The sequence below is a fragment of the Notolepis coatsorum genome, assembly GCF_963971535.1.
Source record: "Notolepis coatsorum genome assembly, chromosome: 1".
NCBI classification, from domain to species: Eukaryota; Metazoa; Chordata; class Actinopteri; order Aulopiformes; family Paralepididae; genus Notolepis; species Notolepis coatsorum.
In genome coordinates this window covers 310,456,112-310,598,851 of record NC_140165.1, presented here as the reverse complement: position 1 = coordinate 310,598,851, position 142,740 = coordinate 310,456,112, and the positions used below count along the sequence as shown (strand labels likewise).

Below are 142,740 nucleotides of genomic sequence, written 5' to 3'. Positions count from 1 at the left end.
CGAGTCCAAGTACAGGTGTCCATCGTGTCGCCAACATAATCAACCACAACGGATGCATCGGAGGCATTCTCAATGGGATCAGGATACCCGCCCGACAAAGAAAAGTGGGACCGGAGACATTTGATCGACGCACATGCCAAGATATAATGTTACAAAGGGTGCTCGATACTGCCACCTGGGTGGATGCGGCCGGTATTGCACTTTGGCATTCTCAGGATGATTCCCCATGTTAACCCCGAGTCCATGTGCCTGTAATGAATGGAAATATCGAATAAAATAAATAACGATGAAAACCCGACTATACTCGGGTCTGGCGCTGAACGGTCTGCGAGATAACCCGACTATCATCAGGTCTGGCGTCCAAAGAGGTAAACTATAAGAAACGCATCATGTCACCTCAGCATGTTTTTATACTTGAATAAAATGTATTTGTACACAAAATTTCACCCATAAATGTCAGGCCCTGTCACAGAAATGTTTTAATATGTTTGAATGGTTTCCTAATAAATGTATTTGATACAAATAGCATGTTCTTATTCATCACATGTCCCTGATTGTATCTAACATGGTTTTGTAATTCATATAAGAAATGTAAGCTACTTTTCGGTCATCTGTAGTGGATGGTAAGCACAGAATAACTGCCAGGCACTCGTATAGTTTAAAAAAGAAAAAACTACCTTTACATAGATTTGTACAAAAAGCGCAACAGTGGATATAACGGCATCTTCATTTACACAGTTAAAAGACATTATTTCATCAATATTTTCTTAAATAGTCCATTTTTATGTCCTGTGTGACGACTGACCGTGGCATGACAGGACTGACTGTTGTGACGGGACTGACTTTATGGATTTAGTTGATGCAGGAAAGGTTATGTTTTGTGTTCTTTAATTAAATTCCTATTTAAAATTATTATGATTTTAATGTTAACACATTAACATTGTGGCATTGGGCACTGTGCCCATCTTATACCACTCTCTGCCAGCACTGTAAGCCTATGGAGATGTTTACCTTCTTTGCAGGGCTATAACTTTTTAAATTGTATTGCTATATTGACATTACTATGGCCCATTCAACATCGATTATCTATCGTTCCCGATGTGGGAACGTTATATTTTTTCATTCATACATTGTTGTGTTAATACCATCTTGAATATAAGTATGTTTATAAGCTTTTCTGCTGTAATTCCAAGAACGCTAGTTATAGGCCCAAACGCATATGATAGATTATCGATTGCCGTTTCTTTCCTATACACGCTATATTAAAAAATTCAAATGTATATGATCGGTATACATTATTAGACAAACGATACAGTAACCGTAATAATCAATGATAAATCACAGGACAATGACAGAAATAATAATAACAATAATGACAGTCCAGTAATTAAGTCAAAATGAATGTAGATTAAAAGACATACAAATAATAAATATGATACATGTGCTCTTGCTCGCTCTTCTTCGCTCTTTCCTTCCCCTTCCCCCCCCCCCCCCCCACCCCCTCAGGACCCCCACTTGGACTATACATCCACTATTTCATTTAACATCAGAAAATTACAAGTTTATATGCTTCCCTTTATCTTCTCCACCACAGCTACCCAGACTGCTATGCTGGCTTCATTAACACCTAAAATTCGTGCAGTGGATATCTCTAGATCAGGGGTGGCCAACCCGCGGCTCGCGAGCCGCATGCGGCTCTTTGCCCGTCAATGTGCGGCTCTTCCATCCATAAAAAAAAAACATTTTTTTTATTTATTTTTTTACTTTTATTTTTTTTTTACTTTATTTTTTTTATTTATGTCACTCATTCCATAAGGACGTAGAATAAACATTTACAATTTTTTTTAAATGGTTCATTTGCATGTTCTTGGTATCTGAATCTAGGGACATATATGGATCAGTGTCAGAAATAGTGTGTCTGTTACTAGGCTTGAGTAAATTGTAATGAACCAAAGGAGAATATCAATTCTATTTAAAAAAAAATATCTTTGACTGTAAATAACACCATGCTAAAATTGACCAGACCTGAAAAATCTAAGCAAATGAATAAAGGGAAGATGATTAAACAGAAGGTTTTGTAGATACAGTACTGAATTCTGCCATCTTTTTTATAATGTAAATTTCTCCACCATTTTTCATCATATTGCAACACCGTTTTTTGCAAGACGTTCACAGAAAGGTAGAGAAACTAACTGCGTTCTGTTTTATGGCAATAACGTTCAGGTTTGTGGGAGATAATCCCAAAAAATAAGAGAAATTAAAAAGTAAATCCAGAAGTCAGATGATTGACAGGGGCTGGTGTGAGCTGGGTAGGGTAGTTTTTCGAAATTTGAAAGCCCTGAGTCTCTTCCTTCAAAAGACTACACTCACTTTTGGCTGTGCCACTTCCTCCTGTCAATATGCGCCGGTTTCCGACTCAATGCCCTGAGATTTCTATAATCTTATATTTCACTAATAACAGTTAAAATAATTGGTAAGCAAACATAATGCTGAAAATATACACTTTTACTGTATATCTCGGGCTTAAGAGGTTAACCCTGTGAGGCCCAAATTAAAAAGAAATTAGCAACTTCAGAGGCCAGAGGGTGGGACATATAAACACATTTACTATCAAATAGCATTGTGAGGCTGAACAACAGGACCAATTGACTATACATGTGCTTAAAGGGGAACTATCTTATAAATGGCTTTTTTCAGTGTTTACCATTGTTTCTTAGCTATGTGGACTTATATTAATAGGATATATGTCTCTAATTCTCATATTGGCGAATTCTTCCAATTCTCCTCTCACAATATTCACCCTCACTGAACTGAGTCATCTGAAAATGTGCATATCTGTGATGTCAGAGATTTCTCGGCTGCATAATAATGTGGCAGTTGATGTGGCAGTTGGCACCAGGCCACACAGTGGTTGGAGCCCAGCCTCAAAACGGCTTAAGATCTTGAGGTAGAAAAATGCGGTTTTTAGTACTTGATTAGAAATACAAAACAATGAATTTTTTTTGAAAAAAACCTAGGTGTTCCATAGACTCACAGGAATTGTGTAAAAGTGCCCAAATAGTGAAAGAAATAGTAAAATAGTTCCCCTTTAACATTTTTTAAATAAACATTATTTTTTTAAAATGGCTAAAAGTGATTTAGTAAATCAGGGTACTTTTAACCCTGTGAGGCCCAAATAAAAAAGACATTAGCAACTTCAGAGGCCAGAGGGTGAGACCTATAAACACATGAAGGGTGCCGTGACTGAAAAAAAAGGTTGAGAAACGCTGGTATATGGTGTGGCTCTTTGTGGTACCACAGTCATTTTTGTGGCTCTTAGTCTCTGACTGGTTGGCCACCCCTGCTCTAGATAAATCACATCGAGATAGGTAAGAACCCATACCTTCCGGCACATTTTATCCGGTTGAATCCAGCGTGACGCTATAAACTTTTTGGCAGCCGTAAGACCGGCCAAAATTTGTCTCTTTACATGTACAGAGGTCGATAACTGAGAAACATCATTCAATAACAATACAGAAGGCAGTGTAGGTATGGTCAGAGATAAAAATTCTGATAATTGAGTGGTTACTTTTTCCCAGAAAATCTATGCATATATGTACCAATAGCACCGTTTGAACACAAGGAGCATCGAGAGTCTTGTCTGAGACCCATTAGGTGCAAACGTTTTGGAGTCAGGTAAGTCCTATGAACAAAATTGAAATTAATCTGTTGGTGATCTGGGTTGCGTGATGATAGCCGAACATTTGCCCAGACTGCATCCCAATCAAAATCTACTTCCAAGTTTGGGATATCCTTCCTCCAAACCGAGTCTAGGGGAAGGACCTCATGAGGACGTAAGTAAGTGGCGATAAAAGTCAGACGAAGCCTCTCGATGCCTCCTTGTCATAAAAGAATTTGTGAAATCTGTGGTGCTCAAGTGGAATATTTAATGGGACTCCGTGAGCCCTCAAAGATGCTCTTATTTGTAGATGGAAAAAATGTGTGGAACTGGTAAGGTTAAATTTGTTAAATATATCTTGATAACTGCGGAAACCATGGTCATCGAAGATATCCCCCAATGTGTGTATGCCTTTCTTTTCCCATCTAGGAAATCTGATAGGTTGTTGTGCAATAAGGAGTAAATTGTTATTAAATAGGCGAGAATGCCTGTGCCATTTATGGAGGTTAGTACACTTTTTCTGTGTGTCACGCCATATCCGGATCACATGTGTAATAAGAGGGCCAAATCTCAAGTTGCATTGCTTAATTGATAAGTTGGTGTACACTATATCCTGCAGTCTATGTGGTGCCACTATGTTCTCCTCTAATGGTCTCCAGGATACCGATGCTTGAGAATCAAACCAGGTGATCAGTGGTCTTAAAGAGAACGCTTTAAAGTAATAGTTGAAGTCTGGAAAGGCTAAACCCCCGTTGGCTTTATTTCTCTGTGCAGTGGATCTTTTTATTCGTGGACGTTTGTTGTTCCAAATAAATGTATATGCAGCGGAGTGTAACCAACGGGGGGGGGGGGGGGGGGGTAACGGCAACATCGAGCTGAAGAAGTTAATTCTGGGTAAAACATTCATCTTAACTATTGACGATCGGGCCTGTAATGAGTTTTTTTATTTTGACCACCTGCCGAAGTCATTTGTGATCCTATCTAGCAATCCGGAATAATTATACTTCACCGTTTGGCTTATAGTGGGGAATATTTCAACTCCAAGACATCTAAAGTGTTCTACCATGGGTATATTTGCTGGGAGGGTGGTAGCCTTCGCAGTCACATTAAGTGGAAGGAAGGCCGATTTTGGCCCGTTTATCTTAAATCCCGATAGATTGCCAAAATCTAGAGCCATATGAAATCTGTTTTATTTTTTGCCAAATTCCATTTTATTTTTTTCCAAATTCAGTTTTTTCCGTTTTAATATTTCAGAATTCTGTATTTTGCTTTGTACGCTCATTTTACCATCAGAAATAGTGTCTAATAAGTGGGAATGAATAAATGTCCACAATTTAATAAGATATAACAGTCCATTTAACACTTTGATCGCCATGGGTTAAATTCATAATTTACCATCCCTCGCCAGCTCTATTTGTCTATGGAGAAGTTCCCCTTCTTTGCAGGGCTATACCTTTTTAAATTCTATTGCTACATTGCCATTATTATGGCCCATTCAATGTCCTATATGTATTGTTCAGGGTGTAGCAACGTTACACTTTTTCATTCACATATTCATACTAAAATATGGTCTAAAGTATAAGTATGTTTTTATCGTTTTCTGCAGCTTTCTTCAGAACGTGATTTATAGCCCTAAATGCATTATATTGATGATGAAATACAGTTCAAGTTCAAGTTCTTTAGTTCAAGTTCTTTAATAGTTGTCATACAGAAGTACAGAATACTTTCATACAAAATGCTTCTTACTGTTACGCTCCAGAGACTGTGCTAGACAAGATAGTATCAAATAACATAATAACATAATATAGCATGAATTTAGAAGAAGAAAATGAGGTCACAGTTGTTCAGTATAGACATATGTACAATGTTCTGAGTTACCATATAATATACAATACACAACTATGCAGTGTACTAATGTACAGTACTATCTAGTGCAAAGCAGAAATGGGATGAGGTACAATTTTAGGTACAATTTACAGTAAGGTGTACGAGTTGTAGTGCAATCCTTCATCCATAAATATAAAGTGTGGGGAGTGGGTGCTACGGTGTGTTTGTTTAAAGTGGGTGTGTGCTATAAAGTGTGTGTAGTGGGTGCTACAGTGTGTTTGTTTAAAGTGAGTGTGTGCGTGTGGATGTGTGTGCTATGTGTGTTTGGTGGTTGTTGTTGTGTAGTGTTCATTCATTGTTCGTTTAGCAGCCTGATGGCCTGGGGATAGAAGCTACTTCTGAGTCTTTCTGTGCTCGCCTTGAGACTCCTGTATCGCTTGCCTGACGGCAGCAGTTCAAAGAGGCAGTTGTTCGGGTGGCTCGAGTCCTTAATAATTCTCTTAGCCTTCCCCTTGCAACGCTTGTAGTAAATGTTCTGGAGGGTGGGGAGCCCCCCTCCGATTGTGCGTTCGGCTGAACGTGTCACTCTTTGTAGTCTGCTTTGGTCTTTTGCAGTGCTATTCCCAAACCAGGAGGTGATGTTGCCGGTCAAGATGCTCTCTATTGTACATGAGTAGAAGTTCTTAAGGATCTTCTGGCTGACTTGGAACTTCCTTAGGCGCCTGAGGAAGTAGAGGCGTTGTCGTGCCTTCTTCACCACACTGTTAATGTGTATGGTCCATTTCAAGTCCTCGGATATGTGGGCTCCGAGGTACTTGAAGCTGTTGACTCTCTCAACCGGTGCCCCGTCGATGCTGAGGGGGCTGTAGTCCTTGACCCCCGACCTCCTGAAGTCCACAATCATCTCCTTTGTTTTGCTGACGTTCAGGGAGAGGCTGTTTTCCTGGCACCATCCCGCCAGGACCTTGACCTCTTCCAGGTAGGCCCTCTCGTCGTTGGCAGAGATCAGGCCCACCACCACTGTGTCGTCAGCAAATTTGACGATTGTATTGCTACTCCGCTGAGCCACACAGTCGTGTGTGTACAGGGAGTAGAGGAGGGGACTCAGAACACAGCCCTGGGGGGCCCCTATGTTGAGGGTGATGGATGAGGAGGTGCAGTTGCCTGCTCTCACCACCTGGGGTCTGCCAGTCAGGAAGTCCAAGACCCACTGGCAGAGGTCATAGCCCAAGCCCAGGTCCCTGAGCTTGGCTATGAGTATGGAGGGGACTATGGTATTGAATGCCGAGCTGTAGTCGATGAATAGCATTCTCACATAGTTCCCCTGCCTCTTGTCCAGGTGTGATGCTGCTGTGTGCAGCACATGGGATATGGCGTCCTCCGTGGACCTGTTGGGGCGATATGCAAATTGCAGGGGGTCCATGTTGATGGGGAGGGAGGAGCAGATGTAGCCCTTTACTAGCTTCTCAAAGCACTTCATGGCTATGGAGGTGAGAGCTACAGGGCGGTAGTCGTTGAGGCAAGCAGGCTTGGATTTTTTGGGTACAGGGATAATAGTGGACTTCTTCAGGCAGGTGGGGATGACAGCCTGTTCTAAGGACAGGTTAAATATGTCAGTGAATACTGGGGCCAGTTGGTCGGCACAGACTTTTAGGACGCGGCCGGGGATGCCGTCCGGACCTGCTGCCTTCCTGATATTCACTTTTTTAAAGGTCCGCCTCACCTCATGCTCTGTTACCCTGAACACTGCGCCTCCATCAGCAGCCGACCCCCCCCCCCCCATTGCCGAGGCTTGTGAGCTGGTGTTGTTATTACCAGCATCAAACCTCGCATAGAAGGTGTTGAGGTCGTTTGCTAAGGAGATGTCACTGTTCAGTTTGAGGGAGGCGCCTTTGTAGTCTGTCATCGTTTTGAGCCCCTGCCACATAGCTCTAGAGTCAGCTTGTTCAAACTGGAGTTCAATTTTATCCCTGTAGCGTCGTTTGGCCTCTGTCACTGTCCTCCTTACGTTGTGTTGCGCCACCTTGTGGTCGTTCATGTTGCCTGCCACTAGGCCGTCATTGTATGCTTTGGTGCGCTCTCTCAGAGCTTCACGGACGGATTTGTCTACCCAGGGTTTTTGATTTGGGTAAACTTTCATTTTGGTAGTGGGGATTGTTTCTTTCACCCTAGTACAGACATAGTCCAGCACTGTCTCCGTGTAGGCATTAATGTTATCTGTGTCGCGGAATACAATCCAGTCTGTGTTGTGAAACACTGACACTAGTGTATCCTCTGACGTCACATCCCATTTCTGCACCTCTCGCGAGACTACGGGAGTACTTTTAATTCTTTGTCTGTACTTTGGTGTAAGGAAAATGGATGCGTGATCTGACTTGCCAAAGCCACTATCAGAATGAGCCTTGTAGCCACCTTTAAATTGCGTGTAACAGTGATCTAGGATGTTACCGCCTCTGGTGTTGCAAGTCACATGCTGGTAGAAATCAGGCAATACCTTTCTCAGATTGGCGCTATTGAAATCTCCCAGTACTAAAATGGCGGCGTTAACGTTCGTCGCTTGTATATTGTTTACCTCGTCGTGGAGTCTGGAGAGCGCGGCGTTGTTGTTGGCTTGCGGTGGAATATACACTCCGACCAGGATGATCGCCGTTAACTCCCTCGGGAGGAAGAAAGGACGACACTTGATGGTTATATATTCCAGTTCTGGGGAGCAGTGATTGGATAATTCCTTCACATTCGTTGGATCACTCCAATTTTTGTTAAACATGAAGGCAATACCTCCACCACGTTGTTTACCGGACTCTGATTGTGTCCGATCCTTCCTATGGATAAAGAAATGATCCGCTGGTTGAATCGCGTGATCTGGAACCTCCGGCGTGAGCCACGTTTCGGTGAAGCAGAGAACGTTGCAGTCCCTAACGTCTCTTTGGTATTGAATCCTTGCTCGGATATCATCCAGTTTATTGTCAATTGATTGTACATTGGCTAGCAATATACTGGGCAATGGCGTTCGGTGGCGTCTGTATCTCAGCCTGTTACGGATCCCAGCTCTCTTCCCACGCCGTCTGGTTCGTTTGTTCCTGGGATCAAGGAACAAAGGCTCTGGTCCCATTCTCCGGAGAATCTCAACAGGCCATTGTTGCGGTTCGGAAAGCTGGTCCAGTGAGTAATCCAATCGGTAAGTTTCCCGTAATCCGATGTCTATAAGTGACTGACGGTCATACACATTAAATGCACCTACTGTTGGTACAGACAAAACTCTTAAAACTATAAATATTAACAAAAGTAAGCACAGTCTCGACGGAGCGAACAGAAAGGCAGCCGGACGTAGCAGCGCCATCGCAGTTCGCATCGCATCGCCGATCGCAGTTTGGTAGCGATCGGCGCAAGATGATGATGTTCATCATAGCAGTTTATATTGAACACGTTAGAATATAACGCTGAATCTTACCGTATGTTCCTCGCGCCGTTGGACGATCAGCGTGGAGTAGACCGTTTTCGATTATGGGATGTAGAAATGCCCGATCCATTTCCAGGTTGTATAATAGTATATACGTCCAAATAACGTTGTTTATTGAGTTAGGGCGAGCGATCTATTATCCAGTGTTTCAAGATGGAGTCGCGGGAGCTATAGAGAGTGGCCGGACCACATTTGCATGAGTACTACTGGTTCAAAGGTTAATATCCGGTTGGCGATCTGCCGATCGGCCACCTGATGGCGCTCTTGAACCGCTAGAGAGTTGAGAGGAGATCAGCACTGTGTCTCAGAGCTCCGGAAAGGAAATATGATTTCGATGACAGATTTTTGAAATATTGACATCAAAGACAAGTTAAGGCGTCCTCGGCGGAATGAGCATGGCGGGGAATGACGAGTTCCAGCGTTTTCGGCGGTTAAAGTGTTAATAGGGCTGTCTTAAATACTTCGAAGCTTCGTTCGATGGGCATGTGATTCGAATATGAAAATAAAATTTGATTATTAAAAAATATAAATGATATATATATTTTTTTGCTAAATCAACTCTGCCTCTCTTTGTTAATTACAACAAGCAATGCTGTTTGTTATTTAAGATGAGGTCGGACTCGGCACTGACAGATTTGTGTTCATTGTGCTGCTTTTATAAAGCCTCAAATGACGGCTTACAATATTTCATGAAAGCAAAGTGTTTTGTTTGTCTAAGATTTAAAAAGGTTTAAACTTTACAGCACTGACAAAGTTGAACAAAGTGCTGTACAAGTCCCACAACATTAAAAAAAAATATATATAATTTTTTTTTTTTTTTTTTTTACAGTCGATTCCATTTTTATTGCTCAATTCCGCGATTCCGTCCGCGATTCCGTGATCGCGGATTTCATATGGCTCTACCAAAATCATCTATTACTTTGAGAAGATGAGGTAGGGAGGTGGTAGGGTTTTGCATGAACAATATTACATTGTCTGCATATAAGCTAATATGATGCTGTGTGCCCTTAATTGAGATCGGCGCTATGGACTGGGATTGTCTTATGTACTGTGCTAAATGTTCTAGGGATAGAGCAAAGAGTCCGGGACTAAGAGGACAACCCTGTCTGGACGAGCGCGACACAGGGAAGTGTGGGGAACAGAATTGACCTGTTAAAATCATGGCCGATGGATCTGTATATAGTACTTTGATCATATGAATGAACCCATCTCCTAACCCCATCCTTCTAAGTACTCACCATAAATAAGACCATTCCAACCTGTCAAAGGCCTTCATCGCATCTAAGGACAATACAGCTGTAGGAGGCGCGGCATCCTTGCTGGAATCTATCACATGCAGTAACCGTCTAATATTATCCGTGATCAGACGGCCTCTTATGAAGCCTGTCTGATCAGGGTGAACTAAAGATGTCATATGCTTTTGAAGTCGGATGGCTAGTACCTTAGCGTACAGCTTGAGATCGGTTCAGAGGAGGCTTAAGGGTCTATAACTAACGCATTCGGTGGGGTCTTTATCTTTCTTAAGTAGGACAGATATGAGTGCCATATTGATATCCCTGGAGAAGTTCCCCTTTTTGACTGAGTATAGAATCATATCAAGTAATAGGGGTCCAATTACATCCCAACATGAGAGGTACAGTTCGGGTGGAATGCCATCCCAGCCAGGGGCCTTACCACTTTGCAAGTCAGATATAGCCTCCCTAAGTTCCTCTAGTGTAATAGGTGCATCTAACCGTTTAGCGTCTTCCTTTGAAAGTTGAGGTAAGTTCATTTGATCAAGGAATTTATCCAGTTTATTATGATCGAAGATCACTTCTGACTTGTACAGGTTTGAGTAAAACGTACGAAAAGTCTCGTTGATTTTTTTGGGGTCTGTAATAACAATTCCCTGTTGGTCCTTAACACTTTCGCGACCACTGGGCTGAGTCTAATTAATGGCAAGAGGACCGGGGAATGTAAACAAACGTGTGGCTTTTTGTAGAGCTAAATCTATACTTTATAGTATTGCTATCTGTCCATTCTCATTGTCAATTGAGTTCATAAACCGTCCCTTCAAAATGGACTTGAACTCCTTCCAGCTAATTTTTCTCTCCATCCCCTGTGCCTGGTACAGTGAAAGCACCTTGCTAGGACAGTAAACATATTTCCCTGTCACCCCAGGGAAGCCAGTGTGGAGGTGGGGGCTGTTGGGTCCTGGTTCAGGGGGTTGCGGCAGAACTTGCGGCCATCCCTGAGGTACCGGGACTTGGCTGACCACAGGCGAGGCAGTTGCGTGTTCTCTTGGGGAGCTGCTGCTGTTGTTGCTGCTGCTGCATGGCTCCCTGCTGCTTCTCCAGCATCTCCCTCACTATCTTCTCCACTGCAGCCTGGGACACAGGGGGCTCCTGGAGGCAGCCCTCAGCCAATGGTGTGGCTGGAGCTGGTGGATTCACGATGGCTGGCGGCAAAGTGGTGACAGGGACACTGACCGTTTGACTGCCTGCACAAACATAAACAAATTAAATAAAAAGATTTTAAAAATCAATTGTTATTGAGAGAAAGTAAACTGGTGAAAAATAGACAACAAGTGATGTCAAGAGTCAAGAGTCACTTTATTGTCCCATCAGCTGGGAAATTTGTCTTGGGCTTACACCCACTACAGCCACAGACACATACATACAGACATGACACAACACAAACTGACTCCAAACAATACACAATATAAAAGATACAGTAAAGTACCTGCACAGCAGGATGTCTGGCAACACCACATTAGAATAGTATACACAAATAATATAATATTAATATTATAATATTATAGTATACACGATAATATAACAACCAAACATCCGTTATTCGATAGTTGCCCTTTATCTGGCACTATTTAAAAGTTTAACTAAGATCGGAATAAAGGAGTTTTTAAACCTATTTAGTCTAGAGCGTGGAACTCTAAACCTCCTCCCAGAGGACAGTAGCTCATACTCGGCATGTAAGACATGGGAGGGGTCCGAGACTATTCTATTGGCTTGCCTTAGAGTAGCCTGTTCAAACATAGACTGCAGGGATGGGTGACCTTTCACCCCTATGATCTTCCATGCAGTCTGCATCAGACGGACCAGTTTGGACTTTAATTGTACAGACAGGTTATCAAACCAAGCTGTAATACCGTATCTGATGAGACTCTCTAATACAGATTGGTAGAAAAGTAACATACATTTTTTGATCTACACCATGCACTCTAAGGCGACGTAGAAAGTGGTGCAGTCGTTGTTGTAGTCTGCTACACAGGCTATCTACATGGGTGTTCCAGGTTAGTGTGTTATCGACAAAAATCCCAAGATATTTATATGAAGAGACCTGTGAGATGGACTGTGTGTGGATGACCACAGGCCTGTGGTCCCCAACACCTCTGGGGTCAAACACCATCTCCTCAGTCTTCTTAACATTTAAAACCAGACAGTTATTGTCGCACCAGTTTACAAACCTCTGGATTTCCAAATAATAGTCAGCTAGGTCACTGTCATTCTTAATTAGAGCTAAAATGGCAGTGTCATCAGAAAATGTTATGAAGCGGTTGTTAGGATAGATGCTTCTGCACTCGTTTGTATATAAGGTAAAAAGCACAGGTGAACTTACTATACCCTGGGGAGCTCCAGTGCTCAGGGTTCTAGATTCTGAAAGAGTGCCGTTAACACTGACCCGCTGTGTACGGTTAGTTAAAAAGGAATGATACCATTGTATAATGAGAGGGTGGACATTAAGCCCATTCAGCTTCTCAATTAAAAGGTGCGGCTGTATCGTATTAAAAGCTGAACTAAAATCTACAAATAAAACTCGGACATAATAGGTAGGATCCTCTAAGAGCTTAGATATAAAATGAACCAAGGCTGAGGCCGCATCATCAAAGCAAATTGAAAAGGATCCAAAGAACAGCTGACATCAGTTTTCACTAGATTGATAATTATTTTCTCTAAACACTTCATGACCACTGAGGTCAAAGCAACTGGTCGAAAGTCATTATTTTCCTTGCAGCTATAGCTTTCTTAGGAACAGGAATAATAATCGAGTCTTTCCAGGTGGACGGAAACAGTGTGAGAGTCCAGAGACTTCTGGTAGATTGGGCACCAGGCCTCTGCCAGCTCCTCACTGCATGACTTCAGCATGCGGCCAGAGATGCCATCCGGTCCAGAGGCCTTCCCGGGGCAGATGTTGGCGAACAGTCTCTGAACCACACGTGGATCAATTATAATTGGTTCTTCTAATGCAGGTAGTGCCTGGAGAGCCGTTGCTTGCTCCTGTGAGAAGTCGGCAGTCTCAAACCTGGCATAAAAGTTATTAAGTTCGTTGGCCTTCTCACCCTCATTTAGAACACTAAGAGACCTTTTAGCTGGGGCCATATTTAGTCATAAACTTCATAGAGTCCCGGGTTCGACTCCCGGACCCGGCGACCTTTGCCGAATGTCTTCCCCCATCTATCTCCCATACTTCCTCTCTCTCTCGCTACCGGACTGCCCAGTAACAAAAACCAATAAAACATTACCAAAAACATAATATTTTTTTTTTATAATAATACAGAGATAGACACACACTACAAATGGCCTATAAATAATACAGTAACAGTAATACAGTAAAGATTCAGAAATCCTCTTTGGAACAGAGGGGATCTTTATACGGTCTGAGCAGGGAGATGTCAGACGTATGTGTTTTATCCCTGTATAGATCAGGGACAGCACGACCAGCACGTTATACATCTGCTCTTTCTCTCTCGTTTCCCTCTTTCCTCATTCAAGAGCTCAGAGGATGTGTTGAGAAAAAGAAGAGTTCATTTATTGTCAACTCACACAAGGCAAGTGAAGTATCCTTTCCCAGTTCCACATACTCCACACACATCCACACACATGACATGAAGTGTTTCTACGGGGAGGCCAGGAACTTAGGAACACCTGGAGTGCAACTCCCCCGGAGCAGGTTTTAATGCCTTGCTCAAAGGTACTACCGCAGACATGGTGTGCACCATATTATGCAATACCAGCCACCCTCCAGTTGTGAGCTCGCAACCCGAACACACCCTCTTGTCGATCAGACCAGCCAACCCCTATAGGCCATTTTGCAAACAACAAGACAGTTTATTAGCTGCACAGAATGGTCGGTTAGCTCGTTTGTTATTTCAGTGATTTGTTTGTGCATGCCTAGAACAACTTCCAGATTCTTTTAATAAAATTGTATTTTATTTATTTATTTATCTAATATACATAGATATACATATTTCATGTTCATGTAAATATACCAGATTATAGCCAGATCTGTGGGCTGTGGCCCCTTTGCAGGTTGATGTTAACAGAGCAGACAAATTACAAATGTACACAAACAGGGGCGACAGCGGTTCAGGAAGTAGAGTGGTCGTCTGGTAATCGGAAGGTTCCTGGTTCGATTCCAATGTCCTTGAGCAAGACACTTAACCCTTAACTGCTCCTGATGATAAGGCTGGCACCTTGCATGGTTGCCTGTGTCTGTGTGAGTGAATGTGAGGCATAAATTGTGAAGTGCTTTGGATAAAAGAGCTATATACATGCAGTCAATTTACACACTTCATAACCATAAGAAAAGAAAACAGTATATGTACTAAATTACTAAACTACACAAACTTCACAACCTTAAAAAACAGACAATAGATGAAACAGACAATGACAACACAATATGTGTGATGTGGCGAGACAAACCGGGAAATAGGAAGACTATACGTTTAAAATAGGCAAAGTATTCCGATTGGAATAGAGCAATATGTCAGTCATGAACATTCATAAATGTTAATGTAATGTAAGATGTTATGTTATCTTCATGACAGTTTTTGTCAGCCTTACGACTGTAGTATCTTAATAGAAGAGGCCGTGGTAGTGCTCAGTTGTGTTTTATTCACAGTTGGTATTCATACAGGTAAACAGTGAAACCGTAGCCAGTCCCTGGCTGCTACCTTATTCTGACGCAGAGCGCTCCGAGGCGCCTCTGGTTCACGTAACAGTAACCAATCATAAGCAAGACATGTGACACATTAACATTGGGAGTTGTAGTCCTACACTACACTACACTGTCGACGTCGTCCTTGCCCTTTAGTGTTGTACTGTCTAAGTAAGTGTATATTAGTGTTCCGTTTTGTTGCCTGTTTGTTTTCGAGTTCTCAGTTCGATCCTTTTATGTTCTTTTGTAACGTGCCTTCGCCCGTCTTTATGTTTGTTTATTTATCTGCTTCGTTACTTGTGTTTTTGGTCTTGTGACCTAGTATCGCTCTCACGGTTCTTATAATAAAAGGAACACAGTGTTTGAGAAGAGCAAACTGTCGTCTCCGTTTCCTCCTTCCACTCCTTTCCGCATATTGGGTTCTCCTCTCCTTCCCTCGCCACCCCATCGTAACAGTCTCTGGTAAACAAGAATACCCTGAAGACTCTGGCAGGAGCACTCATTCAAGGGTACTACGACTATGCGTGCACCTCATGGTACCAAAGCACCTCAAAGGCGCTTAAAACAAAATTACAAACATCACAAAACAAACTGGTCAGACTACTACTTGACCTTACCCCGAGAACCCACCTCACCCCTGCCCACTTTGACAACCTAGGATGGCTTAGAGTAGACGACAGAGTACAGCAACTTGCAATGGGCCTGGTCTACAAGATACACTATACGACTAAGGTACCCATGTACATGTCAAAATACTTCCCAAAGGTCAGTGAATACCACAACCACTACACCAGAGGAAGCTCAACAAATCATGTTAAACCCAGATTCGGCTCAAACAAGGGACTAAACACGTTTCGCAATTATGCCACATCAATGTGGAACGCCCTACCCAAAGCTGTAAAGGAATGTGAATCCCTACCCACATTCAAAACTGCTCTTAAAGAGCACCTACGGGAGGCTGCCATTCGAAACTGGCCACCGTAAATGCCCAAAACCCCCACCACCTCCTAATAGACAGTCTCCTCCCCTCCTAATGTACAGTCCCCTCCCCATCATATGTATATACGCTGTCAGGATCTAGGGGTAACAGTACTTGTTGTGAAGGGCCAGATTAAACAGAATATATATATTTATTTATATATATATATTTAATTGTATTTGTATATTCTCTAATATTCCCTGATATCCCTTGTATATTCCTTGTACAATATGCATTGAATATCCATTCTAGCCTACTGAACATCCCATAATAGTCTCCATTCTACTATTGGTCGAGACCTTGGTGCCAGGCTGCCATACCCCCCAGACCCAGTTCAAACGTACCGCTCAACATGTACGAACAAGTCCTAGTTCCGCGTAGGAATCTGGCTACCGCACCACTAATGGTACTATTTGTTCATAGTGCGTATATATACTGCGCTACTAAAGTAGGACTTCCTTTTTAGTCCAGTTTCTTACCCTCCCATAGAGTGACAGACGTAAAGCCTCCCCGCAACGCCACGTGTGGGAGTAAGGCCAAGTTCGGCCTACCATCGGTATTGAGACATCGTGTATATTAATATTTGAATAGTCATATTTGGCACTATATCGTCGAGTTGGACGTAGTCTATTAAGCTAATAATAGTCTATTCATATGTAGTGCTTCGTGCGGTGAGAATACTATCGTAGTCAGTACCCCCATCGTTTCGGGTAGAACTGGCTGCTTATCCAGGGTGGCCGACCCCATGTGAGGCTGCACCCGAGGAGCCCCAGAGCCGACGAGCGAGTGGACCTGCATACCGGATTATTCTACCGACGACAGCCCGCCTTCCCAGGCACGGATTATGCTTTGTATACAGTGATTATTCTATGGATAAAGACCAACACTGCCGTGTGTTGGAAAACCCCCCCCCGGAGAGGATGACAGGTGAGGAGACGCTCTACACGACGAGGTCGCTTCACGTCTCTCCATCGTGGACCGGAGGAAGCCGGCCCACAGAGAGTCCAACTGCTTTCATCTGTGGATCGAGGATCGCTGAGGCACCGAGCCGCACTACCGTGGGTTCTCCCAGGATACCCTCGGCCAGACGGATACAGCCAGACTCTACCCCCCCCCCCCTTCTCCAGTTGTCTTACAAGCGACCGGAATTCCCCCCTAGTGTATCCAGTTCTATAATCATTAAAGTATCATTGCTATTATTCCTTAAATATTCCAGGTTGTATATTTACCGCCTGCGCCACCAGAGATTGGACGTTCTCTATTGATATACCAACGAATACTCATTTGCCATAAAAGTGCATCCTATTTCAAATCATAAATGTAATTAAGTGATTGCTCTACATACCTTTTGCTATGTATTAATTATTATTAAACGCAGACTTTCGACTTGGTACATTTGTGTTGGATCGTTTCATCTACGTGGGAGTGTTTACCATAATTATTTATGCCTAGTACTGGGTGGCCAGAGTCTAAAGTACAAGAAGTAGTGGTAGTAAGTATCATATCTAACAATACAGTCAGGGAATTGTACCCCTCAGTTACAATTGGTCCTTCGAGCCGGAGGGTAATTAGTGTAATATTAATATAGTGTTATTAATATTGAAATGGCCTATGATGAACACTCCACGAAACGATCCTCCTAACCAACACCCGCAGCGCGAACGACGGCTCCCTCAGTACTTAGAGGCTTACGCTGTCAGTCAACAACCTAGTCTTCTACTAACAGTAAACGCGGTAAAACTAGAAAGTAAAAGTATGTCTAACCCCAACGCCCAGACTACCCCGACCATAGAGGCCCCTACGGGTTCTAATGTAACTGACCAAGCTCACGGTGGGGACCAGTGGGAACCAGACATGACTTCACACCCCGCCAGTACTGAAGAAGTAGTCCCCGATGAGTCCCGGGAGGAATACAACGCTACCGAGAGAGAACTCGGCACGGAAGAAGACGGGGAGAGCACCGTGGAGATAGAGCTCCAAGGCTCCGCAAGGAGTACCCCGAGGGAAGGCTCCCCTATACAACCGCCTTCTCCCAGCGAGGCAGAGAGGACCCTACAGCAGGCCTTCCTCATCAGCCTGAACGCCGCTGCTGAACGCGACCGACTGCAGATCCAGCAGCGGAGCGAAGAAGAGCATATACGTCTAGAAATAAGACGCATTCAGATGGAAGAGAATGTGGCCCGAGACCGAGCAGACAGCCAGCGAGCAGCTGCTGGTGCTCTACGGGACGCAGAGCGCGACAGACAGCAAGCGCAACTAATAGAACAGCTGATCAGACGGACAACACCCTCTCCCTCCGCCAGAGGCTCCAGGAACTCGTCTAGACACACCTCCAGGGCGGCATCCCCTAGCCGAGTAAACAACCCTGAACTTGACCAACAGACGAGGTCTATACCCCCCACAGACCACCTCCCCCCACCGGTCCAAGCGAGACCTAGCAACCGGGAAGGAGCAGCATATCCTGTGGAGAGGCTAAACCAGAGACTACAAGCACTGGATGACCTAACTGAAGACGAAGAGGAAGAGGAGGAGAACCGCGCCCGACGACAGCACAGTACTCTACCGGACCAGGAGGTCCGGTACAGCCCAGGCTATACTCCCGCGGAGCTGCGCTACAGACCCCCGACTCTATACACGGGTGAGCACGACGCACGACCCGCACCGAGGAACAGCACCTGGACAAGCGGGCCATGGTACACTGCCGGTACCAGCCCATACCAAGGAGCGGGAGGAGACTCGCCTAGGAGGCCTCTCCCCCAACGCTCGCCGATGTATCCACAGTCAGCGTCATACATTGGCACGCCTATGGTACCCGACTTCACCCAAGAGAACCGGGCCCAGTATACAGAACTCTGCATGTGTCTGGAGACCATGTTGGTGGATGTATTGGATGAACGCCATAAATACGCCATCCTACTGAAGCACTTAAAGGTACCCCGCGCACATAATATAGCGCTCGCCTACGCGACTTCCACCACCCCATACACAGCAGCGCTGGTAGCATTGGACCAGAGGTATGGGCGCATATGGGATTACGTGATCCAGGAGATCCGACACATCGACCGCTTACCCCCAGCAATAGACAATCGAGCACTGGACGACCTGTCCATCAGAGTGCAGTCCCTGGTAGGGATGTTGGGAGCGCAGAGAGAGAAGGGGAGGCATGAACTTTACGCCAACTCAAATGTGGAAAGGATCTTGGAGAAGCTGCCGCCCGCTCGACAGGAGCGTTTTAGGCGGCAGAGAGACCACCGAGACCCGAATGGCCCCGAACCGAACCTCCTCGATCTAGCAGACTTCCTGGCGAGAGAAGTCAGCAGCCTACGGCTAGATACATTCGGACGGAGCACCCCTGGCTCCAGAGAAGGAACCAGACGACTAAATGATGGAAGAAGATCGGTGACTGTGATGCACCCATCGGAGTCAGTACCGAGCAGCAGGAGCCACAGTACCCCCTCCAGAACGGAGAAGTGGAAGATAGTGTGCCCCTACTGTGAGAAAGAACACTGGCTAGCGCAATGTGACTCCTTCCCCAAGCTGAACGCGGAGGAAGCAAGTCAATGGATAAAGTCCAACAAGCGCTGTTTTCGCTGTGCGCGCTCACACATGGCAGCCGAATGCCGCTTAAAGAAAAGGTGCACCAAGTGCGATGGAGCCCATCTGGACATACTTCACGACAGTAACAGACGGCGCCCTTCACCCGCACCATCCAGCAGCAAAGCGAGCGTCATGTACATCGATCTCGCCAGCAGCAGTGGAGCCCGAGTACTCCTAAAAGTAGTGCGTGTGACACTAAGCTACCAGAATAAAGTCCTGGACACTTACGCCGTCCTCGATGACGGGTCAGAGAAGACCCTTCTGCTCGCCTCCGCTGCGGCCCAGCTAGGGCTGCGGGGAAGCGAAACCCGGAACGACGTGCAGCCCCTGCTGTGCTACATTTGCACTACAGAAACATGTAGCAGAGGACCCAGCAGCGGACGAAGAGGTCCGACACAGCGTAAAGAACAGCTTCTACGTAGACAACTGTCTACAAAGCCTTTCAACCCAGGAAGAAGCCGAGGCTCTCCTGATTAAACTCCGCGCCTCATTGATCAAAGGCGGCTTTGATCTCAGGCAGTGGGCCAGCAGCGATCCGCAAGTACTGCGCAGCCTCTCCTCCGAGGACAAGGCAGCCAGCAGCGAGACCTGGATGGCTACAATCCCGGGAGAAGCCCAGGAGATGACCCTGGGATTGGTGTGGCGATTCAAAACAGATTCGCTTCACTACAGACACAAGCCCCTGACTACGGAGCAGGGAAGGCCGGCGGCGGCGCCGACCACCAGACGGAGTGTGTACACAACACTCGCCCGACAATATGACCCGCTAGGATGTATTCTACCGTACACCACCAGGGCAAAAATGATTGTACGAGCATTGTGGGACAAGGACCAGGGCTGGGACGACCCCATTCCCGCACACCTTGCATCCACCTGGAGAGAGTGGGAGATGGAGCTCCACTCACTCCCAGGCGTTAATATGCGCCGAAGCTACTTCCCACCCACGGTGAGGCCAGAGACATGTAAAATGGACTTACACGTCTTCAGTGACGCCTCAGAGGTCGCATACGGATCAGTAGCCTACTTGCGGGCCCAAGAAGAGGGGGGAGAGATCTACACAGCATTTGTCCTCGCCCGCTCGAGAATAGCCCCACGCAAGCAACAATCTATCCCACGTCTAGAGCTCTGCGCAGCCCTAGCCGGAGCGCACCTAGCCACGCTCATCCAACGTGAGCTCACCATACCGGTGTCTAGAACAATCCTGTGGTCAGATTCCACGACAGTACTCGCCTGGATCAAATCGGACTCATGCAAGTACAAAGTCTTCGTGGGAGTCAGAGTCACCGAGATTCAAGACTTAACCGAAGAGTTAACCGGAGAAACAGAGTGGCGCTACGTTGATACAAAACAGAACCCAGCTGACGTCATCACCCGGGGAATGCCCCTAGATGACCTCACCCGTCGCAATGTCTACAGTGACGGCCCAGCATTCCTAAAGCTCCCGGAAGGAGAGTGGCCCACGCCTACCCCGAGGGAAGCAAGTCAAGAGGAGGCTGAGAATAAGAAACCTATGTTCTGTGGATTGAGCACTGTTATCTCCGCAGACCCCAACATAGATGATTGCACTACCATAGAGAGTGCACAACAAAGGACATTCCTACTGCACTACCTACCTGTAGTATCCGAAACTTGTTGATGCCGTAAGCTTCAGACGCTCTCAGTCTTTGAATCCTCCCGTTCCATATCCACGCACAAGAAAAGCACCGACCACGAAGTAGTATCAACTATTTAATGTCCAACTCGGGTTTACACGTTCTTGTTTCCTAATTATATATAGAGCAGCGAGATTAACAAAGTTTATCCAGAGAGAGAGGTCTAAAAACTGTCTGGCTCCACTCTCTCATCACTTGGCCTGAACACCGGTAAAATCTGTGTTGTTTTCTTTCTAAACCAAAAGCTGTCACCTTGCCGCAGCTGACAGTAATCAATGACATCACCGTTATCCTGTCAAACTAAAAGTCCCTCGGCCTATCAGCCAAATATCCTGTAAGAAACAAACTAACAACAAAGAAAACATTTTAACTTCTATAATAATAATATCCATCTATTTATCCTATGAAATACAAGGCAAAAATGCTTTTCTATTAACTGCTATTAACTGAAATTACTCTTAATTACCAGACTAGGCATTTAGGCACCTACATTACCGGCCCCTAATTGTTATCAACGGCCTTGAAACAATTACCCAAAAATATAAACTTAAGGCGTCTAAATGTCATTTAACTTAAACATCACAATCTAAAGTCTCAAAATTAAACTAGACTGAAGAAGTGAAGCTCTTGATCTTCGCTCTGCCCATGACGGAGACTTGACTTCGGTTCATCATCTTTTTCTCCCCACCCGAGGTGAGGCTTTGCCTTCGGAATAAAGTTCATCAAAAGTCCTCAGACTCGTGAAGAAGGACGAGCTTGGTTATTGGGCGACGAAGCTCGTTGGTTTTGGTCTTGACTGTCACTTGGCGAACAAAACCTCTCTTGTCAGGAAAGGTCTCCACGATCCTCCCAAGTGGCCATGAATTTCTGGGCGAAGTATCATCCACGATCAGCACCACGTCACCTTTACTGAAGTTTCTTCTAGGTGTGGACCACCTTTGTCGTTCTTGGAGCTGGGTGAGGTACTCCTTGCACCAGCGTTTCCAAAAAACGTCTGTGATGTACTGAACTTGTCGCCATCTGCGTCTAGCGTACTGATCGTCTTTATTGAATACTCCGGGTGGTAGTTGGGGCTTGACCTTGAGTAGCAACAAGTGGTTGGGCGTTAAAGCTTCCAGGTCGTTGAGATCCGTCGATGCCTTTGTGATGGGTCTGCCGTTTATGATGGCTTCGGCTTCACACAACAGAGTGTGAAGCCCCTCCTCATCCAAGGTTTGTTCCTTCACTGTTGTATTTAGAACTTTCCGCACGGAACGGATCATCCTTTCCCAGCTCCCTCCGTGATGAGAGCCTGCTGGCGGGTTGAAGTGCCATTGGATACCTTTCTGCTGCAAGGTTTTCTCTATCTCGTTGGTATTCCACGTCTTCAACGCTTTCTTTAACTCAGTGTCAGCTGACCTGAGGTTGGTTCCATTATCCGAGTACATCTCTCTTACTTGTCCTCTTCTCGCAAGGAATCTCCTGATTGCGTTCAGGCATGCATCTGTGTCGAGTGAAGATGCTAGCTCTAGATGCACGGCTCGTATAGCGAGACATGTAAAGATGACTCCGTATCTTTTTGCCTCCCCTCTTCCTCTTTTCACTAGGAATGGGCCGAAGTAATCAACGCCGACTCTTGTAAAGGGGGGGTCGTCTGGCAGGACCCTGCAGGTAGGTAGGTCTGCCATGAGTTGCTGTCCAGTTGTTCCATGTAGCCTTTTGCAGGTGACGCACTTATGCAAAAAACGTCTGATGGCTCCATTTGCTCCAGGTATCCAGAACCTTTGACGCAGCTGAGCCAACATGTGATTTCTTCCTGCGTGAGCTGTGTTGTCGTGAATATGTCTCAGCACAAGCCTTGTGATGTGCGAGTCTTTGGGCAAGATTACTTGCTGCTTGGCTTCGTCAGGCATTGCCGCTCGGCTCAGCCTTCCTCCTACTTTCATGATTCCATCCTCCAGTATTGGATTCAACTTGAAGAGTGAGCTACTTTTCTTCACCCTTCCTTGTTCCACTAGCATTGTCAAATCTTCTTTGAAGGTTCGTTTCTGGGTGTGCTTGACAATTTCTTTTTCTGCCACGACTAGATCTTTGCAGGTGAGGCCTGTTCCTTGGAAAGCCTTTTTGAACCGGCTCACTTTGCTTTTTCCATCTGGTGCCTTTCTCTCTTCTTTCAGCTCTTTAAGCAGGACCTTCAGCTTCAGAAACCAGGCAACAGCGCGTTTAAGCCTTGTCCAGGATGAGAAATGGTTCATCAACTGTCCTGTTGCGTCTTTCGGCTCTTCCGCCTGAATGACATGCACTTGAGCTACTCCTTTGATCTCCAGATCATCGACGTCCAGCATTCCAGGATCTGGGTTCTTGGGCCACTGGTCTTGTGAACAGTGCAGGAAACTTGGTCCCGACAGCCAGCTTTGTTCCTTCAGGAATGCGTCGACAGTCTGTCCTCTTGAGACGAGATCTGCGGGGTTCACAGTGGTATTGACATACCTCCACTGTGAGGTCTGAGAATGCTCCAGGATAGCTATGACTCTATTAGTCACAAATGTCTTGAATCTTGTGCTTTCGCTGTTCAAGTACTTCAGCACAGCTGTGCTGTCGGTCCAAAAGATAGAATCTTGCAGCTCGAGTTCGAGCTCTTTCTTGAGAAACTTGTCCATCTTGACAGCAGCTACGGCCGCGGTCAACTCCATCCTTGGTATGGTTGGAGACTTTAAGGGTGCGACCCTCGCCTTTGCCATCATCAGGGCAGTTTGAACTATGCCAGTCGCGTTGCGCAGTAGCAGGTAGCTTGTTGTTCCATAAGCCTCTAGACTTGCGTCGGCGAAGTGGTGGAGCTGTGCGGAGACTGGAGCTCCAAACTGCTTCGTCTTGATGCATCTGTCCACTCCGAAGTTCTCAAGCCTTTGCAGTCCTGAGATCCATTTTTCCCATGTCTGGATGACGTTATCTGGTAGCTCCTCGTCCCAGCCATACTTCTGCCTGCAGATATCCTGTAGGAGTATCTTGGCGGGCAGCACCACTGGAGCGAGAAACCCCAAAGGGTCGAAGATAGAGCTGACGAGGGAAAGCAGGCCTCTCCTAGTGTGCGGGCGATCTTTGAGGTTGATCTTGAACCTGAACTGGTCTGATTCGGCGCACCACTGGATCCCCAATGCTCTCTCCACCGGCAGGTTGTCTTCGTCTAAGTCCAGGTCTTGAAACCCTTGGGCTCTTTCTTCTTCGGGGATCGAGTTGAGCAACATTCGGCTATTGCTCGACCATTTCGTCAAGCGAAATCCACCTTTTGCCAACATCTTTCGTAAGCCAGCACAAAGAGTGATGGCTGTCTCTTCGTCGGCGGTCGACTTAAGACAGTCGTCGACGTAAAAGTTCTTCTTGACTGTTTTGGCTGCTTCAGGGCCAAACTCTTCCTCGTGATCCGTTGCACATTTCTGCAGTGCAAACGTTGCAACACTTGGCGATGATGTTGCACCAAAGATGTGGACTAACATCTTGTGTTCGACGAGTTTCTTTTCGTAGTTCCCTTCAGGCCACCAGAGGAATCTGAAGAGGTCGGTGTCTTCATCGCTGACTCTGACCTGGTGGAACATAGCCTCCACGTCGGCCATGACCGCCACGGTCTCTTGTCTGAACCTTGTCAGGACCCCTATTAGGGAGCTTGTCAGGTCCGGTCCCTGCAGAAGCTGCTGGTTCAGTGATGTTCCTTGAAAGCTTGCTCCGCAGTCGAAGACGACACGTAGATTATTTTTAACTGGATGTCTGACTCCGTGGTGAGGCAGATACCACTTTCTTCCTTTTGCTGACTCCTGATCAGCGTTGTCGAGTCTCACAGCGTAGCCCTTCTTGAGGATATTATCCATGTACGCCACGTACTCTGTGCAAAATTTGTCGTCTTTCGAGAATCTTTTTCGTAGGTTCAGTGCACGTTGTTCGGCAACTGATCTGCTGTTGGGCAAGCACAGTGTTTTGTTCTTGACTGGCAGGCAAACACTGTAATGTCCATCCACAAGTTTTGAGGATCGTGACACCATATTCATGAACTGGTGATCGTCCTTTGACATCTCGATGTCTTCATCTTGTCCGGCGTCCGGAAAGTCTACTTTGAACTGCTGCTGCCAAAGCTCGTCTAGCCTGGCGACTGAGATCCGATTTGCGGTCACTGCTGTCCGCTTGCTCTTCTGGCTTGCGTCACTTCCGCCTTTGAGCGGTCCATTAACTGTCCAGCCTAGGATCGTTCTGACGGCATATGGTCCTTTGTGCACGCTGCTCACCACTTGGAGCGGCTCCATTGCCTTCGGGACGTTTGCTCCTATGAGCAATCCAACCTGAGCTTGGATAGTGGGAAGCTTCACCTCCTTTAGGTGAGGCCATCGGCTGACATCCTCTTGCCGGGGAATGTTCTCCTTGGAGACGGGAATGGTTTTCCGAGAAAACACCTCTGGAAGCTCGATGAATTGTTTTCCATCCAGGCTGCTTATTTCCAGTCCATTCACAATATTTGTGTCCACAACAGATTCTGATCCCATTGTTCGCAGCAAGATGCTTGCTTTGCGTCCATCCATGTTCAGTTGTGAGATCAGCGACTCTGAGGCAAAAGTAGCTGAGCTACCCGGGTCCAGAAACGCGTACGTCGTTACTTCCTTGGTTCCCTTCTGTGCCTTGACGCGCACTGGAATAATCGAGAGAGCGCAATCTTCCTTTCCGGCCCCAGTGACACCGAAGGCCTCCATCATTTGTACAAGAGCACTTGTCACTTCTTGTTCCGTTGACTTCGCTTCCTCTTGAGAGTCTTTAGAGCGATCTTTAAAGTTGTAGTGAAGCAGTGTGGGGTGTTGTCGAGAGCATTCTTGACACTGCACTTTGTCTGTGCAGCTGTTACTCATGTGACCATGTTTCAAACACGCAAAACATAGACCTTTGCCTTTTAGAAAGTCGATCTTCTCTTTGTGTGGTTTGCTCTTGAGTTTTCTACAAACTGTAAGGGTATGCTGCTCTCCGTTGCAATAGCCACAGGGCTTGCTGTTTGCGTCCACTGCAGCGGTTGGAGTCTTTGATGTTGCACGTTCGTCGCTCTCCATCATGCCTCTAGTCATTTCAGCCTTGGGGGAGTCAACTGCTGTAGCGTACACCTTTTGTGACTTGTGTGTCCTTGTCTTGTATTCTTTTGTTCTCTGTTGACTTGGTTCTTTTGTGGCTGTAGTGTTGTCCTTTATGTTTCCGTAGAGCGGGTGTAGAGCGTATCTAACTTGCTTGTTGACGAAGTCTACGAAATCCTTGAACCTTGCCCTTTTGTTGGTTCTTTCTTGTAAGTCGCAGGCGTGTCTTCTCCAAGATTCTCTGAGTCTGTACGGTAGCTTATTAGCCAGCGCTCTTATGTTGGATGCGTTTTCCAAGTCCTCCATGTAGCTTATATCCGTCATTGTGTTGGAGCAGCCTGTGAGGTACAATGCAAATGACTGCAATGCTGCACCGTCTTCAGGCTTGATTGTCTGCCACTCCAGAGCCTCTTTGATGTAGGCTTCCGCTATCTTGAAGTCATCGCCGAAGAACTGTTTCAGCATTTGTTTAGCTTTGGTATAGCCTGCAGTAGGCTCCATGTGAATGCAGCTTTTGACCAGCTCATGTGGTTGTCCACTTGTGTACTGCAACAGAAACTGTAGACGGTCACGATTGTCACTGGTGCGGTCTTCAACTCCATGTTCCATAGATCTGATGAATGTCTTGTATTCTAGAGGGTCACCAGTGAATGTTGGAATGGTGAGCTCAGGAAGTAATGAAGCTTTGTGATTCTTCACGAGGTATTCTGTGACATTCGCCTGTTGGGAGATAGCCTTGCTTAGGCTATGAAGCTCCCATCCTTCATTGAATTCCCTTTTTGTTGCTTTTAATATGCTGGTCGTTAGTGGTGCTGCTGGAAGCTGCACGTCCTCTGGTGTACTGGGGGGAGGTGGTGAGGCACGCTGATATAGCGGTTGGAAGTTCCTATCTTCTCTTTCATCTGTCTTTTCAATATTTAAGACAGTCCTGTCATTTGATGTAGTACATTCATAATTTTCCAGAACTCCCATTTTTGCATCCGACTCAGCGAGAGCGGTCTTCATTGCATGTATTTCTAGCTTTCTTTTTTGTTCTGCTTCAAACCTCACTTCCTCAGCTTGTAGTTGAGCCTCCTTGCATCGTTTTTGTGCTAACCAGTCTGCTTCTTCCTGCTCAAGAGCTAACCTTTCATTTAAAGCGGTGGCCTTTACTTGTAGAGCCGCTCGCTCCATCTGTGCAGTCAGTCTGATTGTATTTGTTGAGCGAGAGCCTGATGAGCATCTACTTGTTACTGTTCCAGACTTAGATTTGGTATCCATAGGTTTTTCCTGATTGTTACCATCTTCAGCCGGTTCAGAACGTTTTGTGACCTCTTTCATCCATTCCTCACATTTCCAGAAGAATAAATTCAGTGATTCAATTTTAGGCTCAAAATTCTTCTGATCAGCTTCATATTCTTCCTCTGACACAAAACGACCCAGTTCAGTGTTGACTTGTATTAGCTCTTGTTGCAAATTACTGAAATCAACACGCATTTTATTATTGACAATGCTGACGTTTGCATCATCTTCCTTTAATGTCAATATTTCTTTCATCATGTTATTTAGCGTTGATAATTTGTGTTTGCGTGCCTTTTCACGTTTAGCAGCTTGCTCCTGCATGGCTTTCTCCGTCAATTTGACTATCCTTTTGCCACCGACTTCAATTCCTTCCATATTGATACAGTTATTGAATCACCGGTCGGCAGTCGCTTTCCACACTCTCTCATCACTTGGCCTGAACACCGGTAAAATCTGTGTTGTTTTCTTTCTAAACCAAAAGCTGTCACCTTGCCGCAGTGGGTAAAGGAGAGAGACAATTTGACAGAAGGAACAGTCGTCATGATTATTGATCAATCACTGCCCAGAGCTATGTGGCCGGCCGGCCGCGTAAGCAAAGTGATCACCGGTGCCGACGGCAAGGTCCGAGCAGCTGAAGTGCTTGTCCAGGGGCGCACTTACACCCGTCCCGTGGCGAGGCTCATAGAACTGCCCCGACTCCCAGACACAATCGATGATGACCATGACCCTATAACCCTATGACTTTGTGAAGTTGACTGACCCCTACAGCAAACCCTTATGTGTAAATAGACAACGCGATTAATCTGTCTCTGCTTAACTGATTAGGTCTGGGACCAATCAGGGGGTGGCTGTTGTGAAGGGCCAGATTAAACCGAATATATATATTTATTTATATATATATATTTAATTGTATTTGTATATTCTCTAATATTCCCTGATATCCCTTGTATATTCCTTGTACAATATGCATTGAATATCCATTCTAGCCTACTGAACATCCCATAATAGTCTCCATTCTACTATTGGTCGAGACCTTGGTGCCAGGCTGCCATACCCCCCAGACCCAGTTCAAACGTACCGCTCAACATGTACGAACAAGTCCTAGTTCCGCGTAGGAATCTGGCTACCGCACCACTAATGGTACTATTTGTTCATAGTGCGTATATATACTGCGCTACTAAAGTAGGACTTCCTTTTTAGTCCAGTTTCTTACCCTCCCATAGAGTGACAGACGTAAAGCCTCCCCGCAACGCCACGTGTGGGAGTAAGGCCAAGTTCGGCCTACCATCGGTATTGAGACATCGTGTATATTAATATTTGAATAGTCATATTTGGCACTATATCGTCGAGTTGGACGTAGTCTATTAAGCTAATAATAGTCTATTCATATGTAGTGCTTCGTGCGGTGAGAATACTATCGTAGTCAGTACCCCCATCGTTTCGGGTAGAACTGGCTGCTTATCCAGGGTGGCCGACCCCATGTGAGGCTGCACCCGAGGAGCCCCAGAGCCGACGAGCGAGTGGACCTGCATACCGGATTATTCTACCGACGACAGCCCGCCTTCCCAGGCACGGATTATGCTTTGTATACAGTGATTATTCTATGGATAAAGACCAACACTGCCGTGTGTTGGAAAACCCCCCCCCGGAGAGGATGACAGGTGAGGAGACGCTCTACACGACGAGGTCGCTTCACGTCTCTCCATCGTGGACCGGAGGAAGCCGGCCCACAGAGAGTCCAACTGCTTTCATCTGTGGATCGAGGATCGCTGAGGCACCGAGCCGCACTACCGTGGGTTCTCCCAGGATACCCTCGGCCAGACGGATACAGCCAGACTCTACCCCCCCCCCCCTTCTCCAGTTGTCTTACAAGCGACCGGAATTCCCCCCTAGTGTATCCAGTTCTATAATCATTAAAGTATCATTGCTATTATTCCTTAAATATTCCAGGTTGTATATTTACCGCCTGCGCCACCAGAGATTGGACGTTCTCTATTGATATACCAACGAATACTCATTTGCCATAAAAGTGCATCCTATTTCAAATCATAAATGTAATTAAGTGATTGCTCTACATACCTTTTGCTATGTATTAATTATTATTAAACGCAGACTTTCGACTTGGTACATTTGTGTTGGATCGTTTCATCTACGTGGGAGTGTTTACCATAATTATTTATGCCTAGTACTGGGTGGCCAGAGTCTAAAGTACAAGAGGTAGTGGTAGTAAGTATCATATCTAACAATACAGTCAGGGAATTGTACCCCTCAGTTACAATTGGTCCTTCGAGCCGGAGGGTAATTAGTGTAATATTAATATAGTGTTATTAATATTGAAATGGCCTATGATGAACACTCCACGAAACGATCCTCCTAACCAACACCCGCAGCGCGAACGACGGCTCCCTCAGTACTTAGAGGCTTACGCTGTCAGTCAACAACCTAGTCTTCTACTAACAGTAAACGCGGTAAAACTAGAAAGTAAAAGTATGTCTAACCCCAACGCCCAGACTACCCCGACCATAGAGGCCCCTACGGGTTCTAATGTAACTGACCAAGCTCACGGTGGGGACCAGTGGGAACCAGACATGACTTCACACCCCGCCAGTACTGAAGAAGTAGTCCCCGATGAGTCCCGGGAGGAATACAACGCTACCGAGAGAGAACTCGGCACGGAAGAAGACGGGGAGAGCACCGTGGAGATAGAGCTCCAAGGCTCCGCAAGGAGTACCCCGAGGGAAGGCTCCCCTATACAACCGCCTTCTCCCAGCGAGGCAGAGAGGACCCTACAGCAGGCCTTCCTCATCAGCCTGAACGCCGCTGCTGAACGCGACCGACTGCAGATCCAGCAGCGGAGCGAAGAAGAGCATATACGTCTAGAAATAAGACGCATTCAGATGGAAGAGAATGTGGCCCGAGACCGAGCAGACAGCCAGCGAGCAGCTGCTGGTGCTCTACGGGACGCAGAGCGCGACAGACAGCAAGCGCAACTAATAGAACAGCTGATCAGACGGACAACACCCTCTCCCTCCGCCAGAGGCTCCAGGAACTCGTCTAGACACACCTCCAGGGCGGCATCCCCTAGCCGAGTAAACAACCCTGAACTTGACCAACAGACGAGGTCTATACCCCCCACAGACCACCTCCCCCCACCGGTCCAAGCGAGACCTAGCAACCGGGAAGGAGCAGCATATCCTGTGGAGAGGCTAAACCAGAGACTACAAGCACTGGATGACCTAACTGAAGACGAAGAGGAAGAGGAGGAGAACCGCGCCCGACGACAGCACAGTACTCTACCGGACCAGGAGGTCCGGTACAGCCCAGGCTATACTCCCGCGGAGCTGCGCTACAGACCCCCGACTCTATACACGGGTGAGCACGACGCACGACCCGCACCGAGGAACAGCACCTGGACAAGCGGGCCATGGTACACTGCCGGTACCAGCCCATACCAAGGAGCGGGAGGAGACTCGCCTAGGAGGCCTCTCCCCCAACGCTCGCCGATGTATCCACAGTCAGCGTCATACATTGGCACGCCTATGGTACCCGACTTCACCCAAGAGAACCGGGCCCAGTATACAGAACTCTGCATGTGTCTGGAGACCATGTTGGTGGATGTATTGGATGAACGCCATAAATACGCCATCCTACTGAAGCACTTAAAGGTACCCCGCGCACATAATATAGCGCTCGCCTACGCGACTTCCACCACCCCATACACAGCAGCGCTGGTAGCATTGGACCAGAGGTATGGGCGCATATGGGATTACGTGATCCAGGAGATCCGACACATCGACCGCTTACCCCCAGCAATAGACAATCGAGCACTGGACGACCTGTCCATCAGAGTGCAGTCCCTGGTAGGGATGTTGGGAGCGCAGAGAGAGAAGGGGAGGCATGAACTTTACGCCAACTCAAATGTGGAAAGGATCTTGGAGAAGCTGCCGCCCGCTCGACAGGAGCGTTTTAGGCGGCAGAGAGACCACCGAGACCCGAATGGCCCCGAACCGAACCTCCTCGATCTAGCAGACTTCCTGGCGAGAGAAGTCAGCAGCCTACGGCTAGATACATTCGGACGGAGCACCCCTGGCTCCAGAGAAGGAACCAGACGACTAAATGATGGAAGAAGATCGGTGACTGTGATGCACCCATCGGAGTCAGTACCGAGCAGCAGGAGCCACAGTACCCCCTCCAGAACGGAGAAGTGGAAGATAGTGTGCCCCTACTGTGAGAAAGAACACTGGCTAGCGCAATGTGACTCCTTCCCCAAGCTGAACGCGGAGGAAGCAAGTCAATGGATAAAGTCCAACAAGCGCTGTTTTCGCTGTGCGCGCTCACACATGGCAGCCGAATGCCGCTTAAAGAAAAGGTGCACCAAGTGCGATGGAGCCCATCTGGACATACTTCACGACAGTAACAGACGGCGCCCTTCACCCGCACCATCCAGCAGCAAAGCGAGCGTCATGTACATCGATCTCGCCAGCAGCAGTGGAGCCCGAGTACTCCTAAAAGTAGTGCGTGTGACACTAAGCTACCAGAATAAAGTCCTGGACACTTACGCCGTCCTCGATGACGGGTCAGAGAAGACCCTTCTGCTCGCCTCCGCTGCGGCCCAGCTAGGGCTGCGGGGAAGCGAAACCCGGAACGACGTGCAGCCCCTGCTGTGCTACATTTGCACTACAGAAACATGTAGCAGAGGACCCAGCAGCGGACGAAGAGGTCCGACACAGCGTAAAGAACAGCTTCTACGTAGACAACTGTCTACAAAGCCTTTCAACCCAGGAAGAAGCCGAGGCTCTCCTGATTAAACTCCGCGCCTCATTGATCAAAGGCGGCTTTGATCTCAGGCAGTGGGCCAGCAGCGATCCGCAAGTACTGCGCAGCCTCTCCTCCGAGGACAAGGCAGCCAGCAGCGAGACCTGGATGGCTACAATCCCGGGAGAAGCCCAGGAGATGACCCTGGGATTGGTGTGGCGATTCAAAACAGATTCGCTTCACTACAGACACAAGCCCCTGACTACGGAGCAGGGAAGGCCGGCGGCGGCGCCGACCACCAGACGGAGTGTGTACACAACACTCGCCCGACAATATGACCCGCTAGGATGTATTCTACCGTACACCACCAGGGCAAAAATGATTGTACGAGCATTGTGGGACAAGGACCAGGGCTGGGACGACCCCATTCCCGCACACCTTGCATCCACCTGGAGAGAGTGGGAGATGGAGCTCCACTCACTCCCAGGCGTTAATATGCGCCGAAGCTACTTCCCACCCACGGTGAGGCCAGAGACATGTAAAATGGACTTACACGTCTTCAGTGACGCCTCAGAGGTCGCATACGGATCAGTAGCCTACTTGCGGGCCCAAGAAGAGGGGGGAGAGATCTACACAGCATTTGTCCTCGCCCGCTCGAGAATAGCCCCACGCAAGCAACAATCTATCCCACGTCTAGAGCTCTGCGCAGCCCTAGCCGGAGCGCACCTAGCCACGCTCATCCAATGTGAGCTCACCATACCGGTGTCTAGAACAATCCTGTGGTCAGATTCCACGACAGTACTCGCCTGGATCAAATCGGACTCATGCAAGTACAAAGTCTTCGTGGGAGTCAGAGTCACCGAGATTCAAGACTTAACCGAAGAGTTAACCGGAGAAACAGAGTGGCGCTACGTTGATACAAAACAGAACCCAGCTGACGTCATCACCCGGGGAATGCCCCTAGATGACCTCACCCGTCGCAATGTCTACAGTGACGGCCCAGCATTCCTAAAGCTCCCGGAAGGAGAGTGGCCCACGCCTACCCCGAGGGAAGCAAGTCAAGAGGAGGCTGAGAATAAGAAACCTATGTTCTGTGGATTGAGCACTGTTATCTCCGCAGACCCCAACATAGATGATTGCACTACCATAGAGAGTGCACAACAAAGGACATTCCTACTGCACTACCTACCGTCTCTACAGACCCGCCAGAAGTGGGTAAAGGAGAGAGACAATTTGACAGAAGGAACAGTCGTCATGATTATTGATCAATCACTGCCCAGAGCTATGTGGCCGGCCGGCCGCGTAAGCAAAGTGATCACCGGTGCCGACGGCAAGGTCCGAGCAGCTGAAGTGCTTGTCCAGGGGCGCACTTACACCCGTCCCGTGGCGAGGCTCATAGAACTGCCCCGACTCCCAGACACAATCGATGATGACCATGACCCTATAACCCTATGACTTTGTGAAGTTGACTGACCCCTACAGCAAACCCTTATGTGTAAATAGACAACGCGATTAATCTGTCTCTGCTTAACTGATTAGGTCTGGGACCAATCAGGGGGTGGCTGTTGTGAAGGGCCAGATTAAACCGAATATATATATTTATTTATATATATATATTTAATTGTATTTGTATATTCTCTAATATTCCCTGATATCCCTTGTATATTCCTTGTACAATATGCATTGAATATCCATTCTAGCCTACTGAACATCCCATAATAGTCTCCATTCTACTATTGGTCGAGACCTTGGTGCCAGGCTGCCATACCCCCCAGACCCAGTTCAAACGTACCGCTCAACATGTACGAACAAGTCCTAGTTCCGCGTAGGAATCTGGCTACCGCACCACTAATGGTACTATTTGTTCATAGTGCGTATATATACTGCGCTACTAAAGTAGGACTTCCTTTTTAGTCCAGTTTCTTACCCTCCCATAGAGTGACAGACGTAAAGCCGCCCGCGACGCCACGTGTGGGAGTAAGGCCAAGTTCGGCCTACCATCGGTATTGAGACATCGTGTATATTAATATTTGAATAGTCATATTTGGCACTATATCGTCGAGTTGGACGTAGTCTATTAAGCTAATAATAGTCTATTCATATGTAGTGCTTCGTGCGGTGAGAATACTATCGTAGTCAGTACCCCCATCGTTTCGGGTAGAACTGGCTGCTTATCCAGGGTGGCCGACCCCATGTGAGGCTGCACCCGAGGAGCCCCAGAGCCGACGAGCGAGTGGACCTGCATACCGGATTATTCTACCGACGACAGCCCGCCTTCCCAGGCACGGATTATGCTTTGTATACAGTGATTATTCTATGGATAAAGACCAACACTGCCGTGTGTTGGAAACCCCCCCCCCCGGAGAGGACGACAGGTGAGGAGACGCTCTACACGACGAGGTCGCTTCACGTCTCTCCATCGTGGACCGGAGGAAGCCGGCCCACAGAGAGTCCAACTGCTTTCATCTGTGGATCGAGGAGCGCTGAGGCACCGAGCCGCACTACCGTGGGTTCTCCCAGGATACCCTCGGCCAGACGGATACAGCCAGACTCTACCCCCCCCCCCCTTCTCCAGTTGTCTTACAAGCGACCGGAATTCCCCCCTAGTGTATCCAGTTCTATAATCATTAAAGTATCATTGCTATTATTCCTTAAATATTCCAGGTTGTATATTTACCGCCTGCGCCACCAGAGATTGGACGTTCTCTATTGATATACCAACGAATACTCATTTGCCATAAAAGTGCATCCTATTTCAAATCATAAATGTAATTAAGTGATTGCTCTACATACCTTTTGCTATGTATTAATTATTATTAAACGCAGACTTTCGACTTGGTACATTTGTGTTGGATCGTTTCATCTACGTGGGAGTGTTTACCATAATTATTTATGCCTAGTACTGGGTGGCCAGAGTCTAAAGTACAAGAGGTAGTGGTAGTAAGTATCATATCTAACAATACAGTCAGGGAATTGTACCCCTCAGTTACAGTACTGTATATTTGAATACCGTTTATGTCACAAATGTATCAGTACTAAATACCTATATATGTCCCTATGCCATAAATGTCATATGTTGTGTATGTCATAAATGTCTTTATGAATTGAAAATGGGGGACCCTAATGGAAACAAGACAAACGTCTTTTTCAGGTCTGCATCCCCTTAACAATTGTATGTATTGAGCCGTACTGTATTGTACCCATTCTGCAATCTGTTAAATAAAGTTTTCATTCATTCATTCATTCATTCATACTTCCGCGTTACATGGAGCTCGTCGATCATTCATGAGCTCAAAATACGGAAGTGTTTCGGTGGTCTATTTTTCATGAACCAGCCATCCACATCCCGGAGGTTAGAGGCTTCTCCACTGTTCGTATAAATGTGAGTAATGGTATTTAACATGCTATTAATACAGCATACCTAACGTTACATTATTTTATGGCCCTTTGCATAGCAAACGGAACTGTTAACTTGAGTGAAAGTCGTGTAAGCAGCGTAGCTACCGTTATAGTCGGGAGAGCTTCTCTCGATGTATCTAACGTTAGGAGGGGGTGGGTGGGTGGGAGAGAAATATACATACGGTCACGGTGGCGAGAGAATATATACATACAGTGGGGAGGAGACTGTACATTTGGAGGGGGTGGGTGGGAGAGAATAACCCAACCTGGTTACAATAATAATGGGCAAAACAGAGTCCATTCTCTTCGGTTCAAATAACAAACTCAGCAAGACCGACGGCTTCTCGGTTACAGTGGGGGACAATATTGTCACAAGGAAAGATGAAATTACCTACCTGGGTTCCATCCTAGAGGCTAATATTTCCTATGACAAAATGGCATCCAATGTAATAAAAAAAGTCAACCAACGAACTCGATTCTTGTACCGGATCTCCTCTCTGGTAAACAAGAATACCCTGAAGACTCTGAGGAGCACTCATTCAAGGGTACTACGACTATGCTTGCACCTCATGGTACCAAAGGCGCTAAAAATAAGATTACAAACATCACAAAACAAACTGGTCAGACTTCTACTTGACCTGTCCTGACTCCTAGAACCCACCTCACCCCTGCCCACTTTGACAACCTAGGATGGCTTAGAGTAGACGACAGAGTACAGCAACTTGCAATGGGCCTGGTCTACAAGATACACTACGCGATCAAGGTACCCATGTACATGTCAAAATACTTCCCAAAGGTCAGTGAATACCACGATCACAACACCAGAGGGAGCTCCACAAATCATATTAAACCCAGATTCGGCTCAAACAAGGGACTAAACACGTTTTGCAATTATGCCACATCAATGTGGAACGCCCTACCCAAAGCTGTAAAGGAATGTGAATCACTACCCACTTTCAAAAACACTCTCAAAGAACACCTACGGGAGACTGCAATTCGAAACTGGCCCCTACAAATGTCCTAACCCAGTTGTACAGTAAATGACCAAGTATGGCTTTGTCAGTATTTCAATGTACAGTGTGTGTGTCCCCCCCCCCCCCTCACCTCCAATGTACAGCCCCCACCCACCCAACCTCCCCCAATGTACAGTTTCTACGTCAAATGTATATACACTCTTTTTCTGGACACTTTTTGTATCACAAACAGTACTGTATTTGCAAATCTGGTATGTCATAAATGTATAGATGTAGCCGTACTGTCTATCTGTATGTCATGTATGTCATATATGTTATGATGAATTGAAAATGGGGGACCCTGATGTAAACAAGACGAAAGTCTTTCTCTGGTCTGCATCCCCTTAACAATTGTATGTATTAGGGATGCCCCGATCACGTTTTTTGCCACTGATACCGATCACCGATCGTCTTGAGCCATATCGGCCGATACCGATATCAATATCGATCGTTTTGGTATAAAAAAAAATGTATATTTTTTTTAATAAAAAATATATATTATATAATCATACTTGTAGTTGTATTATCTGCGAGACATCGCCACCACGCAACAAGTCAAAATGCTCGCTATCTGCAAACAGCTCCACTGTCTGTGTGTACTCGAGTAGCCTCCAGCTACGGCCAGGATTCTCCGGCGCTGCAGCTGGACCCTATTGATCACATTCAGCATGCCCTCAACTCGAATATGCATCGAATCAATGTTATAAGACATTGATATCAGGAGCTATCTGTAGCTACTGCTAGTCGGCTAGATAACGTTAAGACAACGCCTCAGTGAACTATGTAGTTTAATGGGACATTTCGTTTTGAACAGTGAGCTAACGTGAGCTATCATGCAATACTAGACTATTGCTGGAGCATTTGTTGATATCAGGAGCTATCAGTAGCTAGCCGGCTAGATACCGTTAACAATGCCTCATGTATTAAACTAAAAGTGAATAGTTGACTGGGTAATTTTGTTTAAACAGTAACGGTAGCTAACGTTAGCTCACAGAGGTTGTATGCACTAGAGCAGACTATTGCTGGAGCTTGTTTACACGGGGAAGGGAGGGGCAGGAGGAGGAGCAGGTGGAGAGGCAGTTTGCAGCTCTGTGTGTCTGAGACAGAACTCAGCGAGTGAGATCTCCGCTAAGAATTGGATCATGTTTTTCGATCGGTTTTCACGATCTGCGAAAATAAAGCATTATCAGAATTCACCGATCTCATATTTATACTGAATATCGGCCGATACCGATCGCTGGCCGATCGATCTGGGCATCCCTAGTATGTATTGAGCTGTACTGTACTGTACCCATTCTGCAATCTGTTAATAAACTTTTCAATCAATCAATCAATCAAATGTTAAAATCATCACATTATTTAATCTTGGTGGGTAGCTAGCTAACGTACTGCATTTACTGAAAATGTTAATTGATGCAGAACGGACCTGCCTTGTGTAAGTGCTAAATCTGGCTGCTGTATACACCTGATCTTGAGTCTGGCTTGATTTATTGACATTATTATTAACGGAAGACTCAGTATACCAACAAGAACAGCACGAGAACAAGAATGTCCAGATATCAAAATAAAAACACGTGACTTGTTGCTATTGTTCTTGCAGGCAGACGAGAATAACATGTCTGTAGCCTTTAGAGACTGTAGATTGTACAGTTGTACCAATGTACAACTGCTCTCTTTTTTTAGACTATTTTTTTGTATCACAAACGGTACTGTGTTTGTAGATCTGGTATGTCATAAATGTCTAGATGTAACACTACTGTCTATCTGTATGTCATACACTGACCTGCTGCAACTTTTCAGAGACTGTAAGTTCATTTAACTTATTCTCATCTAAATAAACCTATGTGCGCGCTTGATAAAACAAAGCATCTACTGTATTACTGCGTGTTTCTATTGTGAGCAAGTCAAGCAAGTGTAATTGAACACAATACATGCTGCCATGACGTGCATCTCGCTGTTTGTCATTACATTTTGTCACCCTTGACTGTTTTCTGAATCTTAGTCTAATGTCCATGTATACCTGCTTTAGATGGATCCTACGCTTAGAAAAACACCAAAAGGGGGGCTCATTATGAATGCATCCCATGTGGCCCAGCGCCATGTCCGCGCCCCGGCCGCGATGGCCAAAGAGCCAGAGGAGGTGGAGGCGGAAGCCCGTGCCCGCGTCGTCTCCGAGGGGGGTGACCCTGGTAACACGGCCTTGGTACTGAGTCGTACTGCGATTCAGTTCGGCCAGTACCAGGGTCAGACCTTCCTCTGGCTCCTGGAGAATGACGTGGGCTACACGGTGAAGCTGGTGGCAGCTCACGAGAAGGAGCGCGAGCAGCACACAGGGTCTCAGTGTCCGCTGATGGCCAACAAGGTACTGTAAGATAAGATATTCCTTTATTGATCCCCTTGGGGAAATTCCAGTGACACACACATACAGCTCATCGTCTCATTAACAACAACATATCACAATCATTACAATTTTACAGTAACAACGGCACAACATAAATTCAAACAGACATTTACATTTGTTGACACATGTCGACTACAAAATGCCTGAGACACCATATGCGATAGTCGCCTGTGACAACACCGGGGTGTCGTTGCGCCATGTGGCGGGAGGGAGGGTGGAAAGATTGTCCAGCGGGAGGGGGCAGGGACGGGGGGGGATCGGGCTTTGGTGATGAGACAGTCTTTTTTTTTTTAAACTTTATTTTTTAGCGTTTATCGCTTTTCTGGTCAAGCATGACCGACAGAAACAGGTTGAAACAGGATATAGAGCAGGGGAAGACATTCTGATAAATGACGGCGGGTCCGGGAATCGAACTCGTGTCCACCAGATCCGTGACGCAGCACGGTTTTCCCCGACGCAGAAATAGCACCGAGATATGCGGTGAGCTACTGGAGCTCCCCATGAGACAGTCTTAGGCTCCCCCCCTCCAGCGCGCGTACTAGTCGGCTGCCGTCACCATCACGTGGGAGTGGCGCCGGGCGTACACGCGGGAGGGGGGATTGGGTAGGGATTGGGGGTGGGGGAAGCCGCTTGCCACTCTTATCTCCCAGAGGGCCTTCGACTCCAGCAGCTCCCTGGTTCTACCTTGGTCCAGGAATTTGTTTTGGCTGACTGGCACATTTATCCCAGCCACGTCACTTTAAATTTGATTTGAATAGAGTGAAATATAACTATTGATTTGAGTGGAGTGAGTTTTAACAACTCTGTCCAAATGACTGAATGCATTATTAGTCCAAGTGTCCAAGTGTCTTAATCAGTTCATTTTGGTAGGTCCTGTGCGCGGTAAACAGATCCAAAATCTTCTTATTGCAGTCCAAAAGCTTCGATAATCCAAAAATGACCACGTCTTCAAGTTGGTAGCCCGATTATGATGTCCCAATAGGCAGAGAGGGTTAGCCTTATTCTGCTTCTTGAAGAAAATATACAATCCACTGATTAGATCCATTTAGAGTTGATTTGAGTATAGTCCGGCAACCGGCACGAAGCAGAGCATAGCAGTCGGGCTCCATGGAGCAGTAGAGGCGGCGGTAGGAACGGCCTTGAGGAGCCTGGGGAGAGGAGAGAAATGCGACTGTCTCTAGGAAGGGCTGGGAAGGAAGGCTACAGTCTGCTAGGGGTAGGTACAAATAGAAAACTTATTTTTTTTATCCACTTTTTCTCCCATTTTCTATTTTTCTCCCATCCCAATTTTTCATATCGTCCAATTCAACCCTCCCCTGTCTTTGAACGCTGTTTCATGCCTCCCACAAGCCGGCTGCAATGTGGACTAAGTCATACATAGCACGAGTCCCCTCCGATACTCGAGGTAACAGCCGTCGCATCTTTTCACCTGCGCGGCTCGATCTTTCAGCGTCGGGGGTCCGGGCTTTGGAGGGGCCCCGCCCCCGTCGCTTCCTGATTCTACTGCGCAGGCGCACCAACCGACCTGTAGGAGTCGCTGTCCACAACGCCCGATCCCCACCCTTCAGTTTCCCTCCCCGTAATACGGCCAATGTGTATTACTGTGGACGACCAGCTAAACTGAAAGCAATGTGGAGAGCGGGGCTCGAACAGGAGGCATCCTGTTCGAGCCTAGTCTCCAGCATTCGTGGTGAGCGCCTTGCCCACTACGCCACGTAGCCGCCCCTACAAATAGAAAACTTCTATAACTGAACTGTCTAACAACTGAACTGTCTCATTGTATCTGTCTTCAGGACGCCTTAACTCGCTACTCGAGTGCCTATGTGGACTTTATGGAGCCGGTCCGCCTCATTTGGGCATACGAGTCGGCCAAAGAGAGGTCTCTCCTGCCCGGGCAGGAGGGCGTGGCCCTTGTTGGCTTCGGCCAGTACAAGAGTGTGACCCTGCAGGACCTGTACCAGTCAAAGGACCCCAAGACTGTCTGGTATGTTTGAACGTATATATACAAATAAAATTCAATCAGGGGCGGTTAGGTGGTCGAGCGGAGATTGCGTTCGTCACCAGCCCCGGAGCTGTGAGCTTGGTTCGCCTGTTCGAATCCAGCTCACAGCTCCGGGGTTGTCACCAGCTTGGCTGGCCGTCTGCACTGATACAATTGGCTGTATCAGAGGGTGGGAGAAGCTGGCGGGGTGGGTCCGGGTCGTTGTAAACAGCGACTCCTACAGTTCGGTCGGGGCGCCTGCTAAGCGCGGATTGGACGTGAGGGGGATAGTGTGGTCCTCCCACACGCTACGCCCTCTCAATGAGAATCCGCGCTGCCAGGTGAAAAGAAGCGGTGATTGGCTGGACGTGTGTCGGAGGAAGCACGTGGTAGCCTCCACTCTCCCAAATGATCTGACTGTGGGGGGTAAAGCGCAGCGACCAGGAAGGGACTGGGAATTGGCATACGACTAACATTGGGATGGGAGAAAATCGGAGGAAAATGGAGGGGGAAAAAGACAAAAAAAAAACAAAAAAAAAAAAAATTCAATCGATTAATATAATGTTGTGTGGTTAGTTGTGTGTTATTGGAACGCCAACCACTCAAAAAGCAAGCATCTTCCCATTTGCTTAGGTATGTCGCCAACATACGGAAGATGCCGGCGAGGACAAAAATGGGGGAGGACGTCGAACGCTACGTTCGTCTCCGTGACGGCGAGGAGGCAGCAGCGGGGCGGCGTTCTCCATCTGACGCAGAGCTGGTCCAAGTGTCAGTCGACACGGAACAGTGTAAGTAGTCATAATTACACGGATATATACTTTATTGATCCATCCCCTAAGAGAAATGTCTTCGGTCTGAATCTTACCTTCTTTTTTTCATACAATATGAAAATATATTTTAACTCGACGTGACCTTTTTTCATTCCGACATGAATAGACTGTCATGGAATGGGTAAGTCTGGACATGGAAGAAAGTTAGGGAGACTTAATGGTATGTATTGAGCTGTACTGTACTGTACCCATTCTGCAATCTGTTAATAAACTTTTCAATCAATCAACCAATCAATCAATCTTCCAACATGGTGGGAAAATGGGTTTCTAAAAATGTACACTCCAGTCCAGTAGGTGGCGGTAATGCACCTAAAATATATTTGCAAAACCCCGCCTTAAAGAAGACCACCAGTACTTCCGCGTTACATGGAGCTCGTCGTTCATTCATGAGCTCAAAATACGGAAGTGTTTCGGTGGTCTATTTTTCATGAATGAATGAATGAATGAAAACTTTATTTAACAGATTGCAGAATGGGTACAATACAGTACGGCTCAATACATACAATTGTTAAGGGGATGCAGACCTGAGAAAGACGTTTGTCTTGTTTCCATCAGGGTCCCCCATTTTCAATTCATATAGACATTTATGACATACACAACATACATGACATTTATGGCATAGGGACCGGCCATCCACATCCCAGAGGTTAGAGGCTTCTCCACTGTTCGTATAAATGTGAGTAATGGTATTTAACAGGCTATTAATACAGCATACCTAACGTTACATTATTTGATGGCCCTTTGCATAGCAAACTGAACTGTTAACTTGAGTGAAAGTCGTGTAAGCGTAGCTACCGTTATAGTCGGGAGAGCTTCTCTCGATGTATCTAACGTTAGGAGGGGGTGGGTGGGTGGGAGAGAAATATACATACGGTGGGGAGAGAATATAATACATACAGTGGGGAGGAGACTGTACATTTGGAGGGGGTGGGTGGGAGAGAATAACCCAACCTGGTTACAATAATATTGTAGTACGTTAAAATCATCGCGTGTTATTTAATCTTGGTGGGTAGCTAGCTAACGTACTGCATTTACTGAAAATGTTCATTGATGCAGAACGGACCTGCCTTGTGAAAGTGCTAAATCTGGCTGCTGTATACACCTGATCTTGAGTCTGGCTTGATTTATTGACATTATTATTAACGGAAGACTCAGTATACCAACAACCGCACGAGAACAAGAATGTCCAGATATCAAAATAAAAACATGTGACTTGTTGCTATTGTTCTTGCAGGCAGACGAGAATAACATGGCTTAACCGTAGCCTTTAGAGACTGTAGATTGTACAGTTGTACGGTGTACCAATGTACAACTGCTCTCTTTTTTAGACTCTTTTGTATCACAAACAGTACTGTGTTTGTAGATCTGGTATGTCATAAATGTCTAGATGTAACACTACTGTCTATCTGTGTGTCATATATGTTACCATGAATTGAAAATGGGGGACCCTGTAAACAAGACTAAAGACTTTCTCTGGTCTGCATCCCCTTAACTATTGTGTGTATTGAGCTGTACTGTATTGTACCCGTATTGTACCCATTCTGCAATCTGTTAATAACATTTTCAATCAATTAATCAATACAGTTTCTTCCCCTTCGGATGTATATCTTTTTTATGATCTCTTTTTACTACACAGTTCTGTATATCCGTTTGTTGTGTATGTCATGAATTGAAAATGGGGGACCCCGATGTAAACAAGACAAAAGTATTTTTCTCTGTTATGTGTCTATACTGGCTACGCGTCCTGCTTTGCCTTCTGGACCGCTCATTCATACATGACAGCGGGGGCCACCCAAGGGAAGAGGAAGAGGAAGAAGAAGAAGAAGACTATCAGCAACCCAGGAGGAGAACCCAACGGCGTACCTCCGCCTGGTACCTCCTGCCCTGCGCCCGAGGGGAAAGGTAGGGACCTGCGAGTGCATGCTGCACCCCCTTGCTGAAGTAGTCTTGAACTACTAACACATAGCGATTATGACGATCAGTCTCGTTGAGGGGGCCCATTATATCCAGAGCCACTCTCTCCATAGGTGCTCCAATGCGGACAGTGCCCATGGCAGGGCTGTACACTGCGACGAGATTATCGCAAATTGCCCCTTAATTTGGCCCGTGCGAGTGGACAATAATATTTGGGGGCAACCTTGCGAGTAGTGATTTCAACCCTTCATTCGCATTTCACTCCTAAATTAATCCATACAAATTGGATAAAAAAAAATAGTAAAACATTAGCCTACAACCAGGGCTGTACAGTGCGACATAATGTCGCGGTGCTATGAAAAAATCTGTCGGCAATGAATGAATTTACTGCGATAGCCTGTGTGAAAAAAGATTTGCGTGTGAAGTAAATCTGGGCCACGCTATATACTTGGTAGTTGTAACTGAGGGGTACAATTCCCTGACTGTATTGTTAGATATGATATTTAATACCACTACCTCATGTACTTTAACTTCTGGCCACCCAGTACAAGATATAAGTATGATGAACACTTTCCCACCTGATGAAACGAATCCACACAAATGTACCAAATCGAGGGTTTAATACAGCAAAAGGTGTATACAACGATCACTTAATTACATTTATGATTTGAAATATGAAATATGCACTTTTATGGCAAATGAGTATTCGTAGGTAAATCAACATTGAATGTCCAATCTCTGGTTACGCAGGGAGTAAGTATACAACCTGGAATATTTAGGAAAACGATAGCGATGGTACTTAAATGATTATAGCTGGATACACTAAGGGGGGGGGGGGGGTCCCGCTGGTTGTAAGACAGTAGGAGGGGGGGGTTAGAGAAGCCGCTGGCGGTATCCCATCTGGCCGACGGTGTCTTGGGAGAATCCAAAGTCTTGGACACGGTGCCCACAGAACCTCGGACCGCAGACGAATACAGCTGGACCCTCTGTGGACGGTATCTGCCGGTCCACAACGGAGAGACGTGAGGCGACCTCACGTGTAGAGCGCCGTCTCACCTGGAGTCCTCTCCGGGGGGTAATTCCAACACTCCGCAGTGTTGGCCTTTATCCATGGAATAATCAAAGCACACAAAGCATAATCCAAGCCGTGGAAGGCTCGCCGTCGTCCGGGTAGAGTAATCCAATATACAGGTCCAGTCGCTCTTGGCCCGGAGCTCCTCGGATGCAATCACCACTAGGGGTCTGACCAGCCTGGTTAAGCGTCCAGATAACGTCAGGAACGATGGGGGTACTGATAACTTTAGAACTCTAACCGAACGATGCACCATACATAAATAGACTATTATTAGCTTAATAGAATACGTCCAACTCGACGGTATAGTGCCAAACTATGACTATTCAACTATTAATCTACACGATATCTCAATGCCTATTCTGGGCCAAGTAGGCCTTGCTACACCACACGTGCGTCGTGGGGAGGCTTTGCGTCTGTCACTCTGTTGGAGGGTAAAGAACTGGACTAAAAAGAAGTTCTACTTTACTTGCGCCATATATATATGCGCTATGAACAAATAGTACCATTCGTGTTTCGCCCGACGTATTACTACGCTGGTACCGGACTTGCCACGACATGTTAGGCGGCACGATTGAACTGGACCTAGGGGTATGGCAACCTGGCGCCAGGTTCTCGTCCAATGGTAGAATGAAACTATTATGGGCTGTTTAGTAGACTAAAGGGATATTCAATGCATATTGTACAAGGAATATACAGGGGATATCAAACGATATACAAATACAATTAAATATATATATATAAATAAATATACATATTCGGTTTAATCTGATCCTTCACAACAGTAGTTGTAGTCTATCGTGCGATTAAATACCATGTCTGCGTAGAGTCCATACATCCAACACCAAATCCCATAATTCCTAGCGAACCATCGAATCGAAACTGAATGTTGCATCGCCAAAGAAGAACTTCATTTCAATAAGTTTAAGCCCCTAATTTTGCTCTGCAAGAAGAACGGAGCGGATATCAGTCCATCTTATGACAACCACGTCCGATGTGGAGAGATGATGAGAGACCATAGCCGGTGAAATTAAGTCGGATCTGGCAGTGATGATTGACGGGGACACACTTCTAACGTTCAGTTCAGCCATGCATTAGGTGAGTCGCCCACTATTAAGACGTTTTTCAATACTTAAATACTGTCTACTTAAATTTCCCTCCGGGGATCAATAAAGTATCAACCTATCTATCTAATAATGAGACAATATGCAAATAAGATGATACTAATAATTGTCACGGTTCCCCGTATGAAAGTGGCTTGCAACTTACTGCTGGTAAAATCAGTTTATTTCTCGTTTTGCATAGTATTACATTCCTCTTCTATAAAGTCCCACCGTAAGAGCTATGGCCTCATACAGGTCCATTAAACCTTTTTGATTAGTCTTGCCTTCGAGATAAGTTGAACTGAACAGGAGGAACATATTTTTTTGCACTATAATGGTAAAATTGTTATTTTAAAAATGTGCCCCTAAAAAAAATATTCTGTGCCCCTAAATTTCTCATTTAGGGGCAAGTGTGCCCCTAGTGAAAAAGCTTAGCGTACAGCCATGTAGGTGTGCTCTCCATAAAGGCTGCAGGTTTAGCAGCAATGCAGGCGTTAATGTTATGGGTAGCTGCATCTCCTATGGTCGTTGAATGCATTTGTCCATACAACATCTTCATATGGGGAGGCTCAGTTCCATAATGACGTTGCTGCATTTCAATGCCACTGTCTCTCATACTTTGATCATTCATATGAGCAAAAGGGTTTGTGCTTGACAACGACAGATGAGCACGTGGGTAATTGTCACTGGCCATTATCAATGGTTGTTTATTATGTGCAGTAAATGGGTTTGACATTGCACCAGTAGGGGGCAGCTGGCGATCACCTGTTATGAACGGGTTGAGACTTTGTCCATGTTGGTAATCAATTTCACGTCTCAGGTTAGCGACATCAGACTGAGAGAGTACATGGTTGTAGTTGTGGGGGTTAACATGAATGGGTTAGAGTAGTTGATCACTTGCTCTTTATAGTTGGTAATTTCTCCGTCAAGGTTACTTCCATGGGCCGTCATCATCTTAACTCAGTTCATTGACTGACGAAATTGCCTCGTGCGTCCGTTATCATGAGCTAACTTCACGTTTCCATAGTTTACAACTCACCGATAAAATCAGGATTTGTTTTCATATCCCGGACTCGAGCCCCAAATGTTACCATTTCTGTATTAACTCGAACCTTCGTAAGAGTACAGGAGAGTGTTCTACCTAATGAAGTATTTCTCATGCACCTTACATCTACCCAGCCACACCCACTTCTGGCATCAACGAGGTGCCGGTCGCCTCCAGGGAGGAGCCCGTCCCCCCGACAACGGGGAAGAGGAGGAAGAAGGCTCTCAGCAACCCAGGAGGAGAACCCAACGGCGTACCTGCGCCCGGGGGGAAAGGTAGGGACCTGCGAGTGCATGCTGCACCCCCTCAAAATACTAAGTTTTAAAAATAAAAAGTCCTTGTTACTTTTTCTGTATTAACTCGAACCTTAGTAAGAGTACAGGAGAGTGTTCTCTTCACTCTAGGGCCGAAGTGGTCATGTACAGTCACGTACTTATTAACGTACGTTACTGTCCGGACTTCGGGGTAATTCCCTCTAGATGTGTGGCGGTGACAGTAAACCACTGGAAACCGTTAGCTTCAGGACTGGGCATTTATTTCCATTGTATTATTCATATCATGTGGTTGATTAACGTTACATATGTCACAACAAGCTACCTGCTTCTCTCGTTCCTGCGTACACTGTCTCATAACAATATTCGCTGCTTGCGTAGCCCAACTGTATCCCACTATGCATCACTCTTAAAGGAGCAGACCCTAATCTTATAACACTCTAAAAGAGTGGTGAGTTTTGTTGTAACAAGCGTGTGATTATTCACTGTGTATTTTGGGTATGCCTCGTACGAAATAAACGAAGGGGGCCCGCTATCTTTTCTGATACAAGTTAAGGTTGGCGGGCGGCATTTATTGTGCGTGAGGAGACCTACGGGATTCATGTGTGAACGCGTTTTTTTTAAACAAACGTAGACCCTGAATTCGCGATTGGTGTTTTTGCTATTATGTGTTTTGCTCCTTTCAAAGCAATGTACATCAGCAGCACATGGCCAAGGGCACTGCCCCTCTCTTCACCCCGTCTGTGTTGTTGCTTTACGTGGTAAGGTGAAAACATGGCGGGCGACAAGTTCTCGCTTATGAAACGGAGCCGTGGGCTTTCGGGTGGACGCGTCTTTTAAACAGACGTGACCCCTGACCCCACGGTCTGGCGGTTAGCTGTTGTGTTTGGTCGTTCAAAGCAATAAAGCGAGCACACGCTTGCATGCGTCTTCCGTCTGTAAAACAACAAGCGCACGGCTATTAGCGCTGCTTCTTGTTTCGCCTCATATGTTTCGTTTTTATGTGAGGTTGGGGGGGGGGGTGTGATTGTTGGATTCTCGTGTTATCAGGTTCATGCTTCTCCCCATTTCTGGCTGACATCACCATTGTGTTACATGATGCAGCCTTTGTGTTTTCCTCGGTGAGGGATTCTCTTTTGTCGGTCAGCAGCGTTTTGTACTTGCTGAAGCTTCTCTGTATAATTCAAATTAAGTTTTAAATATCAACATTATCTGGCCATCCTCAGTAATACTATCAAACTTTCCAAAGACCAGAGTTGGGACGGGCACGTGCGCACACACACAGAAAGGGAGCATGGCTTATATGAACTATCCAGTTCATATATCAACTATCCAGTTTGTTTTTATAGTGTAACGTTTGGTTACTTGAAGGAGAGAGTGAGAGAGAGAGAGAGAGAGAGAGAGAGAGAGAGAGAGACTGAGACCTGTTACGCGTGACTCTAGTCAGTCTCGGAATTGTCTCGGAATGGATTTGGTAGCTTTTTTCTGCGTCTCCGTAGACCGCGCCACGCCACCGTTTTAAAGTCTTAGTGAAGGTTGATTTATATGAAAACCGATTTATGTATAATTTATCTAGCTCGCCAACGTTACTGTGATTAAAGCAAACTTTAATAATAAAAAAATATGATAAAAATGATTTATTTTTAATAATTATTTTTGTTTATTATTATTTTTTCAGGAGGGGCGGGGCTTCCTGTTCCAAGATCTGCAAGAAATGCAAGATCTAAAGCAAGATCTGCAAGAGCTGCAGCAAGATCTAAAGCAAAATCTACAGCAAGAGCTGCAGCCCACAAGGACCAGCAAACGCGCACGCATGACCGAGGTCAGTCGCCCTTGGTTTTGCTCCGCAGAGATTGTGCACACTTTTAGTCATTGTTTTTTTTTTATACTTTTTTTTTTTATAAAGACCACGCTGGCATGGACGTCATACGACCGCCAGTCACGTATGGACTAGATGAGGAGTTTAACAACACTTTTTGCCAAGATTGCCCATCGGAGATCAGACAGGATGAGAACAAAGGGAAAAGCGGCGGTGCGATCAAACGTAAGCACAGAGGAAAGAGAAGTGGAATCAGAATCGGGCAAAAAAGTTCTGCGATCCCATCGATTCTGTTGGCGAATGTCTGTTAGCTGGAGAATAAGATGGATGATCTCAGAGCACGGATTAGATTCCAACGGGACTGTGAGGGACTGTAATATCCTATGTTTCACGGAGACATGGTTGAAGCCATCAACACCGGACCAAAACATCACCCCATCTGATTCCTTCTCTGTCTTCCGCGCTGATCGTTCTGAAGAGTCGGGAAAGTCTGTAGGTGGAGGGGTCTGCTTCTTGACAAACAGCGGCTGGTGTCGCCCCAAGGAGGTAAAGATTATTTCCCGCTCCTGGTCGCCGGACCTTGAACATCTATCCATCCTATGTCGCCCGTTTTAATTTTCCTTTTAAGACCGTGTCCGCGGGTTAAATGTGGTTGATGCCACCAGGTACGCTGCTACTACGGCCTGTAGGTGCGCTCTATGCAGAGGGTAGGGAGATGTGTGGGTGGGGCCGGGGGTGTGTGAAAACTGCTTGAGAACACGCACAGGCATGCATTGTAGGAATGTCCCGATCACGTTTTTTTGCTCCTGATCCGATCCCGATCATGTGATTTTGAGTATCTACCGATACCGATATTTCCCGATCTGATAAAAAATTTTTTAATTTTTTATTTATTTTTTTATTCAACAAACATGAACATGTTCACGTCTTAAACTCATACTGAGGCCTTAGTTTTGGTTTTAAATTGCATATCATTTATTTATTGTCACACAGAGCAGAAGAATTTTGCCAAAACAAACCAATAGTATCTAGCTGCAGAACGGCAGACCAGCAACACTCTCGGACCCAAACGCATTTCCTTTGATTTAATTATACATCAAATGATTTATGAAGTTAACTTTTCACCTGGATAACGTCAACATTCAGGGTGAATGTAATGTGAGAAATTGGGATTAAAAAAATATATATATTATATATATATATATTTGGGTCTGAGAGTGTGGCTGGTCTGCCGTTCTGCAGCTGGATACTATTGGTTTGTTTTGGCTAAATTCTTCTGCTCTGTGTGACAATAAATAAATGAATGATGATATGCAATTTAAAACCAAAACTAAGGCCTCAGTATGAGTTTAAGACGTGAACATGGTCATGTTTGTTGAATAATAAAAAATGGCAGATCTTTTTTCTCTATTTTTTGTCGATCCCGATCTTCGGAAAATCACGTGATCGGATCGGGACATCCCTAATGCATTGGGTCGCAGATGAAATGACTCTCTGCACTCGACCCAAACCCTACACAGAAGGTAAGCAGCAGAAGATGTAATAGGGGGGTGGGTATTTAACATTTCACAAGGTTTGAACGAAGGGCCCTGTCCTACTTTGCGTCACTGTCACAGAGACAAATGTGTGTACATTCATTGTATTTGTCAGATCAAGTGTTTCTGAATCTAATCGCCATGTCTCTCTGGCAGGCGGCAGGCTTTCTGACCCGATGTTTCCGGGAGAGTATCCCAGAGGTCCTCTCTCCGACTTCCCGATGGGCGGCATGAACCAGGGCTACTTGGGACCCGATAAAGGTCCTCGCCAGGGCGGAGGAGGGGACGGTTTTGGGTCGAGTGGCGGAAGAGACGGCTTCAAGATGGCCGGAGTGTTGGGCGACAGCCCTGAAAGACATTACCCTGACGAGTTCCGGGGCGACCTGATGGGGAACAGGCCGATGGACAGGCCGGCTGACAGACCCATCGACGGACCCATCGACAGACCCATCGACAGACCCATCGACAGACCCATCGACAGACCCATCGACGGACCCATCGACAGGCCGGGCTTGACGGGAGCAGCTCAAGAAGGCAGCAGCCTCACCGCTACCTTGCTCCAGTGCCTGGTGAGTGTCTCTTGATGGAACATGTATTTTGTGTTTTCTACAGAGAGGAGGGACTGGGAGACTCATGTTACTGACCAGACACTATATCAGTGGTGGCTGTCGAAGTGTAGAGCTATTGTTTTAACAAACAGAAAATACCACTTACAGCACCTTTTATAAATTGATAGAATGACTTTTCAGGCCTACATGCTACAGCAGTCTTTTGGCTGGTACACCTGCTTTTTGCTAGCCAGGTAGCACAACAGTCTGTTAACAGCTGATGGAACAGAAAAGAAAGATGAAGAAAGAGAGACCGGAGATGTTACATGGTGGCAACGTTTTGTACGTTAACCAAGTTGTTTCACTAAGTTCACACATTTCAAGCATCAGTGATGTAACGTTCAGGACGAATGCTTTAGTTCTCGTTAAAATACGCCAGCTTGTAGAGCTGTCCCCAAACCTGTTTCTGGGATTCGAACATTCACCAGGGTTTTTCGAACGGATGTGTTTTCCTTTTTCTTTTTTTTTTCTTTCTTCCCCTCTTTTTTTCCCGATTTTTCTCCCATCCCACCCTTCCTGGTTGTTGCGTACTTTCCCCTACTGTTGGTCCGAGAGACCGGAGACTGTCACATGCTTTTCCTCCGATGCATGTGCAGCCTGCCGGCAGGCCAGCCTGGCCACGCAGATTCTCACCGGGGAGAGAGTAGCGTGTGGGAGGCCGCACTATCTCTCCCTAGTTCCTACCCTTGCTGAGCAGGCGCCCCGACCGAACTGTAGGGGTCGCTGTCCACAACGCCCAGGACCCACCCTTCAGCTTTCCCACCCTCTGATACTGCCAATTGTATCCGTGTGAGAGGCCAGCCAAGCTGATAGCAACGCCGGGAGCTGGATTCGAACAGGCGAATCCAGCGTCTCCGGTGTTGGTGACAAGCGTAATCTCCGCTACGCCACCTGACCCCCTCGAACGGATGTTTTTAATCATCCTAAATACTTTTTCTAGTTCAGTACTTTCGAGTCTTGACTTTAGGCACATAGCGCACATTGCTGCGGTTGAGTAGTAGTACCTAAGTTACTGGTCACGGGAGGCTTCAATAACATTTGGATGATAATCGATTTTGTGAATACATTTGTTGAAACAACATCTTTGTTGGCTGACGGCTCCTGCTATCTTAACGTTAGAAAGCTAAAGGGCTGCGTTCTGGCTGCATAGCTTAATTACGGTAATGTGCATAACATACCTGTGTAACGTTAACACTTTGATTGCCCAAGGTTAAATTCATGATATACCATCCCTTGCCAGCTCTATTTAACATGGAGAAGTTCCCCTTCTTTGCAGGGCTATAACTTTTTAAATTCTATTGCTAGATTGCCATTATTAGGGCCCATTCAATGTCCTATATGTATTGTCCATGGTGTAGCAACGTTAAACCTTTTCATTCACATATTCATACTAAAATATGGTCTAAAGTATAAGTATGTTTTCATCTCTTTCTGCAGCTTTCTCCAGAACGTGATTTATAGCCCCAAATGCATTATATTGATGATCAAATACAGTTTGGTAGGAATCTGTGCGAGATCAAAAATTTCAACTGGACGTACTTCTAGAATTTACTACACGTCATCTGATGTTGACCGGATGGGCGAGGGGGCGTTTATAATTCCGTGGGCAACGTTATACCATTCATCTAATGTGGGTCATATGTTCATCATAGCAGTTTATATCGAACACGGTAATACTACACGCTAAAACTCACCCCAGTCTCCTCGGGCCGTTGGGCGATCAGCGTGGAGTAGACAGTTTTCGATTATGGGATGTTGAAATGCCCGATCTATTTCCAGGTTGTATAATAGTATATGCGTCCAAATCATGTTCTTTTTTCGAGTTATTTCCACCGATCGATGTTCACTGTGTGAAGACAGAGTCTCTCTAACATTAGCGAGTGCCCGGACCCCATATGGAGTGAGTCCTGCCGGTTCAAAGGTTGATATCCGGTTTCGATCTGCCGATCGGCCACCAGATGGCGCTCTTGAACCGCTAGAGGGTTGAGAGGAGATCAGCACTGTGTGTCAAGGCTCCGGAACGGAAATATGATTTCGATCACAGATTTTTGAAATATTGATATCAAAGACGAGTTACGGCGTCCTCGGCAACTTGAGCATGGCGGGGAATGACGAGTTCCGGCGTTTTCGGCAGTTAAAGTGTTAAGTAACTTGTGTTCCGCTGGGAAAGCATCAGCATCACTGCATACACTTTGTTTAATCCAAACGTCCATTCAGAAACGTTTTATTATGAAATAAGACTGGTGAGCCTGTGAGTCACGCAACTCTTTTTTTTCATGATTGATTTATTTCCTGATAATGTATGACGGGGACCCCTCCTCATCCCAACTAGACTTATACCCAACTAGTGTTGTTGTGACCTGTGTTCGAGCGTGACTTTCGAATTATTGTTAACACAACATAGTACTGTGATATTCTGATATGACATTCTGATATATATTTTTTTTGTAAAATAAATGCAAAAATAAAAAACTTTTATTTATTTTTTTAAGTGGAGGTTCGAATGCCAACGTAACGAACAAAGGTCAGAACGTTTAGGCTCAGCCCAGTTTCCTCATTTAACTTTTCCGTCAAGCCAACTGAAGGATCGAAGTGATTGCCGAGCCGCAAAACAACGTGGAATACATATTTACAGTACCCGGCGCTGAATCAATAAACGCGATCGATATTTGGAATGGCGATCAGGAATTGGAATAATGTTTTTGGAGAACATCTGATCTGAGGTAAGCAATTTATTTGACCAGTCTTGGGGTAATCAGATCTATTTTCACATAGGGGTGTGTGTGTTGTGTGTGTGTGTGTGTGTGTGTGTAAATGAGAGAATATATTTTTCAGCCCGCTTCTCGAGCGTGCATAAGTACACATATACTATCGATAATCTAGCGTTTATTTGAAAACGATTCATAAATAGGCTGAAAAATTACAATGTTTTTTGTGTATTCCAGAATATTCCAGTAAATCACGGAATCTATATATTTTCCTGAAACTTTAAAGAAAACGAGGGCTTTTCAAAATGCTATAAAACGGAAATGAACCGATTAAAAAAAATAAATAAAATAAAATAAATAATAATAATCCGTTTCGACAATGTTGACTGCAAACAAGTCATTGATAAGCGACGGGCAGATTAGACACATAGCCATAATTTAAGACCTAGATTATGCATTTAGAGCGCTATCATCTTCTATCATCAGATCTATCATCTTAAATTTTTCAAAATGTTCAGTTGCTATTGCCTGCACTCATCTGTGTTTCACTAGTCACTACACACATGAGTGCATGCTTACCAACTGTCCGTCTGCAACACTACTATCACCGACATCTAAGAAGGGAGATGAATGGCCCTTCTAAGGTTTCTCTCCTCCACACTGCCTGTGGTGCATTTTTTCCCCTATTGCTAGGTTTTAGTGAGTTTTTCCTTACCTTCGCGTGGGGTATGTCTGGGAGTGTTTGCATTCATTCATTTATTTTGCATTTATTTTAAATTTGTTGGACCTTATGGTGTCGTGTTCTTGTTTTGTTCTTGACTTATTGTTATGTTTCTTCTTGACTTGTTTAAAGAAGACGTGTCCGGCCCATGGGGACATTAACGTGTGTTGTCGGGCCTTACAAATACATTTGATTTGATTTGATTTATCATTGAAGTGGGTGGTGGCATTCAACGATAAATAGTGCACGCCACGCTTAGTGTTAAGTAAAAAAGTATTATATGTTAACGGGGGGTGGGGGACTTCCCATTGAATATAAATTGTTAGTTTTGCCCATCCCTAAAAATCACCATGATTAATTAATTAATTAGGAATCGTGATGCTTTCCATCTGATCACACCAGCTGTTGGTTTCCATTCTACAAAACATGCCGATAACTTTCCACAGGATTCCTTCAGCATCGATAACGATAACGATGCCCAGATCGTACTGATGGTGACGCAGAAGCTAACGGACGTGCTGATGGATTACCGCATCCGTAGTGCTAACTCGGTATGAGACCTCTCATGTTGTGTTCACACACTACAGCTAAAACTAACTGTAAGCAGAATGGAGAGGATTAAGTGGCTAGTTGTAGAAGTATGTTTAATTCAGCTTTGCATTCAGCTTTGCGTTCAGACTACAAAGCGTACACAGTGCCATAGTTTAGTAGCGTTAAGCTACACTGTAGAGTCGGGGTTCTTATACTTTTCTAGCATTTGACCTCAAGTTACTTATACTCCTGCATATAACCCATATAACTCTGTATGATAGCATGTACAATCAAATATTTATATATTTTTTACCCAGTTTAATCACCTGGGCCCAGTAGTTCAAAACTTTGAATCTCAATCAGATCCGATCAGACTTTGAAATCCTATTTCTTGTGATCCAGGATCGGACAACTCGGACAGATTTTGTCCCTGTATTTCAAAGCAATTCAGGATAGGATCACCCTGATCCAGATTCAGACTTTTCAAGATGATTAAATCCTAAATATCAGTGCTTTAATCCTACCGATCTCCATCTAGTGGATATGAAAAAGAATACAAGGAAGACAAGAGACCACATTGCAGAGACATCTATAATGTCTAATTATATTTTTAAATGCATAAAGGACATAAAATCGTAATGGAATTGTAATTAAAAAAAAATACTCTCACTAGGGTAACAACAAAAAAACCTTAATTCAAAGGCAGCTGGATCATTCAGGTGTGCTGAATTCTAAGTGAGGTTTCAGTTAGCTGAAGGTAATGACAGATGGACTTTTTTTGTTAGAAGATATATATTATTTTAATCTAAATTACATTTGTGATTGACAATCGATAAATCGGGACAAAATTATCGATAAATATCGATTTTTTTGTTTTCAATTATTTTGCATAAACAGGGCTCGAAGTAAAAAAATGTACTTGGTAGCACTGGTGAGCAAAAATTTAGGAGCACCCACCAAAATGTAAGGAGCACCAACAATATATAATGTAATATATATTTTTTTATTGATAAAAAAAAACGACTAACATTTAGGGATGGGTATCGTTAGGATTTTATCGATACTACTACTCTTATCGATACTGCTTAACGGTTCGGTACTTTATCGATACTCTTATCGGTTATTTTAGATTATTATTATTATTTTTAAATGTATACATTTATTATTTGAACGGCTTAAGGCTATATCTGTACTTGATGTTTGTTTGTTGTGTTGCATATTTGAAATAAACTTTAATCAAATCAAACCCCCCCTCTTAAAAACAAAAACCTGTGTTTAACCTAGCCATCTATAAAACATCATGCTAAAACTGTGAACCAGAACAATTATTTACACTCGCACGAATGCTCCCAATTATATTTTGAGGTCGCACAGATACAAATTCGGTCGCAATTTCGAGCCCTGATCAAATAAAAGAATATATAAACGTATTTACCGTTAGTGTGTGTGTCACATTAGTATTGTGTCACTGTAGTTTTTGCGATGCTGTAGTTGGCCCACAAACGTTAAATATTTGTTTTCTTCTTTTTTTTAATAAAGTATTTAAAACTTTTTAAATTTTATTTTTTTACACATGCAAAACAATCTATAAGTGACGCCACTTATCGATTTCACGCAGTTATCGATAATTGGTCTCAGCCAGTCATTTGTATCAAGTGATGACCGACCAGAGACGGACCCATCTTGTGCCCCAGCCTAGAGACCTGTTCGCTGTCCACGTCAGACTCGGTGTGCGCGCACATCAAGGGGGCAAAAGGAACGTAATCCTGGTCAGAACAACGGGGCAGACTATCAATCTAGCGATCTAAACAATCGATCCATGCCAAAGCTAGATATGTAAAAGGTGAAAGACTCACACTCACAGCCATGCTGATTTGGCAAAATTACATCCAGAGGTTTTCGTTTGAAACAATTTTTAGTGAGGGGAGTGTCTTTGTTTCTCCATAGAGCAGTCGTATTCTTTTTGGCGCAGCAGCTCGCGCAGGCAGGGGGCAACTTAGTCACGTCACTCAGTTGGTATTGCTGATTGGCTCGAACAGGGTATTTTTGTATACAGCGAACGGGTCTATAGTTAAGAACTGACAGAGGAAGTGGTGTAGATAAACAATTATAAAATAATTATTAAAAATATAGTATGCATTGCAACAGTGTTTGAATTTAAACTCTTTTCTATGTTTCTTCTAGGGCCCCAATATGAGCAACAGTATGAACAGCAGCATGAACAACAACAACTCATCCATGAGTTCCATGAGCTACTCCTCCCCTCCTTCCAGAATGCCCAGCACCGGAAACCATTACTCAGGCAACCACTCAGGCAACCTCTCAAGCAACCACTCAGGTACACACAGTGTCGTCTTGAGGCTCCCCAAATCTCCTCACCTGAGATTTCATCTGAGCCGTGCCTTATTAAAAGTGATTTATACTTTCTAAGGAATGTTCAGCATCAATGGGGATATCACACAATCACAGACTCTGTGCATAGGGTATGTGCAGTGTCCAGGCATTAAAGCGCTCCGTCTTGAGACGGATTTCCGTCAATTTGATTCGGAGTCGTGACGGATTTTCCTGGTATAATATGATTTGTAGATGCATACAGATTTAAACAAAAAAATGTATACCGTTGCCGCGCCAAGCAGAGTCATTGGCGAGCAATAATGGCAGGACGCAGCGACTCGAGAGACAGGATTGCGCTAATAGTTCGTTGTCGGAAATGTATAATAATCGCAAGATACATTCAGACAGTTTTGGATCTAACTGAATGGATTCATGGACACATTTATGCCCGGACCACAAAGCTTATTGAAGGGTTAGCGGCGGCACGACGGCTCTACCGGTGAGTCCGTCAGCCTGTTATATGAAAATGTTATTATAGTGCTGTCAGACCCTGATACGGGTTGTCTTTTCCTTTTAGCTAACGCTATTAAATAAAAATATACAGTGGAGGTTAAAATAAGAATGACTTTGCCTGGGGAAAAAAAGTTCAGTCAGGAGATGTTTTTTATATGACGCACCCCCGCGGGAATCGACTTTACCATAAATCATAGGCTGATATACGCTACATTGTCTTTAAACATATAAATCTTACAGGACAAAGTAATAGATGTTATCACTTTTATTCTTTTAAACTTGGATTAAGAATATCCGTTCCCTTTTTTTTTTATTGAGTGCACTCAAAACAGACTTTATTGGGTACCCTTTTTATTTCATTTATTATTTTCTATAAATGTGGACCATTTCATGGATCCTTATGTTGTGTACTGAACCTGGTGAACTCCCTTTAAGTTACATATAAAAGTTAAAACGTAGATCACGGTGCCTGTGTATTTTTCTTAGAGCCAGTCTCCTTGAACCTATAGTTGATGTACCACTGCAGTTAGAACTGATATCGTTGAATTACAGTAGGTTACAATAACACCAGGCTCCCTGGATGGATAATTAATGGAAATATCGAATAAAATAAATAACAATGAAAACCCGACTTTTCTCGGGTTTGGCGCTCAAGCGTCTGTGAGTTAACCCGACTTTATTCGGGTATGGCGTCCATTGAGTTAACGTTACCGCTCGTTTTGTTTACGCTACTGAAGTTAACATTACCACTTGTTGCTTCGGGAGATACCATTACTGTTTTGCCAGCGGGGGCCTGCATTTTAGATCAACAACTATGGCAACCAATCAGGGGCTCGGTTCCACCATGGGACAGAACAGCAGTTGGAACGCAGTCCCTGATTGGCTCTGATTGCATGGCAATTCCTGGAAATCGATGTATACGATGAAGACCAGTCTGTATCGCAAAAGTAGAAAAACATTTGCGAGAAAGACCGTCTTCCAGGCTATGCTGTTCAGTCTTTTACCCTTCCGTGTGTTGATCATCTATCCTCTCTCTGCAGGTCCATCCTGGTATTCTGACGGTCCATCCAGGTTCTACAACTGACCCTAGTTCTCACACCTACCCAGGGACGTGCACAGGACTTTAGAGGGGCAGGTGCTCAGATGCTGAAAAGGGCACTATACCTGTGTATGTTATGCATTTTTTATTCCAATCCCGATTTGTATTTGAGATTCCTAAATCCCATCGGACTTGACTTCTTCGTGTCCCTCAGTGAGTGTAATACCAGCATTCAACTGTATGCGCCACAGCGGTTTCTATCATCATAATCATCATCACCACCCACACTATGCATAAAATATATAGGTCCGCGGAGAGGCACGCTGAGGAGGCTGTGCAAACTGCAATGGAATACGGGGCATCTCTCTCTCTCTTTACCTAATATTTTGATTCTATCCTGACACTTTTCAGTTGGAAGGGCAACGGAAAAAAAATAATAAAAAAACCTTTTTCTTTAATTCTTTTTATGGCACTTTTTTTATGAGGCTCAAAGGGGCAGGTGCTCCCCTTGGGCTCTGTGTGCACGTGCCTGCACCTACCGGTCCCACGCTGATGTCTTATTTTCCCAGATAGGGATCAAACTTGTCTGTTCAGAGGGATTCAAATCAAAGTTGTATAAATTCTAGGGATGCACCGAATATTAGGGGGGGTGGGTGAAAAACTTAGGATTCAAATCAAAGTCGCATAAATTCTGTTCTTTTATCTAGAAACTTGGTTTGTATTTAAATTTTTAATTTTTTTGTATATATAGTATCGATAGCCAATTACTAGGTTGGACCAAGTTTATTTTTATTTTTTTTCTAAATGTTACGTAGCTTTTAATGAGGACTTTTAGATTTAAAACGTTTAAAATAAAAAGACAAAATCATTTTCACACTTTACTCTTACCTTTCTTCACACAAAGTGTGGTGATGATGATGATGATGCACACTCACTCCCCAATTTTGACATAATCTCAAATAAAGCTACGTCCATCACTGGTTTTCAATTTGTGATTATACATTTGTTCTCCTGTTATATAACAGAAAATGACCCACGTCCTCACTTTCCAATAAGGGGAACATGATTGTGATTGCTATACCTTCAACATACCAACGTGTCATTGTGTTGTACCGTACAGTGACCATGCTACAGTACTGTACATTAGAATAGATTGCTGTATAGTAGTCGTATGCCAAACCAAAGCTTGGTCTGTGCATTCAAGGCAGGCAATCTGAGATTTGCGGGGGGAGGGGGCTTCCTCCTTATGGATGTGCGGACAGGAGGGCTTCTCAGTCTGTAGTTGTTTTGCAGTTGGAAACTATCCTGTGCCTCCTGTCAGTGCAGATAAGAGGTGGATTTAGGTCGAGCGAGCGAACGTCCATGTATATTGTTTTTCGTTTTTTGTGTTTTTTTGTATGGTTGGTTATGTATATGTTCTGGGCCCCTTTGGATTTGGGTCGGATGGTCGCGGGGGGGGGGGGGGGGGCCTGGTTCGGGGCCTCGGCGGGTCGTGGTGTTAAAGAGGCTGATGCTTTGACTCGCTGGGGCACCGGACTCTGGGTCTTCGAGGGTTGGGGATCGTCGCTGATGGGGGGGCTCGGGTTGGTCACTGTGCAGTCTGTCTCAATTATTGTCTTGTGTTAAAGGGGAACTATTTTACTATTTCTTTCACTATTTGGGCACTTTTACACAATTCCTGTGAACACCTCTGTAATTATAATTTTTTTTAATTCATTGTTTTGTATTTCTAATCAAGTCCTCAAAAACAGCATTTTTCTACCTCAAGATCTCGAGCCGTTTTGAGGCTGGGCTCCTAAACCACTGTGTGGCCTGATGCCACACTGCCACATTATCATGCAGCTGAGTCTCTCTGACGTCACAGATTAGCACATTTTCAGATGACTCAGTTCAGTGAGGGTGAATATTGTGAGAGGAGAATTGGAAGAATGCGCCAATATGAGAATTAGAGACATAGATCATATTAATATAAGTCCACATGGCTAGGAAACAATGCTAAACACTGAAAAAGGCCATTTATAAGATAGTTCCCCTTTAAGTTGTTGCATTGGGATGTCTTTTTATGTATTATTATTGTATTTATTGTCTTTGTTTCATGTTTGAAAAAATAAAATAAAAAGATTTGATCACAAAAAAGACATGGGAGGGGAGAATTGGCACAGCGAAATTGGGATGGGAGAAAAAAATAGGAGAAAAAGTGGATACAAAAAAAGAATAGATATAGCGAATAAAAGAAATAACGATCATAAAAACGAGTTAACTCGTTTTTGGCGATATTCACATGGCGGGCAATAATGAGTTAACTCGTTTTTGGCAATTAATGTTTTAGTCATTCAACTTGTGGTCATAGCTTCTTCTGTACACCTGATATTTCTTAAAAGTATTTGAAACCTGGTGAATAAATGAATACAATACTCTTCTACACATGGTTGTACTTGTTTTTGTTTTTAACTTTAATGTATAAAAGCATATTCTTTTATATTCTCCTCATAAAAGCACATTGTGGTTCCGTTTCATAGTAGGCTATATAATTAGGTTTAAAACGAACAGGTACATATCCATCTTAAAAGCAAAATGAGAACTGTTACTCATAATATAGCCTGTATAGTCTGTTGTCGTAAATTAATCCTAATTGTCAACATGATTGCCCCACTTTTTAAATCTTATCTTTAGACCAAATGATGGGTCATTCCACCAGAAATGTACATTTCCACTTCTAAAAATCTTGACTTTTTTTCTTATTCTTTAATCTGAACATTGAGTCATATGGAGGACATGTTAACTCAATGGATGCCACGGTCTAGCCCATCTTTTGTTCCTACTGGGCCAACGCTCTGAGATAGGAATAAGTGGTGGTGTTTGCAGGGCTATATATTATAGCTATCGATACAATACTATGGCCTTTTGACATCACCTATCTATCGTTCAATATATGAAAAAGAAAAAAATAATTCGCCAATACGTTCCCGTGTTATACCGTGATGAATATAGTTTAGAGTGATCCTGTCTAATCCCAGAAAACGACGTTTCTCGCCTGTACACGCTACTATTTCCAAATAAAATATATAAAATAGGTATTATGTTTTATCATGAATGCATGAAGGGGGGGGGGGCATTGTCTTTTGATGGTCACCAACGGCATACGTTGTGGAGTAACGTTACACACATCTAGGTTAAGTCATGGTTGGATCACAGCAGGATTGATATCATATGGTCCTTACCTTCACTAGGATGTACCCCAAAAAGAATATTCCAATTGTCTGATCGCGAGTCCAAGTACAGGTGTCCATCGTGTCGCCAACATAATCAACCACAACGGATACATCGGAGGCATTCTCAATGGGATCAGGATACCCGCCCGACAAAGAAAAGTGGGACCGGAGACATTTGATCGACGCACATGCCAAGATATAATGTTACAAAGGGTGCTCGATACTGCCACCTGGGTGGATGCGGCCGGTATTGCACTTTGGCATTCTCAGGATGATTCCCCATGTTAACCCCGAGTCCATGTGCCTGTAATGAATGGAAATATCGAATAAAATAAATAACGATAAACTGATTATACTCTGGTCTGGCGCTGAACGGTCTGCGAGATAACCCGACTATCATCGGGTCTGGCGTCCAAAGAGGTAAACTATAAGAAACACATCATGTCACCTCAGCATGTTTTTATACTTGAATAAAATGTATTTGTACACATAATTTCACCCATAAATGTCAGGCCCTGTCACAGAAATGTTTTAATATGTTTGAATGGTTTCCTAATAAATGTATTTGATACAAATAGCATGTTCTCATTCATCACATGTCCCTGATTGTATCTAACATGGTTTTGTAATTCATATAAGAAATGTAAGCTGCTTTTCGGTCATCTGTAGTGGATGGTAAGCACAGAATAACTGCCAGGCACTCGTATAGTTAAAAAAAAAAAAAAAAAACTACCTTTACATAGATTTGTACAAAAAGCGCAACAGTGGATATAACACCATCTTCATTTACACAGTTAAAAGACATTATTTTATGGGGGTAGATTTCTATCAAAAATAAACAAACGCAAAAGTAGAATCCACAATTGTAAAAACGATCCACACACACCTCAGAATCCACAATCGTAAAAACGATCCACACACACACCTCTCAATTTGTGTTTCATAAATCATAAAAACACACTTGATTTGTTTAGATTTACGTACGGAATTCTAAAAACAGCTTGATCTGGTTAGATTTACGTACGGAATTCTAAGGACACGCTTGATCAACTTGGAGTTACGTACGGAATTTTGAGACAAATATTTCGCTGTTTTCCCCGTGGGGATTCGTGTGTGCTGCTTCTTCTTAGAGGTCTATCAAAAATAAACCAACGCAGAAGTAGAATCCACAATCGTAAAAACGATCCACACACACACACCTCTCAATCTGTGTTTAATAAAACGTTTGATCTGCTTAGATTTACGTACGGAATTCTAAAAACACGTTTGATCTGCTTGGAGTTACGGACGGAATTCTAAGGACACCCTTGATCAATCACGGTCAATCACTCCATTCTGATTGACAAGCTAAAAGCAATTGGTTTTGATAGTCTATCAGTGAGCTGGATGCAATCCTACCTTGAGGGGAGGGAACAGATGGTGGAGGTAAACGGTACCCTATCCCCCCCTCTCACAGTGAGCTGTGGTGTTCCACAAGGAAGCATACTAGGACCGCTACTGTTCCTAATTTATGTAAATGACATGTCGTCAGCTTGTGACTGCAACTTGTTCCTGTTTGCGGACGACTCAGCCCTGCTGGTCTCTGACAAGAACAAGTTACAGGTTGAAAAAAACCTCAGCTCGGAACTAGGCAGAATCTGCATATGGCTCGCTGATAACAAACTATCATTACACATGGGCAAAACAGAGTCCATTCTCTTCGGTTCAAATAACAAACTCAGCAAGACCGACGGCTTCTCAGTTACAGTGGGTGACAATATTGTCACAAGGAAAGATGAAATTACCTACCTGGGTTCCATCCTAGAGGCTAATCTCTCCTGTGACAAAATGGCATCCAATGTAATAAAAAAAGTCAACCAACGAACTCGATTCTTGTACCGGATCTCCTCTCTGGTAAACAAGAATACCCTGAAGACTCTGGCAGGAGCACTCATTCAGGGGTACTACGACTATGCTTGCACCTCATGGTACCAAAGCACCTCAAAGGCGCTAAAAACAAAATTACAAACATCTCAAAACAAACTGGTCAGACTACTGCTTGACCTTACTCCTAGAACCCACCTCACCCCTGCCCACTTTGACAACCTAGGATGGCTTAGAGTAGATGACAGAGTACAGCAACTTGCAATGGGCCTGGTCTACAAGATACACTACACGACCAAGGTACCCATGTACATGGCAAAATACTTCCCAAAGGTCAGTGAATACCACTATCACAACACCAGAGGGAGCTCCACAAATCATGTTAAACCCAGATTCGGCTCAAATAAGGGACTAAACACGTTTCGCAATTATGCCACATCAATGTGGAACGCCCTACCCAAAGCTGTAAAGGAATGTGGATCACTACCCACTTTCAAAACCTCTCTCAAGAGACACCTACGGGAGACTGCAATTCAACACTGGCCCCTGTAAATATCCTAACCCAACCCCCTCCAATGTACAGTCATTTACCTAGTATGGTTTTGTCAATAGTCCAATGTACAATTTTGTTTGTTTGTACAGAGTCTCCCCCCCTCAATGTACAGTTTTGCTTGTTTATACAGTGTGCCCCCCCCAACCACCTCCAATGTACAGTTTCTACGTCAAATGTATATACTCCCTTTTCTTGACTCCTTCTGTATCACAAACAGTACTGTATTTGCAAATCTGGTATGTCATAAATGTATAGATGTAGCAGTACTGACTATCTGTATGTCATATATGTCCTGATGAATTGAAAATGGGGGACCCTGATGTAAACAAGACGAAAGTCTTTCTCTGGTCTGCATCCCCTTAACAATTGTGTGTATTGAGCTGTACTGTATTGTACCCATTCTGCAATCTGTTAATAAAGTTTTCAATCAATCAATTCAATCAATCAATCTGCTTGGAGTTACGGACAGAATTTTGAGACAAATATTTCACTCTTTTCCCCGGCGGGGATTCGTGTGTGAAGCTTCTTCTTCTTCGGCGCTACCGAACACAGCCCGAGGTGTCTCTGGCTCATGAGCGCTACCAGTGGCCAAAATCGCACATTATCTTTAGCCCTAGGCATCAACATTTCATTATGAAAATGAATGCTCAAAGTATATATAGTACCATTTTGAAGATAACAACTAGGGCTTTCAAATGATATAAAATATCTGTATGATTGTCATGATTATTATTATTATTAATATCTTTCATATTTGATACAGAAATTATTACAAAAATCTTGTCCGGCCACCACATTTCAACAAACTGCATTTTCAACCACTTTACTGACAAGCTAGCAGGAAACTTAGAGGGTATGGGATATAGACAATTATGTGGGCAATATAGAACAGCTGACAGATTAGAAATATAATTTATTGTTAAAAAGTTATGATAATTATAGTGCTAGTAATAAAACAATTCCGTCTGAAAATTAACTTGAATGGGTTTATGATGAATATCTGTTTGTGGGTATGCTCAAAGTAATATATTATTCATATGATCATATCTTTCATATTTGATACAGAAATTATTACAAAAATCTTGTCCGGCCACCACATTTCAACAAACAACTGCATTCTGAATTAATTTAGCCTTGTAGTTTCTAATCCCATCGTTTATTTGTATTGATTAAACATAAGTCAGTTACTGTACATGACACTGTATGTCAAATATGCTAAGGTAATTAGCTTTAACTTATTGCTTATGGAGCATTGTTTCCCCATTTATCCCAGAGGAGTTGATGAACACTGCAGCTGTATTATGTAAGAAATACATATGCAGTATATAATAATTGTATATAATAATTGTAAAGTGTTTTTTGATGTTTTTATTTTGTTTTACATTTACAGTATATTTCATCAAAGTGTTGTGTGTTACAGTGTAGGTTAGTTTATTAGGACAAGTTAGTTAGTTAGGGTTAGGTTTTTTTTTTTTTATTATTATTATTTTTTTTTTTTAAGGCTGATGCCGCATCATCGGTACCTGTATTACACCTATAAGCAAATTGAAAAGGATCCAAAGAACAGCTGACATCAGTTTTCACTAGATTGATAATTATTTTCTCTAAACACTTCATGACCACTGAGGTCAAAGCAACTGGTCGAAAGTCATTATTTTCCTTGCAGCTAGCTTTCTTAGGAACAGGAATAATAATCGAGTCTTTCCAGGTGGACGGAAACAGTGTGAGAGTCCAGAGACTTCTGGTAGATTGGGCACCAGGCCTCTGCCAGCTCCTCACTGCATGACTTCAGCATGCGGCCAGAGATGCCATCCGGTCCAGAGGCCTTCCCGGGGCAGATGTTGGCGAACAGTCTCTGAACCACACGTGGATCAATTATAATTGGTTCTTCTAATGCAGGTAGTGCCTGGAGAGCCGTTGCTTGCTCCTGTGAGAAGTCGGCAGTCTCAAACCTGGCATAAAAGTTATTAAGTTCGTTGGCCTTCTCACCCTCATTTAGAACACTAAGAGACCTTTTAGCTGGGGCCATATTTAGTCATAAACTTCATAGAGTCCCGGGTTCGACTCCCGGACCCGGCGACCTTTGCCGAATGTCTTCCCCCATCTATCTCCCATACTTCCTCTCTCTCTCGCTACCGGACTGCCCGGTAACAAAAACCAATAAAACATCAACCAAAAACATAATAATTTTTTTTATAATAATACAGAGATAGACACACACTACAAATGGCCTATAAATAATACAGTAACAGTAATACAGTACAGTAAAGATTCAGAAATCCTCTTTGGAACAGAGGGGATCTTTATACGGTCTGAGCAGGGAGATGTCAGACGTATGTGTTTTATCCCTGTATAGATCAGGGACAGCACGACCAGCACGTTATACATCTGCTCTTTCTCTCTCGTTTCCCTCTTTCCTCATTCAAGAGCTCAGAGGATGTGTTGAGAAAAAGAAGAGTTCATTTATTGTCAACTCACACAAGGCAAGTGAAGTATCCTTTCCCAGTTCCACATACTCCACACACGTCCACACACATGACATGAAGTGTTTCTACAGGGAGGCCAGGAACTTAGGAACACCTGGAGTGCAACTCCCCCGGAGCAGGTTTTAATGCCTTGCTCAAAGGTACTACCGCAGACATGGTGTGCACCATATTATGCAATACCAGCCACCCTCCAGTTGTGAGCTCGCAACCCGAACACACCAGCCAACCCCTATAGGCCATTTTGCAAACAACAAGTCAGTTTATTAGCTGCACAGAATAACACCTCTATCACACTCATGTGTTGGGTTGTTTGGTTGGTCGGTTAGCTCGTTTGTTATTTTAGTGATTTGTTTGTGCATGCCTAGAACAACTTCCAGATTCTTTTAATAAAATTGTATTTTATTTATTTATTTATCTAATATACGTAGGGACGGTACATACTGATGAACATGTTCATGTAAATATACCAGATTATAGCCAGATCTGTGGGCTGTGGCCCCTTTGCAGGTTGATGTTAACACTTTAATCGCCGAAAACGCCGGAACTCGTCTTTCCTAGCCATGCTCATTCTGCCGAAGACGCCGTAACTCGTCTTTGATGTCAATATTTCAAAAATCTGTCATCGAAATCATATTTCCTTTCCGGAGCCCTGAGACACACTGCTGATCTCCTCTCAACTCTCTAGCGGTTCAAGAGCGCCATCTGGTGGCCGATCGGCAGATCGCCAACCGGAAATTAACCTTTGAACCGGTAGTGCTCATCCATATGTGGTCCGGCCACTCGCTATCGTTAGAGAGACTCCGTCTTGATACAGTGAACATCGATCGGTGCAAATAACTCGAAAAAACAACATGATTTGGACGTATATACTATTATACAACCTGGAAATGGATCGGGCATTTCTACATCCCATAATAGAAAAAATTCTGTTCCACGCTCATCTGCCAGCGGCGCGAGGAAGCCACGGTAAGATTCAGCGTTATATTCTAACGCGTTCGATATAAACTGCTATGATGAACATATGACCCACTCTGGATGAATCATCTAACGCTGCCCACGGAATTATAAACGATCCCCCGCCCATCCGGTCATCATCAGATGATACGTAGAAACTTCTAGAAGCACATCCAGTTGAAATTTTTTATCTCGCATAGATTCCTACCAAACTGTATTTGATCATCAATATAATGCATTTAGGGCTATAAATCACGTTCTGAAGAAAGCTGCAGAAAACGATAAAAACATACTTATACTTTAGACCATATTTTAGTATGAATATGTGAATGAAAAAGTTTAACGTTGCTACACCCTGAACAATACATATAGGACATTGAATGGGCCATAATAATGGCAATTTAGCAATAGAATTTAAAAAGTTATAGCCCTGCAAAGAAGGGGAACTTCTCCATGTTAAATAGGGCTGGCGAGGGATGGTAAATTATGAATTTAACCCCGGCGATTAAAGTGTTAACAGAGCAGACAAATTACAAATGTACACAAACGGGCGACAGCGGTTCAGGAAGTAGAGTGGTCGTCTGGTAATCAGAAGGTTCCTGGTTCGATTCCAATGTCCTTGAGCAAGACACTTAACCCCTAACTGCTCCTGATGAGAAGGCTGGCACCTTGCATGGTTGCCTGTGTCTGTGTGAGTGAATGGGTGAATGTGAGGCATAAATTGTGAAGTGCTTTGGATAAAAGAGCTATATACATGCAGTCAATTTACACACTTCATAGCCATAAGAAAAGAATGAATGAATTAATGAAAACTTTATTTAACAGATTGCAGAATGGGTACAATACAGTACGGCTCAATACATACAATTGTTAAGGGGATGCAGACCTGAGAAAGACGTTTGTCTTGTTTCCATCAGGGTCCCCCATTTTCAATTCATATAGACATTTATGACATACACAACATACATGACATTTATGGCATAGGGACATATAGGTATTTAGTACTGATACATTTGTGACATAAACGGTATTCAAATATACAGTACTGTTACCCCTAGATCCTGACAGAGTATATACATATGATGGGGAGGGGACTGTACATTAGGAGGGGGTGGGTGGGTGGGAGAGAAATATACATACGGCGGCCGGCGGGGAGGGAATATATACATGCGGTGGGGAGGAGACTGTCTATTAGGAGGTGGTGGGGGTTTTGGGCATTTACGGTGGCCAGTTTCGAATTGCAGCCTCCCGTAGGTGCTCTTTAAGAGCGGTTTTGAATGTGGGCAGGGATTCACATTCCTTTACAGCTTTGGGTAGGGCGTTCCACATTGTTGTGGCATAATTGCAAAACGTGTTTAGTCCCTTGTTTGAGCCGAATCTGGTTTTAACATGATTTGTTGAGCTTCCTCTGGTGTAGTGGTTGTGGTATTCACTGACCTTTGGGAAGTATTTTGACATGTACATGGGCACCCCGGTCGTATAGTGTATCTTGTAGACCAGGCCCATTGCAAGTTGCTGTACTCTGTCGTCTACTCTAAGCCATCCTAGGTTGTCAAAGTGGGCAGGGGTGAGGTGGGTTCTGGGGTTCAGGTCAAGTAGTAGTCTGACCAGTTTGTTTTGTGATGTTTGTAATTTTGTTTTAAGCGCCTTTGAGGTGCTTTGGTACCATGAGGTGCACGCATAGTCATAGTACCCTTGAATGAGTGCTCCTGCCAGAGTCTTCAGAAAACAGTATATGTACTAAGTTACTAAACTACACAAACTTCACAACCTTAAAAAACAGACAATAGATGAAACAGACAATGACAACACAATATGTGTGATGTGGCGAGACAAACCGGGAAATAGGAAGACTATACGTTTAAAATAGGCAAAGTATTCTGATTGGAATAGAGCAATATGTCAGTCATGAACATTCATAAACGTTAATGTAATGTAAGATGTTATGTCATCTTCATGACAGTTTTTGTCAGCCTTACGACTGTAGTATCTTAATAGAAGAGACCGTGGTAGTGCTCAGTTGTGCTTTATTCACAGTTGGTATTCATACAGGTAAACAGTGAATCAGCAGCCAGTCCCTCTGGCTGCTACCTTATTCTGACACAGAGCGCTCCGGGGCGCCTCTGGTTCACATAACAGTAACCAATGATAAGCAAGACACTTGACACCTTAACATCAGGGGAGTTGTAGTCCTACACTACACTACACTCCTCCCCTACCCTGATTCCTGAGATTACAGATCTAATCTGTCTGGGGGTTTTGCATTTCGTTTTGGTCTACTACTTCCCCTGACCTGAGGACCATCAGGCCCTAGTATTACTCGCTCTTCCGTTTCAGGCTGTGGTAACTTAGTTGACACCATTTGATTCACATGTCTTTTAGATACTTTGTTCTGAACCTCAACCATGTATGTAACCGGGCCTAATGGCCTCACAATCCTCCCATGAACCCACTTTTCTCCTTCCCCTCCCCCATAGTTTTTCACCAACACCCGCTGGTGCGGTTGAAACGATCGGACCCTCTTCTGCGGTCCCTCCGGACTCCGCTGTGTGCTCTGTTGTCCCGTCTCTGCACCGCTGGGCTGTATCAGCGACAGTCTCGTTCTCAGTTTCCGTCCCAAGAACAGTTCTCCCGGTGTTTTACCCGTCACACAATGGGGGGTGCTCCTGTAACAAAACAAAAAGTCTTGAATAGAGTGCTGCGTTGTGATACTCTGACTCTTTGCTTTTTCCAGCGCCTTTTTCAGATTCTGCACCAGGCGCTCTGCAGCCCCATTAGAGGCAGGGTGGTACGGCGGCGACCGTGTGTGTTTCACCCCATTGTTCCTGAGAAAGTCCTGAAATGTCCGTGACTGAAATGGGGGGCCATTGTCTGACACCAGTTCCTCTGGCAGTCCATAGTTTGCAAAGAACCCCCTCAGAACCTCCACTGTTTTCTCCGCTGTCGTTGTCATCATCAATGACACTTCCGGCCACTTAGAGAAACTGTCTGTTAACACCATGAACTTATGTTTGCCTTTGTCTGCTAAATCCACGTGGACCCTCTGCCACGGTCTCACTGCACCAGTCCATGCATGCACCGGAGCCGTCGGTGGTGTGTTTCTAGTCAGTTGACAAGGGTTACATGTGGCCACCAGGTTTTCAATGTCTCTGTCCAGGTTTGGCCACCAAAAATGGCTACGTGCTCTGGTCTTCATTCTCACTATACCCAGGTGAGATTCGTCATGTAACTCTTTTAACATTTTTTGACCTCAGTACGGGAGGAATGACCACTCTAAAACCCCACATCACACAATCACTCTCTACAGACAGTTCTGTACGTCTCACCCAGTATGGTTTTAGTTCCTCCTCCGTGACATGCTTAGGCCACCCTTTCTGTGTGAAATCTTTCACTGTTCTCATTACTGCATCACTCTTGGTGTGCTCTGCGATCTCTCTAGCAGAGATAGGGATCTCATCTAAGAACGAGACTCTGAAGTCCGGGCTACACTCTTGTGCCTCTGCCTGCATCGGTAACCTAGATAATGCATCCGCATTCCCATGTGTCAGGGCGGCCTTATACTGAATATCGTACTGGTAGGCTGCTAGAATTAGGGCCCATCTCTGCAGTCTTGCTGCTGCTAATGTGGGAACACCTGTCTTAGGTCCTAAGATCTTGACCAGTGGCTGATGGTCTGTACAGAGGGTACATTTTCGACCATACAAATATTCATGGAACTTTTTACTCCAAAAATGATACTGAGGGCCTCCTTCTCTTTTTGCGCATAATTTACCTCTGCCTTGGACAGGGTCCGCGAGGCATATGCTATTGGCTGCTCACTGCCATCTGGTAGCTTGTGTGATATTACCGCCCCTATCCCGTATGGGGAAGCGTCACAGGCCATTATCACTGGTAACTGGGGGTCAAAATGCGCTAGCACTGGTGCTGCTGTCAGCATCTTCTTGGTTCTCTCAAAAGCCTCTTGACGCTGCTTTGACCAGACCCATTCCTGTCCTTTCTGTAGTAGTTCTGTCATAGGTTTTATCTGAGTAGATAAAGAAGGCATGAATTTCCCATAGTAGGTTGAAGGCAGAGGCAGAGGCAAGCGATTGTATCTGTACAACCCTTTTGGTGTGTTGATTGTTAAGTATTTCTTGCTCTCCTCTTCTAATTCCATCTGCTGATATGCCTGTGTCAAATCTAGCTTTGTAAAATGTTTCCCTCCTGCCAACTTGGCAAATAAGTCTTGTGTTCTGGGAAGAGGATACTGATCTACATCCAGAAATGGATTTACTGTTTCTTTGTAGTCCCCACATATGCGAACAGTGTTGTCTCTCTTTGGTATATTCACTATGGGCGCTGCCCACTCACTGTGTGGCACTGGAGAAATAACCCCTTGCTTCTCCAAGTCATCTAGCTGTTTGTTTACCGATTCCCTCAAAGCATAAGGAACAGACCTGGCTTTGCAAAACCTAGGTTTTGCATGTGGGGACACATACATTTTAGCCTTAACCCCTGTCACTTTACCCAAACCATTGCCAAATACCTGCATATATGTCTGACACAGGGACTCCACCGGATCCCCTATCCTGTTGACCTTAGACCAGTCTAGGTTTAATGGTCTTATCCAATTACGACCCATGAGTGCAGGACCCCGCCCCCTGGCTACCACTAAGGGTAACTGCAACTTCTGTTCCCCACTCTCCACTGTGACCATTATCTTAGTCATACATGGGAGTAATGTTACATTTTTGAACTTGGCATGGTACATACTCTCTGATATGACTGACAACGCGGCACCTGTATCCACCTCCATACATATTTTCTGATCAATACATTTCACAAACACATTGTATGGTTTCTCATACTCACAATCCATATTAGGTCGGACTGTATACAGTCCCATTTGAGTCTGTTCCTCTGAACCGGACCCATACTCTGCCTGTTCATGTTCAGTCTCTGAGATCATGTACTGTACACTGTACATTGGAATACTGACAAAGCCAAACAGTAAACAGTGAAACCGCAGCCAGTCCCTCTGGCTGCTACCTTATTCTGACGCACAGCGCTCCGAGACGCCTCTGGTTCACGTAACAGTAACCAATCATAAGCAAGACACGTGACACATTAACATTGGGAGTTGTAGTCCTACACTACACTACACTGTCGACGTCGTCCTTGCCCTTTAGTGTTGTACTGTCTAAGTAAGTGTATATTAGTGTTCCGTTTTGTTGCCTGTTTGTTTTCGAGTTCTCAGTTCGATCCTTTTATGTTCTTTTGTAACGTGTTTTCGCCCGTTTTTATGTTTGTTTATTTATCTGCTTCGTTACTTGTGTTTTTGGTCTTGTGACCTAGTATCGCTCTCACGGTTCTTATAATAAAAGGAACACAGTGTTTGAGAAGAGCAAACTGTCGTCTCCGTTTCCTCCTTCCACTCCATTCCGCATATTGGGTTCTCCTCTCCTTCCCTCGCCACCCCATCGTAACAGTTTTCGCACCTCAGAGATGGCAGTGGACATGTATGACGCACAGCGCTCCGAGGCGCCTCTGGTTCACGTAACAGTAACCAATCATAAGCAAGACACGTGACACATTAACATTGGGAGTTGTAGTCCTACACTACACTACACTGTCGACGTCGTCCTTGCCCTTTAGTGTTATACTGTCTAAGTAAGTGTATATTAGTGTTCCATTTTGTTGCCTGTTTGTTTTCGAGTTCTCAGTTCGATCCTTTTATGTTCTTTTGTAACGTGCCTTCGCCCGTCTTTATGTTTGTTTATTTATCTGCTTCGTTACTTGTGTTTTTGGTCTTGTGACCTAGTATCGCTCTCACGGTTCTTATAATAAAAGGAACACAATGTTTGAGAAGAGCAAACTGTCGTCTCCGTTTCCTCCTTCCACTCCATTCCACATATTGGGTTCTCCTCTCCTTCCCTCGCCACCCCATCGTAACAGTGTCCCCCACCCACCCACCCACCCCCTACCCAACCCCCCACACCCCCCCCACCCCACCCAACCACCTCCAATGTACAGTTCCCCCCCCCACCCAACCCCACCCCACCTACCCATTGTACCCAATTGATTGATTGATTGATTGATTGAAAAGTTTATTAACAGATTGCAGAATGGGTACAGTACAGTACAGCTCAATACATACAATTGTTAAGGGGATGCAGACCAGAGAAAGACTTTCGTCTTGTTTACATCAGGGTCCCCCATTTTCAATTCATCATAACATATATGACATACATGACATACAGATAGACAGTACTGCTACATCTATACATTTATGACATATCAGATTTGCAAATACAGCACTGTTTGTGATACAAAAGTGTCCAGAAAAAGAGTGTATATACATTTGACGTAGAAACTGTACATTGGAGGAGGTTGGGTGGGTGGGGTGGGGTTGGGTGGGTGGGTGGGGGCTGTACATTGGAGGTGGGGGGGGGGGGGGGTTGGGTAGGTGACACACACACATTTTACACTGTACATTGGAATACTGACAAAGCCTTACTTGGTCATTTACTGTACAACTAGGTTAGGACATTTGTAGGGGCCAGTTTCGAATTGCAGTCTCACGTAGGTGTTTTTGAAAGTGGGTAGTGATTCACATTCCTTTACAGCTTTAGGTAGGGCGTTCCACATTGATGTGGCATAATTGCTAAACGTGTTTAGTCCCTTGTTTGAGCCGAATCTGGGTTTTACATGATTTGTGGAGCTCCCTCTGGTGTTGTGATCGTGGTATTCATTGACCTTTGGGAAGTATTTTGACATGTACATGGGTACCTTGGTCGCGTAGTGTATTTTGTAGACCAGGCCCATTGCAAGTTGCTGTACTCTGTCGTCTACTCTAAGCCATCCTAGGTTGTCAAAGTGGGCAGGGGTGAGGTGGGTTCTAGGAGTCAGGTCAAGCAGTAGTCTGACTAGCTTGTTTTGAGATGTTTGTAATTTGTTTTTTAGTGCCTTTGAGGTGCTTTGGTACCATGAGGTGCAAGCATAGTCGTAGTACCCTTGAATGAGTGCTCCTGCTAGAGTCTTCAGGGTATTCTTGTTTACCAGAGAGGAGATCCGGTACAAGAATCGCGTTCGTTGGTTGACTTTTTTTTATTACATTGGATGCCATTTTGTCACAGGAAAGATTAGCCTCTAGGATGGAACCCAGGTAGGTAATTTCATCTTTCCTTGTGACAATATTGTCACCTACTGTAACCGAGAAGCCGTCGGTCTTGCTGAGTTTGTTATTTGAACCAAAGAGAATGGACTCTGTTTTGCCCATGTGTAATGATAGTTTGTTGTCTGCGAGCCATATGCAGATTTTGCCTAGTTCCGAGCTGAGGGCTTTTTCAACCTGTAACTTGTTCTTGTCAGAGACCAGCAGGGCTGAGTCGTCCGCAAACAGGAACAAGTTGCAGTCACAAGCTGACGACATGTCATTTGCATAAATTAGGAATAGTGTACAGTTTCTACGTCAAATGTATATACTCTCTTTTCTGGACTCTTTTTGTATCACAAACAGTACTGTATTTTCAAATCTGGTATGTCATAAATGTATATATATATATTTGCAAAACGCCGCCTTAAAGAAGAGCACCAGTACTATATGAATTGAAAATGGGGGACCCTGATGGAAACAAGACAAACGTCTTTTTCAGGTCTCCAATCCCTTAACAATTGTATGTATTGAGCCGTACTGTATTGTACCCATTATGCAATCTGTTAAATAAAGTTTTCATTCATTCATTCATACACTTCCGCGTTACATGGAGCTCGTCGTTCATTCATGAGATCAAAATACGTTCAACATTTGGGTATGGAAGGTCTGACATTGGAGGAGGTGGTTAGGGAATTGAATAATAATAATACTGTGTTGTTTTACTACCTGTACCCCTCCCCCCTCCCCCCCATGCTGCTATGATGCCTGAATTTCCCCAACGGGATCAATAAAGGAATATCTTATCTTATCTTATCTTAAGGGGGCAGCGGGTGACCAAGGAGTACAGAGTCAGGCAGCAGGGGGCAAGGGAAGTAGCAGCATTAGTTGCACTCCATGAAGGTGAGGGGAATTGGTTTTTGTAGGAGGTAAAGGATACCAGTAGATGGCGGCACATACCCTAACAAGTGGTCGGCCGCCGTTAAACCTCAATAAGAAGAAGAAGAAGAGATCAAAATACGGAAGTGTTTCGGTGGTCTATTTTTCATACGCGAACCAGCCAGCCACATCCCGGAGGTTAGAGGCTTCTCCACTGTTCGTATAAATGTGAGTAATGGTATTTAACAGGCTATTAATACAGCATACCTAACGTTACATTATTTGATGGCCCTTTGCATAGCAAACGGAACTGTTAACTTGAGTGAAAGTTTGTGTAAGCGTAGCTACCGTTATAGTCGGGAGAGCTTCTCTCGATGTATCTAACGTTAACGGGTGGGTGGGAGAGAAATATACATACGGTGGCGAGAGAATATATACATACAGTGGGGAGGAGACTGTACATTTGGAGGGGGTGGGTGGGAGAGAATAACCCAACCTTGTTACAATAATATGGGCAAAACAGAGTCCATTCTCTTCGGTTCAAATAACAAACTCAGCAAGACCGACGGCTTCTCGGTTACAGACAGTGGGGGACAATATTGTCACAAGGAAAGATGAAATTACCTACCCGGGTTCCATCCTAGAGGCTAATATTTCCTGTGACAAAATGGCATCCAATGTAATAAAAAAAGTCAACCAACAAACTCGATTCTTGTACCGGATCTCCACTCTGGTAAACAAGAATACCCTGAAGACTCTGGCAGGAGCACTCATTCAAGGGTACTACGACTATGCTTGCACCTCATGGTACCAAAGCACCTCAAAGGCGCTAAAAATAAGATTACAAACATCACAAAACAAACTGGTCAGACTTCTACTTGACCTGACTCCTAGAACCCACCTCACCCCTGCCCACTTTGACAACCTAGGAGGATGGCAAGTCACTTCTATCAGCATGTGACTTGCAACACCAGAGGCGGTAACATCCTAGATCACTGTTACACGCAATTTAAAGGTGGCTACAAGGCTCATTCTGATAGTGGCTTTGGCAAGTCAGATCACGCATCCATTTTCCTTTCACCAAAGTATAGACAGAGAATTAAAAGTACTCCCGTAGTCTCGCGAGAGGTGCAGAAATGGGATCTGACGTCAGAAGAGACGATCCGGTCAGTGTTTCACCACACAGACTGGATTGTGTTCCGCGACACAGATAACATTAATGCCTACACGGAGACAGTGCTGGACTATGTCTGTACTAGGGTGAAAGAAACAATCCCCACTACCAAAATGAAAGTTTACCCAAATCAAAAACCCTGGGTAGACAAATCCGTCCGTGAAGCTCTGAGAGAGCGCACCAAAGCATACAATGACGGCCTAGTGGCAGGCAACATGAATGACCACAAGGTGGCGCGACACAACGTAAGGAGGACAGTGTCAGAGGCCAAACGGCGCTACAGGGATAAAATTGAACTCCAGTTTGAACAAGCTGACTCTAGAGCTATGTGGCAGGGGCTCAAAACGATGACAGACTACAAAGGCGCCTCCCTCAAACTGAACAGTGACATCTCCTTAGCAAACGACCTCAATACCTTCTATGCGAGGTTTGATGCTGGTAATAACAACACCAGCTCACAAGCCTCGGCAATGGGGGGGGGGGGGGTCGGCTGCTGATGGAGGCGCAGTGTTCAGGGTAACAGAGCATGAGGTGAGGCGGACCTTTAAAAAAGTGAATATCAGGAAGGCAGCAGGTCCGGACGGCATCCCCGGCCGCGTCCTAAAAGTCTGTGCCGACCAACTGGCCCCAGTATTCACTGACATATTTAACCTGTCCTTAGAACAGGCTGTCATCCCCACCTGCCTGAAGAAGTCCACTATTATCCCTGTACCCAAAAAATCCAAGCCTGCTTGCCTCAACGACTACCGCCCTGTAGCTCTCACCTCCATAGCCATGAAGTGCTTTGAGAAGCTAGTAAAGGGCTACATCTGCTCCTCCCTCCCCATCAACATGGACCCCCTGCAATTTGCATACCGCCCCAACAGGTCCACGGAGGACGCCATATCCCATGTGCTGCACACAGCAGCATCACACCTGGACAAGAGGCAGGGGAACTATGTGAGAATGCTATTCATCGACTACAGCTCGGCATTCAATACCATAGTCCCCTCCATACTCATAGCCAAGCTCAGGGACCTGGGCTTGGGCTATGACCTCTGCCAGTGGGTCTTGGACTTCCTGACTGGCAGACCCCAGGTGGTGAGAGCAGGCAACTGCACCTCCTCATCCATCACCCTCAACATAGGGGCCCCCCAGGGCTGTGTTCTGAGTCCCCTCCTCTACTCCCTGTACACACACGACTGTGTGGCTCAGCGGAGTAGCAATACAATCGTCAAATTTGCTGACGACACAGTGGTGGTGGGCCTGATCTCTGCCAACGATGAGAGGGCCTACCTGGAAGAGGTCAAGGTCCTGGCGGGATGGTGCCAGGAAAACAGCCTCTCCCTGAACGTCAGCAAAACAAAGGAGATGATTGTGGACTTCAGGAGGTCGGGGGTCAAGGACTACAGCCCCCTCAGCATCAACGGGGCACCGGTTGAGAGAGTCAACAGCTTCAAGTACCTCGGAGCCTACATATCCGAGGACTTGACATGGACCACACACATTAACAGTGTGGTGAAGAAGGCACGACAACGCCTCTACTTCCTCAGGCGCCTAAGGAAGTTCCAAGTCAGCCAGAAGATCCTTAAGAACTTCTACTCATGTACAATAGAGAGCATCTTGACCGGCAACATCACCTCCTGGTTTGGGAATAGCACTGCAAAAGACCAAAGCAGACTACAAAGAGTGACACGTTCAGCCGAACGCACAATTGGAGGGGGGCTCCCCACCCTCCAGAACATTTACTACAAGCGTTGCAAGGGCAAGGCTAAGAGAATCATTAAAGACTCCAGTCACCCGAACAACTGCCTCTTCGAACTGCTGCGGTCAGGCAAGCGATACAGGAGTCTCAAGGCGAGCACAGAAAGACTCAGAAGTAGCTTCTATCCCCAGGCCATCAGGCTGCTAAACGAACAATGAATGCACACTACACAACAACAACCACCAAACGCACATAGCACACACATCCACACGCACACACCCACTTTAAACAAACACACTGTAGCACCCACTCCACACACTTTATAGCACACACCCACTTTAAACAAACACACTGTAGCACCCACTCCCCACACTTTATATTTATGGATGAAGGATTGCACTACAACTCGTACACCTTACTGTAAATTGTACCTAAAATTGTACCTCATCCCATTTCTGCTTTGCACTAGATAGTACTGTACATTAGTACACTGCATAGTATTGTGTATTGTATATTATATGGTAACTCAGAACATTGTACATATGTCTATACCGAACACTGTGACCTCATTTTCTTCTTCTAAATTCATGCTATATTATGTTATTATGTTATTTGATACTATCTTGTCTAGCACAGTCTCTGGAGCGTAACAGTAAGAAGCATTTTGTATGAAAGTATTCTGTACTTCTGTATGACAACTATTAAAGAACTTGAACTTGGCTTAGAGTTCGACGACAGAGTACAGCAACTTGCAATGGGCCTGGTCTACAAGATACACTACACGACCAAGGTACCCATGTACATGTCAAAATACTTCCCAAAGGTCAGTGAATACCACAATCACAACACCAGAGGGAGCTCCACAAATCATGTTAAACCCAGATTCGGCTCAAACAAGGGACTAAACACGTTTCGCAATTATGCCACATCAATGTGGAACGCCCTACCCAAAGCTGTAATGGAATGTGAATCACTACCCACTTTCCAAATCACTCTCAAAGAACACCTACGGGAGACTGCAATTCGAAACTGGCCCCTACAAATGTCCTAACCCAGTTGTACAGTAAATGACCAAGTATGGCTTTGTCAGTATTTCAGTGTACAGTGTCCCCCCCACCTCCAATGTACAGCCCCCACCCACCCAACCCCACCCCACCCACCCAACCTCCCCCAATTACAGTTTCTACGTCAAATGTATATATACACTTTTTCTGGACACTTTTTGTATCACAAACTACTGTATTTGCAAATCTGGTATGTCATAAATGTATAGATGTAGCAGTACTGTCTATCTGTATGTCATGTATGTCATATATGTTTTGATGAATTGAAAATGGGGGACCCTGATGTAAACAAGACGAAAGTCTTTCTCTGGTCTGCATCCCCTTAACAATTGTATGTATTGAGCTGTACTGTACTGTACCCATTCTGCAATCTGTTAATAAACTTTTCAATGAATCAATCAATCAAATGTTAAAATCATCACGTTATTTAATCTTGGTGGGTAGCTAGCTAACGTACTGCATTTACTGAAAATGTTAATTGATGCGGAACGGACCTGCCTTGTGTAAGTGCTAAATCTGGCTGCTGTATACACCTGATCTTGAGTCTGGCTTGATTTATTGACATTATTATTAACGGAAGACTCAGTATACCAACAACAGCACGAGAACAAGAATGTCCAGATATCAAAATAAAAACATGTGACTTGTTGCTATTGTTCTTGCAGGCAGACGATAATAACATGTCTTAACTGTAGCCTTTAGAGACTGTAGATTGTACAGTTGTACCAATGTACAACAACTGCTCTCTTTTTTAGACTTTTTTTTGTATCACAAACGGTACTGTGTTTGTAGATCTGGTATGTCATAAATGTCTAGATGTAACACTACTGTCTATCTGTATGTCATACACTGACCTGCTGCAACTTTACAGAGACTGTAAGTTCATTTAACTTATTCTCGTCTAAAGAAACCTATGTGCGCGCTTGATAAAACAAAGCATCTACTGTATTACTGTGTGTTTCTATTGTGCGCAAGTCAAGCAAGTGTAATTGAACACAATACATGCTGCCATGACGTGCATCTCGCTGTTTGTCATTACATTTTGTCACCCATGACTGTTTTCTGAATCTTAGTCTATGTCCATGTATACCTGCTTTTTTTCTTTTAACAATATATTTATTGGGTTTTAGTTTGCAAATTACAACATGTATATCAGCAGAGCAGTATTCAGCAAACATTTTCACCCCGTTCTCCCTCCCCTAACCCCACCCCACAAAATAATAATTAACTTCAAAAACAGGTTCACATAGGAAGGATACAGATTTAAATAAAAAATAAACATAAATAAATAATAATACAACCAAAATGTTTTACACATTAAGTAAAGGGTGTTTCTTGTCGTTTTTACACAATGATAAGAGTTGTCCCACAGTACTCCCCCTAATCCCGTTCTTGTTGAAGCAAGTTCCCAACATTCGTATTATGCTTTAAGAAGTACACAAATGGTCCCCAGGCATTATCAAAAATGTTTTGTTTACGTCTAACAATATACACCATCTTTTCCATTGACATATTTGAAGCCATTTCTTTAATCCACATACCAATTCTTGGTCCATCAACATTTTTCCAATTAAGAGCTATTACACGTTTTTGTATACCTGCTTTAGATGGATCCTACGTTTACAAAAACACCAAGAGGGGGGATCATTTTGATGGCATCCAAGGTGGCCCAGAGCCATGTCCGCGCCCCGGCCGCGATGGCCAAAGAGCCAGAGGAGGTGGAGGCGGAAGCCCGTGCCCGCGTCGTCTCCGAGGGGGGTGACCCTGGTAACACGGCATTAGTACTGAGTCGTACTGCGATTCAGTTCGGCCAGTACCAGGGTCAGACCTTCCTCTGGCTCCTGGAGAATGACGTGGGCTACACGGTGAAGCTGGTGGCAGCTCACGAGAAGGAGCGCGAGCAGCACACAGGGTCTCAGTGTCCGCTGATGGCCAACAAGGTACTGTACAGTACAGTCTGCTAGGGGTAAGGGTTCCCAAACTTTTCAGGCCGGGACCCAGAAAAGTAGGCGTCAGAGAGCCGCGGCCCAATGCACATCGTCAGGCTTTTTTTTTCTTTTTTTTTTTGTCCGGAGACCGATTCTTTAAGCCAAATATCACTTCAAGCCTATTAAGTTAGTTCAAGTTAGTTATTCATTTATATGTGCTATTTATGAGAGGGCTAACTTGTTGCAAAATAATAATGATAATAATAATAGCCTCATTAAAATACTATTGTTGCTTCGGTTGTTTTCAGCGTTTTATGTGCATAATCTGTTATTTAGTTTGAAATGTTCGTTGAAATAAGTAGATTTTTCGTTTTTGTTTATTTATTAAGTTAATATAAACCCATATAGTCACATTTTAGAATACAATAGAATAGAATTTTAGAATACAACTAGAAACACTGTCCTGGCCTGCTTCTAAGTTCAGTGGCCTGACAAAAAAAAAGTTTTTATTTTTTGATTTGATTTTTTTTGGAAATCATCTCGCGGCCCTCCCGTGGCTGCTCGCAGCCCACCTTTGGGTCGAGACCCTGACTTTGGGAACCACGGTAGGTACAAATAGAAAACTTCTATAACTGAACTGTCTCATTGTGTCTGTCTTCAGGGCGCCTTAACTCGCTACTCGAGTGCCTATGTGGACTTTATGGAGTTGGTCCGCTTCCTTCGGGCATTCGAGTCGGCCAAAGAGAGGTCTCTGCTTCCCGGGCAGGAGGGCCTGGCCCTTGTTGGCTTCGGCCAGTACAAGAGCGAGACCCTGCAGGACCTGTACCAGTCAAAGGACCCCAAGACTGTCGCGTATGTTTGAACGTATATACAAATAAAATTCAATCGATTTAATATAATGTCGTGTGGTTAGTAGTTGTGTGTTATTGGAACGCCAAGCACTCAAAGTAGAGCCATATGAAATCCGTTTAATTTTTTCCAAATTCCATTTTATTTTTTTCCAAATTCCGTTTTTTCCGTTTGAATATTTCAGAATTCTGTATTTTGCTTTGTACGCTCATTTTACCATCAGAAATAGTGTCTAATAAGTGGGAATGAATAAATGTCCACAATTTGATAAAATATAACAGTCCATTTAATAGGGATGTCTTAAATACTTCGAAGCTTCGTTCGATGGGCATGGGATTCGAATATGAAAATAAAATTCGATTATTAAAAATAAATAAAAAGAATATTATATATATATATATTTTTGCAAAATCAACTCTGCCTCTCTTTGTTAACTACAACAAGCAATGCTGTTTGTTATTTAAGATGAGGTCGGACTCGGCACTGACATATTTGTGTGCTGCTTTTATAAAGCCTCAAATGACGGCAAAGTGTTTAGTTTGTCTAAGATTTAAAAAGGTTTAAACTTTACAGCACTGACAAAGTTGAACAAAGTGCTGTACAAGTCCCACAACATAAAAGAAAGAAAAAGTAAAAAAAAAAAAAAAAATTATTTCATTTTTTTATAGTTTATTCCATTTTTATTGCTCAATTCCGCGATTCCGTCCGCGATTCCGTGATCGCGGATTCCATATGGCTCTAACTCAAAGCATGCATCTTCCCATTTGCTTAGCTATGTCGCCTACGTACGGAAGAATCCGGCGTTGACAAAAACGGGGGAGGACGCCGTCCGCTACATTCGTCTCCGTGACCGCGAGGAGGAGGCAGCAGGGCGGCGTTCTCCATCTGACGCAGAGCCGGTCCAAGTGTCAGTCGACGCGGAACAGTGTAAGTAGTCATAATTACATGGATATATACTTTATTGATCCATCCCCTAAGAGAAATGTCTTCAGTCTGAATCTTACCTTCTTTTTTTCATTCCAACATGAATAGACTTTGTCATGGAATGGGTAGGGGTGGGACAATACATCGATCCAGATCGATATATCGATCTATTATCAATTATCAAATAGGATCGATGCAACGTAAAAAGATCGATTCATATTGCGATAGTCTTATTTTGAAAATCCCCTCTTGAGCATATCCGCCCGGCCGGAACAACAACAACAGTAGCTCAGTGCAGCTCCGTGTGTGTAGACGTTAGACAACATTGCTTCAGAGTCCGCCTATTTTTCCCGAAATAAGTGCCTGTTGTTTTTTTTTCCCCACAAGGGGTCAAATGCATCTAACATGCTTTCCATCCTCGACATTCCTTTATGCCCACGTCGCGTTAAATACCGAAATTAACGTTGCGTTAGCGTGAGCTAACTAAGCTAAGCTGATAGAGAGAGCAGCAGAGGTCCACTAGGGACTGGGAAGGAGATAGCCCCACTAACAGGATCTGGCCGGTACTGCACCTCCTGACTCCCAATATGCCTTTTCCAGCCAAAATACAGCGCTGTGATAGGATATTAATATCGGAAAAAAACGAACCAAAAACAGTGAACAGGAGGTCTATTTGTATTAAAAACAATAGATTGTTTTTCATTTAAATGTCTAGAAGAGATCAACAATAAAAATGTCATGATATTTCCATTGCCTTTTTTTGTTGTTGATTTAAATGTTACTGATTGTGTTAAATGGGCATATAATATCGTCTCGTATCGATCGCAGGCACCTGAATCGTATCGTATCGTGGCAGACTTTGTGATATCGGAAAATATTGCATCGTTGTCCAAAGAATCGATATCGTATCGTATCGTGATGAAACTGGTGATTCCCACCCCTAGGAATGGGTAAGTCTGGACATGGAAGAAAGTCTCCCTAATCATGCGCAGGGGCCATGCTAATCTTCTCTGTATCGTTCCAATTTTAGTCCAATATGTCAGCAATAATAAAAGTCCAACGGGGAAGACATTCAATGACTCAGAACTCGTAGGTCTATCTGTCCCAAATCAGCGATTCATTAAAGTTTATACGATATGGTGTCCATGCTTAACAAAGATTAAAAGGCTGTATATAAACTATCCTGCACGTTGTGCTGCCATGTATTTGCCGGCATCTTCAGGCGAGTCGAGGAAAACCCCGTCTCCATGTTTATCGACGATGCGAAGTCTTGCAGGGTACAGCAGTGTGGGATTGTATTTTCCCACAAAAAGTTGAGACATCACCGTCTTGTACTTGGGCCCGCAAGAGCACCACATCCCGACAATAATCTTCAAAGAAGTATATTGATACATCCTTGTATTTCAGGCTGCCTTTCGCCCCTGCACGTCTCCCGAATGATCAAATCTTTTATTCCGACCTGACGTAGGACAGCCATAATCACTCTCGGTTTGGCGATGTTGTCGTTCTGTCGGGTCCCCAATCTGTAACACTGATCCACCTCGGGTACCGTAGGAAGGATAGCTGTTCCCAGGATTTGATGTAATACTGCCGCAAACGCTTCGGGTTGTGTGCCACTCACCGACTCGTCCAGCCCAACTATACGGATATTCAGCTTACGAGATTGATATTCCAGCTCGAATATTTTAGCCTTTTGTGTCATACATGTCCTGATGAATTGAAAATGGGGGACCCTGATGTAAACAAGACGAAAGTCTTTCTCTGGTCTGCATCCCCCTTAACAATTGTTTCAAGTTTCAAGTTTCTTTAATAGTTGTCATACAGAAGTACAGAATACTTTTATACAAAATGCTTCTTACTGTTACGCTCCAGAGACTGTGCTAGACAAGATAAGTATGAAATAAAATAGTATAGCATGTAAAAATAGAAGTCACAGTGTTCAGTATAGACATATGTACAATGTTCGATGCAGAATAGAAGTAACTGAGTTACTATACAATATACTATGCAATGTACTAATATGCAATACTATATAGTGCAAAGCAGAAATGGGATGAGGTACAATTTAGGTACAATTTACAGTAAGGTGTACGAGTTGTAGTGCAAATCCTTTACCAATAAATATAAAGTGTGTTTAGGTGATCTAAAGTGTGGAGAGTGGGTGCTGCAGTGTGTTGTTTGTTTAAAGTGAGTGTGTGGATGTGTGTGCTGTGTGCATTTGATGGTTGTTGCATAGTGTTTATTGTTCGTTGAGCAGCCTGATGGCCTGGGGATAGAAGCTTCTTCTGAGTCTTTCTGTGCTCGCCATGAGACTCCGGTATCTCTTGCCTGACCGCAGCAGTTCAAAGAGGCAGTTGTTTGGGTGGCTGGAGTCCTTGATGATTCTCTTAGCCTTACCCCTGCACCGCTTGTTGTAAATGTTCTGGAGGGTGGGAAGCCCCCCTCCAATTGTGCGTTCGGCTGAACGTGTCACTCTCTGTAGTCTGCTTCGGTCTTGTGCAGTGCTATTCCCAAACCAGGAGGTGATGTTGCCAGTCAGGATGCTCTCTATTGTACATGAGTAGAAGTTCTTAAGGATCTTCTGACTGACTTGGAACTTCCTTAGGCGCCTGAGGAAGTAGAGGCGTTGTCGTGCCTTCTTCACAACACTGTCAATGTGTGTGGTCCATGTCAAGTCCTCGGATATATGGGCTCCGAGGTACTTAAAAAAACTGTTCACTCTCTCAACCGGTGCCCCGTTGATGCTGAGGGGGCTGTAGTCCCTGACCCCCGACCTCCTAAAGTCCACAATCATCTCCTTTTGTTTTGCTGACGTTCAGGGAGAGGCTGTTCTCCTGGCACCATCCCGCCAGGACCGTGACCTCTTCCAGGTAGGCCCTCTCGTCGTTTGCAGAGATCAGGCCCACCACTACTGTGTCGTCAGCAAATTTGATGATTGTGTTGTTAATCCGCTGAGCCACACAGTCATGTGTGTACAGGGAGTAGAGGAGGGGACTCAGAACACAGCCCTGGGGGGCCCCTATGTTGAGGGTGATGGATGAGGAGGTGCAGTTGCCTGCTCTCACCACCTGGGGTCTGCCCGTCAGGAAGTCCAAGACCCACTGGCAGAGGTCATAGTTCAAGCCCAGGTCCCTGAGCTTGGCTATGAGTTTGGAGGGGACTATGGTATTGAATGCTGAGCTGTAGTCTATGAATAGCATTCTCACATAGTTCCCCTTCCTCTTGTCCAGGTGTGATGCTGCTGTGTGCAGCACATGGGCTATGGCGTCCTCCGTGGACCTGTTGGGGCGGTATGCAAATTGCAGGGGGTCCAGGTTGATGGGGAGGGAGGAGCAGATGTAGCCCTTTACTAGCTTCTCAAAGCACTTCATGGCTATGGAGGTGAGAGCTACAGGGCGGTAGTCGTTGAGGCAAGCAGGCTTGGATTTTTTTAGGTACAGGGATGATAGTGGACTTCTTCAGGCAGGTGGGGATGACAGCCTGTTCTAAGGACAGGTTAAATATGTCAGTGAATACCGGGGCCAGTTGGTCGGCACAGACTTTTAGGACGCGGCCGGGGATGCCGTCCTGTCCTGCTGCCTTCCTGATATTCACTTTTTTAAAGGTCCACCTCACCTCATGCTCTGTTACCCTGAACACTGAGTCTCCATCAGCAGACCCCCCCCCCCCCATTGCCGTGGCTTGTAGGCTGGTGTTGTTATTACCAGCCTCAAACCTAGCATAGAAGGTATTGAGATCATTTGCTAAGGAGATGTCACTGTTCAGTTTGAGGGAGGTGCCTTTGTAGTCGGTCATCGTTTTGAGGCCCTGCCACATAGCTCTGGAGTCAGCCTGTTCAAACTGAAGTTCAATTTGATCCCTGTAGCGCCGTTTTGCCTCTATTACTGTCCTCCTTACGTTGTATCGCGCCACCTTGTGGTCATTCATGTTGCCTGCCACCAGGCCGGCGTTGTATGCTGTGGTGCGCGCTTTCAGAGTTTCACGGACGGATTTGTCTACCCAGGGCTTTTGATTTGGGTAAACTTTTTTTTTTTTTTTTTTTAATAATCTTTCTTTCCCTCCTTTTTTTTCCCGATTTCTCTCCCATCCAACCCTTCCTGGTTGTTGCGTACTTTCCCCTACTGTTGGTCCGGGAGACCGGAGACTGTCACATGCTTTCCTCCGACGCATGTGCAGCCTGCCGGCAGGCCAACCCGGGGAGAGTGTAGCGTGTGGGAGGCCACACTATCTCTCCTTAGTTCCAACCCTTGCTGAGCAGGCGCCCCGACCGAACTGTAGGGGTCGCTGTCCACAACGCCCAGGACCCACCCTTCAGCTTTCCCACCCTCTGATACAGCCAATTGTATCAGTGTGAGAGGCCAGCCAAGCTGATAGCAACGCCGGGAGCTCGATTCGAACAGGTGAATCCAGTGTCTCCCGGTGTTGGTGACGAACGTAATCTCCGTGCGCCACCTGCCCCCCCGATTTGGGTAAACTTTAATTATGGTAGTGGGGATTGTTTCTTCCACCAAAGTACGAACAAAGTCCAGCACTGTCTCCGTGTAGTCATTAATGTTATCTGTGTTGTCACGGAACACGCTCCAGTCTGTGCACTCAAGTGCAGCCTGTAGCGTCTCCTTTGACTCCACATCCCATTTCTGCACCTCTCGCGAGACTACCGGAGTGCTCTTGATTCTTTGTTTATATTTTGGTGAAAGAAAGATGGCCACATGATCAGATTTTCCGAAGCCACTAGCAGAATGAGCCTTGTACCCACCCTTGAATTGCGAGTAACAGTGGTCTAAAATGTTACCGACTCTGGTGTTACAAGTCACATGCTGATAGAAGTCCGGCAATTAGTGATGCACCGATGTGAAAATTGTGGCCGATACCGATAACCGATATTAATATTGCTGTTCTGGCCGATACCGATATTTACCGATGTCGATATCTCTGTATAGAAAACACTTTATGATAATCAAATAAAGAGCTATTTTCCAAAACGCATTTTTTTTTTTTTAAACTTTTGTAACTTATTTGCAGAAATGACAGATATTTTGAAACTATTTAAGGCCAAAACATGTAAAAAAAAAAAAAAAGGGGGATTTATTTTTTAAATTTTTTTTTATAATATCGGTATCGGCCAGATCGGCCGATACCGGCCAATGGACCTGTTGGGGCGGTATGCAAATTGCAGGGGGTCCAGGTTGATGGGGAGGGAGGAGCAGATGTAGCCCTTTACTAGCTTCTCAAAGCACTTCATGGCTATGGAGGTGAGAGCTACAGGGCGGTAGTCGTTGAGGCAAGCAGGCTTGGATTTTTTTAGGTACAGGGATGATAGTGGACTTCTTCAGGCAGGTGGGGATGACAGCCTGTTCTAAGGACGGGTTAAATATGTCAGTGAATACCGGGGCCAGTTGGTCGGCACAGACTTTTAGGACGCGGCCGGGGATGCCGTCCTGTCCTGCTGCCTTCCTGATATTCACTTTTTTAAAGGTCCACCTCACCTCATGCTCTGTTACCCTGAACACTGAGTCTCCATCAGCAGACCCCCCCCCCCCCATTGCCGTGGCTTGTAGGCTGGTGTTGTTATTACCAGCCTCAAACCTCGCATAGAAGGTATTGAGATCATTTGCTAAGGAGATGTCACTGTTCAGTTTGAGGGAGGTGCCTTTGTAGTCGGTCATCGTTTTGAGGCCCTGCCACATAGCTCTGGAGTCAGCCTGTTCAAACTGAAGTTCAATTTGATCCCTGTAGCGCCGTTTTGCCTCTATTACTGTCCTCCTTACGTTGTATCGCGCCACCTTGTGGTCATTCATGTTGCCTGCCACCAGGCCGCCGTTGTATGCTGTGGTGCGCGCTTTCAGAGCTTCACGGACGGATTTGTCTACCCAGGGCTTTTGATTTGGGTAAACTTTTTTTTTTTTTTTTTTTTTTATAATCTTTCTTTCCCTCCTTTTTTTCCCGATTTCTCTCCCATCCAACCCTTCCTGGTTGTTGCATACTTTCCCCTACTGTTGGTCCGGGAGACCGGAGACTGTCACATGCTTTCCTCCGACGCATGTGCAGCCTGCCGGCAGGCCAACCCGGGGAGAGTGTAGCGTGTGGGAGGCCACACTATCTCTCCTTAGTTCCAACCCTTGCTGAGCAGGCGCCCCGACCGAACTGTAGGGGTCGCTGTCCACAACGCCCAGGACCCACCCTTCAGCTTTCCCACCCTCTGATACAGCCAATTGTATCAGTGTGAGAGGCCAGCCAAGCTGATAGCAACGCCGGGAGCTCGATTCGAACAGGTGAATCCAGTGTCTCCCGGTGTTGGTGACGAACGTAATCTCCGTGCGCCACCTGCCCCCCCGATTTGGGTAAACTTTAATTATGGTAGTGGGGATTGTTTCTTCCACCAAAGTACGAACAAAGTCCAGCACTGTCTCCGTGTAGTCATTAATGTTATCTGTGTTGTCACGGAACACGCTCCAGTCTGTGCACTCAAGTGCAGCCTGTAGCGTCTCCTTTGACTCCACATCCCATTTCTGCACCTCTCGCGAGACTACCGGAGTGCTCTTGATTCTTTGTTTATATTTTGGTGAAAGAAAGATGGCCACATGATCAGATTTTCCGAAGCCACTAGCAGAATGAGCCTTGTACCCACCCTTGAATTGCGAGTAACAGTGGTCTAAAATGTTACCGACTCTGGTGTTACAAGTCACATGCTGATAGAAGTCCGGCAATTAGTGATGCACCGATGTGAAAATTGTGGCCGATACCGATAACCGATATTAATATTGCTGTTCTGGCCGATACCGATATTTACCGATGTCGATATCTCTGTATAGAAAACACTTTATGATAATCAAATAAAGAGCTATTTTCCAAAACGCATTTTTTTTTTTTTTAAACTTTTGTAACTTATTTGCAGAAATGACAGATATTTTGAAACTATTTAAGGCCAAAACATGTAAAAAAAAAAAAAAGGGGGATTTATTTTTTAAACTTTTTTTTATAATATCGGCCCTATCTTGATATCGGACCGATGTGTAAAAAAACGGCCATATCGGCCGATATTATATCGGCGGTCGATATATCGTGCATCACTACCGGCAATACCTTTCTCAGATTGGCGCTATTGAAATCACCCACTACTACAATGGCGGCGTCAACATTAGCTGCCTGGAGTTTATTTACCTCGTCGTGGAGCTTCGAGAGTGCGTCACCTGTGTTAGCTTGTGGTGGAATATACACTCCGACCAGGATGATCGACGTTAGCTCCCTCGGGAGGAAGAAAGGTCGACACTTGATGGATATATATTCCAGGTTGGGGGAGCAGTGGTTCGAAAGTTCCTTCACGTTGGCTGGATCGCTCCAATTGTTGTTCAACATGAAGGCTATTCCACCTCCACGCTGTTTGCCGGATTCTACTGTTCTATCCTTGCGGTGAATGAAGAAGTGTTCGGCCGGTTGGATGGTGTGGTCTGGGACGTCCGGCGTCAACCACGTCTCTGTGAAGCAGAGAACATCGCAGTCTCTAACGTCTCTCTGGAATTGAATCCTTGCTCTGATGTCATCTAGTTTATCGTCTATTGATTGTACATTGGCTAGCAATATACTGGGTAGTGGCGTTCGGTGTCGCCTGGTTCTCAATCGGTTACGGACTCCAGCTCTCTTCCCTCGCCGCCTGGATCCTTTGTTCCTTGGGTCGAGGTCTGGTCCGATTGTCCTCAAGATCTCAACAGGCCATTGTTGTGGTTCAGAGAGCTGATCCAGAGAGCAATCCAGTTGGTAAGTTTCCCGTAATCCAATGACTATGAGTGACTGACGGTCATACACATTAAATGCACCAACAGTTGGTACAAACAAAACTCTTAAAACTATAAATATTAACAAAAGTAAGCACAGTCTCGACGGAGCGCACAGACAGGCAGCCGGTCGTTGCGGCGTTCCGTCAGGCGCTCAATGTATGTATTGAGCTGTACTGTATTACTGTACCCATTCTGCAATCTGTTAAATAAAGTTTTCATTCATTCACCACGCTGCCGACGATTGTGGGAGTTTGGCGGCTGAGGCCTTGGGTCTCTCCTGCCGACGGTGGTGGTGGCCGTGGCATGTTTCGTCGCCCCTTGAGATTCACTCTCGAGACACGTGTGGTTTGACGTCGGGCTATCCGGGGGCCTCCGACTATTGGGCTCTGTGTTTTTCACGGCTGAAATGTACTCCCTGTATTCTCCAAGGTCTTCAGCTAAAATATTTAGCTACGCCTGTTTTGAACTGAACAACTTTAGAAACGGATCCTCACAGAACGATGCTTCAGCGATGGCCGGCAGCTCTAGCTTCTTGTGTGCCTGGCAGCTTTAGTGGCGAGAGCACTTGGACCAGGGTTTATAAGGAGGACTATATTTGCGTCGGCCCATGCATCTGTTGGGAGTGCTGGTTGCACAGGACCCTCTCACTGCAGTCTGCAGGGCACTTTGTGCTGGGCGGTAGTTGTGTGAACATCTATCTTCCATCTTTTTTCCGTTTCATAAACATTTTAAAAACACTGCTGAATGCAGTATTCTATTTTCTCCACTCTTAACTAGGGATGGGTACCTTTCACATTTGAACCGATACCGGTACCGGTAGTACGGTACCCGTGAATCGATACCGGTACCCAACTGTACCTTTTTTCTGTACTTTAGTCTCAAGAAATTTTATTTACCTACCTCAGTCGTAAAAAAAAAATCCAAACTTCAAATAACTACAATTTCGACAGTTTTCGGCTTGTCATTGCTCCGACTTCTTTGTTGTTGAATCAAGTCAAATCCTAGGTAAGCATATATTGTGCGTGTGAACGTTGACATGAAAAGAAAAAAGTAAAAAAGAGAGACGTTTTTTTTTTTTGGGTATCTCACTTGATTCGATACTCGGTAGTACCGACGTGTTTCGGTTCGGTACCTCAAAAGTACCGAATTCGGTACCCATCCCTACTCTTAACACGACACAACGATTCAATGTCCCCGATGACATCACTGGTGGCCATAATAAACACAATTTCTCTCCAATAACTTTCAAACTATTATGTGTGTGAGATTAGGTGCAGAATAAATCAAAGTGGCACATTGGCAATACCATAATAACGTGTTTTACCGGTACCAGGGTGAAACTGATGATTATCATGGTATACTTGTGCTTTCGATGAGTACCTTTTGCGAGAGTGGAGATACGCATATTTTAATTGTAGGGCTGCCAACCATGCTGCCAACACACAAAATCAGGGATGAGATGCAAGAAATGTTTCAGGCAAGATTCAAACCCAAGGCAATATGATTACATAGTACGCTGCTTAGCGTGGTGAGCCACCACCATTCTGAATAGTATCTTGTGTTATTCATCATATGATGATTCAGGGTAATCTACCATTTCTGGCGCAGTGTAAAGTAATAAAACACCAATTTATAAAAATGGTGTTGGTATTATTTTTCATATATTATCAACACGCCGCAACCATTGACTCCTAGAACCCACCTCACCCCTGCCCACTTTGACAACCTAGGATGGCTTAGAGTAGACGACAGAGTACAGCAACTTGCAATGGGCCTGGTCTACAAGATACACTACACGACCAAGGTACCCATGTACATGTCAAAATACTTCCCAAAGGTCAGTGAATACCACGATCACAACACCAGAGGGAGCTCCACAAATCATGTTAAACCCAGATTCGGCTCAAACAAGGGACCAAACACGTTTCGCAATTATGCCACATCAATGTGGAACGCCCTACCCACTGCTGTAAAGGAATGTGAATCACTACCCACTTTCAAAAACACTCAAAGAACACCTACGGGAGACTGCAATTCGAAACTGGCCCCTACAAATGTCCTAACCCAGTTGTACAGTAAATTACCAGGTATGGCTTTGTCAGTATTCCAATGTACAGTGTAAATGGGGGACCCTGATGTAAACAAGACGAAAGTCTTTCTCTGGTCTGCATCCCCTTAACAATTGTATGTATTGAGCTGTACTGTACTGTACCCATTCTGCAATCTGTTAATAAACTTTTCAATCAATCAATCAATCAATCTTCCAACATGGTGGGAAATGGGTTTCAAAAAATTTACACTCCAGTCCAGTAGGTGGCGGTAATGCACCTAAAATATATTTGCAAAACGCCGCCTTAAAGAAGACCACCAGTACTTCCGCGTTACATGGAGCTCGTCGTTCATTCATCAGCTCAAAATACGGAAGTGTTTCAATGGTCTATTTTTCATGAACCAGCCATCCACATCCCGGAGGTTAGAGGCTTCTCCACTGTTCGTATAAATGTGAGTAATTGTATTTAACAGGCTATTAATACAGCATACCTAACGTTACATTATTTGATGGCCCTTTGCATAGCAAACTGAACTGTTAACTTGAGTGAAAGTCGTGTAAGCGTAGCTACCGTTATAGTCGGGAGAGCTTCTCTCGATGTATCTAACGTTAGGAGGGGGTGGGTGGGAGAGAAATATACATACGGTGGGGAGAGAATATAATACATACAGTGGGGAGGAGACTGTACATTTGGAGGGGGTGGGTGGTAGAGAATAACCCAACCTGGTTACAATAATATTGTAGTACGTTAAAATCATCGCGTGTTATTTAATCTTGGTGGGTAGCTAGCTAACGTACTGCATTTACTGAAAATGTTCATTGATGCAGAACGGACCTGCCTTGAGTAAGTGCTAAATCTGGCTGCTGTATACACCTGATCTTGAGTCTGGCTTGATTTATTGACATTATTATTAACGGAAGACTCAGTATACCAACAACAGCACGAGAACAAGAATGTCCAGATATCAAAATAAAAACATGTGACTTGTTGCTATTGTTCTTGCAGGCAGACGAGAATAACATGGCTTAACCGTAGCCTTTAGAGACTGTAGATTGTACAGTTGTACGGTGTACCAATGTACAACTGCTCTCTTTTTTAGACTCTTTTGTATCACAAACAGTACTGTGTTTGTAGATCTGGTATGTCATAAATGTCTAGATGTAACACTACTGTCTATCTGTATGTCATATATGTTACCATGAATTGAAAATGGGGGACCCTGTAAACGAGACGAAAGACTTTCTCTGGTCTGCATCCCCTTAACAATTGTGTGTATTGAGCTGTACTGTATTGTACCCATTCTGCAATCTGTTAATAACATTTTCAATCAATCAATCAATACAGTTTCTTCCCCTTCGGATGTATATCTTTTTTATGATCTCTTTTTACTAGTAATACAGTTCTGTATATCCGTTTGTCGTGTATGTCATGAATTGAAAATGGGGGACCCCGATGTAAACAAGACAAAAGTCTTTTTCTGTTATGTGTCGATACTGGCTACGCGTCCTGCTTTGCCTTCTGGACAGCTCGTTCATACCTAATTAAGTATTTCTCATGCACCTTACATCTACCCAGCCACACCCACTTCTGGCATCGACAAGGTGCCGGTCGCCTGCAGGGAGATGGAGGAGCAGCGGTCCCCTCCACCCGTCCCCCTGACAACGGCGGCCAGGAAGAGGAAGAACAAGAAGAAGACTATCAGCAACCCAGGAGGAGAACCCAACGGCGTACCTCCGCCTGGTACCTCCTGCCCTGCGCCCGGGGGGAAAGGTAGGGACCTGCGAGTGCATGCTGCACCCCCTTGCTGAAGTAGTCTTGAACTACTAACCCATAGCGATTATGACGATCAGTCTCGTTGAGGGGGCCCATTATATCCAGAGCCACTCTCTCCATAGGTGCTCCAATGCGGACAGTGCCCATGGCAGGGCTGTACACTGCGACGAGATTATCGCAAATTGCCCCTTAATTTGGCCCGTGCGAGTGGACAATAATATTTGGGGGCAACCTTGCGAGTAGTGATTTCAACCCTTCATTCGCATTTCACTCCTAAATTAATCCATACAAATTGGATAAAAAAAAAATAGTAAAACATTAGCCTACAACCAGGGCTGTACAGTGCGACATAATGTCGCGGTGCTATGAAGAAATCTGTCGGCAATGAATGAATTTACTGCGATAGCCTGTGTGAAAAAAGATTTGCGTGTGAAGTAAATCTGGGCCACGCTATATACTTGGTAGTTGTAGTCTATCGTGCGATTAAATACCATGTCTGCGTAGAGTCCATACATCCAACACCAAATCTCATAATTCCTAGCGAACCATCGAATCGAAACTGAATGTTGCATCGCCAAAGAAGAACTTCATTTCAATAAGTTTAAGCCCCTAATTTTGCTCTGCAAGAAGAACGGAGCGGATATCAGTCCATCTTATGACAACCACGTCCAATGTGGAGAGATGATAAGAGACCATAGCCGGTGAAATTATGTCGGATCTGGCAGTGATGATTGACGGGGACACACTTCTAACGTTCAGTTCAGCCATGCATTAGGTGAGTCACCCACTATCAAGACGTTTTTCAATACTTAAATACTGTCTACTTAAATTTCCCTCCGGGGATCAATAAAGTATCAACCTATCTATCTAATAATGAGACAATATGCAAATAAGATAATACTAATAATTGTCATGGTTCCCCGTATGAAAGTGCTGGTAAAATCACTGTTTATTTCTCGTTTTGCATAGTATTACATTCCTCTTCTATAAAGTCCCACCGTAAGAGCTATGGCCTCATACAGGTCCATTAAACCTTTTTGATTAGAGTCTTTCCTTCGAGCTAAGTTGAACTGAACAGGAGGAACATATTTTTTTGCACTATAATGGTAAAATTGTTATTTAAAAATGTGCCCCTAAAAAAAATATTCTGTGCCCCTAAATTTCTCATTTAGGGGCAAGTGTGCCCCTAGTGAAAAAGCTTAGCGTACAGCCATGTAGGTGTGCTCTCCATAAAGGCTGCAGGTTTAGCAGCAATGCAGGCGTTAATGTTATGGGTAGCTGCATCTCCTATGGTCATTGAATGCATTTGTCCATACAACATCTTCATATGGGGAGGCTCAGTTCCATAATGACGTTGCTGCATTTCAATGCCACTGTCTCTCATACTTTGATCATTCATATGAGCAAAAGTGTTTGTGCTTGACAACGACAGATGAGCACGTGGGTAATTGTCACTGGCCATTATCAATGGTTGTTTATTATGTGCAGTAAATGGGTTTGACATTGCACCAGTAGGGGGCAGCTGGCGATCACCTGTTATGAACGGGTTGAGACTTTGTCCATGTTGGTAATCAATTTCACGTCTCAGGTTAGCGACATCAGACTGAGAGAGTACATGGTTGTAGTTGTGGGGGTTAAGATGAATGGGTTAGAGTAGTTGATCACTTGCTCTTTATAGTTGGTAATTTCTCCGTCAAGGTTACTTCCATGGGCCGTCATCATCTTAACTCAGTTCATTGACTGACGAAATTGCCTCGTGCGTCCGTTATCATGAGTTAGCATGAGCTAACTTCACGTTTCCATAGTTTACAACTCACCGATGAAATCAGGATTTGTTTTCATATCCAGGACTCGAGCCCCCAATGTTACCTTTTCTGTATTAACTCAAACCTTCGTAAGAGTACAGGAGAGTGTTCTACCTAATGAAGTATTTCTCTTGCACCTTACATCTACCCAGCCACACCCACTTCTGGCATCAACGAGGTGCCGGTCGCCTGCAGGGAGATGGAGGAGCCCGTCCCCCCGACAACGGGGAAGAAGAAGAAGAAGAAGAAGAAGAAGGCTCTCAGCAACCCAGGAGGAGAACCCAACGGCGTACCTGCGCCCGGGGGGAAAGGTAGGGACCTGCGAGTGCATGCTGCACCCCCTCAAAATACTACGTTTTAAAAATAAAAAGTCCCTCTTGTTACTTTTTCTGTATTAACTCGAACCTTAGTAAGAGTACAGGAGAGTGTTCTCTTCACTCTAGGGCCGAAGTGGTCATGTACAGTCACGTACTTATTAACGTACGTTACTGTCCGGACTTCGGGGTAATTCCCTCTAGATGTGTGGCGGTGACCGTAAACCACTGGAAACCGTTAGCTTCAGGACTGGGCATTTATTTCCATTGTATTCTTCATATCATGTGGTTGATTAACGTTACATATGTCACAACAAGCTACCTGCTTCTCTCGTTCCTGCGTACACTGTCTCATAACAATATTCGCTGCTTGCGTAGCCCACCTGTATCCCACTATGCATCACTCTTAAAGGAGCAGACCCTAATCTTATAACACTCTAAAAGAGTGGCGAGTTTTGTTGTAACAAGCGTGTGATTATTCACTGTGTATTTTGGGTATGCCTCGTACGAAATAAACGAAGGGGGCCCGCTATCTTTTCTGATGCAAGTTAAGGTTGGCGGGCGGCATTTATTGTGCGTGAGGAGAGCTACGGGATTCATGTGTGAACGCGTTTTTTTTTAAACAAATGTAGACCCTGAATTCGCGATTGGTGTTTTTACTATGTGTTTGGCTTTTCAAAGCAATGTACATCAGCAGCACATGGCCAAGGGCACTGCCCCTCTCTTCACCCCGTCTGTGTTGTTGCTTTACGTGGTAAGGTGAAAACATGGCGGGCGACAAGTTCTCGCTTATGAAACGGAGCCGCGGGCTTTCGGGTGGACGCTGGACGCGTCTTTTAAACAGACGTAGCCCCTAGGGATGGGTACCGAATTCGGTACTTTTGAGGTACCGAACCGAAACACGTCGGTACTACCGAGTATCGATTCAAGTGAGATACAGAAAAAGATTTTTTTTTTAACTTTTTTCTTTTCATGTCAACGTTCACACGCACAATATATGCTTACCTAGGATTTGACTTGATTCAACAACAAAGCAATCGGAGCAATGGCAAGCCGAAAACGGTCGAAATTGTAGTTATTTGAAGTTTGGATTATTTTTTTTACGACTGAGGTAGGTACATTTAATTTCTTGAGACTAAAGTACAGAAAAAAGGTACCGTTGGGTACCGGTATCGATTCACAGGTACCGGTACCGTATCGGTTCAAATGTGAAAGGTACCCATCCCTAGTAGCCCCTGACCTCACGGTCTGGTGGTTAGCTGTTGTGTTTGATTGTTCAAAGCAATAAAGCGAGCACACGCTTGCATGCGTCTTTCGTCTGTAAAACAACAAGCGCACGGCTAGTAGCGCCGCTTCTTGTTTCGCCTCATATGTTTCGTTTTTATGTGAGGTTGGGGGGGGGGGATTGTTGGATTCTCGTGTTATCAGGTTCATGCTTCTCCCCATTTCTGGCTGACATCACCATTGTGGTACATGCAGCCTTTGTGTTTTCCTCTGTGAGGGATTCTCTTTTGTCGGTCAGCAGCGTTTTGTACTTGCTGAAGCTTCTCTCTGTATAATTAAAATTAAGTTTAAATATCAACATTATCTGGCCATCCTCAGTAATACTATCAAACTTTCCAAAGACCAGAGTTGGGACGGGCACGTGCGCACACACACAGAAAGGGAGAATGGCTTATATCAACTATCCAGTTCATTTTTATAGTGTAACGTTTGGTTACTTGAAGGAGAGAGAGAGAGACTGAGACTGAGACCTGTTACGCGTGACGCTAGTCCGTCTCGGAATTGTCTTGGAATGGATTTGGTAGCTTTTTTCTGCGTCTCCGTAAACCGTGCCGCGCCACCGCTTTAAAGTATTAGTGAAGATTGATTTATATGAGAACCGATTTTATGTATAATTTATCTAGCTTGCCAACGTTACTGTGATTAACACTTACCGTGCCACACACGAGATTTCTCGGAATTATTAATATCTCATTGAAAGCCACTCACGAGATTTCTCTGATTTTTTTAAATCATATTGCATCAAGCGAGCCTACCCTAGTATACCCACGATCAGATGTATATACGGCGATCAGATGTGGAAAAAAGCGCCCCCTATCGTCTCCCAGATGACATCAGGGTATTTGGAATGGACTCAATGAAAATGGATGGGGAAAAAAATCCTGTACTCCACATTTTCCAGTCCACCAATGCAGCCGGAGAACCAGGGTTCATTCAGGGGGCTGTGAGCCCCGCGGAATCATGTACTGCACTGTACACACGTTGGATCCATACACTTATCGATTTTTTCGAATGGTGATCAGGAATTGGAATATACCAGTTGGATACCATCTGATGTCTGGTAAGGAATCTATGTTATCAGTGTTAGGATAATCAGACTCGTTTTGATGAAGATATAGGCTGTTTTGTGAAATGGGCTCCAGCGGTTTTACTGAAAAAATCCATGAGGAAATGAACACGGCGATTATCCGTGCGCGCCTCGAATGGGCGTGCGTGTACGTATAATATTGATCATCTAGCGTTTATTTGAAAACGATTCATAAATAGGCCGACAAATATCAACGTTCTGGAATATTCCAGTAAAAGACGATTATCATAGAATGCCCCAGAATGGAAGGTTTTTTTACCTCAAAACGGGTGCTTTTCAAAATGCTCTCAAACGGAAATGAAGCGATAAAAAACCAATCTGCCTTGACAGCACTGACTGGAAAAGGATTCTCGATAATCGACGGGCAGATTAGACACATAGCCATAATTTAAAACATAGATTAGGCGATATTAACGATAACATTAAAGTGGATGGTGGCATTGAAGCGCTAACTCTGGCGCCACCTCGTGGCATAGAAAGTGTTAAGCAAACTTTAATAATAAAAAAAAAATCATAAAAATTATTTCTTTTGTTTTTGATCTACTTTTTCTCCCATTTTCTATTTCTCCCATCCCAATTTCGTATCATCCAATTCTACCCTCCCCTGTCTCGAACGCTGTTAGGCCATGCCTCCCACAAGCCGGCTGCAATGTGGACGAAGCCTTACATCACGTGTCCCCTCCGGTACTCGAGCAAGCAGCCGTCGCATCTTTTCACCTGCACAGCGCGATCTCTCAGCGTCGGGGGTCTGCGTGGGAGGCCACGCCGCCGCTTCCTGATTCTGCTGCGCAGGCGCACCAACCGACCTGTAGGAGTCGCTGTCCACAACGTCCGATCCCCACCCATCAGCTTCCCACCCCCTAATACTGCCAATTGTATTAGTATGAACGACCAGCCAAGCTGATAGCAATGCGGAGAGCTGGGCTCGAACCCAGCGTCTCCTGCATTGGTGGTGAGCTGCCATAAAAATGATGATTAATATTTTTAATAATAATAATAATTTTTTTTAAATAATTTTTTCAGGAGGGGCGGGGGGTCCCGTTGGCAGGGCGGGCCGCCACGCCAACTCGCCAACGTTACTGTGATTAAAGCAAACTTTAATAATAAATAAATATGATAAAAATTATTATTTTTAATAATTCTTTTTGTTTATTATAATTTTTTCAGGAGGGCGGAAGCGTCCCGCCAAAGGAAGAACCGCGCCATCCTACAAGGCCCACCAGCAAGCAAGATCTGCAGCCTACAAGGCCCTCCAGCAAGCGCGCGCGGCAGGGCGGCAGAAGGCGGCAGGAGGTGATGGCCACGGGACCAGGCCTAAACCGCCTGTGATTCCCCCTCCCTCCACCCCTCTCTCTCTCTCCCCCTCCCCACCGGCAAATATGATTTTTTTGTTACATAAAGAAAGACCCTCTTTTATAGAGCGGCATCTTTTGGTTGAAACAGCGTGCAGTCATTTCACTAAATGTGTTTAATGTATGCCTCAAACAAAGTGACAATGAAGGCCCCGTTACCATTTCTGATAAAGAAAAGTAAGCGGCCGGCGATTCTTGTCTTGTGAAATGGAGCCGTGGGGCTCTTGTGTGCACGTTTTTAAACATAGATGGTGGTTGGCTTTCGTATTGGGCTTTTTTCAAGCGATAAAAGGGACATATGCTTTGCGTATGCTTTCCACTTATGATCAACACAGGGCTAAAAACACTGTTCCTCGAGGTTCCTTTTTCACCTCGTATGTTTTTGCTTTCATGAGGGGGGGGGGGGGGTGGAAATATAAACCCTTATCTTTGGGTATGCTATCAATTTGGTGAAATCCTGACAAGGGTGCGTGTAATAAGCGAAAGCCTTGACAGGTGCGCTCATCACTAAGGGGATTCCCAGGTTCTGTATAGAAATCCCATGTCAAGGGCCCCTACGGGGGACCAGGTCTCCCCCATTTCTAAATAGGGGAGAAACGATGGGTTGGGGCTTGTCTTATCAATACACCCAATGCAGTTCTCAGGTTTTACGAACCTAGCTCTGTTATCAGAGCCCGCAGCTACGACAGCCTTGGCCAAACGGAGGCCGATTTTGAATCAAGTCCTTTTCTTTTGGCGAAGCAGGCCAGTTACAGCCCCAATTAATGGGTCATAATGTAAGGGTCTATCCCCTGTCCTTTGATACAATTAACATATTGGGGAAGGGAAGTCAGTGCCCGGTCCCGGGCGTTTCAACGCTGTCTTGGGGACCGGCACGTCCTCGTCTGCCCGAACACCATAACAGGCATTTATGTGGTCAGACAGGAGGGAGTGCGTCTCCGCCAGGCGGCAGTCGAGCTCTGCTCTTGCTAAGGAATCTGGCAGCTGAACACATCGTCTGCCACGCAGTTTGCCCATCTTATACCACTCTGCCAGTGCTGTAACCCTATGGAGTCGCTCACCTTCTTTGCAGGGCTATAACTTTTTAAATATTATAGCTATATCGACATTATTATGGCCCATTCAACATCGGGTATCTATCGTTCCGGATGTGGGAACGTTATATTTGAGGGATTCTCTTTTGTCGGTCAGCAGCGTTTTGTACTTGCTGAAGCTTCTCTGTATAATTAAAATTAAGTTTACATATCAACATTATCTGGCCATCCTCAGTAATACTATCAAACTTTCCAAAGACCAGAGTTGGGACGGGCATGTGCGCACACACACAGAAAGGGAGAATGGCTTATATGAACTATCCAGTTCATATATCAACTTATATCAACTATTCAGTTCGTTTTTATAGTGTACTGTTTGGTTACTTGAAGGAGAGAGAGAGAGAGAGAGAGAGAGAGAGAGAGAGAGACTGAGACTGAGACCTGTTACGCGTGACTCTAGTCAGTCTCGGAATTGTCTCGGAATGGATTTGGTAGCTTTTTTCTGCGTCTCCGTAGACCGTGCCGCGCCACCGTTTTAAAGTCTTAGTGAAGATTGATTTATATGAAAACCGATTTATGTATAATTTATCTAGCTCGCCAACGTTACTGTGATTAAAGCAAACTTTAATAATAAAAAAATCTGATAAAAATGATTTATTTTTAATAATTATTTTTGTTTATTATTATTTTTTCAGGAGGGGCGGGGCTTCCTGTTTCAAGAAGATCTGCAGCAAGAGCTGCAGCCCACAAGGCCCAGCAAACGCGTGACCGAGGTCAGTCGCCCTTGGTTTTGCTCCGCAGAGATTGTGCACACTTTTAGTCATTGTGTTTTTTTTTTATATTTTTTTTTTTTTGTTTTTTTTATATAAAGACCACGCTGGCATGGACGTCATACGACCGCCAGTCACTTATGGACTAGATGAGGAGTTTAACAACACTTTTTGCCAAGATTGCCCATCGGAGATCAGACAGGATGAGAACAAAGGAAAAAGCGGTGGTGCGATCAAACGTAAGCACAGAGGAAAGAGAAGTGGAATCAGAATCAGGCAAAAAAGTTCTGCGATCCCATCGATTCTGTTGGCGAATGTCTGTTAGCTGGAGAATAAGATGGATGATCTCAGAGCACGGATTAGATTCCAAAGGGACTGTGAGGCACTGTAATATCCTATGTTTCATGGAGACATGGTTGAAGCCATCAACACCGGACCAAAACATCACCCCATCTGATTCCTTCTCTGTCTTCCGCGCTGATCGTTCTGAAGAGTCGAGAAAGTCTGTAGGTGGAGGGGTCTGCTTCTTGACAAACAACGGCTGGTGTCGCCCCAAGGAGGTAAAGATTATTTCCCGCTCCTGGTCGCCGGACCTTGAACATCTATCCATCCTATGTCGCCCGTTTTATCTCCCCCGGGAATTCACAGCCATAATAATCACAGCAGTATACATCCCACCGCAAGCAGATATCGCCAAAGATCTGGCAGACCTACAGGACTCTTTGAACCAGCACCAAAACAAACATCCAGATGCGGCTATAATCGTAGCCGGTGATTTCAACAAGTCTAATTTAAAAAAGAAGTTATGCCAAACTTCTACCAACACAACATGCACCACTAGGGGAAGTAATACGCTGGACCACTGCTACACCCCTTTCAAAAAGGGCTACAAGGCAGTACCGGCTCCACCATTAGGTAAATCCGACCACAATGCCATCTTTCTTTTGCCCGGCTACAAACAAAGAGCCCGTAAGGCTGTTGTGTCGTGAGAGGTGAAGCAGTGGTCCGAGAGCTCAGAGGCCACCCTACAAGACGCACTGGATGACGTCGACTGGGGCATGCTCCGGTCGAGCTCCAGTGGCGACAGTGAATATGCGGATGTTGTAGTCCGCAACGTTAGCTGACAATATTGTCCCCACGAAGAAGGTGCAGGTTTTCCCAAACCAGAAACCGTGGCTTGACAATTCCATCAGTGGCCCTGAATGCTCGTACCGCTGCTCACAACTCGGACCGAGCATCGGGAAGTATGGAAGAGTACAAGGTAGCAGCTTATATGCTACGCAAAGGGGTACAGGCTGCAAAACGGCGATATGCGAACAAGATGGAGACACAGATGGCACAGAACGACACGAGAGGCTTATGGCGGGGAGTACGAACGATAACTGATTATAAAGTTAGCCCCCCCTCAATAGTGAGTGCCGATGCCTCTCTCGCGGATGAACTCAACTCGTTTTTACACCAGGTTTGGGGCGAGCAATGGCGACGTTAGCTCACCGGCTAATGACGTCACTGACACGCCGGTTGCCGCAGGGAGGGGGGGTTCATCCGCGGGGGGGACACACTCTCTCATTGACGGAACACAGTGTGAGATTAGCGTTTATGGGAGTAAATACTAGGAAAGCTGCAGGCCCAGATGGGATAACAGGACGAATACTAAAGTCCTGTGCAAATCGGCTGGCCCCAGTGTTTACAACCATATTCAATCTAGCCCTGGCTGAGTCCGTGGTCCCTGCCTGCTTCAAAGTGTCTACTATAATCCCTGTACCAAAAAACTCCTCTCCAGCAGGCCTAAATGACTACAGACCGGTGGCACTCACCTCTGTGGTCCTTCAATGCTTTGAGAGGCTGGTCAAGGACCACATCTGTGCCTCTCTCCCTAGTAACATGGACCCACTGCAGTTCGCATATAGGACAAACCGTTCCACTGACGACGCGGTCTCCCAAGTGCTACACAACATGCTATGTGAGATTGCTGTTCATTGACTATAGTTCAGCTTTCAACACCATAGTCCCCACCAGACTGGTTGACAAGCTAATTGATCTGGGTCTGAGCTCCACCATGAGCGCCTGGATCCTGGACTTTCTAAGGGGGCTTTCACACTCAGCCTTTTGTATCGAATCACCGTCCCGGAGCACGGGGGGCAGTGTTCTCACTCACCCCTTTTGGGGTGCGAAACGGTGCTGAATCGTTTCACCCCCCGCTGAACGGGATCAGCTGGCAGAGGTGGTCTCGGGGTCGGTCCCGGGAGAACGGGGGGTGTGGCTTTGCGAGCTTGTACCTTTTCACGGGCGTGGCGCCTGGTGCTGACATAACGTCATAAATTTTGTTTGCCATTGCTATGTCTATACATTGTTCGAATGCATTTATTTCTATTAGACCAGTGGTGCCCAACCAGTCGGCCGTGGTCGACCAGTAGATCGCTCAAAACGCTCAAAAGCGGACTCTACAACACCATCCATTCGTGATAAAATGGGGTGGGTTATATTGACGAGGCTTGACAACAGAGGTTCAAATATAACTTCATATTTATTGGCAATTTGTTCATTTTATATCAACATCCAGAGTCCGCAGTCGTGTTAAGACATTCCCGTTTACATTTTCGGTCGACCAGTAGATCAATGACATTCAATATAATCGATGCGAGCAATGTTACTAGTATGTTGCATGTAGTAACGTTAGCGTTAGCCGTTAGCTTAGCGTTATTGTTAACCCTGCAAAACGATCAAAAGCGGACTCTACAACAGAGTTCCATTCGTGAGAAAAGGGGGGTGGGTTATATTGACAAGGCTTGACAACAGAGGTTCAAATATAACTTCATATTTATTAGTTATTTGTTTCTTTATATCAACATCCATTCTCCAGTCTCCGTGTTAACACTTCCTGTATTTACATTTCGAGCGTGACATCGACTACGGCAAGCTTACAAGCTCAAACCGTAAACAAAACCCAGAGCGCACCCAGACTGAAGTGTGTACACAAACTAGAGGGGGGAGAGGGGGGGGGGGGGAGTTCGAATCAGATCTCGGAACGGGCAGAACGGAACGAAATAGAAACGAATAGGGTGAGTGAGAAAAGGCCCTAAGTGACAGGCCCCAGGCAGTAAGGGTGCGGGGGTCATACCTCCAGCAAAATCACCCTGGTTATCCCTGAGTATCGGGTCCCCCCAGGGCTGCGTTCTGAGCCCCCTGCTGTATTCAATGTTTTAGGAGAATACAGCAGGAGGGACACACTGTGGATAAACGGGGCTATCGTGGACAGGGTGAGCAGTTTCAAGTACCTGGGAGTCCACATCAGAGGGGCTAGGCGATAAAACGATAACGATAACTATCGCGATAAATTATTTCCTCGAAATAAACATGAAACGTGGTCGCAAAGTTTCGATATATCGATTTTCCAAGCTTGGATATGAGCACACGCACTAACAACCAATCAGTGAAGGAGATGGCCGATAGCGGAAGGAGACCCGGAAGGAGACGCGGAGGTAGGACTCAGTAAACAAAGCTGGCTACGGCTAATTAGCTTGCACGGCGCTATTTTACAGTTTACCTGCCGAGTTGGTGTGTGTTTTGAATTCTGAGGGTAACTGTTATAGTAGTGTGGGGTATACAGTGGACGTCGTTGCAATGAATTGGGCGGAACAGAGTATTTTAGGGTCATTTTTAGTACATTGTCATGAGATACTCCGCTCGGAAACGAGGCTGGCTAGGGCTAATTAGCTTGCACGGCGCTATTTTACAGTTTACCTGCCGAGTTGGTGTGTGTTTTGAATTCTGAGGGTAACTGTTATAGTAGTGTGGGGTATACGGTGGACGTCGTTGCAATGAATTGGGCGGAACAGAGTATTTTAGGGTCATTTTTAGTACATTGTCATGAGATACTCCGCTGGGAAACAAGGCTGGCTAGGGCTAATTAGCTTGCACAGCGCTATTTTACAGGTTTCCTGCCGAGTTGGTGTGTGTTTTGAATTCTGGGGGTAACTGTTATAGTAGTGTGGGGTATACGGTGGACGTCGTTGCAATGAATTGGGCGGAACAGAGTATTTTAGGGTCATTTTTAGTACATTGTCATGAGATACTCCGCTTGCTTTGGCTAACTGCTAACGTGCGCGGACTGATGACGACATCAACTCGACTCTCGAGACATTCACAGCAGAAAAACAAGTCTATTAATAGCCCGTCCATCGGCGCCGGGCATAATAAGTTAATTAAACTTGACAGACATTATATCGACGATAATTATCGATATCGAGTTATATGAAAATAATTTAATAATTTTATCGCGATAACGTTTTTGGCCATATCGCCCAGCCTAAACCTGACATGGTCAACACGCATAGATTCTGTGGTGAAAAAGGCGAAACAGCGACTCTATCACCTGAGACAGTAACTATCGGGGAAGATACTCCACTCCTTCTATTCCGGGGGTGTAGAGAGCATTCTGACTGGAAACATCACTGCTTTGTTTGGAAACAGCACGGCACAGGACAGGAAGGCACTCCAGAGAGTGGTGCGCTCAGCAGAGCGTACTATGGGTATTGCACTACAACCCCTGCAGGACTTATATAACAGGAGGTGCAAATCCAGAGCCTGCAGAATAATGAAAGACCCCCACCACCAGCCTGTTCAAGCTGCTGCGGTCAGGCAAGCACCTGCGCACACACGCTACGAGAACAGAGAGACTCCGGCTCAGCTTCTTCCCCCAGGCCATCAGAACACTGAACTCTCCACTCACAAGTACATTGAGCATACACACACACACACAACACATGCTGCAACCGCTTTAAACAATCACTTTAAACAAAATGTCACTTTAAATAATGGAAAAGTCACTTTAAAGGAATGAGGTATAGTTTAGATACATTAAGTATAATAATGACGGTGTTAAAATTGTATAGTAGTGTACATGGGAACCAGTTTCTCAGGAACTTAGCTGTCTATTTTTATCATGCACATCTTGTAAATTTCTTGTAAAAGTGTGGGGGGGGGGGGGTATAAACCCTTATCTTTCATTCATCTATTCATCATTTCTAAATGGGGGAGAAACGATGGGTTGGGGCTTGTCTTATCAATACACCCAATGCAGTTCTCAGGTTTTACGAATGCAATTTGAAATATTATTATAGAATAGCAGGCCTATAAATGACTTTATTATAGCCAATTCGCACATTTATGGATTGGGCCTCCTTTTCCCTCCATTTTTCTCCCATCCCAATGTTAGACGTTATGCCAATTCCCAATCCCCTTCCTGTTCGCTGCGCACCTACCCCCTACAGTCGGTCTGGGAGAGTGGAGGCTATCACATGCTTCCTCCGACACATGTGTAGCCAATCAACCGCTTCTTTTTACCTGGCAGCGCAGCGCGGACTCTCACTGAGAGGGTGTAACGTGTGGAAGGATCACACTACCCCCCTTAGATCCTTTCCTCGCTGAGCAGGCGCCCCGACCGAACTGTAGGAGTCGCTCTTTACAATGACCAGGACCCACCCACCGGCTTTCCCACCCTCCAACACTGCCAATTGTGTTAGTACGACGGCCGGCCAAGCCGGAAGCAACGCAGAGAGCTGGGCTCGATACCAGTATATCCTGCGTTGGTGGCGAGCGCCTTGCCCACTGCGCCACCCAGCCGCCCCAAATCTTCTCTTTCAAATGGACGTGTTCAATTTGGATTTAGTATCACCAGGTGTGCATGAAGAACAGATAATGAAATTACTGTATGTACAGTAGGTTTTTTATTCTTGCAAGAGCTCCGCCATTTTGAAACTGATTTCAAATCGGATGGTTGCTAAATGCTCAAAATAGGGGAGACAAACTAACTGTGCTCCAATATATGCCAATAACGTTCAGTTTTGTGGTATATAATCCAGAGTAATAAGAAAAATAAAAAATTATAATCGGGAAGTAATTTGCTTGCAGAAAACTAGAAGCCTTTGGGAAGTGTAGTTTTGAAAAATGCCAACACTCATTGAAAGCTCTGGATGTCCTCTTCTCAAAATGACTACATTCACCGACGGCCGGTAATTAAAAATTGCCGATTTCCGCGATAACACATTTGAAAAAACTAAAATCTAACTAATAACACTTTAACCTATTGCTAAACAAACGTATTGATGAAAATATACATTATAACTGCTGTTGTGACATGGTTATGATGTTTATTCTTGAATACTTGAAAATAAAAACGATAATTATGTCAGACAGTGTAGACTAGAGAGCTTGATTTATGACGTAATGTCATTTTGGGACCGGTACCGGTCTCGTCGGGTGGAAGAGGTTAAAGGAGCAATCCTCTTCAAGGAGTTGTTGTCTCCCCGGTATGCCAGTGGTCACAAGGCATACCAGACGTCCCCCCACCCCCCCGCCTGGTACACCAGTTATAGAGGTGCGGCTGCGTCAGAGACTCAGGACTCATCCTGAACCCCACCTACCAGTCAACGATTCGTTAGAACGTGGAACTCGGTGGTCCTGACGAAGGGGAGGTGGTGTCGCAAACAACGCCTGGGGAGGACACGTATGCCACAGCCTCGTTGTCCTCACCAGGTCCCTTTGGTCGGGTTCTAGCTCATGGACCCGACAGAGAGCCCTGTTGCTTGTGCGGTCCATAGGGCTGGGACCTCCTCTGCATCCCGCCGCTAGGTAACTGGCGGGATGCGTGGTGAGGTTCACACGTCACACGGCCTACTCACCTTGTGCGTTTTTTGGGTACTGCACCCTTTTTTCGCATAGTCTGTGTTCTATCCCTCCACTCCTCGCTAGGATGAGTGTGAGGGCCACGTTTTTCTGGTGGTCGTAAAGGGGACCTCAGCGGGTACATTTATCGGGCCTACGCGCCTTGCTCCGCCCACTTGTCCAGAAGGCGAAGCAGAACGCGTAGCCAGTATCTACACATAGCGAAGGTTATCCTATAACCCTAGTTATGTGAGTACTGGCAAGCGTCCTGCTTTGCGCCCTGAGGACCCCTGACTGTCTTTCGAATGAAGTTCAGACTCTGAAGGAGAACAGCCACGCCACGGGGTTATATACGTAGCCAGAAGTGGGTGTGGCTGGGTAGATGTAAGGTGCATGAGAAATACTTTCAATGTATACATTAGGTATGAACGAGCTGTCCAGAAGGCGAAGCAGGATGCTTGCCAGTGCTCGCATAACTAGGTTTATAGGATAACCTTCGGTCTGCATCCTCTTAGCAGTTTGTTTTGTGTTGAGCCGTACTGTATTGTACCCATTCTGCAATCTGTTAATAAAGTTTTCAATCAATTGTTCATACATTCTGAAATGCTGAAGAGCAACCCAGCTTTCATTGACAGGGAGTTATACTCTACTGCACCTGTTAAGGGATGAACCTTTGTCTGTCGTGTTGAATTTGAGCCCGTCCGCTATTGGCCACACTGGCTCTGGGAGTTATGCGAGTCCTTCAGCAAGTATATATTTTGGACCAAGGGCATGGACCATTTTTAATAAACAATAACTAATTTGGGCCGATGTGAGTTCTGGGGCGAGTTTGTTTGGCGAGTCCACCAAACCTGCGCAGACTACAATGTATGGCGTATATCATGCCAGTTAGGGTACCTAGGGATGCACGATAATTAATAATGAATTAATTAATTAATTATCGGGAAGTCCAAGCCTCCAAAGGACTCCGTAAGTCACTCTCAAGCTTCTCAAGTGTCCCCCGTGGCCACGATTAGGTGAGACGTTTTCCGGCTGTGACGTATCGCTGTTCCCTGTAGAGATGTGCCGGTGTTGAGGTTGTACTGTGATCGGAAAGAAGACCAATAACTGTGGTCAAACAGTGAGATTTTCCTTTTAAGACCGTGTCCGCGGTTTAAATGTGGTTGTTGCCACCAGGTACACTGCTACTACGGCCTGTAGGTGCGCTCTATGCAGAGGGTAGGGAGATGTGTGGGTGGGGCCGGGGGTGTGTGAAAACTGCTTGAGAACACGCACAGGCATGCATTGTAGGGATGTCCCGATCACGTTTTTTTGCTCCCGATCCGATCCCGATCATGTGATTTTGAGTATCTACCGATACCGATATTTCCCGATCCGATCAATTTTTTTTTTTTTTATTTAAATATATATTTTTTTTATTCAACAAACATGACCATGTTCACGTCTTAAACTCATACTGAGGCCTTAGTTTTGGTTTTAAATTGCATACTTGTATAGGAGAGTGTGGCTGGTCTGCTGTTCTGCAGCTGGATACTATTGGTTTGTTTTGGCAAAATTCTTCTGCTCTGTGTGACAATAAATAAATGAATGATGATATGCAATTTAAAACCAAAACTAAGGCCTCAGTAGGAGTTTAAGACGTGAACATGGTCATGTTTGTTGAATATATATATATTTTTTTTGCCGATCCCGATCTTCGGAAAATCACGTGATCGGATCAGGACATCCCTAATGCATTGGGTCGCAGATGAAATGACTCTCTGCACTTGACCCAAACCCTACACAGAAGGTAAGCAGCAGAAGATGTAATAGGGGGGTGGGTATTTTATTTAACATTTCACAAGGTTTGAACGAAAGGCCCTGTTCTACTTTGCGTCACTGTCACAGAGACAAATTTGTGTACATTCATTGTATTTGTCAGATCAAGTGTTTCTGAATCTAATCGCCATGTCTCTCTGGCAGACGGCAGGATTTCTGACCCGATGTTTCCGGGAGAGTATCCCAGAGGTCCTCTCTCCGACTTCCCGATGGGCGGCATGAACCAGGGCTACTTGGGACCCGATAAAGGTCCTCGCCAGGGCGGAGGAGGGGACGGTTTTGGGTCGAGTGGCGGAAGAGACCGCTTCGAGATGGCCGGAGTGTTGGGCGACAGCCCTGAAAGACATTACCCTGACGAGTTCCGGGGCGACCTGATGGGGAACAGGCCGATGGACAGGCCGGCTGACAGACCCATCGACGGACCCATCGACAGACCCATCGACAGACCCATCGACAGACCCATCGACGGACCCATCGACGGACCCATCGACAGGCCGGGCTTGATGGGAGCACCCTCAGACAGCGGCAGCCTCACCGCTACCTTGCTCCAGTGCCTGGTGAGTGTCTCTTGATGGAACATGTATTTTGTGTTTTCTACAGAGCGGAGGGACTGGGAGACCCATGTTACTGACCAGACACTCTATATCAGTGGTGGCTGTCGTAGTGTAGAGCTATTGTTTTAACAAACAGAAAATACCAGGGCGGCTACGTGGTGCAGCGGGCAAGGCGTTCACCACGAATACTGGAGACTGGGCTCGAACAGGTTCGCCTCCCTGTTCGAGCCCAGCGCTCCACATTGCTTTCAGTTTAGCTGGTCGTCCGCACTAATACACATTGGCAGTATTAGGGGGAGGGAAACTGATGGGTGGGGATCGGGCGTTGTGGACAGCGACTCCTACAGGTCGGTTGGTGCGCCTGCGCAGTAGAATCGGGAAGCGACGGTGGCGGGGCCCCTCCAAAGCCCAGACCCCTGACGCTGAAAGATCGAGCCGCGCAGGTGGAAAGATGCGACCGCTGTTACCTCGAGTATCGGAGGGGACTCGGTGGGCAGTCAGCCTGACATTAATAAACAGCAGTCTGTTATAATCAAATTTTTATGATCTAACGAATTCCGTTATATTGGACATTTGTATTAATTATATCAAGCGAAGAACTGAGAAATTTGGCAGAGAGAGACGGCAACATTATCGTGGGTTTGCGTGATGTATATCTCCACCTCCCAACGACTTGGTGCTGGTCATAATGTCCGGTGAAAATAATTCCCTCTAAGCACAATTTGATTATTTGAATTGTATTAAAATAGGCTAAAATTAAATAGCCTATGCGATGAACGAAACAATCATTACATTTGTTTCATCGTTGCTTCACCAAGCAGGTCTGTCTAATAATGACAACGGTGTGTCAGCGCGAGCTTGCTGCTAGATTTACGAGAAGCATGGAGCTGCAGAACCGCAGAGCAGCAGTGTTTTCAGGTCCGGTCGGGGGACCGCTCAGCAGCGCCCCCCACCCAACAGCTGAATTGCCAATGGCTGAATTGGAGTACTGCACTGTGCCGGCAAAGCTGGGGGGTTCTGTGGGTCTGCATAATTAAATATGTTTAATAATCTGATCTGAGGTAAGCAATTTATTTTACCAGTCTTGGGGTAATCAGATCTATTTGTGTGTGTGTGTGTGTGTGTGTGTGTGTGTGTGTGTGTGTGTGTGTGTGTGTGTGTGTGTGTGTGTGTGTGTGTGTGTGTGTGTGTGTGTGTGTGTGTGTGTGTGTGTGTGTGTGTGTGTGTGTGTGTGTGTGTGTGTGTGTGTGTGTGTGTGTGTGTGTGTGTGTGTGTGTGTGTGTGTGTGTGTGTGTGTGTGTGTGTGTGTGTGTGTGTGTGTGTGTGTGTGTGTGTGTGTGTGTGTGTGTGTGTGAGTGAGTAAAATCAGGAAATGAGACAATATATTTTTCAGCCCGCTTCTCTAGCGTGCATAAGTACATGTACTATTGATAATCTAGCGTTTATTTGAAAACGATTCATAAATAGGCCGAAAAAAATTACAACGTTTTTGTGTATTCCAGTAAATCACGGAATCTATATATTTTCCTGAACCTTTAAAGAAAACGAGGGCTTTTCAAAATGCTATAAAACGGAAATGAACCGATTATTAAAAAAATTATAATAATAATAATAATCCGTTTCGACAATGTTGACTGCAAACAAGTCATTGATAAGCGACGGGCAGATTAGACACATAATTTAAGACATAGATTATGCGTTTAGAGCGCTATCATCAGATCTATCATCTTACATTTTTCAAAATGTTCAGTTGCTATTGCCTGCACTCATCTGTGTTTCATTACACAGAGTGCATGCTTACCAACTGTCCGTCTGCAACACTACTATCACCGACATCTAAGAAGGGAGATCCCCCCCTTGAATGGCCCTTCTAAGGTTTCTCTCCTCCACACTGCCTGTGGTGAATTTTTTCCCCTATTGCTAGGTTTTAGTGAGTTTTTCCTTACCTTCGCGTGGGGTATGTCTGGGAGTGTTTGCATTCATTCATTTATTTTGCATTTATTTTAAATTTGTTGGACCTTATGGTGTCGTGTTCTTGTTTTGTTCTTGACTTATTGTTATGTTTCTTCTTGACTTGTTTAAAGAAGACGTGTCCGGCCCATGGGGACATTAACGTGTGTTGTCGGGCCTTACAAATAAATTTGATTTGATTTATCATTGAAGTGGGTGGTGGCATTCAAGGATAAATAGTGCACGCCACGCTTAGTGTTAAGTAAAAAAGTATTATATGTTAACAGGGGGTGGGGGACTTCCCATTGAATATAAATAGTTAGTTTTGCCCATCCCTAAAAATCACCATGATTAATTAATTAGGAATCGTGATGCTAATCGTGGGGCAGCGGTGGCCTAAAGGTTAGAGAAGCGGGTTTGTGACCGGAAGGTTGCCGGTTCGATCCCCGGGACGGGCAGGAACACCAACCGCTGAAGTGCCCTTGAGCAAGGCACTTAACCCCCAACTGCTCCAGTGGAGTTGCTCAGTGGCCAATGGTGTCAACTGTGGTTGTACTGGGCAGCTCCCAGGTGTGAATGGAACTGTGTGAATGTGAAGCAGGGCGTTCCTGAAAAAGAGCATCTGTGCTCAGCGAACCTACCCTGGGTAAATAAAGGTTAAAAAAAAAATGCTTTCCATCTGATCACACCAGCTGTTGGTTTCCATTCTACAAAACATGCCGATAACTTTCCACAGGATTCCTTCTGCATCGAGAACGATAACGATGCCCATATCGTACTGATGGTGACGCAGAAGCTAACGGACGTGCTGATGGATTACCGCATCCGTAGTGCTAACTCGGTATGAGACCCCTCATGTTGTGTTCACACACTACAGCTAAAACTAACTGTAAGCAGAATGGAGAGGATTAAGTGGCTAGTTGTAGAAGTATGTTTAACCTGCCACTCTGCATTCAGCTTTGCGTTCAGACTACAAAGCGTACACAGTGCCATAGTTTAGTAGCGTTAAGCTACACTGTAGAGTCGGGGTTCTTATACTTTTCTAGCATTTGACCTCAAGTTACTTATACTCCTGCATATAACCCATATAACTCTGTATGATAGCATGTACAATCAAATATTTATATATTTTTTACCCAGTTTAATCACCTGGGCCCAGTAGTTCAAAACTTTGAATCTCAATCATATCCGAATGAAATCCCATTTCTTGTGATCCAGGATCAGACAACTCGGCCAGATTTTGTCCCGGTATTTCAAAGCAATTCAGGATAGGATCACCCTGATCCAGATTCAGACTTTTCAAGATGATTTAAATCCTAAATATCAGTGCTTTAATCCTACCGATCTCCATCTAGTGGATATGAAAAAGAATACAAGGAAGACAAGAGACTACATTGCAGAGACATCTATAATGTCTAATTATATTTTTAAATGCATAAAGGACATAAAATCATAATGGAATTGTAATTAAAAAAAAATACTCTCACTAGGGTAACAACAAAAAGAAACTTAATTCAAAGGCAGCTGGATCATTCAGGTGTGCTGAATTCTAAGTGAGGTTTCAGTTAGCTGAAGGTAATGACAGATGGACTTTTTTTGTTAGAAGATATATATTTTTTTTAATCTAAATTACATTTGTGATTGACAATCGATAAATCGGGACAAGATTATCGATAAATATCCATAGAGCATTTTATTTTTTTTGCGCAGCAGCTCGCGCAGGCAGGGGGCAACTTAGTCACGTCACTCGGTTGGTATTGCTGATTGGCTCTAACAGGGTATTTTTGTATACAGCGAACAGGTCTATAGTTAAGAACTGACAGAGGGGGAGCTCCCGTAGCTCACCGCATATCTCTGCGCTATTTCTGCGTCGGGGAAAACCGTGCTCGTCACGGATCTGGGGGACACGAGTTCGATTCCCGGACCCGCCGTCATTTCTCAGAATGTCTTCCCCTGCTCTACATCCCATTTCAACCTGTTTCTGTCGGTCATGCTTGACCAGAAAAGCGATAAACGCTAAAAAATAAAGTTTAAAAAAAAAAAAGAACTGACAGAGGAAGTGGTGTAGATAAACAATTATAAAATAACTATAAAAAATATAGTATGCATTGCAAGTTCTATGGAGAACAGTGTTTGAATTTAAACTCTTTTCTATGTTTCTTCTAGGGCCCCAGTATGAGCAACAGTATGAACAGCAGCATGAACAACAACAACTCATCCATGAGTTCCATGAGCTACTCCTCCCCTCCTTCCAGAATGCCCAGCACCGGAAACCATTACTCAGGCAACCACTCAGGCAACCTCTCAAGCAACCACTCAGGTACACACAGTGTCGTCTTGAGGCTCCCCAAATCTCCTCACCTGAGATTTCATCTGAGCCGTGCCTTATTAAAAGTGATTTATACTTTCTAAGGAATGTTCAGCATCAATGGGGATATCACACAATCACAGACTCTGTGCATAGGGTATGTGCAGTGTCCAGGCATTAAAGCGCTCCGTCTTGAGACGGATTTCCGTCAATTTGATTCGGAGTCGTGACGGATTTTCCTGGTAGAATATGATTTGTAGATGCATACAGATTTAAACAAAAAAATTGATACCGTTGCCGTGCCAAGCAGTCATTGGCGAGCAATAATGGCAGGACGCAGCGACTCGAGAGACAGGATTGCGCTAATAGTTCGTCGTCGGAAATGTATAATAATCGCAAGATACATTCAGACTGTTTTGGATCTAACTAAATGGATTCATGGACACATTTATGCCCGGACCACAAAGCTTATTGAAGGGTTAGCGGCGGCACGACGGCTCTACCGGTGAGTCCGTCAGCCTGTTATATGAAAATGTAATTATAGTGCTGTCAGACCCTGATACGGGTTGTCTTTTCCTTTTAGCTAACGCTATTAAATAAAAATATACAGTGGAGGTTAAAATAAGAATGACTTTGCCTGGGGAAAAAAAGTTCAGTCAGGAGATGTTTTTTATATGACGCACCCCCGCGGGAATCGACTTTACCATAAATCATAGGCTGATATACGCTACATTGTCTTTAAACATATAAATCTTACAGGACAAAGTAATAGATGTTATCACTTTTATTCTTTTAAATTTGGATTAAGAACATCCGTTCCCTTTTTTTTTATTGAGTGCACTCAAAACAGACTTTATTGGGTACCCTTTTTATTTCATTTATTATTTTCTTTAATGTGGACCATTTCATGGATCCTTATGTTGTGTACTGAACCTGGTGAACTCCCTTTAAGTTACATATAAAAGTTAAAACGTAGATCACGGTGCCTGTGTATTTGACCTATAGTTGATGTACCACTGCAGTTAGAACTGATAGCGTTGAATTACAGTAGGTACAATAACACCAGACTCCCTGGATGGATAATGAATGGAAATAATAGAATAAAAGAAATAACAATTAACCCGACTGTTCTCGCGTTTGGCGCTCAAGCGTTGGTGAGTTAACCCGACTTTATTCGGGTATGGCGTCCATTGAGTTAACGTTACCGCTCGTTTTGTTTACGCTACTGAAGTTAACATTACCACTCGTTGCTTCGGGAGATACCATTACTGTTTTGCCAGCGGTGGCCTGCATTTTAGATCAACAACTATGGCAACCAATCAGGGGCTCGGTTCCACCATAGGACAGAACAGCAGTTGGAACGCAGTCCCTGATTGGCTCTGATTGCATGGCAATTCCTGGAAATCGATGGATACGATGAAGACCAGTCTGTATCGCAAAAGTAGAAAAACATTTGCGAGAAAGACCGTCTTCCAGGCTATGCTGTTCAGTCTTTTACCCTTCCGTGTGTTGATCATCTATCCTCTCTCTGCAGGTCCATCCTGGTATTCTGACGGTCCATCCAGGTTCTACAACTGACCCTAGTTCTCACACCTACCCAGGGACGTGCACAGGACTTTAGAGGGGCAGGTGCTCAGATGCTGAAAAGAGCACTATACCTGTGTATGTTATGCATTTTTTTTATTCCAATCCCGATTTGTATTTGAGATTCCCAAATCCCATCGGACTTGACTTCTTCGTGTCCCTCAGTGAGTGTAATACCAGCATTCAACTGTATGCGCCACAGCGGTTTCTATCATCATCATCATCATCAACACCACCCACGCTATGCATAAAATACGTGAAAAACTTCGGATTCAAATCAAAGTTGCATAAATTCTGTTCTTTTATCTAGAAACTTGGTTTGTATTTGAATTGTTTTAATTTCTTTTGTATATATCGTATAGGTTGGACCAAGTTTTTTTTTTTTTTTTTTTTTTTTTTTTTTTTATATAAATGTTACATAGCTTTTAATTCTCCGCCAAACACGAGATTTCTAGTGTTTCAAATCCAAGCGTTGAGCGCCAAACCAAACATGTCTCATTTTTAGATCCTTTTAAATTTTTTCCCATTCTAAACACTTGCGCGGACCCGTCTGTTTCTCCCTGGCACCGCTGCCTACGCTATAATTAGAATGGCGATCGAATCCCAACAGGTGGCAGTATCGCCTACCTTTTGAACTGGGTCTCTCAGCTGTCTCTCAGTGCCTCTGTACCTCCGGCTGCAGGAATCCCCTCCCCCTCAAAGTGAATCAGCACACAGCCATCTGTCGCCGATTTGCTCGCCTGAAACCTATTGTTTCCCGTATTATAGCCAGGCCCAATGCACACCAGTAATGGTGATCGCGATGGAACTACTGAGATTATTCATTTTGGAGTACCTTCTGACAAAGGTAAGGTCTATTTTAGGTCTATTTTACCGAACCTAAAACATGCTTTTGTATTGATCACAGCGTCGTATTTTACAGAACCTAAAACATGCTTTTGATAACGATCGCAGCTTCGTAAAACGACCCCCCCCCCCCTTGATGACTTTGTGAAGAAACATCTATATGTTATATACCTTTTTGATTTGGAAATAATATAGGTTTCAGGCGAGCAACCCGAACGATTTGCGCATATGCATATAACACGTCATATCTCACAATCTAGAAAACGAGACTGGATTATTTTGAAACAAGGCGATGTTTAGTGTGGAATAGCGCACAAGCGAAAGTATGTAGAAATTAACTGGTTTGACCCTGTTGGACTATAAATAGTGCCTGTCAGGGCGGCTGGGTGGCGCAGCGGACATTGCGCTCGTCACCAACGCAAGAGACACCGTGTTCGTATCCGGCTGTTGGCGTTGCCTCCGGCTTGGGCCGGCCGTCATACTAACTCAATTGGCAGAGTTAGCGGGTGGAAGTCGATGGGTGGTAATCTGGACGTTGTGGACAGCGACTCCTACAGGTCGGTTGGGGGACGCCTGCACAGCAGAGACAGGAAATGGCGGGGGTAGTGTGAGCCTCCCACACGTTACACCTCGCCAATGAGAGTCCGCGCTGGCAGGTGAAAAGATGTGACAGGCTGCCTCCTCGTGTATCGGAGGGGACACGTGATGCAAGGCTTCTATCCTCCCTACAACCGGCCAGTGGGGGGCATATGCGAGCAACGTTCAAGACAGGGGAGGGGAGAACTGGCACAGCGAAATTGGGATGGGAGAAAAAATAGAAAAAGAGGAGAAAAAGTGGATACCTGTGGGCCTCTGCGGGTCGGTGTTAAAGAGGCTGATGCTTTGACTCGCTGGGGCACCGGACTCTGGGTCTTCGAGGGTTGGGGATCGTGGTTGATGGGGGGGGCTCGGGTTGGTCACTGTGCAGTCTGTCTCAATTATTGTCTTGTTGTGTTAAGTTGTTGCATTGGGATGTCTTTTTATGTATTATTATTGTATTTATTGTGATATGTCTTTGTTTCATGTTTGAAAAAAGAAAATAAAAATTTGATCACAAAAAAAGACAGGCGAGGGGAGAATTGGCACAGCGAAATTGGGATGGGAGAAAAAAATAGGAGAACAAGTGGATAAAAAAAAGAATAGATATAGCGAATAAAAGAAATAACGATCATAAAAACGAGTTAACTCGTTTTTGGCGATATTCGCATAGCGGGCAATAACAAGTTAACTCGTTTTTGGCAATTAATGTGTTAGTCATTCAACTTGTGGTCATAGCTTCTTCTGTACACCTGATATTTCTTAAAAGTATTTGAAACCTGGTGAATAAATGAATACAACACTCTTCTACACATGGTTGTACTTGTTTTTGTTTTTAACTTCAATGTATAAAAGCATATTCTTTTATATTCTTCTTATAAAAGCACATTGTGGTTCCGTTTCATAGTAGGCTATATAATTAGGTTTTAAACGAACAGGTACATATCCATCTTAAAGCAAAATGAGAACTGTTACTCATAATATAGCCTGTATAGTCTGTTGTCGTAAATTAATCCTAATTGTCAACATGATTGCCCCACTTTTTAAATCTTATCTTTAGACCAAATGATGGGTCATTCCACCAGAAACGTACATTTCCACTTCTAAAAATCTTGACTTTTTTTTTTTATTCTTTAATCTGAACATTGAGTCATATGGAGGACATGTTAATTCAATGGACGCCACGGTCTAGCCCATCTTTTGTTCCTACTGGGCCAACGCTCTGAGATAGGAATAAGTGGTGGTGTTTGCAGGGCTATATATTATAGCTATCGATACAATACTATGGCCTTTTGACATCACCTATCTATCGTTCAATATATGAAAAAGAATAATTTTTTTCGCCAATACGTTCCCGTGTTATACCGTGGTGAATATGAATATAGTTTAGAGTGATCCTGTCTAATCCCAGAAAACGACGATATACAGTCAAATGTGATTTTCACTAAAAGCGTTGCTGTTTCTCGCCTGTACACGCTACTATTTCCAAATAAAATATATAAAATGGGTATTATGTTTCATCATGAATGCATGAAAGGGGGGGGGGGATTGTCTTTTGATGGTCACCAACGGCATACGTTGTGGAGTTAAGTCATGGTTGGATCACAGCAGGATTGATATCATATGGTCCTTACCTTCACTAGGATGTACCCCAAAAAGAATATTCCAATTGTCTGATCGCGAGTTCAAGTACAGGTGTCCATCGTGTCGCCAACATAATCAACCACAACGGATGCATCGGAGGCATTCTCAATGGGATCGGGATACCCGCCCGACAAAGAAAAGTGGGACCGGAGACATTTGATCGACGCACATGCCAAGATATAATGTTACAAAGGGTGCTCGATACTGCCACCTGGGTGGATGCGGCCGGTATTGCACTTTGGCATTCTCAGGATGATTCCCCATGTTAACCCTGAGTCCATGTGCCTGTAATGAATGGAAATATCGAATAAAATAAATAACGATGAAAACCCGACTATACTCGGGTCTGGCGCTGAACGGTCTGCGAGATAACCCGACTATCATCGGGTCTGGCGTCCAAAGAGGTAAACTATAAGAAACACATCATGTCACCTCAGCATGTTTTTATACTTGAATAAAATGTATTTGTACACATAATTTCACCCATAAATGTCAGGCCCTGTCACAGAAATGTTTTAATATGTTTGAATGGTTTCCTAATAAATGTATTTGATACAAATAGCATGTTCTTATTCATCACAATTTCCCTGATTGTATCTAACATGGTTTTGTAATTCATATAAGAAATGTAAGCTACTTTTCGGTCATCTGTAGTGGATGGTAAGCACAGAATAACTGCCAGGCACTCATATAGTTAACAAATAAAAAAAACTACCCTTACATAGATTTGTACAAAAAGCGCAACAGTGGATATACCGCCATCTTCATTTACACAGTTAAAAGACATTATTTCATCAATATTTTCTTAAATAGTAAATTTCTATATCTTAAATGTCCTGTGTGACGACTGACCGTGGCATGACAGGACTGACTGTTGTGACGGGACTGACTTTATGGATTTAGTTGATGCAGGAAAGGTTATGTTTTGTGTTCTTTAATTAAATTCCTATTTAAAATTATGATTTTAATGTTAACACATCATTGGGCACTGTGCCCATCTTATACCACTCTCTGCCAGCACTGTAAGCCTATGGAGATGTTTACCTTCTTTGCAGGGCTATAACTTTTTAAATTGTATTGCTATATTGACATTACTATGGCCCATTCAACATCGATTATCTATCGTTCCGGATGTGAGAACGTTATATTTTTTTCATTCATACCTTGTTGTGTTAATACCGTCTTGAATATAAGTATGTTTATAAGCTTTTCTGCTGTAATTCCAAAAACGCTAGTTATAGGCCCAAACGCATATGATAGATTATCGATTGCCATTTCTTTCCTATACACGCTATATTAAAAAATTCAAATGTATATGATCCGTATACATTATGCTTCACCATGCGTGGAGGAAAGGGGGGGGCGGGGGTCGTCTATAATTCCTTTATCGTCAGTAACGGCTTTATTTTTTTTGAACAAATGTTTTTTATTTTCCCTTTTTTAACATGAAACTAGACAAACAATACAGTAACCGTAATAATCAATGATAAATCACAGGACAATGACAGAAATAATAATAACAATAATGACAGTCCAGTAATTAAGTCAAAATGAATGTAGATTAAAAGACGTATAAGGAAAGTTTGATTGATTGTAGCCACGCCCCCTTTTGAGATGATTTATGACCCCCTAAGTCCCGCCCCCTTTTCTGATTGGTCGAGGATTCAAGGAGGCGGGACATCCGGTTTAGAGGGGAGGGACATCCGGTTTTAGGAGGGGAGGGACATCTGGTTACGGAAGGGGAGGGGTTGTAAGGGGCGGGGACTTCCGTTTTTAGATATTTTTTTCAGAAATAAAAGATTTTTTTTTTTTTCAGATTGTATTTGTGTATTCCAAGGTTTTCAGAATAAACATTTCACAATAAGTATTCCAAAAGTCTTAAGAAAAATACAATATCTTCACAATATGTATTTGTGTGGACATAAACATTTCAAATGTCTGTTTCTTAACACTTTGGGTGCCGGGAAACGCTTAAACACGTCATTCCCGGCCATGCTCAAGTTGCCGAAGACGCTTTACAGCGTCTTTAATATCAATATTTCAAAAATCTGGGATCGGATTCATATGTCCCCTCCGCTGGCCTGAGATCCACCAGGAGGACCCACTGAGCTCTCTGGCGGTTCAGGAGCGCCATCTGGTGGCCGATCGGCGCAATCGCTTAACAGGAAGTGCCATAGAGGTTGTGCTGGACGGCCGTATTACTTCCGGGCACTCGCTATAGGTCCCGGCATTCTAGCTCGTCACAATACACAGCGATCGATTGCCAATAACTCGATAAACAACATGATTTGGACGTATATACCATTATACAAGCTGGAGATGGACCGGGTAAATCTACATCCCATAATGATAAAATGTCTACTCTACGATGATCGCCCAACGGCGCGCGGAGACTGGGGTGAGTTTTAGCGTGTAAAGTTACCGTCTTCGATACTAACTGCTATTATCAACATTTGACCCACATTAGATGATTGGTATAACGCTGCCCACGGAATTATAAACACCCCCTAGCCCATCCGGTCAACATCAGATGACGTGTAGTAACTTCTAGAAGTACGTCTAGTTGGAATTTTTTATATCGCGCTGATTGCCATAAAACTGTATTGCATCATCAATATAATGTATTTGGGGCTATAGATCACGTTCTGGAGAAAGCTGCAGAAAGAGATGAAAACATACTTATACATTAGACCATACTTTACTATGAATATGTGAATGAAAAAGTTTAACGTTGCTACACAATGAACAATACATATAGGACTTTGAATGGGCCCTAATAATGGCAATGTAGCAATAGAATTTAAAAAGTTATAGCCCTGCAAAGAAGGGGACTTTCTCTATAGACAAATAGAGCTGGCAACCTACGGTTGATAATGAATTTAACCCATGGCAGCCAAAGTGTTAAGATTGTGTGTATTCCAAGGTTTACAGATTAAACATTTAAAGTGTGTGTTTTCTTAATGCCAAATGCAAAATACAATGTGTGTTTTCTTGCAAGTGGTATGGTTTGAGCAGAAAGAATTCTCCCCATGCTGTGTGTGTCTACCTCTCAGTAGAGTGTTTCTGAAATGTCAAACTGCAGCTTCTCTGAAAAGTGACATCCCCCTTCGCTGTCATAGAAGGAGGGAGAATGACGATAACAAATAGGTGGACTCAAAAGTGCCGTATTCAGTTACTGCCAAGTCCAAAAGATTTATGACCCTCCGACTTCCCCCTCTCTGGCAGTTTGGTGTGTGTGTGTGTGTTCGCTCAAGGAAACTGTTGGTTCTCCTTTTTTCTGCAGAACACACTTATTCTGCAAGGGTGTCTAACCGCTCAAGGAAACTGTTGGTTCTCCTTTTTCTGCAGAACACACTTATTCTGCAAGGGTGTCTAACGATGAAACTCCCTTCGTGGTCGTGAAGGAGGGAGTTTCATGATGAAGGGTGGTTCTCCTTTTTCTGCAGAACACACGATTCTGAAAAGTGACACTTAGGTTGATCCGACCCTCTCAGCAGAAAAAAAGCAAGGCCCCTCAAAAAGGTGTCACGGTGTGTCTGTATGGCACAATGGTGCTTAGAACTGTGTTGAAAATAGAGATGTCTCTTGTCATTCAGAAACCTATAATGTTTTTTTTCAGAAGCGGCATATTACTATCGCTGATGGGGGCAGGTAGTTAGTAATAAAACAGGGGTGTGTATGAGGGTGTCTTCACAACTTAATATTACAGTGAAAGAATAAAAAAGAAACTGTCCGCACAGACAATGGCTTTAGAAAACCCTACTACTATAGATTTCTCAGAGGATGATCAAAACAGTATTATTTCGATGGAGAGCTTTAATAGGCTACTAATACGGGCTAGCATTGGTAGTATGTGTATAGGAGGCGTTATGGGAGTATGTTTTTGTCTTTGGAAGGTGTGCGATATTATCCATGACATAAATGGGGGCGTTGTGTAGGGAAAAAAAGCTATATATATGTTTCTGATTGTGACTGATAGATCCAAGAGCATAATGGCTGACAATATTTGTACCCCGGTTATACACACATCTGACAGAATAGCGCGTATTAGGGCATTATTGAGGGCACCGTGCAGATATGGACGAGGTATTTATAATGAAGTGTGGCCTACGAGCGACGGAATATTGAGTCTGGAATATGACGGAAGATTAGACAGAGTTGTGATATACAAACTGGGCCTAACGGACTTCGAAGGCATTGGAGAGAGGCCGGAGCTCTATTTAAGCGAAAGAGAGTTCTGGCAGATAAAAAATAATTCTTTTGACGCGCTAGACGGTTTGGCCGTCAGAAAGCTCAAGGAAGGACAGCTAATCAAACTGTTAACAGGCTCCAGTGACTTAGAAAGTTATTTTGTATATTACACAGCACGTATCTCTATACATAACGAGCCAGGCGTTAGTGGAGTGGGGGATATGACCATTTTCAAACGGTATGCATTTGGAGCCGAGAGTGTTCTATTTACTGTGCCGGTGAACACGTGGTTAGAATGTCTTCACACATGTGGAGCTGTCACGAGCGAGATGCAAGCAGATATGGATCATTTGAAAAGACGTCTCTTTCCATACAACGAATCAGAGGAAGACGATACCAAAAGTCCTGGCGAGGGTGTGATGGAAGGGGCGTGTCAACCGTAAAAGACCCTTTTAAAAAAGAAAAAAAAGTTACAATGGACTTTAAAGACTTTAATCATGGCCTCCTTCAACACTGGATACGAGCTGGAGTCTGCTGTACCCGACTCACCGCTACTCTGCATTACTCCAACGATGAATACCTGCGAAACACCTGATCTGTCATCACAAGATACCATAGCCGATGGAGAGGCTGGGGACACACAGCCTAATGGAGAATGGCGATCACACACACCCAAATCTGATTTCCCGCAAGACCTGCCTGTCACAGAGAGGAGACGACTTACAGTACTGCCCATTGTGGTTGACGAGAGAGCGGGATTCCTAGATCATCTAATGATTGCCAGCATTAAACTACTTCTGGCCGAAGTGTTGAAGTGCTGTGTCGATCTACATCTCATAGAGCATTGCTATGGTTGTACCATTCAGCACCCGAGTCAGCGTCATCATGAATGCTTGTTTGAACCTGCATTGTATTACATGATCAACGAACCAGCACTAATGACTATGTTATGGAGTGGTGAACTGATTCCTACCATTAGCGCCCTCCTGGGCCGGCTCTGTTTAGCCATTCCATCACTGCTAAGAATGCAAGGAATCTGCGAGGGGCTCCTCTATGAATTTCAGTCATTTAAGAATAGCGAATGTCTGAAGGATTTGATTAAGGAAATACACCTTGATTACCCAGAGATTGATACAGAGGCCGTCTACGATTCAATACTTCTCTTCATGTCCACTGTGCCAAAACTGGCAAAAGTCTATAGAGTGTGATTTGTTTATTTCTGAAAAAAATTAAAATGGTGTGTTTAAAAAAAAAGAAATGTCTCCTGCTTACTTATTCACTCATGTATTATAATCCAAGGGGTGTGGTGGTTTGAAAATATGGATGGCCTACTAGCTAAAATATATTATGACCCCGCAAATCCAGGTTCGTTTGGGGGTGTCGAACGCTTGCTTGCGTAAGGCTACAGGAGATAAAGTAGGGATAAATGTTATTAAAACCTGGTTATCAAAGCAGGATAGCTACACTCTACATAAGCAGAGTTATAATAACACGTTTCACTCCAGTATTAAAATGAAGCCTACAGAGGTCTCTAAAGATAACATAGTACAGGTATTTCAGAACCTGTATGGAACAGTACCTCTAACGCATTAAAAAAAAAACTAGATTTAAATTTGATATAGGCACTACTGTGCGTATATCTCAATATAAGTCTGCCTTCGACAAGCACTATGAGCAGACGTATACGTACGAGACGTTTATTATAGAGAAGCGTTTAGCCCGTCTCCCTGTTGTGTATGTCCTTAAAGACCAAGATGGTGAAAGGGTAAAAGGAGTTTTCTACAAATTGGAGCTGCAAAAGATTGTGGAAGGGACGAATAAAACATACAAGATAGAAAAATGTATTGAGAATAAAAGGATAAACGGCAAGATGTATACGCTGGTAAAATGGATAGGATGGCCTGCGAAATTTAATTCTTATATCTTAAAGAGTACTCTCAGAGCTGTATGAATAAGGTTCTTATATAATCCTATACTTTTTTAAGGACTGTAATCATAATTCCGCATATTAACACGATGGAGGGGTTCTACGTTACGCTCCCTTCCAACGCGTGCATGTCTGTGTTCCCCAATAATAAGGCTTCTAGTTTCAATATTAATCTGGCTAAGCCCCTCCAATTAAAAGGTGATTGGTTAGTTGGTCTGGCAGAAATAACATACCCTCATACATGGTATAATTTGCCCCCCGAGTCAGCATATTATGAATGCAGACATCTAAAACATCATCCCGACATGTTGGTTGAAACAATAAGGATAGGCTCAGGGGGTTACTATAAAAATACTAAACAATTAATAAAACTAATCACAGATAGTTTACGCACGACAGGTGATAAAAAGGCGGGCTCCTTTATAACGAGATCACTAATAGATGTGTGTTTACGGGGAGTGGTGTGTACGAGGTGAGATTCTCTCCAAGGCTATCTTATGTTATAGGATTGAAATCCGATAAATGGTATGATCTAGCTAATATAGAGGCCCCATATCCTGCAGATCTGGGTTCTGGTGTATATAATCTATTCATATATTCTAATCTGTCAGACCACCAGCTCATAGGGGGTTCATACGTTCCTCTATTATCTACGGTACAAATCAAGGGGACATATGGAGATTTGATAAACATACGTTATGATCGTGTGCATTATTCTAGGGTATCAAAAACCGATATAAATACTATTCAAATAGAAATCAAGACAGACACGGATCAGTTGGTCAATTATACGTACGGGAAAGTGTTAGTAAAATTACATTTTAAGCCCTTGGACATAAGCGTGTAATAAAAAAAAATATTATGGACCCACACGTGCATCCTAACCGTTTCGTTAATTATTATGTAAATCAGGTGGGACACGGCTTAGCTGGATTTGCAGGGGCACCGGTGCAATACGGTCGAGGGATAGGTTCTATCTTCTCCAGATTATTCAAATTTGTTATGCCTTTTCTTAAAACAGGTATTAACATAGCTAAACCACACATCAAGACCGCGGCTAAAAATATAGGCAAAGAGGTTTTAGACGACGTCATTCAGAAGGTCACCACTAGGATGGGGGAACAGAGAGGTTCCGGTTTCGGCATGAGGCCTTCGAGAGGCATGAGGTCATCGAAAAGAAGGATACCTCCTGGCTGTAGAGTGACAGCTATAAAGAATAAGAGATCTTATAAGAAGAAGCCGGTTAAAAGAAGAGGTCTTAGTCAGAGTGAAACATGATTCATCACCGGTCTCAAGAGTGCTCTAGATCCGAGTTGGATATTTTTGCAGCCCCTTATACTCAGCTATCGATCGAGCGAAGTGATTATATTGAAATATCCCCCATAACAGCTCTAACTAGAGATTCCCCTATAGAATTTAATATACCAGGTGAAGGAGAGCGGTACATGGATCTCAATAATACGTTACTGTAGACTCCTTTACCTATAAGCCTACTGCGAGGGGCAAGTGGGCTGGCTTGAGTTAGACGCATGCTTGAAGAATTCAATGTCCAGAGTGCTCGTATCATTTTCGATATGCCAATCCTTTTATTGACCATTATCAACCAAATAATATAATACAAAAAACTCTTTTCCTAATTACACTGAACGCCGACCTATACGGCACATCAACACGAACACGACAAGACACGGTCAAAAACTGTATGGCTATTCCCCTTGCGCACCTGGGGCTCGTCACCCACTGATCAGTATATATGGGTAACCACCCCCTGTGGTGGTTGCCATGGTGACTGATAATGCCAAACCTCTGCACCGTGAGTTAAAGTAAAACTAAATAAACAGAAGGGCATTTTGGCTCCAACACGCCGGCCCCTAATTGAGAATGGCAGGAGGCCAGGAACAATTCAAAATAACATTTACATAATGGAGCCAATAAATGTATACAAAAGAACTCAAAAAACAATTCTCTGAATTAGAAGCTTTAAAGGATAACTCCACTTTTTTTTTAAATTAGCTTATTTAACATCTTCCCTGGAGTTAGACAAGAAGATGCATACCTTTTTTGTCTCTGTGCGTGCATTTTAGCTTTGGGAATAGACGTTCCGTTAGCATAGCTTAGCTTCATCACTGGAAGTGGGGGAGGACAGTGGCCTTACAGTGCCTTACAGTGTATTGCAAGGTCTGACATTGACCAAACTTGATATGCATGACCTTGGTGGGCTCTAGGTCAACTCCTGAAAAGGGGGTCAATGTCAGACTTTGCAATCAAAAGTTAGGGGGCTAATAACCCTTGCCATAATTTCAGTGCACCCCTAACTTTTGATTGCAAGGTCTGACATTGACCCCCTTTTCAGGAGTTGACCTAGAGCCCACCAAGGTCATGCATATCAAGATTGGTCTATGTCAGACCTTGCAATACACTGTAAGGCACTGTAAGGCTACTGTCCTCCCCCACTTCCAGTGATGAAGCTAAGCTATGCTAACGGAGCGTCTATTCCCAAAGCTAAAATGCACGCACAGAGACAAAAAAGGTATGCATCTTCTTGTCTAACTCCAGGGAAGATGTTAAATAAGCTAATTTAAAAAAAAAAGTGGAGTTATCCTTTAAATTGCAGCTACTTGAAGCAAGCAAAGTTGTGTTACTGGTCTATTAAATTGCAGCTTCTTGAAGCAAGCAAAGTTTAGTTACTGGTCTACACTCGCTCCTTTTCGGTCAGTTTGGGTGGACACTTCTCCCCCACAGCTAGTCTACCGTATGGGGTCCCCCAAGGTTCCATCCTGGCCCCCATACTCTTCTCCATCTACATGCTCCCTCTGGCCGAAATCATCCAGAAACACAACATTTCATATCACTTTTATGCCGATGACTCCCAAATCTACCTTCCCCTCAACCCCTCTGACGCAGCTAACCTAGACTCTCTTAAAAACTGTCTCAGGGACATAAAAAGCTGGATGGCCCTCAACTTCTTACAGCTAAATGAAAATAAAACGGAGATAATTTTGTTTGGCCCCCCCTCTTCCACCAAAACACTCTCCAACAGCCTAGGACAACTCTCCACCCACCTCAAACCCCACGTCAAGAGCCTGGGTGTAATCTTTGACCCAGAGCTCAAATTCGACCGGCAGGTAAATGCCGTAGTCAAATCATGCTTCTTTCAACTCCGCAACATCAGTAAAATAAAACCAATCCTTTCACCCGTCGACCTGGAAACGGTAGTCAATGCATTCATCACCTCACGCCTTGACTACTGCAATGCCCTCTACACCGGCATCAGTCAGGCAGCCATGTCCCGCCTCAAAATGGTCCAGCACTCTGCAGCTAGGTTCCTTACCGGTACCGGAAAGAGAGAGCACATCACACCAGTCCTAGCCTCCCAGTCCCATTTAGAATAGACTTTAAAATCCTCCTCCTCACCTTTAAAGCACTATCGGGTGCAGCACCCTTATACATCACCGAGCTCATCACCCCCTACGCAGCACCCAGGTCACTAAGATCCTCCAACCAGGCTCGGCTGGTCCCCCCCCCCCGCACCAGACTCAAAAAGAGAGGCGATCGCTCCTTCAAGGCCGTGGCCCCCAAGCTATGGAACCAGCTTCCCCTGGAGATCCGATCTGCCCCCTCACTGGAGACATTTAAGGCCTGTCTAAAAACCCACTTCTATTCCCTGGCCTTCAATAAACCCTGATTCTCCCACACCCTAACTCACACACTCCCATGTAATTTTATCCTGCCCCCCCCCTCCTGTATATCTTCTTATGCTCCTCTGTCCCCTGTGTGCTACTGTACTTTGTGTTCCCCTATTCGTGTGTTGTCCTACTCTCTGAATGGACTGTCTTGTCCTGCTGTGCCTTTTTGTATTTGTGTATTTTATATTAGGACATTGATTTTAAGCTTTGATTGTACAGCACTTTGGTTGGCTCTTGTGCTTTTAAACGTGCTATATAAATAAATTACTTGACTTGACTTGACTAGTCCTTTCCTGTCGGGATAGGTCTCCAGGACTCTTCCAAGTAACCAGGAACCACATGGGGCTGTAGCGTCTGCGATCAATACAATGTCTCCAGGGACAAGACTTTGTCTCTCCTTACTCCACCTCTGCCACTCCTATAGCAAAGGTAAGTATTCTCTCAGCCAGTGTTTCCTGTTCCACTTTGTCTGCATCCCCATGACTCAGTTTCTTTTATGACTCATCTCCAATAGAGTCTTTCGTAGTTTCAGGATCCAAGCAACTGACCTCTTCAACCTTTTCTAGTTAGAAAAGTAGGTGATCAGTTGGTGTGTGGCACTTGGTGCATCGACAATTACTGCATTGATGTTGAGATCCTTTTTGACCTCAGGGTCATCAGCAGAAATTGTTGTACTCCAAGATACCATCTGGCCACTCTTCTTCTGGTTTCCAAAGAAACTCAGGGCCCTCAATCCACCTTCTGTTGGTCAGCAAATCATCCACCTTAACTCCCCTTGAAGTTTTGTCAGCAGGGTTCTGAGTGGTATGAATGTACCTCCACTGCGTGACATCAGATGTTCTTTGGATGGCAGAAATCCTGTCTCGGTGGAACTTCTCATCTCTCCCAAACCTCCTTTTCAGTCCAAGGATGCGTTGCCTAGCAACAAACTGATTGTTTGGCAGAGACACTTCTTTCCTTTTAAAGGGAAGCTCCAAGGTGTAATGTCCGTCCTGAAGTTTGCATGAATCAGTCATGATTTCCATGAACTTCATATCATCCCTCGACATTTCCTCTTTGCCTTCTGATGACCTTTCATTAAAATCATGGTCCTCCAGATTAGTTATAGAGATCCTATTAACAATAGCAGCGGGGTAGACACTCTCACTCCGCTGCTCACTGTAGCCTGAAAGGGGACCATTAATGACCCACCCCAATAGGGTCTTAATGGCATATGGCCCATTGCCACGACTGTTCACAACTTCCCAAGGTTCAAGCATTTTGGAGGCATTGGTACCTATCAATAACTCCACATCAGCTTGAATCCGAGGAAGGACAACCCCATCCAAGTATGGCCACTTAGCCAACTCCTCTTTGCTAATGATGTTACTTGTGGTTACGGGCATCCTCTTCTGGGTGTAGACCTTGGGCAGGTCATAGAACTGTTTCCCAGTGAGGCTGGCGATCTCCAAGTCTGTCAGCATGTAGCTGGACACAGATGCCTTTGGGCCCATGGTATGTAAGCTGATTTGTGTTTTCCTTCCTGTAAGGTTCAGCCTTCTCATTAGGGTTTCTGAACAAAATGTGTCAGTGCTGCCTGGATCTAAAAATGCATATGTTGTAATGATGTTGTCTCCCTCGCCGGACTTCACCTGTACAGGCAAGATTGACAGAGCCCCATTGCTGCTTCCGGACCCTGTTTGTCCACATGTCTGCAAAGAGATCTGTGCGTTACTCACCGAAGGTTTCTTTGGCTGGTTTTTGTTGCTTGCTCTCTCCTTCTGATTTATATGAAGAACACTGGGATGGTTTTGGCTGCACACCTTGCAAGTCAAGCGCTTCTCGCAATTCCTGCTAAGATGTCCAATGCGAAGGCAGCCAAAACAGATTCCTTTTTGTCTTATAAAAGTAATCTTGTCCCTGTGTGTCTTCTCCTCCATCTGAGGACATTGATCCAGAGTGTGGTCTTTAGAGCAACATACACAAGTGTTGGTGTTGTGAGCACATGCATTTCTTTGCTTTGCAGGGGTTTCGATAGTAACTGTGGTTGCAAAACTGTCTCCTATGAATTTGGGTTTAATTTGTGATTTCATTCTGTTCATGTTCATAGGTCTACTTCCTGTATTTGGTGGTGTATTTTGAATGTCTCCGAAGACTGGGTCTGAGACAATCTTTACCTGGCGCTCAATGAATGTGACAATATCCATGAATTGTGGTCTGCGATGGTGTTTTTCCATTATCGAACATACAGAGACTCTCCAATTCTCTCTGAGCTTGTATGGAAGCTTTGAAATCAATACTTTCATGTTCGCTGGCATATCGAGTTCCCTCATGTACTGGACATTCTCCATAGCATTACAGCACTCCCGAAGGAAAAGAGCATAGGCTTGAAGAGATTTTATGTCTTCAGCCTTCACTAGCGGCCAGTTGAGCATCTTCTCCATGTAAGCTGCTGTGATTTTATATTCATCTCCAAAGTGTTGTTCAAGTAGGTACTTTGCCATATCATAGCCTCTGTCTGGAGCCATGTGTTGACAGCTACGCACAAGCTCTTTAGGCTGACCCCTGGTGTACTTCTCCAAGAAGTACAAACAATCACCTCTGTTTCTCGTGTTCTTTTCCACACAATGAACAAAGGCTCTGACAAAGGTTCTGTACTGCAGAGGATCCCCATCAAAATATGGAATCTCTCTTGGTGGCAGTAAGTGAGTGGTTTGCTGCTCCACTAGCATTGCTGTTATCTCATTTTGCCTTTTTAATAGGTTACATACAACTGAGGTTTCATTGCTTTGGGGTGAAATTACAGTTGGGGTTGTTAGCTGCACAGGAGGGTCCACGTGAGTTGTATTGTCCTGTGCTCCATCCCAAGACACATGTTGTCTTTGTAAAGATGGCGGTTGTGTTTGAATGGGAGTTGGCTGTAACAACATAGATTGTTGTCTTTGCCAAAATGGGGGCGGTTGAATGGGTGTTGGCTGCATCAAGTGCATAGGTTGTTGTATTTGCCAGGGTGGTGGTTGTTGAATGAGTGCTTGTTGCTGTTGCATAGCTTGTGGTATTTGCCAGGGTGCTGGTTGTTGAATGGGTGCTTGTTGCTGTTGCATAGCTTGTGGCATTTGCCAGGGTGGTGGTTGTTGAATGGGTGCTTGTTGCTGTTGCATAGCTTGTGGTTTCCATAGTGATAGGTTGTTGCACATATGATTGTTGTGCAGATGGTTGCTGCAGTTCTGGTGGTTGCATAGACGGTTGCTGTGGTAGTGATGTATATTCTTTTGCATGAGGATTGAGAGTGACTGAGGGTTCCTTTAACCTTGTTCCTTTCCTGTAGTAGGAGTCCATTCCATCGGACTGTGTGAGTGAAAGAGCTTGGTGACTGGGGGATTGTAATACTGCTAGTCTTGCGTTGGTAGCTGCCAGTTGTGCATCAAGCTCCATCGTTTCCTTTTTCTTTTTCAGGATCTGTTCCTGCTCTTCCAGAGCGTGTTTATCCTTTAACGCTGCAGCGCGAATCACAAGTGAAGCTCTATCTGCCTCGGCCTGTAAGCGAGCTGCTGAGGTAGAAGATCTGCTGGACTTGCTGGACCTGCTGGTACCAGACCTTGTGTGACCTTTGTGAGCAGATTTTTTACTTCCCACATTAGAAATGCTGTCATTGGGAGGGCAGGTGGCGCACAGAGATTACGTTCGTCACCAACACCGGGAGACACTAGGATTCGCCTGTTCGAATCCAGCTCCCGGCGTTGCTATCAGCTTGGCTGGCCCCTCACACTGATACAATTGGCCGTATCAGAGGGTGGGAAAGCTGAAGGGTGGGTCCTGGGCGTTGTGGAGAGCGACCCCTACAGTTCGGTCGGGGCGCCTGCTCAGCGAGGGTTGGATCTGAGGAGAGATAGTGTGGCCTCCCACACGCTACACTCTCCCCGGTGAGAACCTGCGCGGCCAGGTTGGCCTGCCCCAGGCTGCACATGCGTCGGAGGAAAGCATGTGACAGTCTCCGGTCTCCCGGACCAACAGTAGGGGAAAGTACGCAACAACCAGGAAGGGTGGGATGGGGAGAGAAAATCGGGAAAAAGGAGGGGAAGAAAGATAAAAAAAAAAAAAATGCTGTCATTTGGATTAATTAGATGTTGCACGTCCTCCTCATCCTTATTAACACTTTCCACATTAGAAATGCTGTCATTTGGATTAATTAGATTTAGCACGTCCTCCTCATCCTCATTAACACTTTCCACAGGTTTGGTCATTTTTGTCCATGCATTCATGTGATCAATAAAGTCATTGACATTGATCATTTTGGCTTTGAACCAAATGTCATGTTTTCCCCTTTCCTCAGGAGGTACTATTGGCAACAGAGCCTCCTGGTTTGCTGCTGCTTCCTTGAATATGTGGAGATATTGCATAAATGCGCATTGCACCTCCTGTTTGCATCCACTTTGCATTAACCCCAAAATCGTTTTTTGCAAGTTAGAAGCCTTGTTAAATTTAGATTTATGTAATTTATGTAATGTGTCAATTTTATCCAATAGGGCTTTTGGTGTTAATTTGCTCTTGCGTTTTGTGACCTGCTGATCGGTATCAACATTGTGTGTGATTTGACCTGTGTCCACCTCGGACTGTGTTTTAGCCACTGGTGTGGGCTGTGACTTTTCAACCAATGAAGGTACTTTACAATGCGTTTCCGCCGTGGCGGGCTGTTCAACCATAACGCTGGTCTCTGTTGGATTCTGAACACCTTTATCAGAATTCATATCAGCAATATAAGACCAACAGATTCAATATGAAACGGTACCTTTGGTTAAATCACAATAAACAAAACCCACAGTTAATAATCACATGACGTTCTAACCAAACCTTAATAGACACATACACACGAACGGGTTGCACAACCATATACCACCAATGCATTGGAATTTTCCCTTTTTATATTTTTCTCAATTGACCCTGTGTGCACACATTTGTTTTTTATATTTCATTTCATTTCAACCTTTATTTAAAATCGTAAGCATCTGAGGTTTCCCTCATTTACAGAAACGACGATTGTACAGTACATAATAAAAACAATATTCACAGAAATTTAAACACCAGAGTAAAACAAATTAAAAACGTTTAAAAATAATTTTAAAATATCAACTAAAACAGTTACAGGTAGTCACACAATGGTCTGAAATCATACATTTAAACATTCCAAGGGAAGGGAGAACCTCCAATTTTAGCGTGAGTTGAAGGACATTCCATGAGTTAGAGGCATCAAAGGAAAAGGCTGACTTCCCTAGCTTAGAACAAATCTGAGGAACCCTAAGAACCATCCAGTCATTCGATCGAGTTGAATAGGTTCCAATATTCCAATTTAACAGTGAGGAGATATAAACAGGTTGTTTACCAATAAGGGCTTTAAAAATAAATAAATACCAGTGTTTGTTGCGCCTTTCTGCAAGAGAAGGCCAACCCACCCTATCATACAGGACACAATGGTGAGTATCATATCTGTCACCAGTTATAAATCTGAGAGCTGAGTGATATGCAGAATCCAGAGGTTTAAGAGTTGATGCCGCAGCATGCCTATAAATTACATCACCATAGTCCAAAACTGATAAGAAGACTGATTCCACAATTCTTTTTCTACTAAATAGAGGAAAATTGGATCTGTTTCTGTACAGGAAACCAATTTTCTGTCGCAGTTTAGTGGCAAGATTTTCCACATGGAACTTAAATGTTAATTTCTCGTCAAGCCACAGGCCAAGATATTTATACTCAGTGACTCTCTCTATACAAGAGCCACTGACAGTAGATATCCTCACATCATCAAGGTTAATATTCCTTGCTCTTGAAAATAACATAAACTTTGTCTTACTATCATTAAGAACCAATTTAAGACTAGTAAGGACATCCTGTAGAGCATAAAAGGAAAGTTGCAATTTCTCAAAGGCCAGCTGTACAGAGTCTGCAATACAGTACACAATTGTGTCATCAGCATACAGATGGGCATGACATCCATACAAAGAAGAAACAATATCATTAATATAAATTGTAAAAAGGACAGGACCCAAAACTGAACCTTGTGGCACACCTTTAGTCATGGCCAAGAATTCAGATTGTGCTTGACCTAACTTCACACACTGCCGCCGCCCTAGAAGATAGATAATCCTGAAACCAGACACAGGCATTATCATCCAACCCAATGTTAGATAGTTTCTTTAGAAGTAAGTAGTGATCAACTGTGTCAAATGCTTTTGATAAGTCAACAAAGAGGGCAGCACAATGTTTCTTCTTATCTAATGCTGAAATAATGTAATTTGTAACCAAAGTGATGGCTGATGTTGTACTATGTTTGGCTCTAAAACCAGATTGTTGAGAGCTAAGTATGGAGTTAGTTGAAAGGTAATATTTGAGTTGTTTACTTACTAGTGTTTCCAGGACTTTAGCTAAGCAAGGTAGCCTGGAGATAGGACGATAATTATCTAAGTTATCCCTATCACCTCCCTTATGTAAAGGAATCACCCGTGCAGATTTCCAAACTAGAGGAAATCTACCTGATGAGATAGAGAGATTCAAAATAAGTAATCTGTTCAGCGATAACTGGTGCAGCCAACTTAATAAAAAAAGACTCTAAGTTATCCTCACCTGTAGAACACTTTGCATCAATTGATTGCAAAGCATCAAATACAGCTGACTGTGTAAAAGGTTGAAAGGAGAAATGGGAAGTGACGCCCACAGGGTACAAACAATCAGAATCAACAGGACAAGGTCCATTATAGTTCCTATTAAATAAATTACCAGCCTCCGCAAAATGCCTATTGAAGGCAACACAAATTTCACTCTGCTCAGAGATCACACAGTTTTCAACTTTAATATGAGAGGGTAAAGAATTAGATGATTTTATTTTGTTCACCTTCACTGCACTGTCTGTCTGTCTGTGTCTGTCTGTCTGTCTGTCTGAGAACCCAGGTTGCTTTCTAACCTATACTAAAGACATGCCTGTGAAGTGTCATCAATCACTATGGCAAGCGCACATCCGTGGACATGTACACACACACACACACACACAAAAAGTGTGGGGAACAGAATTTACCTGTTAAAATCCATCTCCTAACCCCATCCTTCTAAGTACTGCCCATAAATAAGACCATTCCAACCTGTCAAAGGCCTTCATCGCATCCAAGGACAATACAGCTGTAGGAGGCCCGGCATCATTGCTGGAATCTATCACATGCAGTAACCATCTAATATTATCCGTGATCAGGCGGCCTCTTATGAAGCCTGTCTGATCAGGGTGAACTAAAGATGTCATATGCTTTTGAAGTCGGATGGCTAGTACCTTAGCGTACAGCTTGAGATCGGTTCCGAGGAGGCTTAAGGGTCTATAACTACCGCATTCGGTGGGGTCTTTATCTTTCTTAAGTAGGACAGATATGAGTGCCATATTGATATCCCTGGAGAAGTTCCCCTTTTTGACTGAGTATAGAATCATATCAAGTAATAGGGGTCCAATTACATCCCAACATGAGAGGTACAGTTCGGGTGGAATGCCATCCCAGCCAGGGGCCTTACCACTTTGCAAGTCAGATATAGCCTCCCTAAGTTCCTCTAGTGTAATAGGTGCATCTAACCGTTTAGCGTCTTCCTTTGAAAGTTGAGGTAAGTTCATTTGATCAAGGAATTTATCCAGTTTATTATGATCGAAGATCACTTCTGACTTGTACAGGTTTGAGTAAAACGTACGAAAAGTCTCGTTGATTTTTTTGGGGTCTGTAATAACAATTCCCTGTTGGTCCTTAACACTTTCGCGACCACTGGGCTGAGTCTAATTAATGGCAAGAGGACCGGCGAATGTAAACAAACGTGTGGCTTTTTGTAGAGCTAAATCTATACTTTATAGTATTGCTATCTGTCCATTCTCATTGTCAATTGAGTTCATAAACCGTCCCTTCAAAATGGACTTGAACTCCTTCCAGCTAATTTTTCTCTCCATCCCCTGTGCCTGGTACAGTGAAAGCACCTTGCTAGGACAGTAAACATATTTCCCTGTCACCCCAGGGAAGCCAGTGTGGAGGTGGGGGCTGTTGGGTCCTGGTTCAGGGGGTTGCGGCAGAACTTGCGGCCATCCCTGAGGTACCGGGACTTGGCTGACCACAGGCGAGGCAGTTGCGTGTTCTCTTGGGGAGCTGCTGCTGTTGTTGCTGCTGCTGCATGGCTCCCTGCTGCTTCTCCAGCATCTCCCTCACTATCTTCTCCACTGCAGCCTGGGACACAGGGGGCTCCTGGAGGCAGCCCTCAGCCAATGGTGTGGCTGGAGCTGGTGGATTCACGAGGGCTGGCGGCAAAGTGGTGACAGGGACACTGACCGTTTGACTGCCTGCACAAACATAAACAAATTAAATAAAAAGATTTTAAAAATCAATTGTTATTGAAAGAAAGTAAACTGGTGAAAAATAGACAACAAGTGATGTCAAGAGTCAAGAGTCACTTTATTGTCCCATCAACTGGGAAATTTGTCTTGGGCTTACACCCACTACAGCCACAGACACATACATACAGACATGACACAACTGACTCCAAACAATACACAATATAAAAGATACAGTAAAGTACCTGCACAGCAGGATGTCTGGCAACACCACATTAGAATAGTATACACAAATAATATAATATTAATATTATAGTTGTTGGAGCCAAAATGCCCTTCTGTTTATTTAGTTTTATTTTAACTCACGGTGCAGAGGTTTGGCATTATCAGTCACCATGGCAACCACCACAGGGGGTGGTTACCCATATATACTGATCAGTGGGTGACGAGCCCCAGGTGCGCAAGGGGAATAGCCATACAGTTTTTGACCGTGTCTTGTCGTGTTCGTGTTGATGTGCCGTATAGGTCGGCGTTCAGTGTTATTAGTCAAAAGAGTTTTTGTATATATTTTTTGGTTGATAATGGTCAATAAAAGGATTGGCATATCGAAAATGATACAAGCATTCTGGACATTGAATTCTTCAAGCACGCGTCTAACTCAAGCCAGCCCACTTGCCCCTCGCAGTAGGCTTATAGGTAATGGTTCTACAATAGTATACACGATAATATAACAACCAAATGTGACGGATCATATTGGTCTGCGTTGTGTTTGATGTTAAATGTAATGTCCCGAGGGGGAGTCGAACAGGGGGCTCCCGCGTCCGCGGGCGACAACACAGGCCGCTGCACTAAGAAGTGAATTCACTCCTAACTACCGTACCATGCGTCTGTTAACCCTGTTATGGGGAAGTGAGTTTAATTTACCAGCCTGCACTGCCACAGTCACTCGTCAACACACCTGTTTCCGTGACTGTGGACATACCCACGGGCTTCCCTGTTACACAAACATCCGTTATTCGATAGTTGCCCTTTATCTGGCACTATTTAAAAGTTTAACTAAGATCGGAATAAAGGAGTTTTTAAACCTATTTAGTCTAGAGCGTGGAACTCTAAACCTCCTCCCAGAGGGCAGTAGCTCATACTCGGCATGTAAGACATGGGAGTGGTCCGAGACTATTCTATTGGCTTGCCTTAGAGTAGCCTGTTCAAACATAGACTGCAGGGATGGGTGACCTTTCACCCCTATGATCTTCCATGCAGTCTGCATCAGACGGACCAGTTTGGACTTTAATTGTACAGACAGGTTATCAAACCAAGCTGTAATACCGTATCTGATGAGACTCTCTAATACAGATTGGTAGAAAAGTAACATACATTTTTTGATCTACACCATGCACTCTAAGGCGACGTAGAAAGTGGTGCAGTCGTTGTTGTAGTCTGCTACACAGGCTATCTACATGGGTGTTCCAGGTTAGTGTGTTATCGACAAAAATCCCAAGATATTTATATGAAGAGACCTGTGAGATGGACTGTGTGTGGATGACCACAGGCCTGTGGTCCCCAACACCTCTGGGGTCAAACACCATCTCCTCAGTCTTCTTAACATTTAAAACCAGACAGTTATTGTCGCACCAGTTTACAAACCTCTGGATTTCCAAATAATAGTCAGCTAGGTCACTGTCATTCTTAATTAGAGCTAAAATGGCAGTGTCATCAGAAAATGTTATGAAGCGGTTGTTAGGATAGATGCTTCTGCACTCGTTTGTATATACGGTAAAAAGCACAGGTGAACTTACTATACCCTGGGGAGCTGATTGATTGATTGATTGAAAACGTTATTAACAGATTGCAGAATGGGTACAATACAGTACAGCTCAATACACACAATTGTTAAGGGGATGCAGACCAGAGAAAGACTTTCGTCTTGTTTACATCAGGGTCCCCCATTTTCAATTCATCAGGACATATATGACATACATGACATACAGATAGTCAGTACTGCTACATCTATACATTTATGACATACCAGATTTGCAAATACAGTACTGTTTGTGATACAAAAGGAGTCAAGAAAAGGGAGTATATACATTTGACGTAGAAACTGTACATTGGAGGAGGTTGGGTGGGGGGGGTTGGGTACGTTGGGATATTGACAACCATACTGGGTAATTTACATTGGAGGTGGTTGGGGGGGGGGGGGCACACTGTATAAACAAGCAAAACTGTACATTGAGGGGGGGGGGGGGGGGAGACACTGTACAAACAAACAAAATTGTACATTGGACTATTGACAACCATACTAGGTAAATGACTGTACATTGGAGGGGGTTGGGTTAGGATATTTACAGGGGCCAGTGTTGAATTGCAGTCTCCCGTAGGTGTCCCTTGAGAGAGGTTTTGAAAGTGGGTAGTGATCCACATTCCTTTACAGCTTTGGGTAGGGCGTTCCACATTGATGTGGCATAATTGCGAAACGTGTTTAGTCCCTTATTTGAGCAGAATCTGGGTTTAACATGATTTGTGGAGCTCCCTCTGGTGTTGTGATCGTGGTATTCACTGACCTTTGGGAAGTATTTTGACATGTACATGGGTACCTTGGTCGTGTAGTGTATCTTGTAGACCAGGCCCATTGCAAGTTGCTGTACTCTGTCGTCTACTCTAAGCCATCCTAGGTTGTCAAAGTGGGCAGGGGTGAGGTGGGTTCTAGGAGTAAGGTCAAGCAGTAGTCTGACCAGTTTGTTTTGAGATGTTTGTAATTTTGTTTTTAGCGCCTTTGAGGTGCTTTGGTACCATGAGGTGCAAGCATAGTCGTAGTACCCCTGAATGAGTGCTCCTGCCAGAGTCAAGAATACCCTGTCTTGTTTACCAGAGAGGAGATCCGGTACAAGAATCGAGTTCATTGGTTGACTTTTTTTATTACATTGGATGCCATTTTGTCACAGGAGAGATTAGCCTCTAGGATGGAACCCAGTGCTCCAGTGCGCAGGGTTCTAGATTCTGAAAGAGTGCCGTTAACACTGACCCGCTGTGTACGGTTAGTTAAAAAGGAATGATACCATTTTATAATGAGAGGGTGGACATTAAGCCCATTCAGCTTCTCAATTAAACGGTGCGGCTGTATCGTATTAAAAGCTGAACTAAAATCTACAAATAAAAGTCGGACATAAGAGGTAGGATCCTCTAAGTGCTTAGATATAAAATGAACCAAGGCTGAGGGCGCATCATCAGTACCTGTATTACACCTATAAGCAAATTGAAAAGGATCCAAAGAACAGCTGACATCAGTTTTCACTACATTTACATTTACATTTACATTTAGTCATTTAGCTGACGCTTTTATCCAAAGCGACTTACAAGTTCTGTACGACAAGCCATCAGGAAGGGCACAACTCTATCAGCTGAGCAACAATGTTCATCAAAGTGTTGAGTGCTACAGTGTAGGTTAGTTTATTAGGACAAGTGCATGACAGTACGGTTAGTTAGGGTTAGATTTTTTTTTTTTTTTTTTTTTTTTTTTTTTTTTTAATTCAGATAATGGTTGAAGAAGTGCGTCTTTAGTCGACGGCGAAAGATTGGACGTGATTCGGCTGTCCTAACTGGGGTGGGTAGTTCATTCCACCATTGTGGGGCAAGGACTGAGAATAGGCGACTTCTCTTTGAT

General features: G+C 44.4%; 2 protein-coding genes across 2 annotated transcripts; both read left to right on the top strand.

Annotated features, from left to right (window-relative positions):
* The first annotated feature begins 35,526 nt into the window (after window positions 1–35,526).
* On the top strand, window positions 35,527–60,498 carry LOC311228561 (uncharacterized protein). Its single transcript, XM_084314466.1, has 11 exons — window positions 35,527–35,603; window positions 38,663–38,995; window positions 40,828–41,018; window positions 41,649–41,803; window positions 43,628–43,747; window positions 47,114–47,254; window positions 48,930–49,073; window positions 50,762–51,174; window positions 55,089–55,193; window positions 57,358–57,511; window positions 59,061–60,498. Exons 2-11 carry the CDS (start codon window positions 38,663–38,665, stop codon window positions 59,102–59,104), a joined length of 1,800 nt encoding a protein of 599 aa, XP_084170592.1. The 5' UTR covers window positions 35,527–35,603; the 3' UTR covers window positions 59,105–60,498.
* Window positions 60,499–76,296: 15,798 nt separating this feature from the next.
* LOC311237987 (uncharacterized protein) lies at window positions 76,297–120,113 on the top strand. Its single transcript, XM_084325958.1, has 12 exons — window positions 76,297–76,366; window positions 81,668–82,000; window positions 82,650–82,840; window positions 83,610–83,764; window positions 95,163–95,357; window positions 97,318–97,476; window positions 101,018–101,143; window positions 102,932–103,009; window positions 111,635–112,047; window positions 114,731–114,835; window positions 116,161–116,314; window positions 117,837–120,113. Exons 2-12 carry the CDS (start codon window positions 81,668–81,670, stop codon window positions 117,878–117,880), a joined length of 1,953 nt encoding a protein of 650 aa, XP_084182084.1. The 5' UTR covers window positions 76,297–76,366; the 3' UTR covers window positions 117,881–120,113.
* Window positions 120,114–142,740: the final 22,627 nt, after the last annotated feature.

Coding starts and splice junctions, on each gene's coding strand:
- LOC311228561 (XM_084314466.1), top strand. CDS start 38,663: ATGGATCCTACGCTTAGAAAAACACCAAAAGGGGGGCTCATTATGAAT. Junction 43,748..47,113: donor CCCTGCGCCCGAGGGGAAAG/GTAGGGACCTGC, acceptor ACATCTACCCAG/CCACACCCACTTCTGGCATC. Junction 57,512..59,060: donor CCTCTCAAGCAACCACTCAG/GTACACACAGTG, acceptor CTCTCTCTGCAG/GTCCATCCTGGTATTCTGAC.
- LOC311237987 (XM_084325958.1), top strand. CDS start 81,668: ATGGATCCTACGTTTACAAAAACACCAAGAGGGGGGATCATTTTGATG. Junction 95,358..97,317: donor CCCTGCGCCCGGGGGGAAAG/GTAGGGACCTGC, acceptor ACATCTACCCAG/CCACACCCACTTCTGGCATC. Junction 112,048..114,730: donor CTACCTTGCTCCAGTGCCTG/GTGAGTGTCTCT, acceptor AACTTTCCACAG/GATTCCTTCTGCATCGAGAA.